We start from the raw sequence: 120,695 nt of genomic DNA on the forward strand, positions 1-120,695 counted from the left end.
AAAACAAAACAAAAATAGAGAAGAGAACAGGTGAAAACTGGGAAAAGAGAGAGAGAGAAAGGTCCTAAAAGTGTATGCTGCACTTTTAGGATCCTGAGCCGGCCTAGAACTCCTCACGGCCACCAAAAAAAATTGCACAAAAGTGGGAAAAAAGGCTGAAAACTCACCAAACGGCAGCTCGAATCTCACATCAGCCAACAAGTTATGACCGGTTGGTCCGCGGGTGCCTACTGTCTGTCCGTTACGCGTCTCGAGTTCATGATCCATTTGGAGCCATTGACCGGAGCCGGCGGCGTTGCTGAAAAAAATTGCCTTGAAATCAGCAAAAATTCACCAATTCGTGAGGTTTTTTATCGGAAAATTAGCGAAAAACGCTGAAAAACAATCTAGTGGCCTAGAAAACCCCATGGCCGATTTTTGAGTTTTGGCTGGAAAAAGAACGGAAAAATGCTGAAAAATTGCTTAAAACCAGCGAAATCATTCAATTTTCGAGTTTTTGACTGGAATCGGCTCAGAAATCGTTCATTTTCAAGATTCGCGGCAAAGAAACCGAAATAGTTTGAAACTACTCGAAATTTTCCACTTTTACTATTCCAGATACTTTAAAATCTAGGAGGAAGGCGGAAAAAATCCTAAAATCGCGGAAGGCGGTGTTCCGGACAACGCAGGTACAGCTGTTCCTGGTTCAAAAACATAGGATATGAGTTTTTACGTAATCAAAACTTTTGGGACCTCTAAACGCCAAAATCTTGTCAAATTTGACAGTGTGGAACGGCCCAAACTGTAAAAAAGTTTTATATACCAAAAAAATTTTTTATAAATTTTTTCCATTATTCATCGAAAATGTAAACAGTTTTGATGATTTTTCAGAATTTCATCTTATTCTGAATGATAGTCGAAAATTTGACTTTTCGGCGAAAAACAATTGAAAAATTTGGAAAAAAAAAAGAATTTTGGCGCCATTTATGCTGAAAATAAGAATTGCTAGATTTAAGGAATCTACTTTCGTCAGGAAATGTATTTTGGTCAGAAATTTCAAAAAATGTTAAAAAATATATATGACCGATTCGTCCAAGAGGAGGTTTCGATGAGTTTCTGTCATTTTTTCTCTCAGAAAATCGCTCTCAACGCACGCCGCCTGGGTTCAATTATTTCCAGAAATTTCCAAAATTCTTTTAGCAGAGCCATAACTAACCTGTACTTAACCTCCGACAACGGCATATAATGAACGCCTATCAATTTGTCCCATAAAACACCTTTCGCCCACAACTCGAGTACCATTCCGTCGTCCGGTCGATTCGTTTCACTGAAATTTTTTTGTTGTTGAAAATTTTGAAAGGCGTCAAAGACATTGACAAAATAAAAACGCTATAAATTTTAAATGTTCGTTTTAGAGACCAAAAACTTTTGTTCTGCGTTAAAAAAATTATAAAAAATGGTATTTTTAATTTTTTCCGATAGATGTCAAAATAAATTTTTTCAGCTGCTTCTGCGTCACCTGACACCTGGCAAATACAAAGAATATTCAGAATACTCACAATATGAATTCCTGTTCCCAGCACGGTAGATTGCCACGAACCGCCACCGTTGTCGACTTCACATTTTGCAATTTTACCGTCACGTACGAGTTGAATTCGTCTGGAAAACATATATGTGGTTTAACAGGCTATTGGGGATTCTGGGACGTTTTGGAACCGGATTTTTCGGAATTATCAGTTTCGAAACGTCCCAGAACCAGTTTTTTTGGATTTAGAACATAAAAAGAGTTAAAATCATACTTGTCAACCGGGCCGAAACGGGCCGGCTCGTAACTCGCGCCAAAATGAATAATATGATCTGAAAAATATACCAAAATGTAGATCTCGACGAGTTCTATGCCCTTGACCTACTACGGGCCGGATGGCTATTTGTTAATGTGCCGCGGGCCGGGAAAAAGTGCCAAAAAACGCGAAAATGGCCGAAAAAGCCATTCTAGCCCGGCCCGCGGCACATTAACGAATATCCATCCGGCCCGTAGTAGTAGCCCATACCATGGGCATAGAACTCGTCGAGATCTACATTTTGGTATATTTTTCAGCTCATAACATTCATTTTGACGCGAGTTACGAGCCGGCCCGTGTCGGCCCGTTTTGGCCCGGTTGACAAGTATGGTTAAAATAAGTTTAAAAAATTTTGCTTTATGATTTTAAGTACATTTGCGATTTTAAGTACGAAACCAGTATTTTTTTTGGATTTTCACAAATTTCTAACAGTTTAATGATAAAACGGATATATGTTTTGGTTCAATTGCTGTCCTGTGCTAAACATGACCGCAGAATTTGTATTTCTCAAAGTTTTTGAGGTGATATTTTACGTATATCACTTTTTAAATAAAATTTTTTGTGAAATATGAAAAGTTACAGTAGCAATCACTATAAAACAAATAGATTTCTATATTTCTGCAAAAAATAAAACACATAAATATAAATCGATAACAATAACACAACAGTACGAGGCGGAAGGTCGACAAACAGATGTGTGAGCGTCGCGGTTTTTATTGATTCCGCCTCAAAAATAAATAACGGTAAACAACATCCTTGGTCTCTGGCAAGTTTTTTTGGCAACGTACCAAACGTATGCTAATAGACCTTCGGCTTACCAGGAATGTTCACGGAGCCAGTTTGGAGTCATAGGACGAGACCTATATCATTGGAAAGCAGAGAAAACGCTGATTCCAAATATTTATCCAACTTTTTTTCTTGAGGTCTGGTATTGGAGAAAATCGAGGTCAAAGTTTAAAAAAAGACAAATTAATACCTTTGTTTTTATTTTTTCGAATTTCGACCTCAATTTTTGCAAATACCAGACTTCGAGGAAAAAAACTGAATATATATTTGGAATCAGCGTTTTCTCCGCTTTCAAATGATCAAGTTTTACAAGTCTGGATTAAGATTTTTCTTGAAACTTTAAAAATAATAAGAAAATAAGTTTGTTTTAAGCCATAATTCTCAAAAACTCCTAAAATTTCATAATCATCGAACAGGAAATCTTTAAAAAAAAGAAAATTTTAGTCCCGAACTGTTTTTTTCAAAATTTGTGGTAACCTCCATGCTGGGAGCTTACTATAACAGGTCAAGCTCAAGTTATCAAATTTTCAAATTTATTCCGATTTTGAAATAATCGTGTTGTTTTGTTATGAATATCTGCAGTTTAAATTTTTAGTCGGAAATCGCAAGTAGAATTTCGCAAATATTTGAAAAAGTCCAAGTGCAAGGATCATAAAATTTGCAAAAATCAATGGAAAATTAATTTTTTTCTGAAAAGAAGCGAATTTTTGTCCTTTTGACCATTTTTTTATGCATTTCTGCAAAATGTACAATTCCTAAATTCCAGAGTTTACAAATGACGGAAATCGGAAGTTTTTTTCAAGACCGTTCAAAAGCTTTTCCAAAAGGACTACACGGTGTGAAAATCAAGCTTTTAGTTTTAATGGTTTTTAAAGCCATACTTGTCAGTTTAAGCAGGTTAATATTGCAAAAATCCCATGCAACTCTGCTCAGGAACCACCTTTTGCAAAAAGTGCTTATTTTCCTAGGTCCCCCCTCCCTTCCAGAGAGGTCATATTTCTTTCCCCTTCTTCAATTTTCCAATTGAATTCCTCTCAGATTAAATCTTTCTTCTTCTTCTTTCTTCTGAAGACCCCCATCTCATCATCTATTTCTTTGTGTTTGTGTGTGCATGTGTGTGTGCTCCAAGCTCCAAAAAAAGAACCCCGTAATTGCTCCGAGATGGAAGAAAAGAAGAGAAGATGATGATGATGATGATGTGACGAATACATTCACATATATTTGAAAAAAAAACACACAAAATATGACGGGATGGGAACGGGCCTAGGCCACGGATGTTTCTAGGCCCCGAGTTCAAAAAATTCAAAAAAATTTTTTTTCGAAAAAGAGCGAAAATTGTGGTTCTCATGTCTCCCAGGGGAGTGATGATCTGGAAAAAATGTGCACAGCACAAATTTTCGGGGGAAGAATGAAGATTATAACTCAATTTTAGCGTTTTGGACAAGAATTGCGCGTGGGGATCAAAAATCGGAAAAATTCTTGTTCTTTGTTCAGAAAATTTGATTTTTTGGTAGAAAAGTGTATTTTTTGAGTGTTAGGCGTTAGAATTGCAGGGGGTTTTTATTTAGGGGGAGTTTAGTACAGCTCGGATAGGTCTTACTGTCCTTAAGACAGCTTGGCCTGGTCAAAAACGGTAGGAAAAATGTTTCAGGGTTGCTGAAGGGACCAGAGATGAGCGGAAGAGTTGGCGGAAGAAATCCTTAAATTGGCGGAGTAGATTTTCTTTGGTACGGTAGCAAAAAGTGTTCAATAGATGAAATTTGCAGCATAAATTTTTCTATCGATTGGAAAAAACATGACCAAAAAATATTAAAAACTAAACGAGTTACAGTCAGTTTAAGCCTGTATTCCGCCTTCCGCCCTGAGGCCATTTGGCCCTGAGGCCATTTGGCGGAAGACGGAAAACAAGCTTTAATGACTGTAACTCGTTTAGTTTTTAAAATTTTAATGCCCTGTTTTTTCCAATCGATAGACAAATTTATGCTGCAAACTTCATCTATTGAACACTTTTTGCTACCGTACCAAAGAAAATCTATTCCGCCAATTTAAGGATTTCTTCCGCCAACTCTTCCGCTTATCTCTGGAAGGGACTACCGTCAAAATTCAGCAAAAATTTGACAGTATGGTACGGCATAAAACTGTAAAAACCCATTTTTTAGGCCAAAAATGCTTTTGTTCGAAAGGAGTACACAATTTTATATCTAAATGTACGAAAAATAAGATTTGCTTTTTTCAGAAGCACAAGCACCAGGACTGTTTGAGCCTGAACAAAAATTTTTGTGAAACTTTTTTTCAGTTGCCATCTTTTTAGTGCTCAGAATGTTCTGAATCAGTTTAAATGTTGCCTTATCTCATTTTTTACTATTTCATATGCGTCTTCATATGACCCAACCCATTTTTTTCACATTCAAATACAATTCCAGTATTTTTGCTCTGAAAATCTAGTATTTTTATGTTTTCAGACGTCGGAATAAATAAAAAAAGGTCCCATCCATCAGAACTGTGAAAAATTAAATGTTCTATCTTATGAGTCAAAAAAACGTGAATTTTGATCAGAAATTGACTTTTTTAATGCAGAAAAGCAGATTTTCAGCTGTAACAGTGTCAAAGCATCGTCATGTACATGCTGTACAATTTTTGTTCGAAAATGTTTTCTTTTCGTTTTTCTGCAAAAAACTGCATTTCTGACCAAAATTCGCGTTTTCTGGCTAGTAATTTCACATTTTGAGTCCGTGTTCAGTTGTGTTCGTAGCGCTATCCAAGGCTGTCAGAAATCGCGGTCGCGGCTTTTTCCTGAAAATCTCAAACAGCCGCGGCTTTCTAGAGTTTCAACTGAAAACATAACTTGATATACGTTTGACTTTTTGGTATCAGTCTGACCACCAGGGTTCGACCCCCACTGGTGCCAAAACTTTTTTTTTTAGCTATCAATACTGTACCTCACCAATCTCAACCTTTTTTTTCAATTCTCGACCTAAACCCCTGTCCACATTTTCCAAACGGTAAGGAGTCTTCTCAACTATTCGTCATACATATTGTTTCCCCAATGGACACTCTTCCTCTCCTTTTTTCTCCTTTTTTCCACTTAATTTCCCTCCGGTGCCTCTTCCCCTCGCCTGCTAAACTTTCTAAACTTTCTTCAACCCCTTTTTCCTTTTTTTTGGAGTCAAGACAAAGAAAAATTCGATTAAAACCGTGGCAGGAATGCTAAGCGGGTTTCGTTTCTATGTAGATGGTGTGTCATCAAAATTTGTGTCCCGTTTTTTTTGGAAAAAAGGGGGACCAGGGCCATGAGAGCGAGAAATGGAGGGAGACAGGGATGAGATTTATTATTCCGGGTCGTCCATGAGAGGAGTGAAATGACAGGTGTCACCACGACGAAATGATGAATTTCGCACGACGACGGTGGTGGAAGAGGGGAATGACAAATTTTGAGATTCGAGGGGAGAGGGGTTTGAAAAATTGAGAAAATCATGGAGGACACACGTCATGAGATTAATGAAAGGGATGTGGCAGGGAAAAAATTGAAGATTGGGTTACGGTAGTTGTACACATTATAGAAAAGCGTGCCTTGATACCAGAGTTGTGCGGAAGTGATTTTTTCTAAAACGAAAGTCGGAAGTGATTTTTCTTATCCGGAAGTCGGAAGTCGGAAGTAAAATTTCTAATCCGGAAGTCGGATGTCGGAAGCCGGAATCGAAAAAACGCCCGGAAATCGGAAGTTGGAAGTCGGAAGTCGGAAGTTGGAAGTAGATTTTTTCGCAAATATTCCAAATTCCAAGAGAAAAATTATAAAACTAGCTAAACTCATTGGAAAATTGGATTTTGGCTGTAGAAAAGCCTATTTTCTATCCTATTTGACCATGTTTTCATGTATTTCTGCAAAATGTATTCTTCCTAAATTTCACAGTTTTGGAATGACGGAAGTCGGAAGTAAAATTCCCTATCCGGAAGTCGGGGAAAATTCGGTTATACCCCCCCACACCGATAGCTTCCCCGCATGTTGGAATACACCCCCCACCAACTGAAAAGTGGGGGGTTATAACTGTGGGGTTGTATAATGGAACAGAAAGTGTGGGGGTTTATAATGAAACCATTAAAGCCCCCCACAGTGGAAAGTGGGGGTTCATATCAAAACACCAGGCAATCTTCTATTATAACCCCCCACGTGTATCAATAAACGCCCCCAAAACGCCATGTTGGTATACCACCCCCGGGGGGTGTTTAATAGAATGTCTCCTGAATTTCTGCCTAAGCCTAAGAATTAAGGAAAATCAGCTTCCAGGGCGCTAAGCTTATGGGCGGGGCGAGAGCAAGCTCCAGGGTGTCCTGTTTTAAGGTAATCACTACTTCCAGGGCGCTAAGCTTATGGGCGGGGCGAGAGCAAGCTCCAGGGTGTCCTGTTTTAAGGTAATCACTACTTCCAGGGCGCTAAGCTTATGGGCGGGGCGAGAGCAAGCTCCAGGGTGTCCTGTTTTAAGGCAATCACCACTTCCAGGGCGCTGAGCTTAGGGGGTGTGTAATAGAATGATACGGGAATTTCAGCCTAAGCCTAAGAATTGTGGAAAATCAGGGGGAATTTCAGCATAAATCGACGTTTTAGTTTTAACCTACAGATAGATTTTAAAGTTTTAGCGAAAAACTGCTGAAAAACGCACAGAAAACCCGAAAAAAACGAAAAAAAAATCGGAAGAAAATAATTATTTTTGAGTGTAATCAATATTCAATTTGACTGCCAACAATGATACTCAGTCATTGGGGGGCCTATATCAAAATGATGCTCACATTACAATATATACCCCCACATCTGATTGAAATTTGGGGGGTTATATTGTAATGTGTGGGGGTCTATAATAGAATGTTCATAATATAGTCCCAACATTCCAATAAACACCCCCATCCAAATGACTAAATCACGCATTGTGGGGGTGTATTCCAACGTTTACCCAGGGGGGTGTATAACCTAATCTTACGGGGGTCTATAATAGAATGTACCCTAAATTTCACAGTTTTGGAATGACGGAAGTCGGAAGTAAAATTCCCTATCCGGAAGTCGGAAGTCGGAAGTAAAACTCCTTATCCGGAAGTCGGAAGTGAAAAAATGCCCGGAAATCGGAAGTCGGAATTCCGCCCAACTCTGCTTGATACTGAGGTACTGTAGCCATAATTTTGGTATACTTCAGAATAAACTAGGCCATGAGAAAAAGTTAGGCCACACAAGATTCAGATTTTTAGATACCGCAAAACTTTTAGAATAAAAATAAATCACTTGTCCAAAAAGGACGTAACGGGATTTATATTAGTCAAATTTGAGTTAATTTGAATAGTTTTTTTTTCATTTTTGGAAATTTCTAAAATTTTGAAGAAATAATTGCTCGAGAGGACTAGACAAGTCCAAAATTTGGTTTTTACGGTTTTTTTTCAGCATTTAGAGTGCTACAAATTCAAAAAATATTTAAAAAACAGCATTTCGTCTTGTTCAAAAGGAGTACACGAAATGAAAATTGCATTTTTATGGTTTTAAATTAAATTTTAAGAACTTTGCGTGTTTTTACAACTAGAAGACGGCAAAGTTTACAAAAAAGAGCTGGAACGCTTTTCCAAAAGGACTACACGGAGGGAAAAAATTAAAATTAAAATTTTTACGTTTTTTGGTTTTTTTAAGTTAGTTTGAGCAGGTTAATTCTGCAAAAAATAAAAAATTTTGTCCAAAAGGACTACACAACTTTATTTTTCTAAAAATCATAATAAAATTTTAAAAATTACTAGCCACGCTTGTCCAAAAGGAGTACACGGTGTGAAAAACCAAATTGTTAAGTTCTTGGCGGTTTTAATCCATTTTAAAGGTGTTTTTACTTTTTTTTTTGAATTTTTTTTATAACTTGTCCAAAAGAACTACATAATGTGAAAATTGTTAAGTTCTTAAGGGTTTTAATAATATTTACTAGGGTTTATCCAATTTTGCTTGAAAATTATTTTTCAGCTTGTACAAAAGGACTATTGGCGCTTTTAATCCGTTTTAAAGGTATTTTTACAGTTTTTTATTTTGAAAATTTCATTTTTCAGCTTGTCCAAAAGGATTACACGGTGTAAAAACCGGATTTTTGAATTCTTAAGAGTTTTAATAAGTTTTACGGGGATTGTACAGTTTTTTTTGAGATTTTTTGAAAATGTTGTTCAAAAGGACTACACTGCAGAAATTCGAGTTTTTTGAAGGTTTCAAGGTTTTTTTCTTTTTTTTCCAATTTTTTTCAAATAAAGCGAATCGACTCACCGACAGTGCCCTGTAGTCGTGCCTTTTTAACTGAAACAATCAACGTTAACATCTCGTCCATAATAGTAATATTCTTATTCGTGTCTCTTGCAGTTCTAATCGGCTCTCGAGACACGCGGGCCGGGGGGCGGCGGAGACGTGGAGAAGTGGAATTGAACAAAGAAACTCACTGGTAATGCAGAGCAACCTCATGCTCATGCCATCTGAAAGTTGATCGTCAGGATAGTTGTCGTCTCCTCCGACGTCTTCATAGACGCCGTGAGGGTCGTCCGGTTGATACGTGTCATACTGTTGGTGTGGGGGTAATTGTTGAGGAGTGGCGGCGTCCCCGGAGGTCGAGGGACCGCCCGGGTACGCACCGCCGACCAGTTGCTCCAATGCCGAGAACAACTTGGTCTCCTGGAGAGATTTTTAGGTTTAAGTTTTTGAGAAGGTTACGGTATAACGGGTTACGGTAGCGACGAGATAAACGGTTTTATGGAATTTTGGAACAAGATCGGTTTGACCTAGTATTTTTAAGGTATTACGGTTTATAACGGAGTTTTAACGATATCACGGTACTCTTAAAGGTATTACGGTACCTAACTTTTTTACGGAACCTACTTTTACGCTATTACGGTACATACGGTACATGGCCTAAACTAAGGGTGTTTTTACGGTATATTACGGTATTTAGTACGGTATTGAGTACGTTAATTGTTTAACAAGAGGGGGAGGGGGATTTTGAGTGTTTTTTTACGGCCTAAATTGCGTGAGACGGTTTTTTTTTCAGTTTTTTGAATTTTTGGGGGATAAAGGTCTCAGAGATTGGCAAAACTGTTTTTTGAGTAACAGTTCTTAAGCTCAATTTCAATTGCTAATTTCTTACGGTACAGAATTCCGTGATAGCTCGACACAGTTCCTACAACTACGCTCCAATGTTTCTCAATTTCGCACAAAATTTTCTTCGTAATCGGTAGAGCGCGGTTGTATGAAGCGTGCCGTGCTAATTAATCGCAAATTATAAGAAAAACAGTTATGCTTAGAAAGCCAACGTTATGAGGATTCTATTACTGTAATCGTTATTGATCTAGGACAAAAACTGATCGAGGTACAAGACTTTTTGTTTGGAATTCTCCAATTCTGGGTTTTAAGGTTTGTTTGGGTGGCTTGTTACAAATATTTCGAAAACTTGTGATGTCCGTAAAGCTGAAATCCTCAGGATTCTGAATCTGTAGTCAAAACTGGTCTAGAACAAAAACTGAGGGAGTTACACAGTTTTTAATTCAAGCACGGAAAATGTTTTGGATGTTTCAAGCATCTTTGAGCACCTTAGTGCAAAATAAATGTGCTCCAACCATATATTTTTTGCTTCGGAGCAATGGCTCCGAGAGTTTTGAAAACCAAGTTTAATTCTAATCAAATTTCACGACCGATCTTACTGTAACACCCGTCACAAAGTTTGTAAAATAATTTGTGTCAGTGTAACTTGTTATCTTACGTCTACTTAGTCAACTAATGGTAGGTACAAAAAATTGGGCTCTATACAAAAAGTTATGTATACAAAAAGATATGACCAAAACCAAAAAATCCCACGGATGGTTGCCCCTAGCCACTAAAATTCTAAAATTTTCTCAAGAATTTTCTGCCATCCGTGGGAAAGGTAAGAGCACATACTACGCCGCCGCCTGCTATCATCAAGAATTCTCACTCGGAGAATATATAAAAGTTAGAAGAACTCTCTCTCCGGATGACGTGCTAGTGATGAAAAGTCAGACGTCCCCCTACTAAGAAAAAGAGAGAGAAATGGAGAAAAATGTGAGCTTCTTCTTCTCCTTTTCTTCTTAGAGGATAACAAAAAGTGACTACTAGTGACTATAGATAGCAGATCCTTGAAAAGGGGTACATACATATTATAATGAAAAAGGAGGTCAAAAAGTCAAATTCAGAGAAAACTGTTTTAGCACGGCAGTACTGTAGCCGGTAGTACTGTAGCCTCAGAAATTTTTAAAAAATTTAGGTACTTAAGGAGTGCTTAAGGGGTTTAAGGAAAATAGAAAACAATTTTTGACACCAAAAGTCTATTCTTATCAACTATTTAAGCCTAAAACGCAGAAAAAATCCGGTGTGAAAATAATTTTCCACCAAAAACTTGGTTGCGAATACCAAAAACATCCAAAAACTGTCCAAACATTTTTTTGGCGAAAAATCTGACTGTAACCATTTTTTTTCAGAATTACTGTTTGTCAATTTCCAAAAAAATTTTAGTTTTGGTGTTAAGCTCCGCCCACTTTCCTTAAAACATTCTAAAAGATTAGGTCTTGTGAAAAATTAAATTTATTTAAAAATATAAAACATTTCTAATTTAGGCTCCGCCCTTTTAATTCGAAAAAAATCACGACTGGCAAAACTTCAGAATTTAAAAACATTTTCACCCTTCTCATTTTCAAAAGAAACCGGAACGTGAATTTCGAAAAAATGTGGGCGGAGCTTTGAGAGATGATATGGGGCGGAGCTTCGGGGTTGGGGGAGTATAGATAGTCAAGGAACCCGTTTAAAAAATTAAGGTTATAATTATAAAGTAATAATAATTAGGGGGACTAAATTTTTTTATTCAAGAAAAAAGTGGAATTAAAATTTTTGAGCTATTACTGTTTGTTAGGACGATATGAGTATAATTTTATTCATTTTTACAAAAATGTAGTTTTACGAAAAAGGGGCGGGGCTTAATAACTGAAAATGGTCAAATTTGGAAAAAAAATTTTAAAGAATGTTTGTTGATATTTGTTAGTAGTACTTATTTGTACAAAAATAAAGTTTTAAGAGAAAAGGGGCGGGGCTTAATAATTCCGAATGAGCTTTAATGATTTTGAGCCAAGTAATTTTTTTTAAATCTGTCATTAATTTCTTTAAACGTTTTTTTGCACTAAAAATAACTCTAATTTCAAAATTATGAGCTAGACTTGACAATTCGAACGCCAAATTATATATTATTCTGGCCATCATCATCATTCTTCATAAATTTTAAATTCATAAATTTTAAATTAAATTCCGTCGGTCAAAAAAAAATTTGAACACTTCTTTTTAAAGTTCGGGGTGCCCGACAGGTCAAAAAAGAAAAGAAAACTTTGAAACAAAAAGGAAATTGACAAGAAGAGGAAAGTAACTCTCTTGGTCCATTCGGCGAGGGGGCCCTTCCCTACTACTAAAACGAAAAAATGTTGGGGAGGGTGTATTGGGGTGGAGGCAGTGGAGATAGTACATCCCGTCATAGGAGACGCAGAGTATCCCAGAATATGTATAACGGGTGAGGAGGGAAGAGGGGGAAGGCTCTTTGCCCGTCTCTCTCTCTCTCTCACACACAGAGCAAAAATTCTGCGCGGACGGAGACGTGGAGAGGCTGAAGAGAGAGAGACGCCGAGATATTTCACCCCCCCCCCCCTTTTGGCTGGGACCCCTTTAGTAAGGGGCGAATGGACAATAGGACGGACCGGACGCTGTCCCCCCTTCCAATTTTTCCCCTTTTATAAGAAACGGACGGACGGTTTTTCGGTTTTTCTCACGGCTCAGTGACTTTTGGGGTTGGAAACGTTAAAAACAGTAAAATTGTCGTCAAAAACGTTATATTACCGCCAAGAACGTTAAATTACCGGTAAAAACGATGAAATTACTGTCAAAAACGTAAAATTACTGTTAGACACGTAAAATTACCGTTTAAAACGCTAAAAAGGTTAAAATCCGTCAAAAATTGAAAGTCATGGTGTCCACTTGTCCACGAGGAGTACACAAAAAAATGATGAGAATTTGGCTGAAACATTATTAAAATCAGTGAAAATGGCCTAAAAACTTGTTTTTTGAGGTTAAAAACGTAAAAAAAACGGCCGAACTCCGTCAAAAAATTGGAAATCGAGGTATCCACTTGTCCACGAGGAGTACACTGAGTTTGAAAATAAATTTTGAGTAAAACCTATTGAAAACTAAATAAAATGGCGCATATAATCTGTTTTGCTCACGATTTTCAAAAATACATTTTATGTAGTCCTTTTGGACAAGTGGCTGAACCTGTTCGAGCAAAAATTTTACATTTCTACCAGTTTTTAGCGTTGATTTTGGAAAATCCTAAAAATCAGGTAAATTTTGGTTTTGACAAAGAAAAAAGGAGTGAAACCGCCAAAATCGTAAAGTAATTTCAAAATCACAGTTCACCTCTTGTCCACGAGGACTACACGAGAACATGAAGTAAAAAATTATATGATAAGCTCTTGGAGTTAAAAACGTTAAAAACGGCTAAAACCCGCCCAAAAATAGAAATCTTGGTATCCACTTGTCCACGAGGAGTACACGGAAAATTTTGTTGTTTTTCAATTTTTCTTAGCGAGAGACGTCAATGGATAGGAAATTCGCAAACATTAATGTTAAAAACGGTTAAAATCCGTCCAAAATTTTAAATCATGGTATCCACTTGTCCGTTAGGAGTACACGAAAAAAATTGAGAATTTGACTGTAAAATTATTAAAATCAGTGAAAATAGCCTAAAAACTTGTTTCATATGATCAAAAACGTTTAAAACGCTTAAACACCCTCCAAAATGAAAATTCATGGTTTCCACTTGTCCACGAGGAGTACACGAAGAATAAGGAGAATTTGACTGTGAAATTATTAAAATTAGTGAAAATACACTGAAAACTTGCTTGTTGAGGCTAAAAACTTTAAAAACGCTTGAACACCGTCCAAAATAAAAAATCATGGCATCCACTTGTTCACGAGGAGTACACAAAAAATAATGAGAGTTTGACTTTAAAATTTTTAAAATCAGTGAAAATAGCCTAAAAACTTGTCTCTTGGGGTTAAAAACTTTAAAAACGGCCGAACTCCGTCAAAATTTGGAAAAAAAAACCAATCTACTTTTTGTCCTCGAGGAGTACACTGCGCTTGAAAATACAGTTTCGTAAAAATTGCTTTTCGCTCAAGATTTTTGAATAAAAACTGTGTGTAGTTCTTTTGGACAAGTGGAAAAAGGAATTTTGGTTTTTCTCACGGCTCAGTGGCTGGAGCTCTTGGAGCTGAGATTGGGGGTCCTCCATAACATAAGCTCGAGCATTTAACTTCAGTGGTGTTCAAAGTGAAAAACTTTTTTTTTTTTCAGTTATTTTCAGAGGATTTCCTTTGTAGACTCTCTTCTCTGAAAATGGGAAATGACTCACGTTGTGTTATTCTAGTAGCATTTTTTGAATGGATGGATGCAATGAATAGGAGCAGGACGGGTGGAACATAATAATTATTATTATTTTGTTGTTTTCCTATTATTGCGACGTTAATGAATAAAAAAAATGCGCAAAAAATTGATTTTTTTTAACCTATGCAAAAAAATAGCGTTAAAAACGCTCAAAATCCGTCCAAAATTGAAAAATTGAAAATCAAGGTATCCGCTTGTCCACGAGGACTACACGAAGCCATGGGGTGAAAAATGATAGCGATTATGATTTTAAGTAAAGAACTGTGCAAATTTTTTCACAGTTTTCTGCTAGAAAATTTTTTACCGATATTTAAAAAAAAAATTTTTTTCGGTATTCACTTTTTGAGTTTTTTAAGAAATGTGGGCGGAGCTTAACCAAAACTAAAATGTCGTGTTGTACTAAACATCACGTACCGTGAATCTGTGGTTACAGTAAGAGAAAAAATTTTGACGAAAAAAAAACTTGGCAGAAATGTTTTAGCAGTTAAACCACATCGGGGATAAGAAAAATTTTCAAAAAAACATCATTTTGTGGACAAAAATCAGCTGTTTATATCGAATATCCAGGTGCAAAATGTATAAAAACCTTTTTTTTTGAATAAAGGAGATGTTAGCTAACAAAAAATTTCATGGGGGCGGAGCTTATTGTGTGTACATCCACACCAGAATGACAACTAGGACATGGACTCAAAAAATGTTAATCTAGTTTAGATACTCAAAAAAGTGGGATGAAAGAAAACGTTTTTTTGTTTCATCTCATCATTTATTTCCTTTTTTGAGAAGAGAAAAGGGATTTATTTGAGCGGAAAAAGAAAAAACGGGGAAGACGAATTCATGAAATATTCTGTCTCAGTTTTTTGAACATTCGCGGAGAAGTCTTAGTAGGATTGCGTGTTATATTCAAAATTTACATTTTTCAAGTAGATCAAAACGTGATCTTCATTTTTGTAGTTGACAACTTTTCGATAGCCACTTTTGAGATATGCGCCTTTAAAGAAAGGTACTTGGAGAACGACTCGGGAGAGAGAAGGAGGGAGGGAGGACGCAGAGAAGCTAGAGTGTCTGATTTCTCTGAGTCTCTATGTTTTTGGTTAGATAGATCAAATCAAGAGCTACATTTTTGCAGTTGACAACTTTTTGATAGCTCCGTCCACTTTTGAGATATAACCATTATCAGATTTTCAGCTTATCAGGTCCAACTGGCAATCTTTAAAGGCGCGTATCTCAAAAGTGGGCGGAGCTATCAAAAAGTTGTCATTTACAAAAATGAAGATCTAGATTTGATCTACACAGTGAATATACATTCAAGCCTATAAAAATACTATGGGAGGCCTAAAAACAGGGTTTAACTTTTTTTTGAATATATTTTTTGACAGAAAAGTAAAAAGTGTTGTTAATTACTAAAAACTAATTCAACTGTCTTTAAAGTACCGAAAAATTCAAATTTTGGAGTTTTTTAAAACTTTTTAATAATTTTGACCAAAAAAAAATTTGGACTAAAAAATTTAAAAATGTTTGTTGTAACTACAAAAAACTTTTAAAAAAACTTCAAAAATAGCTTAACGATTCACAAATTCTAACACATCTGGCGCACCTTAGGCGCGTCAACAAAACTTGACCCAAAACTTGGCGTACGGTAAAAAATAAGAAATTTTTCGGTTTTTTTCACAGGTAGGTCTAAAAATTCTATACTAAATGTCTGGATTGCAGATCAAAAGAGCAAAATAACAAGAAATTTTAACATCTTTTAGACATCTCAGCAGCACATCATCCCCCTCGACTAATCTGTTTTAAACGGATTAGATATATTTTCTTGGCGGGAAAAGAGAGAGGATAACAATTTGAAACTTCAAAAATGGTCAGGAAGAAAAAAACATTTAAAATTCAAGAGGGAAACCCGAGGAGCCACACCAAAAACCACACTAGGCTCCCCTGATCTATTTGATTCTTTTACCTTCCCTGAAACCTGATCCAAAAGGGAGGAGTGAGGAGCTGTTTTTGGTCACTTCCGGATGGAAATGTGTTGGAAGATTAAAACACAAATAGTGGTGGTGGTGGCCTAGATTTGATTTACATGGGCCTAAGTCGTTGGAGACGCGCGGTTTTCACACTATCTATAAATTTTGTTATAGGTACTTTCGACCACGGGGAGCCAATTTCTGCAATCCAAACCAGCCAAATGTCTCTGTGAGCCGAGTTATGAGCTTTCAAAAAGTTCTGACTAGGGAGGTCATGGAGCTATGGGACGTAATTGCTAAATATGCAGTTCTAGATGTGAAAACTGGGTTTTCTGTATCAGGGACAGCTAGGAAGAGGATCCTACGAGATTTTAGACCAGGCTACCACAGTTTTGACTATCGAGGTCAGGCTAACTAGAAAAGTCAGCACAAAGTGCCCGTCCGCTCTGTCAAAAACGTTAGGCCACGGAATTGGTTTCTAGATCTTATTTCGGTTTTTCACAGTAAGGAGCTTTTTTCAGGCTTAGTAACCTGGAGCTTTTTGTCCAGCAGGGCTCTTCCTTAAAACGCCCGATTTCCAAAAATTTTGAGGAAACTTAGACTGTAAGCGTGATACTACTAGGGAAGTACAGTGGAGTACTTCCCTAGTAGTATCGGCTCCGGGACATTTCGCCACCGGACATTTCGCCACCATACGTTTCGCCACCATACGTTTCGCCACCAAAAAATGGAGAATTTCCAGAGCTTTATAGGGAAAAAAACACATAGTACGCTTTGATTTGGCTAATCAAAGTGATGTGCTTTTTTCCCTATGAAGCTTTGGAAATTCTCCATTTTTTGGTGGCGAAACGTCTAGTGGCGAAATGTCCCGGAGCCGTAGTATCACGCTTACACGTGACCTATATCATTAAAAAGCTGAAATCACACTGATTCCAAATCTATGTTCAGTTATTGCCCTCAAGGTCTGATATTCGAGAAAAACGAGGTCAACGTTTGCACCAAGTCCTTGCCGACGATATTACTTGTCAGTGGTCCAAACTTTGACTTTAGCCAAATTCAAGACCAATTCAAACGACTAATTTTCAGACTGTAAGCCCAAAAAATCGCACTAACGGACCTATTTTTTGTCTCTAACCTAGTTACCAATTACCAAACCTGCCTAATATCTTCTTTTCTTTTTTCAAATAATTTTCCATTAAAAATCAACTTACCATCCAAATTCCAATTACCCACACTTCCAAACAATATGCCCTGTATCAACTGGTCAAAAGAGCAAAAAACGAAGAAAAGAAAAAAGAAAAACGGACGGTATCAAAAATAATGGAACGGAACAAAAAAAAAAGAAGAAAAGAGAGAGGATTTGATTCAGTTACGGGTGGTTCCTCCCGATTTTCAGACATGGATATATGTATAACACACAGAAGGCAACAACAAAACACAGACACACACATATTTGTGAAATTGAAAATCGAGAGCCCCCCCCCCCCTCCTAACAAATTTTTGTTCTGCTTCTGCGCGGGTGTCTCGGGAGCCACGGGTCTTTTGCCCCGTCGGAAAGTAAATTGGATTTGGTAGAGAGAGAGAGAGTCAGAAGGGGTTGGAGGGAGAGAGAGAGAGAGAGAGAAATTGGACAGGAAGAATGAAAAAATGGAGAAAGAGAGAGAGAGAGAGAGAGAGAGAGAGAGAGAGAGAGAGAGAGAGAGAGAGAGAGAGAGAGAGAGAGAGAGAGAGAGAGAGAGAGAGAGAGAGAGAGAGAGAGAGAGAGAGAGAGAGAGAGAGAGAGAGAGAGACAAAAGAAGGGGAGATTGAAACAACACAGACACTTTCTGATTGATGATTATTTGAGGGCGGGGCTTAAGGAGATTGAGCTTACAAGGAGGCGTGGCTTAATTTCAATATAGGTGGTAAAAACTTGTGATCAGATCGATGGTGGAAACAATGCGAAATGTGTAATCGGGCTTTAATTTTTTTTCATAGGTTTTTGAGGCTTTTTTTTGACGCATAAGACATCACTACAAGATTTTTAGGAAAATTTGACTATTGGCCACAAAACCTTATGTTTGTCAAAAGGCTCTAAAATATTCGAAAAAAATTGTGACCTAACTTCTGAAGGCCTAACTATTGGTGGCCTAACTTTAGCAACTTTAATCAACCTGTTCATAGAGGTCCAGAAAAAACAGAAAAATTCATAACTTTCTAAAATTCTGGAGTATTTGAAGATGCGCTCCGTCGTGAAAGACGAGCTCCACTAATTTCATAATAACACATGTTTAAAATTAATTAATTTTCTATTCATTATCTAACGAGGTGGTCCAGAATTCTGAAATTTTGATGACCGAACATTTATTTTCGTGATTCGTATTTTTCAAAAAACTTTATAGATGACAAAAAGTTAGAAAAATTACGGTTTCCCAAACTTTACTATTTCTCTTTCCCGTTAAACAGTTTTGACGATTTTAATAATTGGGGTAGTGCCGAAAGTTCCTAATTTTAGAGTTACCTAACTTTCTGATGACCTAAAACTTTTAATGGCCGAGGAAGTCCCAAAATCTTAATGACCGAGTTTTTTGTTTCCAAATCGGTGGCTAAAAATACCCAAAATCAGTGACCTGACTTTCTGGTTCATATAGGTGTAAAAAAATGCAGATAAATTCATGTTATTTTAAAATTCAAAAGATTTGACCACAATAACCTCTTTTTTTCTGAAAAAAAATCCAGTAATTACATAATTATGTATTTTCAAAATTAATTGCCAGTAGAAATATTTATATGTCTAAAAAGCTGAAATCATGAGGATTCTGAAACTATATTCAAAATTATTCTACAACAAAAACTGACCGAGATACAAGGTTTTGAAGTTTGAAAAAAAAATTTCAAGTTCTAGGCCCCGCCTCCAAAACAGGACTGTTTTAACAGGTCCATGTATCTTGTGAAAATTCGGTACCGATATTTCATGTTTGGTGTCAAAATGAAATAGTTTCAGAACGTCCCGGATTCAGGGTTGACTATACAAAATTATCAAATTATCATTTTCATTATCACTATCACTATCACTATCACTATCATTTTCATTATCAAAATTTTCGTCTCACGTTTAAAAATTCATAAAATCTATCAAATCCCGTCAAAAATCACAAAATTTGCTCAAAGAAGCCATTTTCGCTGTCCTCGAGTTTTAAGAAAAGCAATTTGATTTCATTTTGTGATGGATTAATCCAAATTTTCGCTAATTTGGTGCAGATTTTTTGGTTTGGAAAAAAGGGATAACGGGCTCATAATTTAGATAATTTAGAACAAAACGCGTCAAAGACGCACCAGCTATTTTGGTTCCTATTTCGAAGGTATGTGTTATGAACCAACTAACATCAATAACGATTTCTTTCATTCTGATTTTTGTTTCACTCCCTAAACAAAAAATAGAAATGTATTCTGGCTAGACATTGTATTCCCTATTCACATTTTGAGTTGGGTCACACTAGATGTACTTTAATAACCAGACTAAAACTGAGAATCGTCACCGTGGAGTTATAGGACGTGATCTATATCATTGGAAAGCTGAGAAAACGATGATTCCAAATATTTATTTAGTTTTTGCCCTTGACCTCGATTGTCTCAAATACTAGACCTTGAGGGCAAAAACTGAATATACATTTGGAATCACCGTTTCTCAGGACTCCAATGATATAGGTCAGGTCAGGGTGAGTTGGTGACCTTCCCTAGTCAGAATCCCTAGGCGCATGATATTCAAAGCTAGGCTACCCCTAAAAACCTAGGCCACCACCACCACCACGTCCTATAACTCCACGATGACCTTTCTTAGCTAGCAACCAAAAAAAAATGCACTTTCTCATTGAATAAAGGTTCCCGTGTTCACTGAGATGCAAACTTCCAGACCTATAAAGTTCAAACTTCTGATCAATCTACCGTACTCCCATTGCAAAAATGGACAAACTTGACACTCAGATGAAAAAGTTTGGCTCTAGAACGCTCAAAAGCCTCAAAGCAAAAAAAAAATAGGAAAAAATCAATATTAAAAGTTCTAGTACCGTCTAGGTTCCAAAATTTTTCAAAATTTTTAATGTATCGTTTCTACATGCCAAAAATAAATACATACTATCGGTTCACGAACACTTGCCGGCAGACTTGCAAAATATCGGCCCGGCCCGGCCCGGTCGGCCCGAAGTCAAAAAATGTGCACAATTTTTTCATAAAATTTTCATCAAAAATAGTCAAAAATCCTATGTACACTTCAGTTTTATCGATATGTCGAAAATTAGTCGAAAATTCGACTTTTTTGCAAAAGAATCGAAAAAATTCAAATTTTCAAATGGTGAAAATTCTGAAATCGGTCCGGCCCGGTCCATTGCAAGTCTGCTTGCCGGCGGTGTTAAAGTTGCATGGAATTTGATTGGATGGGTCTCGTAGTGGAAATCATGAAAAATCGTAGTAAAAATATTAAAAATCGTAGAAGAATGCGGTTTTTCACCTATTTCAACTATTAGACCTATCCGAACAAATTTCATGTTTCTGAACCGATAATAATACAGTTCCTCAGTTCCTATGGAAATTTCGGTCCACCAATTCCTATCAACGTTCAAAAGAAATTTTAAAAAAACATAAACCATGAGAACGCGATGAAAAGTTCTCAGGTGACGTCATCGTTACTTGGAATTTCATTTGTTTGTTCGCTTTTCTCAAATATTACGCTTGTTGAAGTTGTCTGGGTTCTAATTTACTCTTTACCATAAAAATGGAGTCAAATTATCTCCCTGGAGGAGTATCTCACTGATCAGAAATCAGTTGAAGAAAAACTATTGAAAAATACAAAATATTGTATTTTTGAGAAGACCTACAAATTGGAAGTGAATATTCTGACCTATTCGTCATTTAGTTTATAGGCAGAGCCGTTTGAAATTTTTGTTGTCAACAAAAAAAGGAACAAAAAAGAAGGAAGTAAATTTTGGGACTAATTTTTGGAAACTTAGCAAAATAGAAAAATGAACAACAAAATCTAGGGATGCTCTGGAAAATAAATTTAAGAAAAGGGCAAGTTTGGACGGCTGGAAGTGAAGAAATTTTATTTTTTAGGTTGTGATACAGCAAAATTTTGCAAAAATGGTGAGCTACTTATGGTTTTGACTGGAAAAAGTACAAATTTTAATAAAGTAACTAAAAAACTACATTTTAAGCTTGAAGACCTATAAAAAAAGGAGCCTCAATTGGTCGGTGCCTTAATTAGCTTTCCAAATTTAGCTGGCCTAAAATATAATTAGTCACAATTTTCAGAAGAAATCCAATGAGCTACATTTACAGACCTTGGCGACCTAACTTCCCAAATTTTGGTGGTTCACTGGTGTCAAAATTCTAAAAATTTTCTATTCATTATCTAACGAGGTGTCCCAGAATTCTAAAATTTTGATGACCGAACATTTTCGTATTTTTCAAAAACGTTAAAGATGACAAAAAACTTAGAAAAATTACGGTTTCCCAAAAAAATAATTGGGGTAGTGCCGAAAGTTCCTAAATTTGGAGTTACCTAATTTTCTGATGACCTAAAACATTTGGCGGCCGAGGAAATCCCGGAATCTTAATGGCAGAGTTTTTTTTTTCCAAATCGGTAGCTAAAAATACCCAAAATTAGAGACCTGACTTTCTGGTTTATACGCGTCCAAAAAGTCCCAAAAAAAAACGGTTAAATTCATAATTATGAAGATTTGACCACAGAAACCTCTTTTTTTGAAAATGCGCTCTACTAATTACATAATTACATATGCTTAAAATTAATTGCCAGCATAAATATTTATATGTCTAAAATGCTGAAATCATGAAGATTTTGAAACTAAATTCAAAATTCGTCCAGGACTAAAACTGAGAGAGAGATACACGCCTTTGAAGTTTAGGTGAAAAATTCAAGCTTCTGTTTTTTTGAAACGTTGTAAATCGGTCAGTTTTTATCGCTGATCAATTTTGAGTACATATTTGGGATCTACGCGTTTTCAGCTTTCTAACAGTGCAAAAAGGTTATCAGTTGGTTTAAAAAATCAGGTTGCCTAACTTCCCAAACCTTACTATTTCTATATTTCTCTTCCGCCGTCATCAAAAAACAACACACCCCACAAAACAATATGCTGAAAAAACTGAAATTCCGTCCCCCCCCCTCCTTCTCAATACTCGAAAAAATGCAAAAATAAGGAGACTATGTGGGTAACGAGGACAGAGAGAACGAGAACAAGAGAAGAAAACCGAGAAGAAGACAGAAGAAAGGGAGGGAAAACCGAATGCCAGGAGGGGTGTTTATCGATGATGAGTTGGCGAGGAGATGGGCGGTGCGGTCCCCCCCACTATGAAGGAGTTGTGGTGGGTACCCACCACCACAAAACAAACAAAGATACGAAATTTCTACGCTTTTCATTTATTTTTTTTTGAAATTCTGTTTGAATTGTGTGTTGGTTTCCCTCTCCCTATCAGTATAGTAATTAAAGGGTCGCACTGGCTGTAGAATGAAAAAAAAACACACACAGGAGTAAGACTTATGAGATAAAAGTGCTGATATTGGTTAATTTTAAGATGACTTGCAGAAAAATAGCAATTGCGATATTGACTGCGATATCTATAGCGACTATTGATAGGGACTATCCAGATAATTCTAGAAACCAGGATGTACTTACTAGGGTTCAAAATTTTACAAAATTAAAAATTATGTATTTTTAGTGAAAAAATGATGAAAATCGATGAAATTGAACGAAAAACGGAAGTTCTTGAGTTGATGGCCTAGAAAACCAAATTTTGCAAAACCTCGGCCACCATTTTTTTTTCGAAATTCTTTGATATTTTGAAAAACCACAGAAAACCGATAATGAACAAAGATCGGCGGCCTAACTTTTTAAAAATTTGGTTTTCTAGGCCACCATCTAAAAAACGTCGATTTTGACCGTTTTTGGTATTTTTTGTTTTTTTGATGTTAATGGCCTCGCTTTTCCGAAATTCTAGGCCACCAACGTCAAAAACCCCCAATTTCAACTTTTTTTTTCGCTATTTTCAGTCGATGGCCGAGTTTTGGGTTCCTAGGCCACCGAAAAGCGGCCACCAAAACCTAGCCTAGAAAACCAAATTTTTGTGACCGAATTTTGATTTCTCTGAAATTCTTCTAATTCTGTTTCGTAGTCAAAAAATTGACTTTTTCGCAAAAAAAAATTCAAGTATAGAAATGCCTCAAAAAACTTTGCTAGAATTTTTTTCCGTTGACATAATAATCTCTGAAATTTCCCTTATTCTCCCTCCAAAAAAAGTGAGACGTGAAAACAAGGAAACACAAAAAACAACAATTAAACTGGCGGAAAACAACTCTAAAGTGCAAGGAAGCCCTGTTTGGTCGGTTATCTTCATTAAGAAAACGGATCAAAACAATTTTTTGATGGGTGGCCTAGGCCATCGCCTAAAAAATGAAAAACAGTGTCCAATGGCCTGGAAAACTCAAAATTATGTCATTTTTGAGACTCACAATGCCTAATATTAGCACGGCACGCTTCTTACAACCGCGCTCTATTGAAATCGAAAAAAATGTGTGCGAAATTGAGAGAGAATCAAGTCAGACCCAACCAGAGCATCTTGGAAGTTCCTTAAAAAAATGCAAAAAAAATTTTGCATGGCCGGGAACATTGACCCCGTTTTTCTCGAGTACCAGGCCTCGAGGGCAAAAACTGAATATATATTTGGAATCAACGTTTTCCCAGCTTTCCAATGATATAGGTCTCGACTCAGAGTTGCGCGGAAGTGATTTTTTCTAAAACGGAAGTCGGAAGTCGGAAGTCGGAAGTAAAATTTGTAATCCGGAAGTCGGAAGTCGGAAGTCGGAAGTAAAATTTCTAATCCGGAAGTCGGAAGTCGGAAGTCGGAAGCAAAATTTTGAAAACGGAAGTCGGAAGTGAAAAAACGCCCGGAAGTCGGAACTCGGAAGTCGGAAGTCGGAAGTCGGAAGTAGATTTTTTCGCAAAGATTCCAAAACTCCTAGAAAAAGTTCATAAAATTCGCGAAAATCAGTGAAAAATTAGTTTTTGGCTGAAGAAAATCCTATTTTCTGTCCTTTTAGACCATTTTTCCATGTATTTCTGCGAAATTTACTTTTCCGAAATTTCACCGTTATGTAATGACAGAAGTCGGAAGTAAACGTCCGAAAACGGAAGTCGGAAGTCGGAAGTCGGAAGTAAAACTTTGAAAACGGAAGTCGGAAGTCGGAAGTCGGAAGTAAAATTTTGAAAACGGAAGTCGGAAGTCGGAAGTCGGAAGTGAAAAACAGCCCGGAAGTCGGAAGTCGGAAGTCGGAAGTCGGAATTCCGCGCAACTCTGGTCTCGACCCATACCTCCACACTGATTCGGTGACCTTCTCTAATGAGTATAGCTGAGGTGCCGTTCTATTTCGACCCATACCTCCACACTGATTCGGTGACCTTCTCTAATGAGTATAGCTGAGGTGCCGTTCTATTACAGGTGCCGCTATAATACAGTATTCACGGTAAGTTTCTAGGTCATAGCTTGGGAAAAAAGAGAAAAATTTTTTTTGCCATTTTTGAGATTCAGTCTGCTAACAATGCCTGAAACTGCTAAACGCTTGCAAAATTATGAAATTTAAAACTAAAAACTCTTGGGGGATGCTCCTGATGACGTCAGAGATGACCTACTCATCTTTTTTTTTACTTTTTTCGGGGTATAGGAGGGTTTAGTGAAGTTTCAAAAAGCACCCAGAGAAAAATAGGAGAGATGGCGGCGGGGCGGAAAAGTTATAAAAAGACAGAGCGCTCATCTCAGAAGAGAGAGAGAGAAAAGAGTCATTCGAATGAATTTTCAATGATTTTTTTTCTCTTTTCCATTTTTTTTCCATTTTTTCTCACTATCGATGTGTAAGAAAGTTGGTTTGCTATTAGAAACATGTGGTGGGTGCTCGAAACTCTAACTAGCTCATACGCTGCGTCAAAGGCGCGCCAGCAGCTTAAAAATTGTTCAAAATTTAAATTTTTTAATGGAAATGGTCAAAACTAACTTACTTAGATTGCCCTGTGCTGAATGAATCAAGTAAAATGCGAAAACTTTTAAAAATTTAAGATTTGTGATTAAAATGCGTTAAATTTTCTGAAAAGTCAAAAAATTGACATGAAGTTTTTAAAGAATTCTCAAAAATTTGTGATTGAAATGTTCTAAAAATCGAAAAAAAATCGAAACTAGGCAAAAATAACCTTGGATGATTTCCGACCTGAGATTTTTTGAAATTTTTCAAAAATTCTTTTAAAACCTTGAAAAAAAAACAGAAAATTGTTGAAATTTCGGCTAAAAATTGGCCTGAAAATAACCTAAATACGCAAAAAATCGGCAATCTCAGAAAAAACTGAAAATTGCCCGAAAATGGCCAAAAATGAGTTTAAAAAAACGGTAAAAACCATAAAACTTAGACTCCGCCCATTTATTGCACCTCCTACGCACGCTATTCTCAAAATACTATATTTGTGCGGCAATAGTGCAAAAAAAGTGGGCGGGGCTTCAGTCTCAAAGATTTATTGCCGCACAGTTTTCTAACAACCTGGGCATCTGCGCTCTATTGCGAATTCGCATTGTCACTAGAGCGCGCTTGTTCGTAAACTAAGTTTTAAGCTATTAAAAACCTCAAAACCTTAAAAAGTCACATATTTTCAAGAGAATCAAAGCAAAGAAACAATAAATGTGTGGGTGTTCAAGAAAATGTCGAAAAGCTACGCGAAAAAGGAAAAAAAACGGAGAAAAACGGACGACACATCGATAAAACCAACAAGCGGTGTGGTGGTGTGTTGGGGGAATGGTTTGGCCTTCTCCTGCAAAAAAATGTATATTTATATGGAATATGGAAAATTCATACATCAGAGAAGAAAAGACGAGAAAAAAAATGAATCAGAAATTCATATTATGGGAAAGTGTGGGGGTGTATAGAGAGGGGGAATAGAGGAAAAAAGGTGATGGCTGATTGATTAGAGTGTCAGAAATAAAAAAAATGTATATCAGAAAATATTTTCAGGAATCAAAGCAAAAGTGACAGGTAGATAGGCAAATTAGATCCCATGTAGGCTTAACTTGAGATGAAAAAAAGGTAAGCTTCACATGTCCCCTTGGTGTCACATTTTGTCCCAATTGTCCCAAATGTATAATTTTCTGGTAGATCAAATCTGAAGCTCTATTTTTGTAGTTGACAACTTTTTGATAGCTCCGCCCACTTTTGAGATACAAACATTTGAAAAATGTTAACTTTAAGAAAAAACACTCAAGTTTGACATGTTTCCCAGATATCATTTTTTTGTTTTAATTGTTTTAAATTTACCTTTTTCTGGTTGATCAATTTCTGATCTCCATTTTTGTAGTTGACAACTTTTTGATAGCTCCGCCCACTTTTGAGATATGCGCCTTGAAACATGGTTGTCTGCGTATTTCTCCTCTTAGGGTGACAAACTTTGAAGGTGCATATCTCAAAAGCGTACAGAGTTATCAAAAAGTTGTTACTAACTACAAAAATGTAGCCTTTGACTTAATCTACAATATGAATATAATTAGGACTTTTTGTCCTCAAAAAGTTGGGACAAAATCTGACACCACGATAGTACATTTTTCGTTGATAAAAGTTATGAATTTGGAACGCCGCATATCTCGAAAGCGTAAATAGTTATCAAAAAGTTTTTCACTACAAAAATGGAGATCTAGATTTGATAAATTGGAATTAAATTAAAAATTTAACACTGTCGGGTGTTTTGCAAGCTCAGAAGCTCAGAACAACAGGTAGTCAAAAATTGCAAAATTGGAAAAATCCACATGCTCAAATTTAAGTCTAGCTGTGTGTCTGTTTGTCTAGTTTTCCAAAAACTCAAAAAAAATCCTTAAGGGTCCGTTTTTTTTAACTGAAATTTTCAAACGTGAAATAAAAAAAGGGCTCCGCGACAATTCGCAACTGCGACACTTCGCAACTGCGACATTTCGCAAATAGTCATTTCGCAACTACGACATTTCGCAACCACTGGGCATTTGCATATTTGGGTCAGCTAAAAATGTTGAGTGTACTAAAGTGCTTGGGAACATATTTGAAAATAATTAAATAGAATAAAAAGTTATCTGACCCACTTTTAGACAAAACTAGGTTAAACTATTGCTAGTTTAATAGTTGCGAAACGTCGTGGTTGCGAAATGTCCTAGTTGCGAAACGTCGCAGTTGCGAAATGACCAGTTGCGAAATGTCGCAGTTGCGAAGTGTCGCAGTTGCGAAACCTACGTTAGTTGCGGAATGTCGCAGTTGCGGAATGTCGCAGTTGCGAATTGTCGCGGAGCCAAAAAAAGTGACAACTTTTCCTCTAATTTTGCCTAATTTTGTACTCAAATGCAAATTACTGGGAGTCCGTCTATGACATACTTACATTTTTCATACAAATCCAACACTTTTGCCTCCGAATAACTTTGTCTGTCCGGAATCCGGATGTCCCTCTCTACCTATCCAAAAATGCCACCCCAATCGACTAAGCTCTGGAGACTAAGAGCTCACGGAGATCAAAAAACCTGATCTGGAATTTAAAAAAAGAACGTGAGGTGTACTCGGGAGGTATTCTATAGAAATGGTGTGCAATATAAGAAAAATCTTGCAAAAAAAGGCAAGAATATAAAAGGAGGCAAAAAGAATGGAACGGAAAATGGAAAAGAGAAATGAGAGAAAACGTCGTAAAACCGAAAAATTTGAAATCATAAAAGTTATACTATTTTTATTCTAATAGTACTTAAATGGCCTAGAAACTACATTTGGGGTTTTTAGGCCATCAAAAATGAAAACTTCGGCCACGCTTTTATACCAACGTGTTTTTGTTGACATGACGTTTCTATAGTAGTAATTCGTCAATATAATCTGATAATTAGATTTCACGTGGGAGGCTAATTAATTTATCAAAAATTTTTCAGTTTTTTCAAGTGTATGTATGTATACTCTAGTACAACACGATTCTTGATTAGTATGTATTTGAGTGATAGCAGAAGATGACGATGGGGGAATAGTCATAAATTATTGAGGGTATGATGAAGTATAGCATGTTAGATATGTTTCTTGATGAGCGAGGGAAAATGGAAATCGGGACGAACAAACGGATGGACAGACCTGGAGATAGAAGGAGCGGGTGTATTGGGATTGGGATTTCCAGAAAATTCAGGAAAAGTGGGTTTTTACGTGGTGTTTGCTATATTTGTAAAAAATTGCACCTTTTTGTAAGTATGTTTTGGAAGTTTATTCATTATTAGGTTTTTTCAAAAAATTTCGAATTGAAAATACCCGTTTAGCATAAACGGTTTAGTCTTAAAATTCTGCGAATAAAAACTATTTTCATACGGAAAACTAGCACAAATTGATAATATGGGTCCTGAAGGTCGTTTTGCAATGGGAAATTCAAAATTTTAAGAAAAATTCCGACCTTGATTGTTTTTGACCAAAAATTCATCAAAAAGCTCAAAAAAATTCGAATTTTTAGCTGAAAAAGTGCATTTTTACGTCTTCATTTTTGTAGTTGACAACTTTTCAATAGCTCCGCCCATTTTGAAGATACGCGCCTTTAAACAAAGTTGTCTGCGTCTCCCTTCTCTAACGTTTGAGGTCTTAAACTTTAAAGGCGCATAACTCAAAAAAGGGAGGAGTTATCAAAAAGTTGTCAACTACAAAAATGTAGCCTGGTTTTTGAGCTACCGGAAAAATAAAATTTTGGACATTTGGGACAAAATGTGACACCAAGGAGATATGTGGAAGTTAGTCGACTTTTCATTAGAATTAAAGAAAATATCATTTTTGAGATCCCGCCACAAAGCTCCGGTTAGTACAATATTGAAAATTTTACAATAATTTGGTAGCTCAAATCTTGATCTTTATTTTTGTAGTTGAACACTTTTTGATAGCTCCGCCCACTTTTGAGATATGCGCCTTTAAACCTGGAGATTGATTCGAGAGCGCGGAGCGAAGGGAGACGCAGAGAAGCTAGAGCGTCTGATTTCTCTGCGCGCCCTCTCTCTATGTAATACTACTATACTAATAACAATTAAAATTTGAATCCAAATCCAATTTCTGAATTCTAGGAATACTAAAGGGGAAAAAAAATTCAGAATCCTTTCTGTTGTTCCGGAAGAAGCGGGAACAAGAAATATAACAAATAGAAAATACTCTCTGCTTCTCTGCGTCTCTCTCTCTCTCTCTCTCTCCTCGTAAAAATGTGTACATTAAAATGAAAACATCCACCCCGCTTCCCTTCCATAACTTACTCTCCTTTTGGGTTTTTGAACACTCGGAAAGCAAAAAACTGAGAGGCTAGACATGTATATTTACAAATTTTATACTAATTTGGGGTGAAATGAAATGTCAAAATTCAAAAATCTGCACCAAAATCGGTTAGACTCAAAAGATGAAAAAAAACAATGATCGCTATCCTCGCCGGACAATTGGCGCTCGCCGGATAATTGGCGCCGAAATTCAAAATTCAAATATTTCAAAGTTTTTGAATTTTTTTATTTTATTTTCGAAATTCTGAAAAGTTATCAAAAATCTTCATTTTTTGGTGAAAAATTGAAGAAAAAAATTGGTATCACTATCCTCGCTATCATGCTATCTGGCGTGCCTTAGGCGCGTTTCTCATTCCCATTTTTGACAATTTTGAGCTGTCTGGCGTGCCAGGGACGCGTTTTTTCGATATCAAAAAACTAAGAGCGCCTGCACCACATTTTTTGAGGAAATTGGGCATTTTTAGCTATTTTTTACGCAGAAATCGAATTTTGAGCAGTCCGGGGTAGCTTTGACTGTCTGGCGTACCTAAGACGCGTTTTTCGATCCAATGTTGCCAATTTTGGGTTGTCTGGCGTGCCAGGGACGCGTTTTTTCGATCTCCGACTGATTTAGAGCGCTTGAGTCACATTTTCTAGTAAAAGTTGAGCGATTTTGGCCACACGCTGAAATCAAATTTGAGCAGTCCGGCGTAATTTTGACTGGCTGGCGTGCCTTAGACGCGTTTCTCAGTCCAATATCACTTTGCCAATTTTGTTTTATCTTGCGTGTCATTGACGCATTTTTATATACTTTTTAATCGAATCCTGACAGTTTTGACGATTTCAGACGTGTCTGGCGCGCCTGGCGCGCGTTTTTTTGATAGAAATTGAGTGATTTTAGCAATTTTCGACTGAGAAACTAATTTTGAGCTGTCTGGCGTGCCAGGGACGCGTTTTTTCGATCTCCGACTAATTTAGAGTGCTTGAATCACATTTTCTAATAAAAATTAAGCGATTTTTGGTCATTTTTTGTATCTTGACTGTCTGGCGTACCTCAGGCGCGTTTCTCAATCCGATTTTGCCAATGCGGAGCTGTCTGGCATGTCATTGACGCATTTTCAGTCGGTTTTAACGATTTCAGACGTGTCTGGCGCGTCTGGGACGCGTTTTTTTAATAGAAATTGAGTGATTTTAGCAATTTTCGACTAAGAAACTAATTTTGAGTTATCTGGCGTGCCAGGGACGCGTTTTTGATTTCTGACTAATTTAGAGCTCCTGAATCACATTTTATAATAAAAACAGAGCGATTTTTGGTCATTCTTGACGCGAAAATCAAATATAGAGCTCTCTGGCGCGCCTGGGACGCGTTTTTCTGATAGAATACGAGTGATTCTAGCAATTTTTGACGAGAATTTGCACCGAAAATTCCAAAAAAATAAAATGTAAACCAAAAACTGCGCCGCAATATTTTTTCCTCATCTGCTCCTCCCTTCTTCTTTTTTTTTGTTGAAATAAAACGTCGGCTAGTTCACTTTTTATCGCTTTCCGAACGAAAAACGCGCTATTTTTTTTTCTTGCGGCGAGAGGAAACGGAGAAAACGGCAAAGAAAACGGAGGGAATTTGTGAAAATAGCAAAAATAAAATGGAACAAACGAATAGAGAGAGAGAAAGAGCGGTCAAAGGAGCACGCATGCGGAAACCCCCTTCTTTGTCGTCCCTTTTACTTTAATTCCATTATTTTTCTCTATTGCCGCCGTAAATCGACACAGAACACCTCGTAAATCCACACAGAAAGGGGAAAAATGTATCTGGAAAACCTTAAACATTGTTAACAGCGTAGGATTACGTCAAAAGGTAATAAAACCTAAAAATTGAAAAACACGGCGTAAATCTACACATACAGTATCGCTCAAAAACATATTAACTTTTGGTTGTTTCAGTTGAAAATTATCAACTTTGAGTGTCTGTCATGGTTATACTTATTGTCCCATCAAGTAGATTTTTAATGGATCATACAGATCAAAAGTAGATCTCAATTTTTGTAGTTGACAACTTTTTAGTACGGACACTCCCTAGAGAGTTATGGTCATTTTAAGGGGACAGCTCAAAAATCGCACTATTTTACACTGAAAAGAGTCGATTTGAGGGAGAAATTACTTTGGCAATATGTAACTCCCTAGGGAGTGTCCGTACAAAAAAGTTGTCAACTACAAAAATGAAGCTCTACTTTTGATCTTTATGATCCATTAAAAATCTACTTGAAGGGACAATCAGTATTATCATGACACAATCTCAAAGTTTGGCGTTTTCAACTAAAAAAGGCAAAACTTAATATACTTTTGAGCGGTACAGTAACTCTGTGAATTTACATGGAACAGGGTAAAAACTCTGAAAAACGCCGTAAACCAATTTTGAAAATTTTTGATTTTTCTTCGAAAAATTCGCGTCACAGGTGCGCCAGACACGTCTGAAATTGTCAAATTTGATTGAAAAGTGTTTAAAAATGCGTCAATGACCCGCCAGATAACTCAAAATTGTGAGACGTGTCTGAGATACTCCAGAAAGCTCAACATTTGATTTTTGCGTTAAAAATGGCCAAAATTGCTCAAATTATACTATAAAATAGGATTCAGGCGCTCTAAATTAGTCAAAAATCGAAAAAACGCGTCCCTGACACGCCCACATTGAAAAAATACGGCGTAAATCTACATGAAACAACGTAAAAAAGCACTAAAAACAGAAAATCTTGAACATTTTCGAAAAAAAACCCTCAAAGCCCGAAAAAACCCAAAAAAAACCATACTTGTCAACGGGCCGAAACGGGCCGACACGGGCCGGCTCGTAACTCGCGTCAAAATGAATATTATGAGCTGAAAAATATACCAAAATGTAGATCTCGACGAGTTCTATGGCCGTGGCATACTACGGGCCGGATGGCTATTCGTTAATGTGTCGCGGGCCGGGAAAAAGTGCCAAAAAACGCGAAAATGGCCAAAAAAGCCATTCTAGCCCGGCCCGCGGCACATTAACAAATAGCCATCCGGCCCGTAGTATGCCACGGACATAGAACTCGTCGAGATCTACATTTTGGTATATTTTTCAGCTCATAATATTGAGTTTGAAGCGAGTTACGAGCCGGCCCGTGTCGGCCCGTTTCGGCCCGTTGACAAGTATGAAAAAAACCATAAAACCCCTCGAACATCCGTAAATCTACACAGTAACCGCGTAAATTTACATAGAATTTCGTAAATTGACACATAAATGTTTATAAAAATTGAATTAAAACAAGAAACCTTGTAGATCTCTACACAGGGGCACCACCGATTTGGGATCTTCGGCCACAGATTTCCAAAATAAATCGAAAAAACCACTAGACCACCTCGTCAAATTCAAACTTCCATGATGTTATTTGAGTAAAGTAGAGAAAGTTAGGGAGAGGGAGAGAGGGAGTAGACGTTGATATAATTGGGAACAAAGAGCAGACACAAGAAAAAAAAACTTTGACCGGAAGAGAAAAAAAACGGGACAAAAGTGAATGGCTAGGGGGAGGAAATGACGACAAACAAAAAATAGTTGCAGCTTTTTTTAAGGGGGTTCCCAAAATCTCGTAAATCTACACAGGATCTCGTAAATTTACACAATTACATCGTAAACTGACACCTCAAAAAACTAGAAAACCCCGTAAATCTACACAGGACCTCGTAAATCTACAATAAGAACTGATTTTGGGATTCTACCGCAAAACGCAGTGTGCTCAATTTTACCGTAAATCTACACACAGTACTGTCCGTAAATCCACACAACCCTAGAATTACGTAAACCCACACTGAGGCTGTTTAAACAAGTTCTCGTAAATCCACACAGAACACCTCGTAAATCTACACAAGAAAAACTTTTTTCAAAAAATTCAAAAAAGGAATTGTTTTTCTGGTCTCTCGAAAAGTGATGTGAGTGAATTCTGGTGAGTGCAAAGGATTCTTTTTTTCACCTGCTTCATGAAAAAAAATTATCTTGTAAATCTACACAGAGTTCTAAAATTTGGGTAGTACTCCCGTAAATCCACACAAAAATCTTGCAACCCTCAATAACCCCCGCGTAAATCTACACAGAATCGTGTTGGTCTCGTAAATCCACACATAACTACGTAAATCCACTCAGAATCACATAAATGTGCACAGCAACCTCGTAAATCTACATTTAACACGGTACATGTGAATAAGACAACGTAAAAACCCAAATTTTACGTTTTTAACCGTTTTTTTTTTGTTTTTCGCGTAAATCTACACACAGTGCACCCCGCGTAAATCTACACCGAGCTCTCATTGCCCCGTGAAAATCCTCACATAAATTAGACCTCCACATACTTATACGTTTTTGTTGAAAAATGTGAGAAAACTTGAGAAAAAAATTTCTCCGTTTCTTACACCAAGAATAAGGAACTAGGAATTTTCGAAACAAATTGAAAAATTCGATTTCAAATTTTTAAGCCTAAAATCTTAAAGCCTAAAATTTTAAAGCCTAAAATTTTAAAGCCATACATTTTTAAGCCTACTATTTTTAAGCCTTCAATTTTTAAGCCTAAAATTTTTAAACCTGAAATTTTTAAACCTAAAATTTTTAAGCCTACAATTTTTAAGCCTAAACTTTTAAGCCTTTGACTAAGGAGAGCTCTATTGCTCTATTTCTCTTAGCGGGGAGCAGCAGCCAATTAAGTGTGAATAAAGAAGAAAAAAAGGGGTGTGAATATATATATTTGTACGGGGCGAGAAGAAGGAGCAGGAATCGAGTGTGAGCCCATTTGAGTCAACACACAGGTCAAAACAACGAGATGGAAGATCTAGATAATGGAAAGAGGAGAAGGAGGAGGAGGTGTCACGTGACTCATGGCTGTCCAAAAATCAGCGTGGCCTAGAAATTCGGTGGCCGAGTTTTCCAATTTTTGGGTTTCTAGGCCATCAATTTTTTGTAGATTTTTTTTTCAAACTTTCTGCGTGAATAGCCGAAACTGCCGTTAGATGGCTTGAAAGGTGGCCTAGAAACTTCAAAACGAAGAAAACCTCAAGAATGGCCTGGAAATTCATGAAGATAGCTTAGAATTCATAAAAATGACTATAAACCCTGGAAAATGACCTAACAACTCAGAAGGCCGAGTTTTTCAATTTTTGGGTTTCTAGGCTATCAATTTTTCAGCAGGAAAAGAAAAACGTCACTGCTTATTTCCTTATTCTGTGATGCATATGTACATAGAATTATTAATTGGGGGGTGGATATGATTTTTGGTTATTAGGAGGCTGAACTAATTGCTATGAACTCGAGATGGAAAAAAGTTCAAATGATTCAAAAAAAATTGGAAAATCACCTGTTCAAGACAAAACATGGAGGAAGTTTATAAAAGCACAAAAACCATAATTTGGTGCGTAGCGACTCAAGCTGTGGTTAGTGGATACGAAATTAATTGTTTGTAGAATTGGTGTTTGGACGTGGGAAAAAAAAACGGATTAGTTTGTCATAATTGGTCAAATGTCCAAAAATCAGCGTGGGTGGCCTCGTTCTGACTTTTTAGACTGTAATTTTCTCAGTTGAGCGGGTTCGCGCAATCTTAGAGTTTCCGCCAGCTAGACATCAAAAAATTCTTGGAAAAATTATAATTTCTAATTCTGTTATACATAGAATCCCTAATTACCAGGGCACACAATGCGTGTTTAACGTTTTTTGTGAGATTTAAAAATTTTCGGCAATTATGAGTCTAGTAGGACTATAATGACATTGTATGAAAAAATTTGCACCTGTCTAACTAAAAACTACTCAGGAGTTAATATTTTTTGTAGAAAATCCCATACTTGTCAACCGGGCCGAAACGGGCCGACACGGGCCGGCTCGTAACTCTCGTCAAAATGAATATTATGAGCTGAAAAATACACCAAAATGTAGATCTCGACGAGTTCTATGTCCGTGACCTACTACGGGCCGGATGGCTATTCGTTAATATGCCGCGGGCCGGGCTAGAATGGCTTTTTTGGCCATTTTTGCGTTTTTTGGCACTTTTTCCCGGCCCGCAGCACATTAACGAATAGCCATCCGGCCCGTAGTAGGTCACGGGCATAGAACTCGTCGAGATCTACATTTTGGTGTATTTTTCAGCTCATAATATTCATTTTGACGCGAGTTACGAGCCGGCCCGTGTCGGCCCGTTTCGGCCCGGCTGACAAGTTTGGAAAATCCTAATTGAAGTCAAAAAAGGCTCAAATTTTGTCAAAATGATTATACATATCTGAAAAGCTAAAGATAAAGAACATCAAAAATTCAAAAAAATGTCTCCACAAAAAATTGTAATACTTGGCTCATTGCACATATGTTGAGTATCGGAGTATCACAATCAAGTAGCAAAATTGCGAAACACGATGTGTCAGCGATAACAGATAATCCAATGTCTCCTTGCGGTGAGCAGTAAACGGGGGATGCCTCTCCGGAAGAAAAATGGAACAGCTGTCAGGTTAGGAACCTGCTTGGGGGCGTACTTGCAAAAAATGAGTGGAACACAATCATCACACTAAAAACTAATAACAGGGATTAGGCAATTCTAATATTAGCACAACACGCTTGTTACAACCGCGCTCTACCGAAATCGAAGAAAATTGTGTTCGAAATTGAGAGACTCTGAGAAAAAGAGACATTTTTCAAGGGAACTTCGGTGGAACGCACTTGAACAAACTGTGTCGAGCTAATAATATGATGTCGACACTGAAAAAAGTACACTGACAAAAGTACACTGACAAAAATACACTGACAAACTTACACTGACAAACTTACACTGACAAAAGTACACTGACCGGTTGGTATCGCGGGTTTTTACGAATTTCTATAGTTTTTTGTTCAAAAATTACGAAAAACAAACAAACAAGGGAACTATTTTTGTGAAAACGCGTCAAAGGTCCACCAGACGCTGTCATTCATTTGATCTGGAAAACGCCTTAATTTAACTATAGGTGTCGACACCGAAAAAAAGTACACTGACAAAAGTACACTGACAAAAGTACAGTGACCAAAAAGTTTGAACCACCGGCACTAAAACGTATGAAAACTGAATTCAGGCAGTGCTATCATCTCAAATTCCCAAAATTTTTTCCAAAATCTGAACTTCGGTCTGCACCAACTCCTCCACTAATTCCTAAACAGGTCCGTTTAGTCCAACAAGCACCCCGCAAAAATTTTGCAGCATAACTAACTAAAAACGTTAAAAGAATAGTTGCTGCTGTTTCTGCTGTTCGAGGTGTGTGTGTCTAGTGGCGGCACAAAAAAAAGGAAGTGCACAGGGGAGGGCTCTGGAGACACTTCTTCCCCCTTCCCCGTCATGTGTCGATCGACTCATGAATTAGTGATGGGAGACTGGAGGGGATACGGGATAGGGGGGAATACAACTTGCAACAAGACGGTCAGGATATGGAGAGATACAAAAAATACATATTTTGGATGACGAGAGAACTATTTTAGGGTATTTACCTTGGAAAATTGGTACGACAGACAACAGTATCTAACAAAAGTCAAGTTAGAAAGGTGAGAAATAAAATTCTGAAGATTTGACCACAGTAACAAATTTTTGTGAAAATGAGCTTGGATTTAGGAAACATGGCTTGAATTCTATATATAGATATATATATATATATATATATAGTCGAGTAAAAATTTATGATCGAATCGATGAATAAGGTTGACTATGTGTTATAAAGTTAATTTCAATACAATATTTTTTAAAAAATTTGAGGAATTTTAAGGAAATTTGACTTTTGGCCACAAAAACTTATGAATTCATCAAAAGGCTCAAAAATATTCGAAAAAAATGCGTATAACTTTTGATGGCCTAACTTTTGATGGCCTGATTTTAACGATTTTAATCAGCCGGTTCCCACAAGTCCAAAGAAACGGTAAAAGTCCCAATTCCGAAGATTTTGAGCACAGGAACTTCTTTTTTTGAAAAGACGCGCTCTACTAATTACATAATTACATATGATGAAAATTAACTTCCAGCATGAATATTTATATCACTGAAAAGCTGAAATTATGCGGATTTTGAAACTATTTTCAAAATTAGTCTACGACAAAAACTCATCGAGATACAGGGTTTTGAAGTTTGCGGGTGTCTTATTAGGCTCTTGTTTTTTTGAAACGTTGTAAATCGGTCAGTTTTCATCGCTGCCCAGTTTTAAGAACAGATTTGGAATCTACGCGTTTTCAGCTTTCTAACGGTATCAAACATTTAAATAATTGCAAATTTAAGCCCCGAACGTCAAAATTTTCAAAAATTGGGTTTTCAAAAGTGGGTTTCTTTAGCGTAAAATTATGTCATTTTTGTCAAAAACTTTTATAATTAGGTATAATTAAATGGAACAAGCTTTTAGGGAATCAAAGAAGCAATTTCCAATTAAAAAGAGGATTTGAAAAATAAAAACTTTCAAAAAAAAATTTCAACCTCAATAGACAAAATCCAAAAAAAAAATAGACTCAAAACTTTTCCAACCGGTGTTTAGTAAAATTTTTTCCAATTTTTCAAAAATAGGGTTTTATACAGTTTGAGCCCTTTTTTGGCATAAATTAATCAGTTTTTTTCAAAAAACAGACATAATTAGGTATACTTAAGAGAAACAAGTTTTAGGGAATTAAAGAAGCAATTTTCAATTAAAAAGCTGATTCTATTTATATATTTTGTTTAAAGCATGGAGAAATTGCACATTTTTATCGAAAACTCTGAAAATTTGGACTCAAAACCTAACTGGAGTAAAAATTCTTTCAAATTTTGCAACTTCAAACATTTCTCAGCGCGAAACTTAAGAAACCGAGAAGGAAATAGAAAAAATTGAAGCAGGTGCATATAAACTTTTTCCCCTTCAAACATCTGTCAAGTACATGTACAAAAAGTGGACAAAAAGTCGATTATAAGGCAGAAAAAGAAGGAAAAAAGAAGAGAAACGAGATAAGGAGGGGTCCCCTCACGCCGCCTATCTGGGATCAAATATCTAGAATTTAGACGGACGGCGTGTGGAGACATTTTGACGTGTGTAGTCTGAGTGAGCAAGGGAGAAAAAGGTCGAATTACGAGAGAAGGAACATCTTGATTGATTCGAGAAATATCTTTTGGAGAGGACGAGAGAAAATCAGATCAGTTGGCGGCGGCGGGAGGGGGGGACTGCTTGCTCAATTAATGACACGAAACATGAGATGAAACGGATGGAGGGAGGAGGGATCAAATATTTTGTCACTTTTCGTGATTTTTGAAGATTTCAAGATTTGCATCAGAGCGAACTTGCATAAACTTCTTGATTAAGGGGCGTGGCAACAATTTTTTGTAAAAATGTGAATTAAGTAGTTAGAGACCAGTTGGCAGACTAATATTATGTTTGAAAAATTATTTTTCGTGTCAAAATGTCGTGGTGGGTGTTTTTTCTTCACTTTTTCTCAAACTGCCATTATAAAAAATTTCTCTAAGGGGCGGAGTCTAAACTTTTGTCAAAATTGAAAAGGGTCAAATTGCAAAAAATATAGTTTTTCGCTAACATCAGGAAAGCACAAACTCGAAAAAAGTGTTTAGGGTAAATGCCCTTCGAAATCAACAAAATGAGGCGTGACCAATTTTTTTCAAAAAATTAAAAATTCTGGAATTTTCTATGTAGAAATTGCAAAATCTGGTCCTTTAGGAACAAAAAACCTCAGTTTTTCAAGAAAACCGATTTCTTGACCAAAAACTTAAGGGGCGTGGCATAAATTCGAGAAAACCTTAACAACAGTAAAAAATATTCCAAAATTGACAAAAATTGGCTGAAAATAGTAAAATGCTGATAGACAAAAAGAAATTATGTTCTAACCTAAGTGGGCGTGACCTAATTTTTCAACTTCTTTTTTTCGAAAAAAAAAAGTAAAAACGCCGGAAAATAGCAGAAGAAAGACCGATATTTCGAAAAGTCTAGTTTTTTAAAAAAGTTTACGTTAGAGCGCACTTGTTATTCAGAAAAAAATTGCAAACAACAACCGAAAACTGAAAAATCAACGAAAACTAGAAAAAATAGCGAAGAATTGTTTTTTATTATTGATTTTCCGTCAATTTCCCGCTATGACAGGTCAAAAAAAATATGACAGTGGTAGGTCAAAAAATTTTTATTTCGTGAAAACTTGAAAAAAAACTTTTAATATAGTTACAATAACGTGATCTGCAATGCTATCTCCAAAAAGGTCAAAAGTTTCTTTGAAAAACATTTTTTAAATAAAAATTAACTTTTTTTTTAATTCAAAAAAGAATTTGCCGCCAGCAGGGGTCGAACCTGCGACCTTGGGCTTATTAGACCCACGCTCTAACCGACTGAGCTATGGCGGCTGTTGAAGGAGACGGGGTCGCGGTGTGTATATAAATCAGGCGCCCGGGGTAGGAGACACCGGGAGAGAGAAGGAGAGAAAAGTTAGATAGGAGGAGGAGAGGATGCACCTGCGCTCTAATGATAATAATAACGGATAGCTAATTTTAGGGATTTTATGGGGAAAATAAGGTTTTTAGTAACGTTTTCGAGTAAAAAAGTATAAAAAAGCGCCTATAAAAGAAACTTTTGTTCTTTTTCACCACTTTTCCTCGACATCTTTTGTTTCAAACGTGCCTTCAGAAGTTGGAAAAGAATAGAGAACGTCGAAAAATCATGTCTGGGGAATTCGATGGACCCGTTTTCCCCTTTTTGCTGGTTTTTCGAAAGTTTAGTGTCACAACGGAAATGTATGTGAAAATGATGGATAGTGGTGAAACAAAAGGGGGAATGGGTGTGCAAAATTTTTCGGAATGGTGGGGGGGACGGAGCAAAACACGAAGACTGAAATTTAATTATAAACGGGCGGAAGCTATGTGTAATGGATGATTTGATGTTTTGGTTTCGTTTGGTAGTAGATAAACATGAGGAGCCGGAGTATGGTGGCCTAGAAATGGTTTTCTAGGCCACCAAAGGGATTTGAGTCTAAGGGTCGGGTAGAACCTGGATAGTACGTGAGTGTCCAAAAAAAACTTTAAAAAAACGTTTTTCCGGATTTTTCAAAAATAGTTTGTCAGACGCTCGAGTGGCTGGATTTTACAAAACGAGTGACTTGACTATCTGGCACGCCTTTGACGCGTTAATGCAAAAAGAGTTTGTTTTTTCATAGTTTTTGAACATAAAACTATAGAAATTCGTGAAAACCCGCGATACCAATCGGTCAGTGTATTTTTGTCAGTGTAACTTTGTCAGTGTATTTTTGTCAGTGTAGCTTTGTGAGTGTAACTAAATAGGGAAGGCCCTGGGAAAACGCTGATACCAAATATATATTCAGTTTTTGCCATCGAGGCCTGGTATTCGAGAAAAAACGAGGTCAAAGTTTGGACCACTGACAAAAATATCGGCAGCGTGGCGCAGGTGGTAGTGAGGCGGTGTGGCATGAGGGCATCAAGGGCATCAAGGGCAAAAACTGAATATATATTTGGAATCAGTGTTTTCTGAGCTTTCCAACAATATAGGTCACGACCCATAACTCCACGGTCACCTGGAGACCTTCCCTAGTAAGTTTGACCCTCTGAAAAAATTTCGTGCAGTTCTTGAGAAAAATCAAGTTAAATATCTTTATTCCACTGAAAAACACAAGATCTACTTCTTCTTTGTCTTCTCGGACGTCGCCGTCTTTGGCATTTCTTCTGTGGAAATCACGGAAGGCGTCTTCTGAAGTCTTCTGCCTTTTGCCGTGGCCGATGGTGGAGTGTTGGACGGTTCTCCCTTTGAATCTTCGAGAGGGCCGGCTTGCACTGAAAATAATGAAAATAACATTTATGGGGGTTGGCATGCCTGGAATCTCTGACTTTGCTAACGCGCTCTACGGGAAACACGTTTCAAACAGCTCGGGAAGGGCTCCTTGAGGGTGCTTAGACGGGTGTCTAGACAAGAGGCGTCAATGTTTCAAATAAAACGTTGTATATTGTTGGAAAGCTGAAATCACGCGGATTCTGAATCTATTTTCACATTTTTTCTGAAATCAAAATGAACAGAGATACGAGCGATTTTGTCAATGCCCGCGATGAGAGGGAGCTGAACAACGGGGGCGTGCGGTTGACTGGTTACGGGTGCTTAGATGGGTGTCTTAACGAGAAGGCGTCAATGTTTCAAATAAAGCGTTGGATATTGTTGGAAAGCTGAAATCACGCGGATTCTGAATCTGTTTTCAGATTTTTTCTTGAATCAAAATGAGCAAAAATACGAGCGATTTTGTCCGCGATGAGAGGGAGCTGAACAACGGGGCGCGCGGTTTACTGGTCGCGGGTGTCCGTCAATGTTTCAAATAAAGCGTTAGATATTGTTGGGAAGCTGACGACGTGAGAATTTTGAAACCGGTTTCAGATTTCTCCTAAAATCAAAATGGACTGAGATACGAGCGACTTTGTTAATGCCCGCGATGATAGGGAGCTGAACGAAGAGGCGAGCTGTTGACTGGTCACGGGTGCCTTGAACATCAATGTTTCGAATAAAGCGTTAGATATTGTTGGAAAGCTGAAACCACGAGGATTCTGAATCTGTTTTCAGATTTTTTCTTGAATCAAAACGGACTGAGATACAACGATTGCATTATCAGTGAGACGGTCTCACCCGGAACTTGCTTGTCTTCAAACTCTTGTATCTCAGGTGTACTCTGAGGTAAATCAAATTTGAAACCAGATTCAGAATCTTCACGTTTTCAGCTTTCATGTTATATTGTTTTTACTTAGAAACCTAAAAAAAAACTGGCTGCGTAGCGACTCAAGTCCCCCGCTAGCTTACCAACTTCTCCATGATCATTCAAATCGATAATCCTCCCAATCTTATGATGTTTACACGTGTGCTCCGGCTTCGCCTTCTCATCAAATTTACACGACAAATGAAGAATATTCTTAATCTCCACACCCCGCCCCTTTTTATTCCAAACCGCCCGTAAATTCGACGACGAGAACTCGTCTTCCTTGATGAGAGCCGTCGATTTCTCGTCGATCACAATATGATAGATGGAGTAGATCATACAGTAGTCCGACGGCACGCGGTGACATTTTCCCTTGAATGTACAGTAGATTTTCGCCTTCCCTCCCGCCTCGATCATTCCGACGTGTGGTTTCACGAAGAAACAGTGCGAGATGGGTGTTCGGATGTTGAATAGAATGGTCTGCGAAGAAAAAGTTTATGAGGTCGCGTCAAAGGCGCGCCAGCCGGTTTCTGAGGGAGATGTCACCGGTTTTAGTGTCAAAAATTGATTTTTTTAAAAGCTTCCCTACTATTTCTATTTCACTTTAAAACACTAAAAATTGGCTGCGTATCGACTCATTCTTTAATGTCTTAGGGCAGGAGCACAAAAAACGCGTCAAAGGCGCGCCAGACACTCGAGTCACTCAAAATCTGACGCTGGTGCTTCTTTGACGCGTTCATCTATCAAATATTTAGTCCTTTTTAAAGGAACAACGCGCCAAAGGTGCGCCAGACGCATGAATTTTGCAAAAACGGCAAAAAAAAGATGTCGCAAAACGAGTGACTTGAGTGCCTGGCGCGCCTTTGACGCCAGAGTTGTGCGGAAGTGATTTTTTCTAAAACGCAAGTCGGAAGTCGGAAGTCGGAAGTCAGAAGTAGATTTTTTCCGCAAATATTCAAACTTTTTGACCATTTTTTATGGTATTTCGAGCGAAATGTATTCTTCCTAAATTTCACAGTGTTGGAATGACGGAAGTCGGAAGTAAAACTCCTAATCCGGAAGTAAAATTTTTAAAACGGAAGTCGGAATTCCGCGCAATTCTGTTTGACGCGTTTAAAAATAGTCCATTTTTCTTCATTTTTCACTAACTTTTTTCCGAAAATTTTGAAATGTTTCCACATATTTACCTTCTGCGTCGGATTCCGCAACTCGAAATGAACACACGCGCGATTCGTGAGCTCCAGAAGGCCACAGAACACGATATACTTGTTTTCCGGTAGATCACTGGCGGTCAACAGCGATTTTCCATCGTGATGAAGCCTCTCGAACTCTTGCCGAACCTGTCCTTGATGGATCTCGAATGGCGTTTCTAAAATAGTGAGATGGAGCGCATTTGCAACGTTTCCTGAAAAATAGGCCACGCCCATCAACTTACTCGGAAACCCTTTACCCGATCCGGATTTGTGCTCACCGCCACAATAATTTTGCATATCAATTTTGTATTATTTGTTGTTGGAAATAAGGAAATTTGAAAATAATTTTCGTGGTACGTCACGTTGAAAATTTTTAAAAAGTTCAAAAATTGCTTTCCAAAATGTTCATTTTTTTTAAACGTTGACGTCTAATATAGTTAAAAGATCTAAAATTTCCAGAAGATTACAGTATCTGGGGTGCCTTAGACGCGTTTTCCGCGGCATGGTTTTTTTTGAGTTGAGGCTTTGGTTTTTGAAGTTACATTTCTAAACCCAAATCTTGAAAACTTGAGTTACGGTAAAATAAGTTCTTTTAGAAAACGCGTCACAGGCGCGCCTGCCAAATTTTTAATGATTGGGAACCAAACCACTTTTCCCTAATTTTTCTTCCTGTTAGTCGGGGGTTGAGATTCGTCTCTTAGGGAAATAGGAATTTGAAAAGGCGGTGACTAATCGAAGAGAAGAAATTTTAGGTAGCTCCTTTAAAGGTATGCAGCTGTTTCAGCGCCCTAGCCGATTTTAGCGCCGCAGGCATATTTAAAGGCGCGTATCTCAAAAATAGGCGGAGCTATTTGAAAATTGTTTGACATTTGAATTTTCTTCCAAAATTGTGCTTTATGATAACGTGGAAAAGTGCGGAACTTTTAATCATTTGATTTTTAAGCTCCGCCCTCAAATAGAATCACGGATCCCACCGATTGGAAAAGTCCAGACTTCATAGAAATATCAGCTGCGTAACAGGGTATACGCCTTTTCGGTGCCATCACGAAGTTCCGGTAGTTTGACACAATTTCAGTAATTCGCTGGGGTTCGAACCCGGGTAGGTCAGCGAGGGACATGACATGCAAAATCGCTCTGAGCCAGTCGGACGTAATTTTTCAAAACATGCGATTTAACGGTGTAGATAGATAATTTCAAAGGTTCTAAGCTCATTTTTCGGTTTTATTACGGGTCTGGGATGTATTAAAACCTCTAAGACTGGTTGCCAGGTGACATACATTCAAAAAGTGATATAAATCACATAATTTTCCATTTCAGGATAACCAATAGAGAATTGCACAAAGAGAAAAACCAGAAAAATCGGGAAGAAACGAGACATTTTCCAGAGATTCTCCTAATGATATGGTATGGAGGGAGCGGAGGGCGTTTTATAGGGGTATATAATTGTTTTATAAAAGTATATAATGAGAACGCGTCAACGGCGTCCCACAAATCTGAAAAAACATATTCTGGAAGTCCTGAACACGATAATTTTCCAATTCTTTGTGATTTTTCAGAAAAATCTTAAAATCCTTGAAAATTAAGTTAAGTACTTAAAAAGTCTAACATAAAATGTTACACTGACAAAAATACAGTGACCAGTTCCAAAACGTCCTTAAGCCTATCAACTTTTCAGCGATTCAAATGCGTCCCCGGTGCGCCAGGTTGTCAAAAATATTATTTATTTAAAAAAACCCTTTTTGCACAAAAAAAAACAAAAAAAAGAATTTACAATCACTTATTAGGATTATAACATGTCAGAATATTGATAATCTGCCAGAACTGAGTGATCCCTTCGATATCTTTCGCATCAGTTGGAACCTTGAAGAACGTGGTCAATCCCTCGGCGACTTCTTCCTCAAACTCTTTCTGGCGTGTCGGCTCAAAGTCCTTCCACGAAAAATAGATACCAACGTCTTTGAGTGGGACGTCGGCTGCCAAGGCGACAAGTTGTCGGAGCTGCTCCTGACGGCGTGGCGCGTTGAGGACGTCGGAGAGTGGTTTTTGAATCATGATGAGAAGGGGGATGCCTTTGGTTCATCTGGCCTTGGTTTATATACCTGTGTTGTTGTGTAATTATATTCTCGAATTGGAGAATCGGAGAATCAAAGAAAAAGAAAAAGATTGTTATCTTAGTGGTATCATATTAGAAGAAGGGAACAAAGTATGCGATGACCTTTCAATTTTTTTATTCTAATTTGTTCATCGCACGCAGATCTAATCAACCTAAATGATTTTTGACAATTCGACACAAGAAAACCGGTTTCAAATAGATACTGATGGGCATTGAAGTCATGTGTTCTTTTTGGATTTATTATTGTCTAGTTTTGAGATTTTGAATGAAAAGATTGAAGAATTTGGATCCGAGAAAGTTGGAATGGGAATGGCCCACCATAACCGCCTGAAATAAAACTGTTACAAATAAGAACTTTATAAAAATCGAATCGCCCAAAATACAACTGATACAAATCAGAACCAGTTTGGGTAAATATTGATATATTGAAGCAAGATTAAAACTCTCCCTGTTTTACATATTCACTATTTTCCGAATGTCGATTTTGATTTGGTCTGGCGCACCTCTGACGCGTCTTTGATAGTTAAGGGTACTTTTGACGCAGTTTCAATTTCAATTTGGTATCATCTGGCGTGCCTGTGACGTGTTTCCTCGAATCGGAATCGAATTTTACAGTTTTTAGGTAGTTTTTCAATCTAATTAGCAAAATCAAAATGGGCAGTAGAAACTTATAAATTTGGAATTTAATGAAACTTGTGTGGGATGTTCGGGAGTCCGAATCGGGACCACTCTTTCACAAAATTTATTAACCCGCCCGGCATTCTGCTCCGAGTTATGGGCTCTCAAAGTGTTGAGAAATGAGGAAACAAATGTTCCTGTGTAAAATCTGAGTACGATGAAGTCAATACAGTGCGCGTCATAAAGATAGGACAACCTCTATAACTTGACGTTTTGAAAACCGATCGTTTGGATTGAGCAACTTTGAGCAGCTCTGTGCTCAAAAGACACTTTTGAGGCCGCGTCATAAAGATAGGACACCCCCAAAAAGAAGTTCTTTTCGACCCTTTTTCCTAAAAAATCTTTCCTAAAACATTTTCCTAAAAATCGAATCCAAACAATCAGTTGTCTCATAGGGTTTTAGGGTCGCTGAATCGAACTGCACTCACCGATTTTTGATAACTATTCAGGATTTTTCAAAAGACCAAGTTTTAGGGGGTGTCCTATCTTTATGACGCGCGCTGTATGACCCTGAGGAAACGATTTTCCTCATTATGATAAGACAACTAAAACAAACAACTTGCTCACTCTTTCATTTCAACACCTTATCTTATCAGTTTGATTCATTCCCGGGTGTGCTGTTAGTTGTTAGTGCTCACTTTCTATTTATTTCATTTTAATTTCGCAATGACATCGACAAAGTGAGTTTTCAGTCAAAAATTGCAAGATCGTGCTAGGATTTTTTGTAAATTGAGTCTTTTAGTCAATTATTGCCAAAAATCATTTTTACAAAAGAATGAAGCTTATGACGCAACGTAATGAAGTAGTAGAGCTTGGCTGCTCATAAGTTAAGCTTTTGAGTCGCTACGCAGGTAGTTTGGTTAGCAAATCTATGGAATTCAATTCATAACTGATGTTTTTGAATTATTTTTGAATTATTTTCCAGCCCCCTCCAATTCAACCCCAACTGAACAAAACCTCCGACCATCAATTACGAATATGTGAAGCTGGAAATGAGTCGCGCTGAAGTTTCCCTGAAAATGCAACCGACTCGAGAAGCTGACCCCTTTTTTGTTATCACTGCTAATAATTATGAAGACACTTGCACAATATTTTGGCGACTTGAAACTAAAGTGGACGAATTAATTATTGGTGGTTCATTACTACATGATATGCAATTCGAGAAACTATTTCGGAGTGACAAGGAAAGCAAACTTCAAGTCAAGAAAATCACTTTGAACCTTTTCGAGTTTACTGAAAAAAATTGTCGAGTGATACTATCGGTTCTGGATATTACTTACCTCAAATCAATTCACTTTATGGTGTTCCCCAGTGATAACATCAGTTGGTTATTTGAAATGGAAGAATTCAAAGATTTTCCTGCTAAATATCTAATGTCTACAAACTTTATAAAAGGAAAATGTGAAGACTGGGAGAAATATGAAATACATTTCGAGGAACTGGAAGCGGAGCCAGTGGAGAAAATGATTATGGAGTTCTCAGAGGAATGTATTGAAAATAAGGCTCATTTCATGTTTTACGGTCGGATCACAAGAGATTTGATGGAGAAGTTGCAGGAATTAGAGACGTTGTAAGTTAGTTTGAGTCGCTGCGCAGTCAAATCGGTTCATTTGAATAATAATCGTTGGTTTAGCTACAACAATTAGAAAGGGGTCTAGTAGAGCGTGGTTGCTAACTGTGTGTAAAGATTTTGATTTTTGAGTCGCTACGCAGGTAATTTGGTTAAAAAATCTATAGAATTCATTTCGAAACTCCAAAACTGAGGTTTTTGTTTTTTTTTGTTGTTAAATTCCGACGGCGCGTAACTATCTTGAAACCCAATAATATGAACTGAAAAATATACCAAAATGTAGATCTCAGCGAGATCTATGTCTGTGACACACTTTGGGCCGGATAGCTATTTGTTATTGTGTTTTTGCACAGTAACAACATCAGTGTGAAAATCGATCAAAATCACTTAAAACCCCAAAAATCGACCAAAACCCCACTTTTTCTCAAAAAACGGCCAAGATAGGTAATTTTCTGCCATTTTAACCGATTTTTAGCAGTTTTGAGAGTAAAAAATTGGTCGAATGACCTACTATGGTCCGGATAGCTATTTGTAATGTGCTAAAATATAATTTTTGGTAATTTTTGCAAGAGAAACCACTGAAAACTTTAAAAATCCTCTCTGATATGATTCGGGCCGAATAGCTATGTATCTGTTAATGTGCGACGGAGAGACAAATTGCGAAAATTAACAAAAATTCAATTTGAGCCGGTCAAGGAGTCTAGTAGAGCGTGGTTGCTAATTATATGTAAAAATTTTGATTTTGGAGTCGCTACGCAGGTAGTTTGGTTAGTAAAGCTATGGAATTCCATTCGAAACTCCAAAACTGAGAATTAGAGATGTTTCTGTTTCCGGATATTTTAGTTTTGAATAAAAATTGATAAAAATTAATTTTCCAGTGACTACGGTACCACGCAAAACGGAATTGTCTACTGGTTCACGACATCCGATGAGCACAAACATCTTCGAGTATCCCTGAGTGCAGGCGAGCCGAACAAAATGTTGGAAGGAATGCTTATAAATATTTGATGTATTGGTTTTTTTTGATATTGAGGATGAACCTCAAAATTAATTATTGACTTTAAATCAGTAAGCCAATGAACTTGTAAAAACACAAAAACTGGTTGTATTTTTGCCAGTGTATTTTTGTCAGTGTAACTTGCCCTTTATAATAGACAACCTCTCAAGGACCTGGCGCACCGGGGACGCGTTTTAACGAGCTAAGAACATTTAGTCATGTTTTTAAATCGCTAAAAATCCAAATATAAAAAAAGGAATATTCTCTCAGGTTAAAACTGATTACTGTTCTTTGGTCACTGTATTTTAGACAGTGTTACTTTATTATTGAAATTAATATATAATAATACCCGGAAAGAAGAACACTTCTATTTAGTGAAAGTCCCGATTTTTCTTTTTGGAACGGCAGAAACTTACCAATTTACCTTTCATTCCACCTGCAAATGTATTTTATCATGTCGTTCCAAAAAGAAAAATAGTGGAAACCTTCGACGTGAAAGATTTCTTGATTTCATCGGATTCAGGAAAAATAGAGGAATCTAGACGTGTTATATGCAAGTAAAAACCCAACCCATCTAGTCCTGTTTTTCTTCTTGGCCACAGAACACGAGCGAGTTGGGTGAAAGACACCCGATCCGTCAAGTATTCACCCAAATTACGAGCAAGTTCCGTAGGCTCGAGAATAGTTTCTCCGCATTCTGGGAGTGGTTTTCTGGAACATTCGAATCACCATAATTTGAGTTGATGCACGGATAACTTGTTTGATTGTCCATCAGACTCTTCCCATTTGATCTCGATGTCTTCTGGACACATCGAGCTGTGATGAGTCTTCTTCTAGTGGCACTTCTTGTTGAAAGTGCATGAGATGTCTTCCTTGTGTGGAAGCAGACATTTGATGCAGAGACGATCCTTCTTCAGCTTCTTCTTTCTGTCCTTGTATTCTGGATCATTGAAGCAACAACCTATTTACTGAGAATCAATTCTAAAAGTGAACAATCTTCGACAAGCATTCAACATGAGCTATGGTAAATCCCGAAGGATCCAACCCACCACTTTCCGCCAAATGACTCATCTTGACTGAACGTGCCTAACAAACTATATACTGAGAATTAACCGAAAAAGTGAACAATCTTCGACAAGCATTCAACATGAGCTATGGTAAATCCCGAAGGATCCAACCCACCACTTTCCGCCAAATGACTCATCTTTACTGAACGTGCCTAACAAACTATGAACTGAGAATTAACCGAAAAAGTGAACAGCATTCGACAAGCATTCAACATGAGCTATGGTAAATCCCGAAGGATCCAACCCACCACTTTCCGCCAAATGACTCATCTTTACTGAACGTGCCTAACAAACTATGAACTGAGAATTAACCGGAAAAGTGAACAGCATTCGACAAGCATTCAACATGAGCTATGGTAAATCCCGAAGGATCCAACCCACCACTTTCCGCCAAATGACTCATCTTTACTGAACGTGCCTAACAAACTATATACTGAGAATTAACCGAAAAAGTGAACAGCCTTTGACAAGCATTCAACATGAGCTATGGTAAATCCCGAAGGATCCAACCCACCACTTTCCGCCAAATGACTCATCTTTACTGAACGTGCCTAACAAACTATGAACTGAGAATTAACCGAAAAAGTGAACAGCATTCGACAAGCATTCAACATGAGCTATGGTAAATCCCGAAGGATCCAACCCACCACTTTCCGCCAAATGACTCATCTTGACTGAACGTGCCTAACAAACTATGAACTGAGAATTAACCGAAAAAGTGAACAGCCTTTGACAAGCATTCAACATGAGCTATGGTAAATCCCGAAGGATCCAACCCACCACTTTCCGCCAAATGACTCATCTTTACTGAACGTGCCTAACAAACTATATACTGAGAATTAACCGAAAAAGTGAACAGCATTCGACAAGCATTCAACATGAGCTATGGTAAATCCCGAAGGATCCAACCCACCACTTTCCGCCAAATGACTCATCTTTACTGAACGTGCCTAACAAACTATATACTGAGAATTAACCGAAAAAGTGAACAGCATTCGACAAGCATTCAACATGAGCTATGGTAAATCCCGAAGGATCCAACCCACCACTTTCCGCCAAATGACTCATCTTTACTGAACGTGCCTAACAAACTATGAACTGAGAATTAACCGAAAAAGTGAACAGCATTCGACAAGCATTCAACATGAGCTATGGTAAATCCCGAAGGATCCAACCCACCACTTTCCGCCAAATGACTCATCTTTACTGAACGTGCCTAACAAACTATATACTGAGAATTAACCGAAAAAGTGAACAGCATTCGACAAGCATTCAACATGAGCTATGGTAAATCCCGAAGGATCCAACCCACCACTTTCCGCCAAATGACTCATCTTTACTGAACGTGCCTAACAAACTATATACTGAGAATTAACCGAAAAAGTGAACAGCCTTTGACAAGCATTCAACATGAGCTATGGTAAATCCCGAAGGATCCAACCCACCACTTTCCGCCAAATGACTCATCTTTACTGAACGTGCCTAACAAACTATGAACTGAGAATTAACCGAAAAAGTGAACAGCATTCGACAAGCATTCAACATGAGCTATGGTAAATCCCGAAGGATCCAACCCACCACTTTCCGCCAAATGACTCATCTTTACTGAACGTGCCTAACAAACTATATACTGAGAATTAACCGAAAAAGTGAACAGCCTTTGACAAGCATTCAACATGAGCTATGGTAAATCCCGAAGGATCCAACCCACCACTTTCCGCCAAATGACTCATCTTGACTGAACGTGCCTAACAAACTATGAACTGAGAATTAACCGAAAAAGTGAACAGCATTCGACAAGCATTCAACATGAGCTATGGTAAATCCCGAAGGATCCAACCCACCACTTTCCGCCAAATGACTCATCTTTACTGAACGTGCCTAACAAACTATATACTGAGAATTAACCGAAAAAGTGAACAGCCTTTGACAAGCATTCAACATGAGCTATGGTAAATCCCGAAGGATCCAACCCACCACTTTCCGCCAAATGACTCATCTTTACTGAACGTGCCTAACAAACTATATACTGAGAATTAACCGAAAAAGTGAACAGCATTCGACAAGCATTCAACATGAGCTATGGTAAATCCCGAAGGATCCAACCCACCACTTTCCGCCAAATGACTCATCTTGACTGAACGTGCCTAACAAACTATGAACTGAGAATTAACCGAAAAAGTGAACAGCATTCGACAAGCATTCAACATGAGCTATGGTAAATCCCGAAGGATCCAACCCACCACTTTCCGCCAAATGACTCATCTTTACTGAACGTGCCTAACAAACTATATACTGAGAATTAACCGAAAAAGTGAACAGCATTCGACAAGCATTCAACATGAGCTATGGTAAATCCCGAAGGATCCAACCCACCACTTTCCGCCAAATGACTCATCTTTACTGAACGTGCCTAACAAACTATGAACTGAGAATTAACCGAAAAAGTGAACAGCATTCGACAAGCATTCAACATGAGCTATGGTAAATCCCGAAGGATCCAACCCACCACTTTCCGCCAAATGACTCATCTTTACTGAACGTGCCTAACAAACTATATACTGAGAATTAACCGAAAAAGTGAACAGCCTTTGACAAGCATTCAACATGAGCTATGGTAAATCCCGAAGGATCCAACCCACCACTTTCCGCCAAATGACTCATCTTTACTGAACGTGCCTAACAAACTATGAACTGAGAATTAACCGAAAAAGTGAACAGCATTCGACAAGCATTCAACATGAGCTATGGTAAATCCCGAAGGATCCAACCCACCACTTTCCGCCAAATGACTCATCTTTACTGAACGTGCCTAACAAACTATATACTGAGAATTAACCGAAAAAGTGAACAGCCTTTGACAAGCATTCAACATGAGCTATGGTAAATCCCGAAGGATCCAACCCACCACTTTCCGCCAAATGACTCATCTTGACTGAACGTGCCTAACAAACTATGAACTGAGAATTAACCGAAAAAGTGAACAGCATTCGACAAGCATTCAACATGAGCTATGGTAAATCCCGAAGGATCCAACCCACCACTTTCCGCCAAATGACTCATCTTTACTGAACGTGCCTAACAAACTATATACTGAGAATTAACCGAAAAAGTGAACAGCATTCGACAAGCATTCAACATGAGCTATGGTAAATCCCGAAGGATCCAACCCACCACTTTCCGCCAAATGACTCATCTTTACTGAACGTGCCTAACAAACTATGAACTGAGAATTAACCGAAAAAGTGAACAGCATTCGACAAGCATTCAACATGAGCTATGGTAAATCCCGAAGGATCCAACCCACCACTTTCCGCCAAATGACTCATCTTTACTGAACGTGCCTAACAAACTATATACTGAGAATTAACCGAAAAAGTGAACAGCCTTTGACAAGCATTCAACATGAGCTATGGTAAATCCCGAAGGATCCAACCCACCACTTTCCGCCAAATGACTCATCTTGACTGAACGTGCCTAACAAACTATGAACTGAGAATTAACCGAAAAAGTGAACAGCATTCGACAAGCATTCAACATGAGCTATGGTAAATCCCGAAGGATCCAACCCACCACTTTCCGCCAAATGACTCATCTTTACTGAACGTGCCTAACAAACTATATACTGAGAATTAACCAAAAAAGTGAACAGCATTCGACAAGCATTCAACATGAGCTATGGTAAATCCCGAAGGATCCAACCCACCACTTTCCGCCAAATGACTCATCTTTACTGAACGTGCCTAACAAACTATGAACTGAGAATTAACCGAAAAAGTGAACAGCATTCGACAAGCATTCAACATGAGCTATGGTAAATCCCGAAGGATCCAACCCACCACTTTCCGCCAAATGACTCATCTTGACTGAACGTGCCTAACAAACTATGAACTGAGAATTAACCGAAAAAGTGAACAGCATTCGACAAGCATTCAACATGAGCTATGGTAAATCCCGAAGGATCCAACCCACCACTTTCCGCCAAATGACTCATCTTTACTGAACGTGCCTAACAAACTATATACTGAGAATTAACCGAAAAAGTGAACAGCATTCGACAAGCATTCAACATGAGCTATGGTAAATCCCGAAGGATCCAACCCACCACTTTCCGCCAAATGACTCATCTTTACTGAACGTGCCTAACAAACTATGAACTGAGAATTAACCGAAAAAGTGAACAGCATTCGACAAGCATTCAACATGAGCTATGGTAAATCCCGAAGGATCCAACCCACCACTTTCCGCCAAATGACTCATCTTTACTGAACGTGCCTAACAAACTATATACTGAGAATTAACCGAAAAAGTGAACAGCATTCGACAAGCATTCAACATGAGCTATGGTAAATCCCGAAGGATCCAACCCACCACTTTCCGCCAAATGACTCATCTTGACTGAACGTGCCTAACAAACTATGAACTGAGAATTAACCGAAAAAGTGAACAGCCTTTGACAAGCATTCAACATGAGCTATGGTAAATCCCGAAGGATCCAACCCACCACTTTCCGCCAAATGACTCATCTTTACTGAACGTGCCTAACAAACTATGAACTGAGAATTAACCGAAAAAGTGAACAGCATTCGACAAGCATTCAACATGAGCTATGGTAAATCCCGAAGGATCCAACCCACCACTTTCCGCCAAATGACTCATCTTGACTGAACGTGCCTAACAAACTATGAACTGAGAATTAACCGAAAAAGTGAACAGCATTCGACAAGCATTCAACATGAGCTATGGTAAATCCCGAAGGATCCAACCCACCACTTTCCGCCAAATGACTCATCTTTACTGAACGTGCCTAACAAACTATGAACTGAGAATTAACCGAAAAAGTGAACAGCATTCGACAAGCATTCAACATGAGCTATGGTAAATCCCGAAGGATCCAACCCACCACTTTCCGCCAAATGACTCATCTTGACTGAACGTGCCTAACAAACTATATACTGAGAATTAACCGAAAAAGTGAACAGCATTCGACAAGCATTCAACATGAGCTATGGTAAATCCCGAAGGATCCAACCCACCACTTTCCGCCAAATGACTCATCTTTACTGAACGTGCCTAACAAACTATGAACTGAGAATTAACCGAAAAAGTGAACAGCATTCGACAAGCATTCAACATGAGCTATGGTAAATCCCGAAGGATCCAACCCACCACTTTCCGCCAAATGACTCATCTTTACTGAACGTGCCTAACAAACTATGAACTGAGAATTAACCGAAAAAGTGAACAGCATTCGACAAGCATTCAACATGAGCTATGGTAAATCCCGAAGGATCCAACCCACCACTTTCCGCCAAATGACTCATCTTTACTGAACGTGCCTAACAAACTATGAACTGAGAATTAACCGAAAAAGTGAACAGCCTTCGACAAGCATTCAACATGAGCTATGGTAAATCCCGAAGGATCCAACCCACCACTTTCCGCCAAATGACTCATCTTGACTGAACGTCCTTAACAAACTATGAACTGAGAATTAACCGAAAAAGTGAACAGCATTCGACAAGCATTCAACATGAGCTATGGTAAATCCCGAAGGATCCAACCCACCACTTTCCGCCAAATGACTCATCTTGACTGAACGTGCCTAACAAACTATATACTGAGAATTAACCGAAAAAGTGAACAGCATTCGACAAGCATTCAACATGAGCTATGGTAAATCCCGAAGGATCCAACCCACCACTTTCCGCCAAATGACTCATCTTTACTGAACGTGCCTAACAAACTATGAACTGAGAATTAACCGAAAAAGTGAACAGCATTCGACAAGCATTCAACATGAGCTATGGTAAATCCCGAAGGATCCAACCCACCACTTTCCGCCAAATGACTCATCTTTACTGAACGTGCCTAACAAACTATGAACTGAGAATTAACCGAAAAAGTGAACAGCATTCGACAAGCATTCAACATGAGCTATGGTAAATCCCGAAGGATCCAACCCACCACTTTCCGCCAAATGACTCATCTTTACTGAACGTGCCTAACAAACTATATACTGAGAATTAACCGAAAAAGTGAACAGCCTTCGACAAGCATTCAACATGAGCTATGGTAAATCCCGAAGGATCCAACCCACCACTTTCCGCCAAATGACTCATCTTGACTGAACGTCCTTAACAAACTATGAACTGAGAATTAACCGAAAAAGTGAACAGCCTTTGACAAGCATTCAACATGAGCTATGGTAAATCCCGAAGGATCCAACCCACCACTTTCCGCCAAATGACTCATCTTTACTGAACGTGCCTAACAAACTATGAACTGAGAATTAACCGAAAAAGTGAACAGCCTTTGACAAGCATTCAACATGAGCTATGGTAAATCCCGAAGGATCCAACCCACCACTTTCCGCCAAATGACTCATCTTTACTGAACGTGCCTAACAAACTATATACTGAGAATTAACCGAAAAAGTGAACAGCCTTCGACAAGCATTCAACATGAGCTATGGTAAATCCCGAAGGATCCAACCCACCACTTTCCGCCAAATGACTCATCTTGACTGAACGTCCTTAACAAACTATATACTGAGAATCAATTAAACACGAACTGAGAACAGTCTTCGACAAGCAGGACCCAACTCACCACCTCCTCGCTTTCTTCCGAACCGCGTATCGCACTCGACCATTTCCTCATCCTTCATGGTGATTGGTTTCTTCTTGATCCGCTTCACTTCAGAACTGAAAAAGAAAACACTAATTCATATATTTAGTCAGCAAATAGGGAATATGAGGACAAGATAAGTCATGGTCATAGAGATTATTCAAAGATGGCCAAAAAAGAGAATATAGATGAGTCACCATCCAGTACAGAGAGATAGTGGACGACTGGGCCAAGAAGATGATATGAGGAAACTGGGGGACAGTGGGAGGAGTCCAAAAAGAAAGCCGCCATCTGGTGGTCTATTAAGATAGGTCATAAAGGGAGATTTCCCATGGAGATAAGTGAACAGGTGGTTTGTGTTAGGAATGAGACAATAGGACAGTGTAGTCTGACCTCATTTGACCTGTGGGCGTGGTCTATTCGTCATCATCTGTTTGATTTCCCAGGAAGATAAGTGACAGATGGCGGTCTGCTGTAGAGAGGAACAATGAGAAGACATGCCGACATTTTCACATTTGTGATGACGTGCTCTCACCTGTCCCTATGAGTATTTGTTTGCGGACCGCCTCCCAGGTCAACCGACCGAGTCTAAAATGTTTGGGGTAAAAATGAAGGGGTTAGAAGAAAAAAAAAGAAAGTATGCTGTTTTTGATACCATTTGATAGATTAGATTATCTGTAACTTTTCTTTGAGTTTTACTCAGATAAAGGCTGACGCAAAGTAGGGCTGTTACTTGCGGCAATCGCCGGCAAGCCGGCGCCGCTTTTTTCACGTTAATTGCATGAAAAGCAAGTTCATTTCCAAAACTTGCTTCCATCGCCGGTTTTCATTTCTAAACCGGCGTCAAACGCCGCTTTTTTGAGTAGAAAATATACTGAAAATGAATAAAAAAGATAAAAACCGGCGTTAAACGCCGGTTTTTAAAATTGTACTTGCTGCAATCGCCGGTTTCATTTCCGGCGATTGTCGCCCACGCCGGAAATGAAACCGGCGATTGCCGCCGTAAAACGCCTGTTTTAACAGCCCTAACGCAAAGTCAATGGAAAGTTTGGTCGGCGAGAATGTTCTAGAAATTTCACCTCGCACGGTCTCCCATACTGCGAAAAAGAACTGCAAGGAACGTGAAGGCGATTTTTTCACGTTTTAATTCAATTCTTTTATTTTTTGCACTGAAAATTCAGTTTTTTCAGGTTTTTAGACGGCGCAATGGATGAAAAAAGGTCCCGTCCTACAGAATTGTAGAAAATAAAATTCTCTATCTTATGAGCCAGAAAACGTGAAATTTGGTCTGAAATTCACTTTTTCTATACAGAAAAACTGATTTTCAGAATATTGAGATTTTCTGCCATTTCATCCAATTTTTTTTTTCAAAAAAAAATGTAACAGTTTTGGAGCATCCTCAAGAACATTATGTGCAAGTTTTATTAGAAAATGTTTTCTACCAAAAAAGTTATACTCAATTTTCTGAAAATCAGCTTTTCTGTATAGAAAAAGTGAATTTCAGACCAAATTTCACGTTTTCTGGCTCATAAGATAGAGAATTTTATTTTCTACAATTCTGTAGGACGGGACCTTTTTTCATCCATTGCGCCGTCTAAAAACCTGAAAAAACTGAATTTTCAGTGCAAAAAATAAAAGAATTGAATTAAAACGTGAAAAAATCGGCTTCACGTTCCTTGCAGTTCTTTTTCGCAGTACGGGAGACCGTGCCTCGGTAAATTTGTTTTTCCAGTATTCTGCTATTTCTGGCGTTATTTTCGATAGTTTTTTTTTAGTGTTTTTCTATCAATATTTGCCGTATTCTATCGAATTTATTGAAGAAATACAACAAAAATAATCGAAAATACCAAACTTTCCGGCGCTCGCTCTCAGCGGGTTGTGGACCGAATTAAAAAATTCTTGAACTATGAAAGTGAACTCGCTGAAATACATACATTATAGTTAACTATCACACATGTAACAATACGCCTTTAATTCTTTAAAAATATCAAACAATCATACATAACCCCATCAAAAATTCCATTAAACCAATTTTTGTTCTATTTCCATTAATTATAATCAATACATACAAAACAAGATCATGCAAATGATAAATTAGTCGGCTCCAACTCCAAATGCAGCTCCTCTTTCTCCTCAATCTTATGTTTCGCGTCTTCTCCTATTTTCGGATCGATATATTTCATAAGCATCTCTCCTATCTTTGCCATCACTTGGAAGAACACAAAACCACAGGCTATTATGACGACTGAAATCAAAACGGTTTAAAACAATTTCAAGTGGAGTCCAGTAGAGCGCACTTACCCGACATAATAATCAAGAACCATGTCGGTTTAGTCAATAGAAACCCAACCAACGACGCTGCTTCCAGAATGTAGATCAAAGCGGCTATCACTTGACGATGGAGATGAGAACCGAGGAAAGAGCCGATAGGCGCTGAAATTAAATGTTTTTTGTCAATTTTTTCAAACAAAGTTGTGACCTACCCATAGTCGCCACTACTGGAATAGTACAAGTAAAATATTTCCACGCGATTTCCGAGATGTCGCCCATTTGGACAGCGCGGTAGTAGAATCCGAACATGGAGACGATTCCTGGAATATGATCGGTGAATTATTGATAAATTGTTTTAAAACTTCTAGGCTCCCCTTTCAAAACATGAATAAAGGCGCAACAGACAACGTACACTGCTTTAACAGGCTCTTCAAGAGTTTAGGTACTTTTTTGGGGGTGGGGTCTAAAATTCACAAAAAATGCGTTTCGAAACATTTTTAATGAAAAAATGAGGTCTTTAAGGTTTTTTCAGAGGTATTAACAGTCTCCGATTCCATTAAATTCCAAAACTTCAGGGGCGTGGTCTAGTCGTAGTAATATTTTTGCGCCTGACTCCGAAAACTCGGGAAAATTCGGTTATACCCCCCCACACCGATAGCTTCCCCGCATGTTGGAATACACCCCCCACCAACTGAAAAGTGGGGGGTTATAACTGTGGGGTTGTATAATGGAACAGAAAGTGTGGGGGGTTATAATGAAACCATTAAAGCCCCCCACAGTGGAAAGTGGGGGTTCATATCAAAACACCAGGCAATCTTCTATTATAACCCCCCACGTGTATCAATAAACACCCCCAAAACGTCATGTTGGTATACCACCCCCGGGGGGTGTTTAATAGAATGTCTCCTGAATTTCTGCCTAAGCCTAAGAATTAAGGAAAATCAGCTTCCAGGGCGCTAAGCTTATGGGCGGGGCGAGAGTAAGCTCCAGGGTGTCCTGTTTTAAGGTAATAACTACTTCCAGGGCGCTGAGCTTGGGGGGTGTGTAATAGAATGATACGGGAATTTCAGCCTAAGCCTAAGAATTGTGGAAAATCAGGGGGAATTTCAGCATAAATCGACGTTTTAGTTTTAACCTAAAGATAGATTTTAAAGTTTTAGCGAAAAACTGCTGAAAAACGCACAGAAAACCCGAAAAAAACGAAAAAAAATCGGAAGAAAATAATTATTTTTGAGTGTAATCAATATTCAATTTGACTGCCAACAATGATACTCAGTCATTGGGGGGCCTATATCAAAATGATGCTCACATTACAATATATACCCCCACATCTGATTGAAATTTGGGGGGTTATATTGTAATGTGTGGGGGTCTATAATAGAATGTTCATAATATAGTCCCAACATTCCAATAAACACCCCCATCCAAATGACTAAATCACGCATTGTGGGGGGTGTATTCCAACGTTTACCCAGGGGGGTGTATAACCTAATCTTACGGGGGTCTATAATAGAATGTACCCGAAAACTCCTTTTACAGGTCCTTGAACTTAAGCCATGAAAAAAATTCAGTTCTGTTTTTTGAGGCGGGGCCTAAATTTTGAATAAAATGGTAAAACTTGTGAATACCGACTGTTTGACAGCGCTGGTATAAAAATTTGGCACTGGGACGTTTTCAAATTTTCCTTGTTTGAGTTTTACCTTATTTTTAGTGATTTTTTAAGGTTTTCTATCGAATATCTGACTAAAAAAACCACTTACCCTTCAAAATCATTGTCGTCGGTGTGGCAGTCTTCTCACTAACTCTAAAGAACAGCGTCAACGTTGAGAACATACAAATATCTATTCCACTCCCGGCAAACGCGTCAAAGACGCCCCCGACAAATCCGGTTAACAACAGAATCCCCGCTTTCCACGCGCAGAATTCTGGAATCTTCACAAACGTCGGTCGTTTCTTCTGGGAATTCAGAATTCCCAAGGCGAACGCGAATGAAGTCCAGATTGAGACGAAGAGCATCTTTTTTTGAGCACCAGTAAACAGGGGGTCAATCTGGAAGGGAAAATGATAACATTGGGTGTCAAGTGCCTGTAATTACGATATGGACTCCGAAAATGAAACCTGGTATGGCACCGGCGATTCCGAATATCACTGCACGCTCGGAGAATTTCACTTTCATGAAGACGACGCAGACGAGGGCAGCCATCATTCCTGTATTATTGAAAATTTAAAACGTCTTGCCTGATTTGAGTACAAGGACCCCCTGTACAAACAGATTAAGTAGTTGGCTAGGCTCCGCCCCCATAACAGGAGTCAGAGCTCATTTGAGATTCTCGAACTGTTTCTATAAGCACGGCTCCTGTTGTAAAAACTGTGCCCCATTTTTCTCCCCCCATTTTTCCAAAAATCTTACCAATCGACTGAATCATCAGCGCAAAATCTCTCGCTATCGACGGAGCCAAATGAAGAACCAATGTCATTACTGGAAAAGCCACTGCACCGGCTCCTTCAGCTGTCATACCAGAGATTAGGGCACCAACGACCATAGTGACAGGCATATGCCAGTATTCTGGGTAGTATTGGAAGAAGTCATGCTTGAAAGCGGTCGCCCACCAGATGCTCTGAAAAAAACAGAAATTATAGCGGGGGGATTCAAAATAAGGGGAAAAAGATAAAGTCCTGCTAATTTAGACCAGATAATTGAAACATCGTCGGGACATTCTAATTTGTAGCCAGGGCGTTCCGAAGTGAGGAAAGCATTACAGAAAACATTTACGTGACTAATTTTCAGATTGTCGATTCCAAAATGTCTAAATTTCGTAGCTTCCAAATCATTAATTTTGAAACGTCCGGGTTTTAGAACAACATCAATTCTCCAGTTTTCAAAAAGCCGAAGTTCTAAGGATATGGATTTCAAAATGTACCAAATAAATCGGTTCAAAACTTCTTATTTTCAAAATTTCAAAGTTTGAACATTTTGAGGTTTTGAAGTATCAGGTTACAAATCGGTAGGGTTTGAGACGTCCGGGTTTCAAATTATTGTAAGTAATGGGACGTGATAAATATAATTGAAAAGCTAAAATCATTCTTTTTCCAAACTTTGACCTTGTTTTTCTCGAATACTAGGTCTCAAGGGCAAAAACTTCCTATATACTTGGAATCAGCGTTTGCTCAGGCTTACAATGATACCAGAGCTCCAAACTGACTTTCCCTAGTGATTTAATTAAAAAACTTCTAGATTTCAAAATGACTGTGATTGATTTGATTGATTGATTATTTGACTCACACTACCTGTTCTCAAAATTTACCGATTTCAAATTTATCCCGTTTTAAAATCGTTCAGTTTGAAAACAACCGCTTTCTAAACAAAAACATAAAATAACTCACATGAATGATACAAAACGGAATCAAGACCGCAACAAACTTTCGATACTTGATAAGAATGTAGTCGGCAAAGGTGGCGTTGACCGGGAAGTTCAACACCTTCTCAGCGTGTTTCTCGTCGAGTTGTTGGCCTGAAATAAGAAAGGTTAAATAGAAAAAAAGTAGAGTATACTCACCTTCCAACAAATACTTCTTACACCAAGACGCCACTCTTGACTCTTCTTTGAAACTCTGAGACATTTTCAGCCGATTTTCGAGAGATATGGCTCATTTTTGAAGTTTTTTGTTAGATTATAAATGTCTCGGCGGCCTCTGCAGACCAGTTTGGCGAATAGGCGGGATTGAGCACACGCAGGTGAGAAATTAAAGCTTCTGAACTCGAGTACGGAAAGGCGTGACGTCATGAGATCAGTCTTTTCGGTGGCTGGCGGTGGGAAGAGACAAAAGATAGACTATGTTTTTAATAAAAGATCAAAGATCCAAATTTTTGAAAATGATGATATCAATTTTTTGATCTTTGCAAAAGGTTGAAACGAGAGAGATAGAGAAAGTTGTGTAGCGATGTTTATTCTTTGCATTTTTCTGATTTTAAAAGGTTTGGTCTACATGGTTTCTGGACATTTTAGATATTTTGATGGTTGGTTAAAAAAACTCTTATGAAACAAATATACTTTGTTTTCGGCCACACCTCTCTTCGAGAACCCCATCAAAGTTCGAAATCTGAAATTTCTGACATTTTTAGACACATTTTTCATAATTTTTCAGTTATTTTTGTTTTCTCAGACATTGTTTTCACATTAAACGTAAAAAAATAGAGCATGAAGTTTTTTTTTGTGTAGAACGGCGAAGAGGTCTGAAAATTGAAAGGCATGTTTGAGATCCCGTCACGAGCTCAATTTTTGTTGAATTAAAAAGACCTTAATTTGCCCGATAGATAAAATCTTGATTTACATTGTTGTAGTTTACAACTTTTTGATAGCTCCGTACACTTTTGAGATACAAACGTTTGAAAAATGCAAAATTTCATTAAACAAAACACTCAAGTTTGACACGTTTCGCAGATATCATCAACTTTGTTCCAATTATTTAAAATTTACATTTTTCTGGTAGATCAATTCCTGATTTACATTTTTGTAGTTGACAACGTTTTGATAACTTCGCAAGCTTTTGAGATATGCACCTTTAAAGATATGCTACTTACGGAGTGCGCAAAAAGAGAGAGAGGGAGGGAGACGCAGAGAAGCTAGACTCCCTCCTCTTTTTTCATGATCTCTCGCCCCCAAATCTTTAAAGGCGCATATCTCAAAAACGTGAAGTGCTATCAAAAAGTTGTCAACTACAAAAATGTTGCCCTGGATTTGATCTACAAGAAATACGTAAAATTAATAATTTCGGTTCAGAAGTGACTCGGTTACAAAATCCCAAAAAAAACTGTAAAAACCTGTTTTTCAGTTTCATTCATATATGGACTCTTCTTTCCGTCTTAAAAATCTAGTTTTTTGATCATGACATCTTGGTTATTTTCCTCATCATCTTATATCATAACAAAAAATACCATAGAACACAAGTTTATTATAAAAAAATTGAAATGATCGCATCGGATAAGTCATCAAGTTGTTCTCTGTCTCCCCAGCTATCCATAAACTTGATCCACTACAAATTTCGAGATAAAGTAGCAGAATGTTCCACAGATAACAGGTAACGGGAGGGCCGGTGTCGTGGATTCTCCACTAGAAAAAACGGTAAGGGTGGCCACAAGTCCAAATAGAATCCCTAAAGCGGAACAGGCAACCGCTAGGACACTGCCACCAGTTGCCGACTGACCAATGAGTAGACTATAAAACACAAAATCTCCAAAGCCTAGACGGACGGTTTCTGGAAAAAATGTGGTCGTTTTGAAACTGAGACGTTTTAGAACCAACCACCGTCATTCAACGCATCGGCGGCTGTCATTGGGACGTATCTCTGGTCAAACTCCGCGTGCTTCTCCTGCTGCTCCATCAACTCATTCCACTCTTCTGGAGCAACCTCCTCGGCGGTGCTGACTTCTGAAGTGGTGACGTCAGAGGATGACGTGGTAGTGCTTGACTCTGTGGTGTCACTCTCATCGTCGTCGCTGTGCTCCTCATCACTATTTTTGGATTTTAGTTGGATTTGGACGTCGGATGGCTCAGTGTGCACTGAAATGAGAATTTTATTCATAGAGCGACCTTTAACCTAAGATCTTAAGCCTAAAACCTTAAGCGTAAGAACTGGAGCCTAAGATCATGAGCTTAAAACCTTAAGCCAAAAAGTTTAAGCCTAACAGGCTTATAGGCTTAAGGTCTTAGGCTTAAAGTCTTAGGCTTAAGGTCCTAGGCTTAAGTTCTTAGGATTAAGCTCTTAGGTTCCATCACTTAGGCTTATGGTTTTAGGCTTGAACTCACAGGAAGTAAGCTTTAGAGCCTAAGCCCAATAGCCTAACCCATCTCCACACAATTTCTGTGACCTACCTGGACTTGTCTCAGTAAGCGCCGAATCCGGATTGATTGCTGTCCGCCGTTGCCGAATTTTCCGAAGAAACTCGTCATCTTGAGCCTCTTTTTTCGAGTACAACTCAATCAACTGCTTCACATCCTTCCTCAACTTTCTCTCATCGTTCAGATTCTCAGAACTGTCTTCCGCCGCATCAATCCCTGCCATCTCTCGCTTATCCTCAGCGGCGAACATAAGGAACTTCAGGATCTGAAAATATTTAATTATAGAAATTTAATTAATACGGTATCTCACATTATTACTGTAGTCCGACGCCTTTTCCTGCACTTTTTTGAGCGGTCCCATTGGGGCGAGAACGGCGAAGAGGTCTGGAATTTTTAAGATTCTGTCACAGGCTCAATATTTGTTAATTTTAAGAAAAAATTTATCTTTCCGGTAGAAAAAATACTGATCTGCACTTTTGTAGTTAACAAGTTTTTGATGGCTCCGCCCACTTTTGAGATACACGTTTGAATATTGACTAACATTGACATGTCCTCCAGGTCTCATTTTCTTTTATATTGTACCAAATTTACATTTTTCTAATATATCAAATTTTGATCTCCATTTTTGTAGTTGACAACTTTTTGATAGCTCTTAACGATTTTTAGATATCCTCCTTTAAAGTTAGGCACCTGGGAGAGACGCAGAGAAACGAGAGCGTCTGACTGTCTGCGTCTCTCCTCTCAGGCACCAATCTTTAAAAGCGCATATCTGAAAAGCGTGAATAGCTATCAAAAAGTTGTCAACTACAAAATTGGAGATCACAATTTGATGTACTAGAAAAATGTAAATTTGAAAATTTTGGACTAAAACCAAGTCTATGAGAAAGGGTCAAAGTTGGCCTACTTGTTGAATCCACTACATCTCAAAAGCGTGAATAGCTATTGGAAAAATATTCAACAACAAAAATGAAGATATATTTTTGATCTACACAACCAGTACTTTCAAAAAATTCAATTTTTCAGACTATTTTCAAAATTTCTGACCCAAAGATGTTAACTCACCCCAAAAAAGAACCATCCATAGCACAAACCACGTGGTGTACCTTGGAAAAGCACGCAAATAAAAAACAGCAATCAAGGAGCAATTGGAGATCACAAAAAATTGATGGAGAGCAAGCGATCCGTTGGCGAAAAACGCCTGAAAATTGTTTTATAATGTAAATGCGCTCCACTGCACTTTCAAACTCACATAAATCCCCAAAACTCCATAAATCGTCGTCGGTATCACTGTCAACGCCACCGTCAGAATATATTGATTCTCGTCGTTTTGATCCAGAATTTGTGTGAATAAATCGTGAAGGGTCTGTCCGGAGACACCGAATAGGATGAGCATACAGGAGAGCGTGAGCCACGCTTTGACGACTCGTCGGAAGTCGTAGAGCACAAAAGCGAGCATCACGAACGAGACGCAGCCGAGGACGAGGATGGTGGCGAAGCCGTTGATCTGGAAAATTGAAAACTTTTGGGTGGGGATTGAACCCTGGTAGCTAGCTGGGCTATCCGGCGCGACCACGCAAGCTGCGTATCAATTTTCACTGAGTAGCGACTCACTAGGAAATGGTCTGAGTTTGGCTTTGAGAATACAATCTTATTGCAAATTTCACGCTGATTTCAAATCTCTAACCAGATTTTGCACCGGAAGTCTGTCTATGACGTTTTTGTGAGCAATCGGTGCAAAAGTGTAAAAATGATCGTTTTACATAGTTTTACGAGTATTTTCGGTGTTATGTGTAACAAGAAAAAGTTTTAATTGAAAAAATCGGTTTTTGGGAAAATTTTTTTTCCCAAAACCTGTTTTTCCACGAAACTTTGTCAAAATCGTGAGTTTTAACTTCTTTTTCCACATTTTACACTGAAATAACGCCCATGAGCTTACGTTTTCACAAAATGCTCATAAAAACGTGAATAATTTTTTCCACAGACTTCCCCTGCAAAAACTGATTACAGATTCGGAATCAGCTTAAAATTTGCTATCAAATAGCTTTTGGCTGCACTCAAAAAGTCAATTCCTCACTAATGGGAGCGCCGCCAAGATAGGGTATACTGTATTTCTGTAAACTTACGTATCAGTTTTCACTGCGTAGCGGCTCAAGTCACATTGGAGTGAAGAATCGTGACCAGTACCATTGGAAAGCTTGATTCAAATCATTTATTGTTAAAATTAATAAATTTTCATTTTTCCGAACTTTGACTTCATTTTTCTGGAAAACCAGACCTCGACGGAAAAAATTGAATATATATTCGGAATCAGCGTTTTTTCAGTTTTCTAATGGTATAGGGCACGTCCTGTAATTTGAGTCGCTGCTCAGTGAAAACTGCTTCCTTACTAAGGAACGGTCCGGAATGCGGGTCGGCTTTAAGAGTGCAGCCAAATGTCAATAGATAGAAAATTTTACGCTGATTCTGATTCTATGATCAGTATTTTTGTGTCTGAGTCGCTACGCAGCAATTTACAAGTCTTTTGACTCACCAATCCATCCAACGTCGTATTCCCCGTTGTCCTCTCAAACGAGTCGTCCAAAAAGTAGAGTTTACTCAACTCGGAGTTCACCTGCATCTGATAGATACCAATCCATATCGAAAGGGTTAATGACATATTCACAACCACTGAAAACAGTGTCCATTGTAGTTGAGACGAACGTCGGAACTCGTGGTAGATTTGGCGAAGCATTTTGTAGCGTTTATGGTGGGCGAAGGAATAATTGGGGGAAAAATTTTCAGAGAGGGGTGAGTTGGAGGGACACGTGGATTTTCTGATTTTTAGTTTCAAAGAAAGGTTAGTGGGGTGTAGGGTCACGCTTAAAAATTATTCAGAAAAACATTTCCGGATGATTCTAGGGTCATACATTTTAAATTTTGAAAAAAAACGTGAAAGTTCATTAGCTCCTTCTCATTGACTCAGTTCAATTGACCTACAGTACCGGTCAAAAAGAAAACAACTTTGGCTGTTTTCAGTGAAAAACGACCAAGTTTGAGAGTGTGTCATGGCAATACTGATTGTCCCATCAAGTAGATTTTTAATGTATCAAATAGATCAAAAGTAGAGCTTTATTTTTGTAGTTGACAACTTTTTTGTACTCTAGAGAGTTATGGTCATTTTAAGACGACAGCTCAAAAATCGCACTAATTTGCACTGAAATTGGTCGATTTGAGGAAAAAATGACTTTGTCGATATGTAACTTGCTAGGGAGTGTCCGTAGGAAAATTTGCCAACTACAGAAATGAATTTCTACCTTTGATTTGTATGATCCATTAAAAATGTTCTTAATGTGACAATCAGAATTACTATGGCACACTCTCAAAGTTGGTCATTTTCCACTTAAAACAGCCAAACTTGATGCCTTTTTGACCGGTACTGTAATTTAAAAAAATTTATCTGAAAATAGACTATGATTTGTAGTCGATCATAAAGCAATGATACCGGTATTAAATTGGAAAAAATAAACAAATTACATATTTATGGCTTCAATGAAGAGTGGCCCCGCCTCAACCCCATGTCCACGGAAACACATGGAATCACAGAAGGCAAAGGAAATGAATATGCGCGTGGCAACCGTAAAATCTACTCCACATCATGAAACGCAAGCCTATATAAGATCGAACTCTGTGATAAAGTTTAGTTTTGCTTTTGATAAGCACGAGAATAAACCGTCCTTGTGTTGTAAGTTTCTTTTCTTTTCAGATCCGCAAGTCTGTTTCTGTCCTAAGCGATAGAAATAGATAACTGAAGTTTTTGATGGATTTAAGTGTTCCGGAGATTTAACCATGTATTTTGTCAGCTGGATGTTTTTTTTCAATATCTCTCGAGAACCAAGACATGACGCTTTAAGCGGAAACCTTTGGGTTCTATTGGTAGTCTTTTTGATCACTTTTTCTGCTTCACGCGTCTGATGACGTGTCATGTCTTCAGTGGCCTCAAACCATCCGGAAACTTTATTTTTAGGCAAATTTAGGCCTGTTTAAGCTGAAATAGGTTTTAATATAAGGATCACTGAAGAAATGCGTCAAAGGTGCGCCAGGCATCACATTTCAAGTGTGCCATTGACGTATTCTGTCTCTCAAAATTTCAAAGTCTGGTTCAAAAGTTTGAAATTTTGTTTTTTCCCACTTTTGCTCATATTTCACTCACAAAATGGCCAAAAAATGACGATTTAGGTTGATTTTGAAGCAGAACATCTTTATTTCAATGCAGATACCATATTTGGAATCATAATATGGATTTTCACACTGAAAGCCTGATTATATGTCATTAATCGCTTTATTCTTCATGTATCCCTTCTGTTCTCTCTTTTTTACCGCTTTTCTAATCCTAGGTTCTCAAATTACTCTTCTTTAAAAAAAAAGCTACGTCGATGCTCTAACCTAATTATTACTAATTAGACCACCTGTCTCCACCATATGAAGGCAGACGCTATCTGCTCTTTACCTAATAAGCAAATTTTCATCCATTCCCGCTATTAATTAGGTAACTCAACCGCTAATTATGCAACAATAATCTGATTCTCTCATTTCTCTTCTTCCTTCTCTCGTCTCTATGTGCCAGCCAACACACGTGCCGGTCATCAGTGACCACTGGCTCCATCTCTATAATCTCTTTCTCTTTCTTCTGCTTCTCAGTCTTCTCTGCGTCTCTCGAATTCTCTGTGTCTCTCAATTTTCCTCTCATTCGTGTCCGAAGAGGGCAGCTGACATGCGCGACACACATTCACCTCTTCTCTTCTTTTTCCATTTTTTCTAATGTTTTTTATTTTGCTTGTCTTTGTGCGCTAATTGGCAAATCAAAGCTATAATTTGTTTTTTGAAGAGCTTATTTTAAGAGAAATAAGAAAATTGCAAGTTTTTAGGCCCAAAATCTTCTATTCTCAGGCTCCAAAGTTTTTTAGGCCCAAAATTTTCCGGTTTTTTTTGTTTTTTTGGCATAAAATGTTTGTTTTTTCAAAAATTTGAATTCTTAGGCTCGAAAATTTTCATTTTTAAGTACAAAACTTGAAGCATTATTTTTAGGCCCAAAATTTTCCATTTTTTACGTTTTAGGCCCAAAATTCTCCAGTTTTTGCGTTTTTTGGCCTAAAATGTTTGATCTTTTCAACATTTTAAATTTGCAGGCTCCAAAATCAGTGATGTGTGACTTTTCTCTTTCTCACTACACTCTTTTTCTCATTGTCAATGTGTTGCTAGGAGATTTTTCACATGAGTGAAGTGCGTAACAAGTCTAATCCTTTTGATGACGACGGAAATTCGAAAAATGGACAAAAATAATCCCTCTGAGCAATACTATTGTGAGGAAATGTCTTCTTTTATATTCAATCTTATACTTTTTAATCCTATTCACTGCTCACTGAAAGTTCATATCTATTTTCAGGTAGTTAATAAGCACCGGACACTGTGAAGCAGGTATATGCGATGCCCCGCGTACGGTTTGTGCTAGAACAAGAAGGTTCCGAGGTGAGCAGTGTGTGCTTTCGAAGCAATTTCGAAAGAATTTTCGAAAAATCTTTCGAAAAATCTTTCGAAATTTTTTCGAAATTATTTCGAAAGAATTATTTCGAAATTATTTCGAAAGATTTTCGAAAAATCTTTCGAAAGATCTTTCGAAAAAATTTCGAAATTTTTTCGAAAGAAATTTTTCGAAATTTTTTCGAAATTTTTTCGAAAGATCTTTCGAAAGATTCTTCGAAAGATTTTCGAAAGATCTTTCGAAAGATTTTTCGAAAGATTTTCGAAAGATCTTTCGAAAGATCTTTCGAAATTAATTACTGTAGCTTTAAAGGCGCATAGCAAAAAAGTTTTCATACAGTATACAAAAATTACTAAATCAGCCGTCTTCTACCAAATTTAGTGAAGTTTTGGTGTTTTATAGCAATAAATTTTCAAAATTTCCCCTGAACATATATTTAATCTCCAAAAGACTGGTTAATTGAAAGTACCAACAAAAAAAAGAAAAAAAATTGAATTTGAAAACAACAACGATGCTCCGAAATCCCACTCCGCGCTCTCTTTAGCGAAAATTGTTTTTGAAACAACTTTCGGTTTCTTTCGGAAAATCTTTCGAAAGATCTTTCGAAAGATCTTTCGAAAGATTTTCGAAAGATTCGAAATCTTTCGAAATTTTTTCGAAATTTTTTCGAAAGATTCGAAATCTTTCGAAATTTTTTCGAAAGATTTTCGAAAGATTCGAAGTCTTTCGAAATTTTTTCGAAAGATTTTCGAAAGATCTTTCGAAAAATCTTTCGAAAGATCTTTCGAAATCTGAATTTTTCGAAATGAAAATTTCGAAAGCACACACTGGAGGTGAGTACTTATAGCTGAAACTGATGAAAACAACTGAAAAACTCCTAATATTCCAGATGAACCACATGCCTACTGTAGCCGAGCTCAACTCCAGCGCCGTTATCCTCCGTCAACGCTTGATTACCGACGTCCGTCACATTCTTCAATCCCAAGACCACACGAATCTTGTGCAATCCGTAGTTGATCGTGGCACCTCCCCAATAAATTTTGACACTCATCGCCAGCACCGTGGAACCAGTCCATTGACAGTTAACCATGTGGTCGGGTTGTTGGGTAATATTTATCTATAATTGTGCTTAATTGGATTTTAATTGCTTCCAGAAACCATCCAACATAATGTTCCTGAGGAGCGCCCTTATACCACGCTGACTTTGAGAGAATCGAGAAAGCGACCACGACAACAGCAGGAGAATGGGGAGGGCTCCTCGAGCTCAAATGTTGCTCCTCGGCCACAACATGAGATCGATGACGAGAGGAATAATCTCTTGAATAACGATGTTTTCATAAAAATTGAGATCCCCGATGAGTACTTGATGGCAAAAGGTCGTATAGAACACTTCAAGATGGAACTCAGTTCTAATTTCGGCGCGGTAAAGCGCCTAAGTGAATTGCTCTTTGAATACAAAAAGGACTATGACCAGATGCCAATACCCGCTCTTAATGTCAAGGTGGATGATCACATTGACAACTTGGAACGTGAATGGGAACGAGAACTTCGGGAAGCTAATCAGGCCAAACACGATCTTGACGTAACGAATTTCAACCGATTGAGAGAAGTCGAATTGGAATATCATGTGGTAGATTTGATGCATCGGTATGGCAAGCCGAGATCCGAAATACCGCTCCCAACTGATTATTCACACATGGATGTCCATTTCGCAGATCTGGAGAGAAGATTGAGAGCGTCTGCGGAACGTGAAATTCGCCGAAACGATGAGATGGCCATGGCTCAGAGAGCAGAACGGACACGCAGAAATGTACAAACTCTTGTTGAATTCGAAGTCGCCTTAGCGCCTTCGATGTCTGCAAGAAAAGTACGTAGACTCAGAAGACAAATGCTTCGTGATGCCACAGCGCCTCGGCCATCAACATCGACTATGAATAGGGAGTAGTGAAAAAGCAGCATTTTTCAAATTTTCAGACAGCTCTACTACTAATTTCGACTATTTCATTATTCAAGGCGGTTTTTTCTTCCTACTTGTTTCTTCCTACTATGACCTGCTAATGATACCCACCACATGTTTAAAAATCTTTTTCCTTTTCTATCCTTACTTCCCCAGCTCTCTATTATTCTTGATTTTGTCGGTATTTTTTAATTCCTGCTCTCCTATTCACCACTTTTCTCACATTTCTCTCTGTCCCTCCATCTCCCGTACTATTTCTCTTCTGCTTACCGCATACTAATTACATATTTTCCGAAATAAACTATTTTTAGGTAATCAATAAGCACCGGACATTGTGAAGCTGCTAGACAACTCAATCACGCTAGGACAAGAGGATTAGGACAAGGAAATTGCAAGGTGAGTACATATATTTTAGCTTTTAGGTCAATACCACTAGTCTTAAGTACTACCTGTAAAAATCTGTGCGTTATAGCGCCCATGTTAGTCTTGATTATCCTTTAAATTTTTGATTGATAAGTTCTAAGGTGATGAGATTTGACAAAAAAGTGGTCAACTACAAAAATTCACCTTATAGCGGTTGCACTAGAAAATTTTACATTTTTTTGAAAATAGGACTATAAATCCCAAAACCTTGCTAGTTTCTGTAACTAAAACTTATGGAATTAGCTTAAAACTCCCAATGTTCCAGATGAACCACCGTAACATGCCTACTGTAGCCGAGCTCAACTCCAGAGCCGTAGTCCCCCGCCATGTGGTCGGGTTGTTGGGTAACACTTATCAATTTTTATCAATCGTACTTAAATCTAAAATGTTTTCAGAAACCGTCCAACGTAATGTTCCAGAGATGCGCCGTTCTACCAGGTTGGCTATGAGAGAAACCAGGAAGCGGCCACGACAACAGCAGCAAAATGGGGAGGGCTCCTCGAGCTCAAATGTTGCTCCACGGCCACGACACAAGATCAATGACAAAAGGAATAATCTCTTGAATAACACCGATAAGCACTTGATGACAAAATGTCGTAGAGAACGCTTCGAGAACTTCCGGCTGCGAATGCGCCTTGGTAAATTGCGATTTGAATACAAAAAGACATATGGAGAGGTACCAATACCAGATCCCAATACCCGTTTGAAAGATCGCATTGACAATTTGGAACGTGAATGGAAACGAGAACGTGAGGAAGCTGCGGCAGCTCCATCACGTGATGGTCCCGTTGAAAATCGACTCGAGTGAAGAAGATGAGGATGATTGAGCCGTCCATTAAGGCGGTAAGGTTTTTGGTACATTTCAGCTTTTAAATCCTGATTTTCAGATCCCAACAGCTACGCCAACTCATAAAGTTCCACCATGATACCGTAACCCACATATACTATAAGATTCCTATATTTCTACCATGATACCGTACAAAATTATATTCTGATAACTGATAACTCACTCTCGTTTGCTCCTTTCTCTTCAGTACTACAATCTATCGTTTCACTGTTGAAAAATTGTGATCTACACACAACCATGATACCGTATACTAAATCATCCTGATAATGATATGCCTCATATTCTTTATCTTTTTCCTTACTACGATCTCCCAGCTCCAAACGTTTTTTTGTTATAGTTTATTGTCTATTGATCTCATTTTATGATCTCATTTTTTCATGAAGTCTGGTTGTAATAGAGATCTCAGATTTTGCGCCTTTTTCAGCTATACTATAATATCTTCATATTTCATTCTTTTCCTTTTTTTCACGATTCTTTTACAAAATTTAATGTTCCTTTAAAAAACCGATTATTCTTCGATTTTACCGATTCTTTTCCGATTTTCATCGGTTTTTTCTGAAAGTTCAAATTCTACGGCGGTTTGTCACGTTTCAAGACCTTCATACGTTTTTTTCTCACAATCGAAGAAAATCGATTTTTTTCCGATTTTCCCCCGGAGAAAAACCGATTTATTTTTCTAAAAACCGACGAATGTTTCAACCGATTTTCTTACCAATAACCGATTTTAATCGGTTTTGAAGTACCGGTGGAGCACTCTGTTCTAGATTGGTTTTTTTGTCATTTATTTGTCACTTCAACCGGATTTGAATGAATATTGTTAACAAAATGTGTTTGTTTCAATCGGTGAAACTTAATGTGTGTAATTAAAAGGGTAATGCAGCACCATCTGGAATGGAGAATTTTTGGGCAATCTTTCGTATATTATATTATTCAAAGCCAGAACAAAAAACGTAGCAGAATCCAACAAACGGACATCAAAAATAACTCCGTTTACAGAATCGTTTTCCGATTTGTTCCGCACTTAAACGTGTTCTTATGATTTCAGAAAATGTGCGTTGTTTGATCTAAAAACATCTTCTCCCTACAGATAAATTTCAACAGGACTTACACACGCAGTGGAGGTATTGCGATATAATTTTGGAAGATGTTTATCAGCTTGACACAAATCAAATTCTTTGTGATCTATCTGTACTGTCAACGTTTGTAGATTACCGTGAAAGCTGTAATAGAGGCGCAACTAGCGGTCCTCTTCAAAACGGTGTATCTCGGTTCTCAAATGAAATATCTAAAAGTTGCTCGTTAACAATGTATAGTTCAATACTTATAAAATATTTTTTCAATAGGAAAAAATTTCAATACTTTAAAGACTGTCGAGATAGGATGTTCCAACCGTTTTGCTAGCGGACGCATCTATATTACAGACTGTCGAAGAAATAAGATCATGGTAAACCTGATTTCTCTACTACTAAAAATGGCACCTCATGAGAGACTTTTGGCCAGGTGCTTGTGATCTCTTTGATTTCCATTTTCAAACATTTTCAGTTTTCACCCTCACATTGTGCCACATTTTGTTTGTTTAAGTACATTGGTAGAGGAGACTGAATACGACTCAAAAAAGAACCGTCGTTTGTTTAAGAGGCGTTGTCTGTAAGATGAGGATGGTACAGTTGGAAAAAGTTTTATATATATTTATTGACAGAAGTAAAATAACGAAAGGAATACATTAAAAAGGGGGAGACTAGATACATCCCTCACGAGATGGACTAGTAATAAAATGAAGGAAAATGTGTGAGAATTGGAATAGGGGTAGAATAACCGGGAGAAAAATTAATGGAGTTAGCAAGTTTGAGGAAGAGAAGAAACCCGGGGGAGAGTATGACAATTAACTAAAATACTAAAAACGGGTAGTAGAGGAGTTAAGGAGAGTTTCGAATTTAGATGGAGGAAGGAATTGGGGGACATTAGCAGTGATAGCATTCCAAATTGGAATGGAGGATGCAAAAAAATCGGGGATAGAGGGATGGCAACAAATTAAGGTCATGGGACGTCGAAGTGATTGAGAGATTTTGACATGAAATTTAAGGTTGGGGAAATAAGTGGCACCGCTAATAAAGCTATAAAGAAGAAGGAGTTGGGCTTTGAGACGGCGGTGACGGAGGGAGACTAAGTTAAGGATTTCGAGCCGGTGGGGGTAGGAAGAATATGAAATATTACAGCGTTGAAGGACTTTACGAGAATAAAGACGGAGGGGTTTTTCAAGAGAGTGAGAAAGGATACTAGAGACAGGAGGGGAATATACAGTGCAACAGTATTCCAGGAGAGGGAGGACATATGTTTTAAACAAAGAAATGTAGAATTTGGGAGAGAGAGAGATTTAAATGATTTAAAAAGTTGGTTGGACCTGAGAAGGGAAAGATTAACAGTGCGGGTGATAGGGAGCGGAACTTGAGTTTAGGGTCGGTAAGAAGACCGACAATGGGTGAATCGGGTATGATAAACAATGGGTGAATCGGGTATGAGAAAGGAGTCAATGTGATAAAAATGGGAAACGTTATGAGAACCAAGGCGAAGCATAGTGGTTTTGGAAGGGGCTAGAGGAAGAAGGTTAGAGTTGGCCCATGCCGGATTGGAGGAGTGAGGGGTTGTGGGAAAATATTTTGATGTCATCAGCAAACGCACAGAAATGAAGGTCGGGAGGGAAGGAGGAGAGGAGGTCATTGATAAATATGAGAAACAGGAGGGGACCACTACATGTGCCTTGTGGTACACCGGAAGGGATGGGAGAAACAGAAGGATTAATATGACCATTAACCATGACAGAGTAGGAACGATTACAGAGGAAATCAGCAAACCAGTTGATAATGAGGGAAGGAACACCAAAGGACAGGAGTTTAGCAATAAGGAGTTGGTGATCAACCTTATCAAAAGCTTTTTGGAAATCAAACAATATAATATCAAGGGTTTTATGGGACTTGAGGATTGATTTGTAGGCCGATATAGAGTAAATTAGAGAAGAAGTACAGGAGCGACGGGGAAGGAAACCAAATTGATAAGGACTAAATTTATGGCTAAAGGAAACACATAAATATCTACAGATAATACGTTCGAAAATTCTGGAAAATGGATCGGTGAGAGAAATTGGGCGATAGTTGGAGGGATTGGAAGAGATACCTTTCTTGAAAAAAGGTATAACAGTGGCATGTTTCCAGGAATGGTGTAGTAATTGATGAGGTGAGGAGACAACCCGCAACGAGGGGGAAGTTTAGAGAGAGAAAGTTCAATGGCCCAAGGAGAGAACAATTCAGCGGGGGAAGGGTCAGAATTAGAATGAAGAGGAGGTGCAGGAATAGAAGGAGAGAGAGAGGAAGATGAAGATGGGGAGAGGCTGAAATTCTGCTTTAGAAGGGTCTGTAGTGAGAGATGAGCCATTGACAAGAAGAGTGGGGATGGGTGAGGAAGACGTTGTTTCAGTCAGAACTCTTTTTACAGAACTTGTACCCCCAAGGTAGTGATTTACAAAAAATATTTTATACATTTGTTTGTCATCTCTGATGTATGTGGCGAGCTGAAATTCCTATATATAAACAATTATGTACAACAATTGTAACACGATGTCCAAGCACCGTGCCAAGTCATCCTTGATATCATTCATTCTTTTTCCATTCCTTCTCTACTATTTACATTTCTCACTCTCTCTAGTTTTTGATCCAATATTTGTTCGCCTTCTCTGATGTATGTGGCGAGCTGAAATTCCAATGTTAGTGTAACACGGTGCCCAATCACCGTGCCATGCCCTTCTCAGACACGGTCCCGCCCACCCAAAGAGTTGGTTAAAAGGGAGGAGGAGAGGAGACATCGTCAGTTCGGTTTAAGTTGTGGTTGAGAGGAACTGTGACGTGAGAGAACCCTCTTATATTATTCTCTATTCTTTATTTTTATTTTATGTATCTATTTTTGTAATTTCATCTTACTTTTATTCTTTATTCTACACCACACCGCTTGGTTTTATTGACTACCGTGTCTTCCATGTTCTCTTTTTGTATGTTTTCTCTTTAATTTTGCATGTTTTTCCTTTAAATTCTTTTAATGAATTCTCCTGCAAAATTTGTGAAGGTTTGGCTGTTATTAAATAGCAAACCATGCTGCAATACTGCTGAAAAGTGGGCGGAGCTTAGCAGGCTAAGTTTTCTTTCAAGTCGTTTTAAATATTCACGTAAAGCCTAAATTATTGAAGTTCTTACAAAAAAGATCGGACAAATTTTTGGAAACCGTATACAGTAAAAGTATATTAAGTTTTGGTTTTTTCAGTTGAAAAGGTCCAACTTTGAGAATGTGTTATGGTAATACTGAGTGTTCCATCAAGTAGATTTTTAATGAATCATACAGATCAAAAGTAGAGCTTTTATTCTGTCCACTTAAAATGAACATAACTCGTTAGGGAGTGTCAGTACAAAAAAGTTGTCAACTACAAAAATGAAGCTCTATTTTTGATCTGTATGATCCATTATAAATTCACTTGATGGGGAAAGCAGTATCACAATGACACACTTTCAAAGTAGAAACTTTTCAACTGAAAAAACCAAAACTTAATATACTTTTTTTTGAGCGGTGATATATTTACTTGCCCGCACAGTTTTCTCAAAGCTACAGTATTTTAACCATAGAATGAGAGGGGCAAAAAGATGGGCGTGGTCTGAGTTTTCTTGAGACGACCAAATTTTAGCCGATTTAGGACAAAATTTACACCAAATTTCTGACAGCTTATAGTTTTTCAATGTATCTGCTCGGGTTAAAGACAATTTTTGAAACTTCTCGAAAAAAAAATCGAAAGCCACCCAAAGTCTTTCGCCTAGTCTCGAAAAATTGTTTGGCCATTTTGCAAATAATGAGCGCAGTTTTAAAAAATAATTATAAACATGTTGTGTTTTTCGTCAATGAGCTCTTCGAATTAGCCGACCCATGCTAGTTGTCTTGCATTCTGTACCTGGTGCTCTTTTGACGCGGTAGTTTGAGCTAGTTGAAGCTTAGAGCCTGCATAAGAGGTTACCACTGACTCTCATTTCAAAATTAGACAAAAATCACCCACCACATGCTTCTGATAGAAAACCAATCTGCTCCTCCCCTACCCCCCCCCCTTTACGAGGGACATACAGTATCGGCTAAAATATATCATATTTCGCCTTTTTCAGTTGAAAATGCCCAACTTTGAGAGTGTGTCATAGTAAAACTAACAGTCTAACAAAATAACTTTTTTGGATTTAACAGGCCAAGAGTAGAACCCCGTTTTTGTAGTTCGCAAATTTTTTACGAGCACTCTCTAGCAAGTTACATCCCGACTAAGTAACTTCTCCTTCGAATTGACCAAATTTTCAACTGAAAAAGGAAATCTGATATCATTTTGACCGGTACTGTAAATATATATTTTCCCTCTCTCCTATTCTTCTCTAAACCTTTTTTTATGTGCGGTGGTATTCACACTTTGAATGTGTATACATTACATGTGTCTACATCACCGTTTTTATAAGAAAGGGTATCTCCAACTTCCGCTCTCTATCTTCATCAACACTCCTTATACAATCCGACCAAGCTTGCACATTCAATCACTTGCTTTGGTTTTTTCCAAACGTATTTTTTGCCAGCAACATGACTCTTATAACGAGAACATTTATTTTTTCTGAAAACAATAACGTAATTTCAGCAAAATGGGTGATCATCGACTAGCAGAAGTGTTAAGGGCTATAATGGACGAGGGCGGTTCTAAACTGTCTGATACTTCTCTTCGTCACATGTATGTATAACAGGATTAAAAAAAAACAACTGCCACTTTTAAAAATCGTATATGGTTGAGTGAGCATAATTTGTTAGCTACGGTACCACTCAAAAAGTTACCAATTTGACCGTTTTCCGTTAAATATAATCAACTTTGAGAGTGTATTTCGGTGTCACCTGATTGTCTGATAAACTCAATTTAAAATAGGTGTGGCAGGGCAAAAATAGCACACAATTTTTGTAGTTGACCATTTTCCTGTAGGGGCACTAAATTCGTTTTTTCAGTATTCATTAGCAAAAATTTGGAGCTTTTAACTCTCACAACCTGTAACTTTTACAATACATTTATAATATAGTGTCCCTGCAAAAAATAATAATTTTTAGATATAAATACACGGAGGCGAGAGAATTGGAGGCATTTCTTGAAAGCCTAAACAACATGGATGACGAAGAACGTGAAGCAGCGGCAGCAAGAGAACCAGTTCATCAGTTTTTCTCGGATTTAGAGGAAATAACTCGTAGAATTGGAGCTCACGGTATGGAGGACTTCATTCGCCGCATGGAAGGTGTCATTCTCCGTAATCAAGACGCTGACGAGGTAACAATGTGTAGCTTTTTTGGTTTTACACAACTTTTTTTTCAGAATCAGGTGGAAGAGATAATCCGCGTTTTTCTCGAAGGTGGATTGAGAGCGATTCAAAATGAACAAAGTGACAGTGACGAAGAGGCTGAAGATGAAAATCAAGACAACGTGGATCCAGGTGCAGAGGAGCTTCGAAATGAACAAGCGAACTCGCAACCGAGACAACGTGTTGAGTTTTTCTCGGATTTAGTGGAAATAACTCGTAGAATTGGAGCTCACGGTATGGAGGACTTCATTCGCCGCATGGAAGGTGTCATTCTCCGTAATCAAGACGCTGACGAGGTAACAATGTGTAGCTTTTTTGGTTTTACACAACTTTTTTTTTTCAGAATCAGGTGGAGGAGAGAATCCGCGTTTTTCTCGAAGCTGGATTGAGAGCGATCGGGCACTGAAATGTCTGATTTGATGATGTTTGATCTAGATTTGCTTTTCCATTTATTCGTCATTTCAACTAGATTTGAATGAATATTGTTAACAAAATGTGTTTGTTTCAGTGATATCAATCGGTAAAACTTAATTTTGGTGTTTCGTACATTTTTTCACCAACCTTGTAATTAGAAGGGCAATGCAGCGCAACAGTTCAGGAATTGAAAAATTTTGGGTACTCTTTTACAATCCAAATCCAAATACAAACTACAAAATACCGTAAAACTGTATTAGAGCGACATGTCGCTCTATTTTTCGAACAGGTTTTTGTTGTTGTTGTTCTACTAGAGGCTGTCGTTTTATTTTCGACAGAAGTTCTACAAATCAGTCAGGTTGGATTTATGCGAATAAAAGTTGAATCAGAAGAAAAAAACATGAAAAATTAATGAAAAAACGACGAAAATACCCAAAAAAAAACAAAGAAACAGTCGAAAATACACACGACGGCCGCTTCTGTCTGCGGAGGGTGTTGATCTATTAGATGCTTCCCCGTTTGCTGAGATAGCTCACCCATTATTGTCAACATTTTCTAGGAAAAAAACGGAGACGAAAAATGCCACCAAAAAAGGGTTCCTCAAGTGTTTTGACGTGCCTCCGGCTGAGATTAGGCTGATGGTGGGCGTCAAGTGGCATAATAACAATGAGCTATAGGTACTAACCAACAATGTTTCTTATTATGTGAACTATTAGTCTTCTAGAAATTTCATACCAAAAATTACCAAAAAAAAAACAAAAAAAAACAAAACAAATTTTTGAAAAAAATTTTCGCCGCCTATAGGGCATCAATAATATGTACTGTGGTCTATTTGTTTGAAATAACTTTTCAGATTTTTTGTTAGTTGCATTGTTTGGATATGACTCAACATACATAGTCCCATTGTTTGTTGAAAAACTGAAGACAGTTTCACTCTTTTATCACCGTTTTTATGGTACAGTCCCTATAAAATCCGACCGAGCTTGCACATTCAGTCACTTGCTTGCAATGGTTTTTTTTCAACGTAAAAAAATTTCCTTAGAAACAATAATGTGATTTCAGCTAAAATGAGTGGTCGCCAACAACCAAGAACGAGAATACCGTTTGAAGTGGAGGAAAGTCGAGCGCTTGTGAACTACGTGCTCAATCGGGGAGGTCGTTATATAACTCGTCATGTTCCTTTGTATGTATTCAAGGGTGCAAAGGATGAACTCAATTCTAACAGGACTCCAGCTGTTCTTTATTCTAAGTATGTTTAAATATTGTGATTTGAGTGGATCAGCTCATTATAAGAAGTCCAACATACAGTACCATGCAGTAAAATATACAATTTGGCCGTTTTTAGTTGAGGGCGTTCCGGTATCACTGATTGTCCCACATAGTAAAATACGTAAAAACCATACAAAACAAAAGTAGAACTCCATTTTTGTAGTTGACAACTTTTTTGTTCGGACACTCCCTAGAGAGTTATGGTCATTTTAAAGGGACAGCTCAAAAATCACTATATTTTGCACTGCAATGGGACGATTTGAGGGAGGAATTACTTTGTCAATAGGTTCTAGGGAGTGTCCGTACAAAAAAGTTGTCAACTACAAAAATTGACAAAAATGAAGCTCCACCTTTTATATATAATTTAATTGGTGGGACAATCAGAGATACCGTAACACCCGCTGGTCATTTTCAACTGAAAAATGCCAAATTGCATAAGTTACTGCACGGTACTGTAGAAACAAAATTAAAAACTTTCAGATACAACTTTGACTTGGCAGTTAAAAAGAAGACAAAAGAAGAGCTTCGAATGGAATTTGGAGAGTGAGTTTTTGATAATTTTTTAAATTTTAAATGTTGTTGGTCAACATTCTATTTGACCATCTTGACCAATGATGACCAAGAATTGTGACCAATAAAGCGGTTTCAAACAATTTTATTTTATAGTGATCCAGTAACTCCACCAGCTGACGTTTTCAAACCAAACGCCAAAACTGAAAAAAAGAAGAAGAAAAAACATCATCGTCAGTTGCAGCTCGAATATGAGGAGTGAGTCTTTCACAATTTTTCGTGGTGTTGTTTAAACCAATTTTTCGTTTTATAGTGATCAAGTGACTCCAGCAGCCGGAGACGTCGTTGTACCAGCTGATGCTGAAAACCAAGACAACGTGGATCCAGGTGCAGAGGAGCTTCAAAATGATCAAAGTGACAGTGACGGAGAGGAAGAACCACTTGTTGATTTTTTCGCTGATTTAGAGGAAATAACTCGTAATCTTGGAGCCCGCGGTATGAGATATATCCAGCGTATGGAAGAAGTCAATCTCGATAATGAAAGTGCTGACGAAGTAAGAATGTGTAGCCTTTTGTTTTTATACATAACAATTTTAGGATACTGTGGAGGAAAAAATCCGCGTTTTTCTCGAAGGTGGATTAAGAGCGATCGGGCACTGGAATGTCTGATTTGATATTCGATCTTGATTTGCTTTATACTTCTTGTGATTCCAGCTAGATTTGAATAAATTCCTATTACACCAAGTTTTTACAGATACACCAAACTCAAATAACAATTTGTTTAGATTGCATAACATTGTCGGACTTTTAATGACACGTAGTCAATAACTACTACAGGTTTAACAAGGGAACCTCAAGGGGTCGCAAGTTTGGAATCGTTCCAAATTGCTACCAGGTATTGAGGACAGCTTGAATAGGCATATTCCAAATTTTTGTGTTGTACTCGTCACTTGCCGCTGAGACAACTTTTTTTAGCAATTGTCAGTTTATTGCAAAATATTTCAAATTTTCGGAAATATTGTACAGGTCATTCACAGAAATCCATTTTTCAATTCGCTTGAATAACATTTTGAAATTTTAACGGTCTAATATGAATTCTTGATCCATAGTCTTCTCAAAATTCATGTGGTGAGGTGAATTCAACATGCCATATATACTTTTTTGCAGGAGGCCAAACCATTTCAACACCGTTCCTCTCCTCCAACACACCACTCCGCTCGCCTGTTGATTTTGTCGACAACCACACATATATTATTATTTTCTTTATTTCTTCTGGAAATTATGTGATTTATTGAAATTTTAATGTATTGATCTTGTGCCAGATCATGAATCAATTTCGAGATCATGAACCAATCTTCAGTATCATATTCTGACGAAAAAAACCAAAAAGCTGACTCTTTTGTCATCATTTTGAAAACATATTGTTATCTTTTCTAAAGCCCTCTATTGTTATGTTAATCATACCCCTTATAGGCACCTCCTCTTGTTGGAGATTATTCTTATTCTTATTTTTCAACAAACCATGTACATTGTGTTCAGTTTCTAACAGGGTACAGGTTGTTATTAGTAAACTATGCGGTTGTTGTCTTGCATTCTACCTGGAGCGTTTTTGATGTTGTGATTTTAGATATTTAGAGCGAAGAGTGTGCATAAGAGGTTGCCACTGACTCTCATTGAAAAATTCGAAAAAAGTCACTTACCATATGTTTCTAATAGCAATCCAATTAAATCCTCCTCTTCTGTCTTTTTGTAAGTTTTACGAGGGACAGAATATTTTTTCCCTGCCATCTCTCACTTTTGGAAATAATACTTTCGCGATTTTTGGTTAGTACTGCACATTTGCATTGTTTGTGAGCTCTTTTCACTTTCCCATTTTTTGTGGGTGGTGGTCTTCAAACTTTGAATATCTTCTATATTCCGTGAGAACAAAAGTTGATCGAAAAGCGTGGAGATGACTCATCATAGTCCCATCGTTTGTTGCAGAACTGAATGCAGTTTCACTCTTTTATCACCGTATTTATGTGCAAGGGTCTCTCCAACTTCCGCGCTCTATCTTCTTCATCAGTTCCTATAAAACCGACGAGGCGTGCACATTCAATCACTCGCTCCGTTTTTCTTTCGAACGTTTTACTTAGCAGAAACTAGCAATATAGAAGCGTGGAGTGTTGCCCTGATGAGGTGGAGTTCCGTGTTGCGGAAAGATTGCTTCTGTGCTGCTCTGCTGAAATTAGACCGCTGCTTCCTTTGCTATATTTTATTGCACCAAAGACCGTTTATTATTAAAGTAAATTTATTTATGAACCTCAAATTGAACTACAACCTATAATAAATTTAAATAAATATGAACATTTTAGAATTCACAAAAATGTATATAAGACGGTGGAAATTTCAAAAGTTCAGAAACTTGAAGAAAAATTTCAAATATTCAAAAATATTTGGACCACACCAATTATGACAGAGCAGATTTATTAAAATATAAAAACTGGATAGCAGAAAATTCTGGACCAATATTGAAGATCTGAAAAAGAAAAATTTTCACGTGAAGTTTATTTTGGAGCAGATTTTTCAATTTGAGAAATCTGGACAGAAAATTTTTTTGTTGTTATTTTTGCCGTGAGTTCCAACTCATCCGTTTTTCGTGGTTTTCGAGTAGAAATTTAAACTGGAAATTCTGGATCGGGCGGTATGATGAGAAGGTGAAAAAATAGAATCTTCTGAAATTTAAAATATCTCATTCAACACCTATCTGCAAATATCGTTAATTTTTTGAAAAACGAAGAAAACAAAATAAAATTCTGAATTCGAAACAAACACTTGAAACCGAATCAATAAAACTGACTTTTTCCAAATTTGTTTGATTTGAATTTAATATTAATGATATTTGCAGCTAGGTGTTGAATGAAATATTTTAAATTTCAGAAGTTTATATTTTTTCGCCTTCTCAACATATCTCCCGATCCAGAATTTCCAGTTTAAATTTCTACTCGAAAACCACGAAAAACGGATGAGTTGGAACTCACGGCAAAAATAACAACAAAAAAATTTTCTGTCCAGATTTCTCAAATTGAAAAATCTGCTCCAAAATAAACTTCACGTGAAAATGTTTCTTTTTCAGATCTTCAATATTGGTCCAGAATTTTCAACTTGGAAAATCTGCTATCCAGTTTTTATATTTTAATAAATCTGCTCTGTCATAATTGGGGTGGTCCAAATATTTTTGAATATTTGAAATTTTTCTTCAAGTTTCTGAACTTTTGAAATTTCCACCGTCTTATATGTTAAAAAATAGTGAAATTTATGACTTCTCAACTCGTAGGAGTACTACTCTAAGCGAGCACATTCAACCAGTCTCTACGCTTTTCTTTGATCATTTTTTTGTTAAATTTTTTCCTTTTTTCCCAAAAACAAATTTTCTTTCAGCAGCATGAGATACACTTGGCAGGAAATGAGAGAACTTGTCAGATTGGCGCTTGATTCGGGTGAATACGATTCTGATACAGGGGTTCCTGATCCCGTTTTTGATGGACAAATATTTAGGGAAGCATTTCCACTCAGAACTCCATTGGGACTCTGTGCCAAGTACGTTGAAAACCAATTATAAAAAAAACAAAAAAAACTTCTGAATTTTTAAGATTTAACAAGGATTTGGCTGTCAGGGGATTAACTGAAACAGAGCTGTTAGAGCAGTATAGAATGTGAGTTGTTGAAGCGTTCAAAGTTGTAATGAATATTGTATTATTATAGTCGCAAAGTTGAAATTGGCGGAAAACATAGTTATAAACTGATGCCAGACGAAAACCGAGAATTTGAGTTAGATGGGGATGGCGAGGCGCAGCAACCAGAGCCAAGGAGAAGGACACTAACTCTCAAAACGTTCTTTAACCTTTTGGCAAACATGGTTTCTCAACTTGAAGAGGACAATCATGAGATGGCAGATCTCAGCAATCAAATCGCTGCAATCAAGGTCAACGAACGTGAGGAGGTGGTTTATTTATATACAGTACTACCAAAAACTATATATCAATTTTAGGAAGCCGTGGCTAATATGGTAAAAAGTTTTCTGATTCGTGGATTGGAGGGATGTAAACATTGATTCGGTCCAATCCGGAATTCGCTTTATTCATCTGTGGTTTTAACTGTAACTGAATAAAGATTGTTAACAAAACTATGGTTTTTTAAATTTGGATTTTACTTGATCAGAAATGGACAAAAAAGGCAGACGAACACAATTAGAGGCGTATAGAGCATTGAACGCTGAAGTTGAAGAGCGTATAATGATGTTTATGAGTTAGAACGTCGACTAGATAAATCAAACAAGTAAAGCTTCATATGATCCTCGAAACTTAATTCAACCAGAAATCTGACATCCTGGCAACAATTCTCTAAAAATAAATACGATAATTAACATACAATGGTAACGCATTTCATCTACATCTACAGTTCTTACAAACTGCATCATTGTTCGACTTTAAACTGATTTCCATTGTTTTTTAGTGTATTACTGTATTGTACCATAATTTCCCTGTTTGTAAGTTTCAAAACGAATAAATTGTTTCATCATTCTTACTGGCCTTGCGCCACACTTTGTTTTTTTTGAGTACACTGATAAAGAAGACAAAAAATGACTCAACATAGTTTGTTTAAAAACTGGCGACAGTTCTATTCTTTTATTACCGTATTTTTATTACAAAGAGTCCGTCACCTAATATTCCTCACTCCATCCTTATCATCATTCCTTATAAAAACCAACGAGACGCTGCACAATTTCTTGCTCCGCTTAAATTTGTTTTTATAAAAACTGATCAAACGTGCACAAAAACTTGTTCCGTAAAAATTAAAAAAAAAAATATTTATCAAACTTTCTACCTTCAGCAACATGAGCAAATTCACCGATGAGGATTGTCGTGATCTCGTCAGATTGGTTCGCAACGCGGAAGGAGTTAATTTCAAGCATCATGTCCCGATATTTGTTTTCAGAAGACTAGAATTTCAAGAGAGGTTCCCAAATGAAACTCCAATGTCGCTGAGTGAAAAGTACGTGAGAATTTTGTTGATTGAGAAATAGCAATTTGAGTTTTTAGGTATAAAAAGTTGACGGGCAAGGAAACTACAAAAACTACACAAATTGGGATGCCGGACAATTACTATGTGCCAGAATCCACAGGAAAAAACTGATCCAATTCATTTAACCTTTTCCCGTCGTTTTTTTTTGTCTGCAACTAATTTTTCTTGATTTTGGCAAGTTGCAACAAAGATGAAAATGAAAAAGATGTGTATTATTAGAAGAAAAAGAGATATAATTCATTTGCAAAAAAAATAAGCTGCAAATTTGCAAAAACTCAAAAACGTGTTTTCACGAACGGCGGCCGTGGGAAAGTTAGGCCAGTTGGGAGAATCGGGGTACTTAAAAAATCAAATATTAGGATGAATTAAGTGAAAACCAAGTTTTTGGTTTAAAAAAAAAGCTTTTTGAGGTTTTTTTTAAAGATAAAATTGTTGAGAGTCCATTTTTTCGAAACAATTGTTTTTTAAACGATAAAATGATGCTATTTCCTTTAAAACTCATTTTTCACTGAAAATTTTGTTAGAAAATTTCAGTTTCAGCAAACTTGGTGAAATGACAGTTGTACGTTAAAAACACGTATTTTTACTGAAAATTTAGTAAAAATACTGATTTTCATGGTTGTATTCTTTGCAAAAACTCAAAAACCCAAAAAAGTACGAAAAAAATTTTCCAAATAAAAGTTTTCAATTATTTTCAATTTAGTACTCCATTGCTGTCTGAATGGCTCTAATACGTAAAAAGGTGAATAAATCATTTTTAAATGTAATTTTAGAAAAAAGTCTATGTTGACTTAACTTTTTCACGACCGCCGACCCTTGACACCAAAAAATTAAAAATTATTGCAAAACAGGAACTTTATAAATTTTCGCATTCGCATACACTGCAATCGCCTTGCTATTCGGATCATACTGCACATTTCCAATCGGTTGACTCAATCCTTCCCAAACAGTTTTCCGTCCTTGAATATACGTATGACTATAGAAATCATAGACCGGGGTCACTGTCCCATCACACTCCACAGAGTACAGTATAGCACATCTGACAAAAGCGTTGCACATAGTGGAAGTGTCAATGGAAGGGAGGGTCCAGTTAGAAACGATCTGAAATTAAAACATTAAAAATTCTATTAGTTAGAACAAAGAAAAAAAAAGATCAAGCCACCTAGGGGACTCGAACCCCTGACCTTAAGATTAAAAGTCTCACGCTCTACCAACTGAGCTAAGGAGGCCCACGAAAAGAGGGGAGACGCGGGCGCATGATGAGAGTGAGGGAAAACGGGGAGGGACACTCACTTGCATTGTGTGTACATTCACCCGGCTGACCGAGAGAATCTTCTCGTCACGTCTTCTATAGAGAACCCAGATTCCGTGCTCTTCGGCTTGAACGTCCAGGCGGGATGAGGAGTTGGCGTAGATGGGGTCCTAAAAAAAGTTGGAAAAATTTTGAAAAATTTTGAAAAATTTTGAAATTAATTTTTTTTGCTTTTTGAAATTTTGAAAGTGTATCTTGTAACCAATTTTGTAAGGAATTGCTCAAATATATATATTTATCTGGTAGATCAACTCAAGGGCTACATTTTTGTAGTTGACAACTTTTTGATAGGGTTGCAGGCTTTCGAGATATGCGTCTTTAAAGTTGGAAATTGTTTGAATTTTAAAAAATTGAGTTATAAACAGCGAAATGTGATTTGAGCATAAAAATTTTCGGAAAATTCCATTTCTAACGTTAAAAACTATTCAAACCTTAGTTTTCTATGTCGGACACCACATTTTTAGAAAAAAAACAAGTTTGGCCGAATTGGTCTCAAGATGCACCACTATGAGAATGGATAACAGGGTTCGATCCCGCTTGGGGTCATTTTTTTGTCAAATTTGATTTTTTCTGGTTTTAATTTATTTTATCTTGTAGATCAAAACAAAAGCTACAAATTCGTTGTTGACAACTTTTTGATAGCTCTGCAGGCTTTTGAGATATGCGCCTTTAAAAATTAGTGCAAGATTTTTCGGATTTTTTTGCTATGCTATGTTTAAAAACGCATATCTCAAAAGTGGGCGGAGCTATCGAAAATCTGAAAACTACAAAAATAGGGATCTGGAACTGATCTGTAAATTGAATGTAAATTTGGAACTATGGAAACAATACATAACACCAAGGGAATCTCTCAAAGTTGGCTCAATTTTTTAAAACGGAATATTTTTAAAGGCGCATATCTCAAAAGTGGGCGGAGCTATCGAAAATCTGTAAACTACAAAAATGTAGCCCTTAATTTGATATTTCAGTTGAATGTCATAACTCACCAAGGAAGTCCTCAAATATATCGAGTTCGACTTCTCCGTCTTCAAATTATAGGCTATCAAGCGATCACTCTCACTATACCACATCGTGTTGTTATACACCATATTATCTGTCCCATCAAAGGGATACGGTAGAAACTGGACCGCCCGTGTCTCCGAACTATTCAACCGTCGATTCCCCTTGAATGATAGCATAGTATAGCCATGGGATAGTTCACAGACGTGCCAGTGACCACCGTCTAAATACGCACAGCCTTCCGGGTTTTTACGTTCCCCGATTAAGACGGGTTGACCAAATGAGACTTCCGCAGAGCATTCTGGAAAGAATTTTCTGATTAGGGAAAAGTAGATCAAAAATTTGAACCAACTTCTCTTAAGCTCCTTCACCACTGAGGGGGATGGTTGGCGAGTCGATGGTTTTTCCAGCTCACGGTAGTGCTTGAAGGAATGGAAGTGTTCCATGCACACCTTTCGAATGTGTTTTTTCTGGAAAATCCACCTTACATGGAATGTACTTCTGTTGCCCCCCCTAAAGTACCAATTTTTTTTGCTCATTTGATGAGTTTTCCCGAGAGAAAATGACCCATAAAGGGTTTTCCTGTGACGTGACCTCGTTTTTGAGAAATTGAGATTTTTCAAAAAATGCAATTTTTTCGAAAAATTTTTTTCATTAATTTTTTTCATTATTTTCCTGGTTTGTTCAAAAAAAGAGTTTAGAACATAATTATAGCAAATTTTATGTAGTTTTTGACAAAAATATGAAACTTATGAAAAAATAATTTTTTGGTCCTGAAAAAGGTCAAAATGTGACACCCTCCAAAAAAAAAATTTTTTTTTCGAGAGCGGCAGAGGTGACATATATGTGGTAAGAAAGTACAACTCATCTGGATCATTTTTCTATATAGCACTATAGTTGCTCCCTGGCAAAAATTGAGGAAAAAGTTGGTCTGAAAATTTTCATTTTTCGAAAAAATGTGACATGTTAGAAATGAGTTCGAATTTCTAACATTGAATAAGTTTCAATGAAAATCTTTTCAGAATAAAGATTTTCAGATTGTATTCCATGATTTTCAAACAAAAAAGTTCATCCCAGTTGACTTCTCTTGTCATAGCACTCGTTCAAATATTGCAAGTTTTCTCATATGGTGGAAATTCAATTGCTCATAACTCCTCTAAAACTGAAGCAAACAGGCTCAAAAACGCAGAAAAATTTAAAAATAATTCATGCTTCTCAAAAATCATAATTGGGTTGTTTTTCCAAAAATTATTTTTTTCGACTTTTGATAAGGGGGGACCACATGAAATTTTTCCAGAAACTTGAAAATATTTTTTTTTTTGAAAACAACTTAAAACAAGTTTATAAACAAGAATAGATGCTGAAAACCGTTAATTTGGGTTGTTTTCAAAAAAAAAATTTTTTCAAGATTCTGGAAAAATTTCATGTGGTCCCCCCTTATCAAAAGTCGAAAAAAATAATTTTTGGAAAAACAACCCAATTATGATTTTTGAGAAGCACTAGTTATTTTTAAGTTTTTCAGCGTTTTTGAGCCTGTTTGCTTCAGTTTTAGAGGAGTTATGAGCAATTGAATTTCCACCATATGAAAAAACTTGCAATATTTGAACGAGTGCTATGACAAGAGAAGTCAACTGGGATGAACTTTTTTGTTTGAAAATCATGGAATACAATCTGAAAATCTTTATTCTGAAAAGATTTTCATTGAAACTTATTCAATGTTAGAAATTCGAACTCATTTCTGACATGTCACATTTTTTCGAAAAATGAAAATTTTCAGACCAACTTTTTCCTCAATTTTTGCCAGGGAGCAACTATAGTGCTATATAGAAAAATGATCCAGATGAGTTGTACTTTCTTACCACATGAATGTCACCTCTGCCGCTCTCGAAAAAAAAATTTTTTTTTTTGGAGGGTGTCACATTTTGACCTTTTTCAGGACCAAAAAATTATTTTTTCATAAGTTTCATATTTTTGTCAAAAACTACATAAAATTTGCTATAATTATGTTCTAAACTCTTTTTTTGAACAAACCAGGAAAATAATGAAAAAAATTAATGAAAAAAATTTTTCGAAAAAATTGCATTTTTTGAAAAATCTCAATTTCTCAAAAACGAGGTCACGTCACAGGAAAACTCTTTATGGGTCATTTTCTCTCGGGAAAACTCATCGAATGAGCAAAAAAAATTGGTACTTTAGGGGTAGCAACAGAAGTACATTCCATGTTAGTTGAAAAATCAAAAAATTTGAAAAAAAAGTGAAAAAAAGAGAATTTTCTAAAGCTTGTAACTTCATTCGTTTTACTCCAAAATTTTCAAAACTATATTTTTCTTAAAGATCGAAAATAGGGCTACATTTTTGTAGTTGACAACTTCTTGATAGCTTTTCACGCTTTTCAGATATGCGCCTTTAAAGATAGCCTACTTCCAGAGCGCGCGCGAGGAGAGAGGGAAGAGACGCAGAGAAGCTAGACGCCCTCCTTGTTTTGCACGCTCTCTCGCCCCCAAATTTTTAAAGGCGCATATCTCAAAAGTGGGCGGAGCTATCAAAAAGTTGTCAACTGCAAAAATGTAGCCCTAATTTTGCTCTACAAGATGATTTTAAATTCAAAATGGTTTCAATTTAAATTCAGATTGCGTCATCGCCTCTAATTTGTTCAAAAATTAAAAATTACTGCTTTCAAAGACGCATATCTCAAAAGCGCGCAAAGCTATAAGAAAGTTATCAACTACAAAAATGTAGCTCTATTCTTCATCTACAAGAAAAATATAAAATTGGGACAAATGGGACAAAGTGTGACACCAAGGGGGTATGTCAAACATAGCTTTTTTTTTTTGATTTTGGCCTAAAATTTATAATTTGGGGATCCTAGACCGCCCTTATTAACTTACCGACACTTGTGCGTAGATTGGCATGAAAATAGTAGTATCATCATCGGTTTTTGGCAACCAATTTGAATTCAGCTCTCGTTTATGGCGGTTTGCCTGAAAACTCTCGTTTTTTCTATTCCACTTAACTACAGTATACCTGCAACTCCTGAATCTGCACATTCTGATAACAAATCCAACCGATCGATACGATAAGTAGAGCCCATGGGGCTCCGAATTTCAGAGAGTCCATATACTTCATATCGATGCTATATGTATATTCATACGACACGTCTAGCTAGAAAAAAAGAAAAAAAGTTGGAAAAAATGGAGAAGAAAAAGCCATAAAAAGTGAAGAAAGAAGAAAGGAGGAGTAGGTAGTAAATGGACTCAAAAAAATGAAAGAAGGAGGAGACAATTAGTTTTTTTTTTCGTTAGTCAGAAAAATGAGAAGTTAAAAATATACATATTTGTGAGTAGTAGCTTGTGCTAAGTTGGTTTTAGCGGGAAACACAAAAAAACGAGACGGACTAGTTTTTCAGGGTTTTGAGTTTGGTTTTTAGGTCAGTAGTTGAATTTAGTTGAATTTAACACTATGAATTATAATTCCAAAAAAAAAATACGGAAAAATCTAATTAAACGTTTTTTTTAATGTTTCAAACAGTAATATCTAAAAATTCTGCAGAGATATCACAAAATTGTTAAATGCAAAAATAAAACACTAGTTTTGATTTATCAAAAAATATAAATTGGGACAGTTGGGACAAAAAATGACACTTAGGGGACATGACAAAATTTGATATTTTTGAAAATAGTTTTAAAAAATTTTACTTTAATTTTTTCTATGACTCATATCACAAAACCCTAAAAAGCTATTTAAAAGTTGTTGACTACAAAAAAATAGCCCTAGTTTTGATTTATCAGAAAAATATAGAATTGGAACAGTTGGGACCATAAATGACATCAAGGGGACATGAAAAATCGATATTGTTGAAAATAATTTTTTTTAATTTCATTTTAGTTTCTTCTGAGGCACATATCTCAAAATCCTGAAAATCTATTTAAAAGTTGTCAATTATCAAAAATATAAATTTAGGACAATTGGGACAAAAAATTACATCAGGGGGACATGTCTACACATCTTACGCCCATTTTTTGCATTTTAAGTAATTTTCAGGATTTTAGAAGACGTGGATTCTACAGTAACCCATTAACATTCAAAAAAAGCAACCTTAAAACCATGACATAACCCATACACAAACATTGGAACATGTCTCCCCTTCTACTAATACCCCTCTCAAGAGCCCATATCGTAAGAGCATATGGTCATTGGGGGGTCAAGGATGATTTAGAGTAGGGGGGTGGTCCAACAAGAGTAATGAGTGGGGATAACAAGAGCCCATCAATTGAAATGAAAATGAGTAAAAGAGATGAGCCGCCGCTGTTTCTGAGTCTTCTCACATAAACAAATTAGAGGGTCTTTGGGTGTGACATTCGACACCGGACGGGATGAGTAGTTTTACGCCCATTATGGAGATGGGGAAATTGATATGTTTTTAAGATTTTGCAGCAGTATGTTGAAGAGAGGGTTGTGGGAGTAGAGTAGGTCAGATTGCATTGATGGGTAGAGTGCTGGAGCACCAGGGTAACACTTGCAGTTTTCAGTTAAAAATGAGCAGCTGAGAACTATCAGGGGCTTAATTATTGTAGTTTACAAATTTTTAATAGCTATTTACAATTTTGCATACTTGTCAACGGGCCGAAACGGGCCGACACGGGCCGGCTCGTAACTCCCCTCAAATTGAATATTATGAGCTGAAAAATATACAAAAATGTAGATCATGACGAGTTCTATGTCCGTGATATACTACGGACCGCATGGCTATTCGTTAATGTGCCGCGGGCCGGGAAAAAGTGCCGATAAACGCGAATATGGCCAAAAAGCCATTCTAGCCCGGCCCGCGGCACATTAACGAATAGCCATCCGGCCCCCGTAGCAGGTCACGGACATAGAGCTCGTCAAGATCTACATTTTGGTATATTTTTCAGCTCATAATATTCACTTTGACGCGAGTTACGAGCCGGCCCGTGTCGGCCCGTTTTGGCGCGGTTGACAAGTGTTCAATTTTGAGATATGCGCCTTTAAACACAGATAGCAGGAGAACCGAATATAGGTGTGTAGCATTGAGGGCGCATATCTCGAAAGCGTGGATAGCTATCAAAAAGTTGTCAACTACAAAAATGTAGCCCTAATTTTGCTCTACAAGAAAAGTATAAATTCAAATACAACCTAAACTTAACAACCTGTACAGCATGAAAATCTGACAAGGACAATTACTTACTAACATACTGTAAGGTCTTATTACTTTCTGTAAGGTAATGACTTGTCAGTGGTACAAACTTTGACCTCGTTTTTCTCGAATACCAGGCCTCGAGGGCAAAAACTGAATATGAATTTGGAATCAGCGTTTTCTCAGGACTCCAATGATATAGATCACATCCCATAACTCCACGGTCACCTGTAGACCTTCCCTAGTTAGTTCTACAATAGGGAGACACTGCGTACAAAAAAGTTGAGTATTAGGAAAATGAATGTTTATATTATAACCGAGGGAGTTTTTTTTTTCAAAAAAAAGTAGTGATGGCTAAAAAAGTGAAATTTTCCGGATTCTCAGTACGTTTTAATTAAATACAAAATAATAAAAAACTGTCATCATCAATTTTTTTAACCACTAGACAAGTTTTTTGTAAGATGTAACCTTGAGGTACTGTAAGGTCTGGTATATTAACAAAATTGACTTGGAAGTTTCGGTGCTACAGTATCCGCTACAGTATCCTGGTAAACATTTGGAAAACTATTGCAAAAGTCGTACAGAGATGTTTTGAAACCCGACTTTTTAAAACCGCGGTAAACTTCTTTATGCAGATTTATTTTCAGTCCCTCTATTCTAATCTCATTATCATTCCGGCTTATTTTCCCTTAGGGACCTTTGTCTAGACAATAATAAATGTTGTCACTCGCCACCACCACTTCGTAACCTTTATTCCTTATATCTAGTGCATTTTCAATTTTATCCACCGACTCTAAACATCAACATATCCTAAGAAGGGTCCCCCCTCACACATGTTGTTTTCACTTTTTCCACCTTTTTCTTCTAAAAACTCAAAAATTGCACGTATTCTGCACTTTCGATTCTCCCAGGACTTGTTTTCTTGGAAAGAACATGCAATTTTTAGTATTTTCTATATGAGTCGATTTTTAAATGAATTTCATATCCTTTTAACCCCAAAAAACCAAAAACAACACTTTTTTGACCGCAAAAAGTTCATATTTGATAATGAATTATGAGAGATTGATAGAAAATGGATGAATTTAGAAAACTTATATATATATCAAAATATCTCGATATGGAACATTTTGAAAAATCAGATAAAAATCATATAAAATAATCAATGAAAGCCGGGACACAAGTATCAATGAAATGGATAGAAAAACGGGAGAATATAGGATATTCTAAAAGGTGTTTTTTTGGCACTTTTTCTTAATTCAAGGCCGATTTTAATTGGTTAATTAAGGGGGGAGCGGACGAAGAGAAATCGTTCTTCGACTCGACATCCAAAGATGGGAGTGAGAGATACGCGGAAATGGAGGAGGAGGGGGCTAATGAGACATCACAAAAGTTTTGGTGGGAGAGGGGGAAGGATAGGGATTAGATAAATTACAGGGTCTACGGATGAAAATGGATCAAATAATTTAAGGGGTTAGTCCTCGTCGTCCGCTGCAACATCGTCGTTGGCCTCTGCCACGTGGACGGGTGGCGCTGTTTGGGGCGCTTTGAGCGTGTGGTTTCCCTGGAAAATTGTGCGGTTTTGAGAGTTATAAGTAGGCCGAAATTTGGCCTAAAAAGTTTAAATAAAGGCTTAAAATCGATGGCAATATGACTATTTTGCTAAAATTGAAAAAACTTCAATAAATCGAAATTTCAAATTTTTGTACTGTGACCCGGGCCCGGCCCGTTCCAGGTCTGGGACTCTATAACCAGCTTCTGATTTAAGTAAAAAAAAGTATTCTGCAGAAATTGAAATCTGGACAAACACACACCAGGCTCAATATTTAGTGAAATTTTGAAAAATTCAAAATTATTTGAAAATTGGCTAACTTTGACAGCGTGCTGTGGCCCTACTTATTATCCCATAGTATTTAACTTTAGATATGTTACAGTACAAGTGTAGATCTACATTTTTGTAGTTGACAACTTTTTGATAGCTCCGCCCACTTTTGAGATATGCGCCTTTAAATAAGCGCTTCTTTGCGTCTCCCCCCTCTCTTGTCTCCTAATCTTTAAAGGCGCATATCTCAAAACTCTGCAGAGTTATCAAAAAGTTGCCAACTACAAAAATGGAGATCTAGACTTGTTTTATTATACATCAAAAATTTGAGGTTCTGGTGGTACTGGGTCTTAGGGGCACTTTGTTTTAAAAAAACTTTAAAAAATTTATTTGCATTTTGAAAATTTCGGTTTTTTATTATTTGAAAGCATACATATTATATATTTTTTGAAAGCTGAAATTGTGTAAATTCTGAATTAGGGTTCAAAATTTTTCTAGGATCAGTATGAGCCAAGATACACCGTTTCAAGCAACTGAAGAAACTTTAAAGTCTCAAAACTTTGCTAATTTCGACGTTTAAAAAATTCTGAATTCATATTCAGTATCCTCACCTTATACTCCTTCCCCAAGTGCTCCGTGGTCCCTTTCCACTGATCAATCTCCGACTTATCAATAGCACCGACTCCAAGGTAAGCACATCCGATAGTATCATCCCCGGTGCATGTTCTGAACAAAAAGATAATTTATATGATCTACACCGTTTCCTCAATCAACTCACCTCTGCGCGTCATGCACCGAAATCACAATCGCTGTCTGTGCCAAATCGTTTTTCGACGTCCCGCAAAGGAACATCACCGCCTCGTTGTACACCGCACTGCAGGTACCTGCAAACAAACAATGCTCCGATATTCCGTGTAGATCATAACCTACTTTTGATAATTCTGGAGGACTTTGTCTGGGTCTTGGCGCCTTGTGTCAACGTGATTTTGACGCAAACGTCTGCAAAACAAGTTTTGATGAGTTATTAATGGGAATTTCTGGATTTTGAATTCTGATGCCGTCCCCTGACGTCCCTGACGTCTTCTAGTCTTGATTTTTGTTTTCCAGCCTTTAAGCGATCTCCGGTAGCGTGTCATGTTCGATGATGACGTCTCCCTTCCGTTTCCCCCTCGACTATACAAAAAAAAATGGGTCCCCCCTATTACTGCTCATTTTTTATTTATGACTCTCCCCGTTTTTTTTTCCGCATAAAGCAAATAATTGGGGTACACTACTTTTTGAGTGGGAGGGCAGGTCCCAGGGGATTCAGAATCTGTCAGAAATGATTTAGTATTCATTAGATGCTTTGCAGCGGGGATCTACTTTTGGAACAGAACTTTTGGGTGGCGTGGGAAAATGGAAAGACAAAAATACGCAAAATTTTTCAAATCTTCTGTCATAACTCGGTTCTTTTCAATCGCTCTGAAATTTTGAAGACAGATTCTGGATCCTCACGACGTCATCTTTGCAACCTTGCATTTGGTTCCAGTCTAGAACATTAACTGACAAAAATGTATCGCTGATTCCGAATCTCTACTTAGTTGGTACATCGGAAGTCACTGTAGGTGCAAAAGTAAAGAGCAAGAGTCAAAATTGAATTTTCACATGATTTCATGGGGTTTTTCTGTGATACAGCTGTTAATAAAGGTATACCGTAAAAACTGTATTATAGGCGCATGCGCCTCTATTTTTCAACCCCCTTCCGAAAGTGCGCCTCTATTACAGGGGCGCCTCTAATAGAGGGTGCGCCTCTATTTTTGAACCTGTTCGTTTGGCTGTTTTTTAAACTTTTAATTCATCAATTTTTAACCAAACTAACATTTTCGCTGACAAAATTACACAAAAACCCCAAACTTTGCAGTACTTCGAACGAAAAAAATAGTTTTATTTTGTTTTTTTCATGAACTTCGAAAAGTAATTATTGAAATCCAGAAGAAATATTTCGAACATATTAAGAAGGCGCCTCTATTGGAGCGTGCGCCACTATTATTCAAAACGCCTTTTAGGGTGCGCCTCTATTAGAGGGGCGCCTCTAATAAAGGGGCGCTTCTATTACAGTTTTTACGGTAAATAAGAATTTAACAAAGCTTTGCGGAAAGATCAAAAAATTCCTAGAAAACTATGTGAAAAATAAATTTTGAAACTGTTCATAAAAACCTGCATAACTTTTCTCACAGACTTCCGTTGCAAAAACGAATTACAGATTCGGAATCAGCGTCAAATTTGCTATGATGTGGTCCTCACTTGAAAACGCTAACCCCCGATTCTGACCATTTAGTTAACGTTCTAAACGTCTAGTGGTTGGGAAGCTGGCGTTATGAGGATTTTGAATCTGTTTTCAAAATTTTACTGTGTTCGAAAAGAACCGAGTAAAAAGGCGTTCAGTTCAGAACTCGGTATTGAAAACTAAAATTTAAGTAATTGCAGGTTTAGGTTTTTAACAAGAGAGACTTTAGAGTCCGTAGATTCTGAATCTGAAATAAAATTCTGCTGAATCCTTCTGTAAACCGAGTTATGAGCCAAATTAACCATAGGAAAAGTGTGATGGCTCATAACTTGGTTCACAGAAGGATTTAGCAGCATTTTATTTCAAATTCGGAATCTACGGACTCGAAAGTATCAGGTTCCAGATTTTTGAATAGTTTGAAAGAAAACACTCCTTGTAAGTAACGCAAGCACAAGTACTGCAAAATTTGCTAAAAGTTGAGTGTCCCAAACCATAGCTACAATAGACTCGACCAGTTTTCTTACTGTACCTCCATATACCGACAAAATTCTTACCCTAGATCCCCCAAATCCAATTCCCCTTTCCATTTTTCATCCAGTACGTCCCCCAAGTAGCCCATTCATCTATTTCCCATAAATCGGCGTCCCTGTCATCTTCAATTTCCCCTTTTCTTTCTATTCTTTCGTCCCCCTCCATTCTAGAGTTCATGTCAGCAGCTCAACCTCATTAAGAAACGAAATCACCCATGGCAGCGGGGTCTAATGTGAAAAGAAGAGACTATACGAATTTTATGGGAATTGAGATGTCAAGCTCAAAATAACAAAATTTTTTGCACGAATAAAAACAAAAAAAAACGTACCTGGAGCACCAATAAGACCACACTTTGGCAGGGCGTCGACCTTCTTGAGATTGATGGTCAAACGTTTGGAGTCCTTCTCGATGACGGAGGAGGTGTAGATTTTTCCGAGCTTCTGAAAAAGAAAAAAAGTGGTTAGGTAGCTTTGGAACGCAAAAAGTAGTTCACACAGTTTTTGGGGAAGCTGGCGTTCAGGAAATTGGAAACTTAGGACATGACAGAGGTACTGTACATGGTAAGACAAGTTTTGCAGTGTACAAATGGGAAAACTTGATACCTTGCAAGAAAAAAGCTCTTGACACGTCTTTACGATTCAAAGATATGTGCTTTTCCAAAACCGCAAATCAAGACATTTTCAGGTAAAAAATTGATCAACTTTGACATGTCCCCTTGGTGTCACATTTTGTCCGAAATGTCCCAAATATGTATTTTTCAGGTAGATCAAAAGGAGGGCTATATTTTTGTAGTTGACAACGTTTTGATAGCTATTCACGCTTTCGAGATAAACGTCTTTGAAGATATGCGCAACAGGAGAGAGAGGGAAGAGACGCAGAGAAGCGAGACGCCCTCCTCTTTTTGCACGCTCTCTCGCCTCCCAATCTTTAAACGCGCATATCTCAAAAGCGTGATAAGATAGAGAGAAGTTATCAACTACAAAAATGAAGATCTAGGTCTGATCTATCAGAAAAGTATAAATTCAAAAAAAATTACCTTTGGAACCAACGCCTTGATCTCCTCGATAAACTTGATCTCCTTCTTCGTATTCATTTCTCGAATATCTCGTAGTGGCACAGATGCTTCACCTAAATAACAAATCCGTTGCTTCCCTTCATGTTTGTCCCTCTCCTCTCACCTATCACAATGTCTTTTCCCTTAATTCCGCCGCCTGCGTGACACGCCGTAATTAGGACAATCTTCGTGTCGAGCTCCTCGTGTGTCACATTGTCGAAGAAGAATTCCTGGAAAATAAAATCGAGATATGTATGCAAATAGGAGCGAGGGAAGGCTATTAGCCTCTAATTGTTCTAGTCGTGTTTTTGTTGTAACTTTTAAAGGGATATAAGGAAAAAGAGGGGAATTGTAAGAATATGAGATTCCCGGTACTCTAAAATTATATCATCCGACTTTGAAAGCGCGGTACGCTCTTGGAAGTTGTCCAACTGCTTCAAATTTAAATTTTTCTGGTAGAAAAAGTCACGGGCTTCATTTTTGTAGTTGACAACTTTTTGATAGCTATTCACGCTTTTGAGATATGCGCCTTTAAAGCTAGCCTATTTTCAATGTGCGCTTAGGAAGAGGGGGAGAGACGCAGAGAAGACAGAGTGTCTGGCTGTCTGCGTCTCCCCTCCCCCTCCCCTCTCAGGTTTTTAAAGGCGCATATCTCTCTAGCGTCAATAGCTATCAAAAAGTTGTCAACTACAAAAATGAAGCCCCTAACTTGATCTACACAACGAATCTAAATTTAACCCGGAAAATTTTTAATTAGAGCAACATTTCCAGCCGCAATTACGTCTAGACCCCTCTCCATAATCTTCCGATCTCCAGCTCGCAGCCGCAACATCACGACGTCATCTCTTCCTCTCTACTACTCGAGAAATTTTAATTTAGTGATGCAACACGCCGAAATAGAATGTTGAATATGTGTGCGGGGTGGGGGCTCAGATTTATGCTGTCTTGTATATGGACAAGGACCACTTGATGAAAATCGAGGGCGACGAAAATAGAAAATGACAAAAGATGAGGGAATCTGCATCAGGTGGCAAGAAGATCTGTGGTTTAGGACAATTTTTTTGGATCAGGGCACCTAAAAGTCTTGATTTTTCAAGTTACAGCAAATATTGGAGCAAAAAAACAATTATCTAAGGGTGACATTAAATTTCTAAAATTTCGGAGCCAAAGGTCAGGAGTTCGACTCTCTCCCGTATCACAATTTTTTTATTACAAAAAGTGTCAAATCCTGAGATTAATAGGTAAAACTATCAAAATATTCAAAATCTCTGTAAAATTACCAAAATTTTGAGCCCCATATCGGCTCTTTTTGGAAAAATTTGAGATTTTGAGATTATTTTTTGCGTTTTTTTAAACGTTTTTTTACGGTCGATTCTTTTTAATTACGTTTTTTGAGTTTTTTAACGTTACTTAAGTAAAAAAAATAACACTGTAAAAAGTTTTTCAAAAAAAAAGTTTTTGGACACTTTTTGGACACAAAAACTGTTATATCTTGTGATAAAACCGATTTTAGATAAAACTAAAAATCTATTCATTATCCCCGTAAAATATCCAAAATTTTGAGCCCCATAACGGTCTTTTTTGGGGAAATTTGAAATTTTGAGGTTTTACAGTTTTTAGCAGTTTTTCAGCATAACTAACATAGTTTTTGAAATTTTCGTGAATTTCTTAGCGTTTTAAATCCCAAAAATGTCTGTTTTGGAGCAATTTGGAAGATTTCCTTCTCGGGCACTTTTTAAAAAAATTTTTGTGTTTTCAATAGATTTTTACACTTTTCATCAATTTCCCAAACTTACATGATTAAACATTGGATCCCGTCCCCTCTTCGTCTCCGACGTCTGCTCTTTGGCTCCCTTCAATCCGGGAATGCTCACTTTACACAGTGCATGTATCTCCATTTCTGGTTTCAGCTCCCCGGCGAGTGCTGAAAAACGAAATTGAATCAGTTTGCGTCTCATCTCTTCCTCCCCATAAGATAATCTGATTGTGCCGCCAATTGGAACTCTTTGGAGCATAGAGCCCAGTGAAGTGAGCAAAAACCAACAAACAGAAAATATTTGGTCCCCCCCTGCTAATTCGCTATTCATATTTTCTCTGCCCCATTCTTTTCTTCTCTTTTCAATATCCTATTGCATGTTAATTCGAACCGGAACAACGTCTCCATCTTCGTCGTTTTTTTATGAGAAGAGAAGGTTTTGAGCAGCGTGACAGGGCGGAAAACACAATTAGTGTCAACATATGGGTTTGATTTTTAGAAATGAATAGATTTAAATTCAAAAAATTAAATGGTTACAGTTTTGTACTGTTCATACATTAAAAATAATAAATTTGACGATAGGTACTTTTGAACCTGAGGATTCCAAATCTGCAAGAAAAATCTGCAAAATCGTGACGCGAACCGAGTTATGAGCCAGCAAAGTTTTCCTATAGCCAAATTTATAGAAAAAGTTGAACTAGGTCCATTGTGTACTTACTTCCCTGGTAAGTTTTAAGTTTTAAGTTTTAAGTTTTGAGCCCCATAACGACCTTCTTAAAGACTTTAAAAATTTTAGGAAGGTACAAGGCCCTAAAAAAGTTTTTCAAAATGTTTTTTTCAAGTTTTTCAGAAAATTCCATTTTTGAAGTACAACACGTTTTGGGCATAAACTTTCTGCAATTTTGAGCCCCCAAATCAGCCAAATTCGGAGAAATTTTAAAATTTTGGAGTTATAGGTTTGAAGGTGCACCAAAATGTTTTTTTACATTAAAACTTTTTTAGAAAACCTTCATATTTTGAAATTCGGCTAGTTTTAGCAAAAAATAAGCTAATTTTCAGAATTTCCCTGAAGTTTTCTAAAATTTCGAGTTAATTTTCGAAAATTCGGAGTTATGTCTCTGACGGTAGCGTAAATTTTAAAAATTCTAATTGTTTATCCTAAATCGTTTTTGAAATAGTTTTTGTTGGTTTTTGACAAGTTTCAAGTTTTTAAGGACTCTAGGGTCCCGTATTTTTCAAAAATTTTCATTTTCCCAAAAATTCAAACATTATGACGTCGTTTCCACTATATTTCAACCCCTCGGTTTTTAAAATTTTCATATTTCTTGTGATAAGTCACATGGCGCTCATTTCCCACCACCCACCACCACCCATTGTACCCGTCGAACCCTCTCTCCGACGGCGGCGCCCAAAGTCCCTTGGCGCATCACAAATTGACTATGTAACGGGTTTTTATGGATGGACACAACCAACGAAGACGTCTCACACATTTTCTGTGTATGTACATACACTTGAGGCTAAATAGTGCAGGTGAGTAAGTTTTGGCTGTGCTGGTGGGGCTCGCGGAGCCCACCAAAAGTGCCATCACCTCTCTTCAAGAGCATGTGCATTTCTAATCAGGCTGAATGAAGATCTTCGATCGTCTCCCTTCATCATTTTTCATTTCAACAATCTAGAGAAGGAAGGCCACGTGGGAAATGAGAGAGTCGGTGGGAAAAGTCATATGTCTTATTGGGGGGAAAGGAGAGGGTCTTGATTTATGGAAGGATTCCTGAAGCGAACGACTGGTTTGATGGATTTGAGGAAAGGGAGAAAGAACCGCTAAAACATTTTTTGATTTATTGGAAATCGGAGATCAAGAAACTAATAGTTCAAAACGCTCAAACAAAGAAAATGGAGACCTGCGGAGTTAATTGACCCTGGAAATGATGCCATAATTTAAAAATTTCCGCGCTAAATTTAGGTTCGTTGTGTAGATCCTGTTAAGGGCTTCATTTTTGTAGTTGACAACTTTTTGATAGCTCAACACGCTAGAGAGATACGCGCTTCCAACGAGACCCTGACAGCTAGACACTCTCGTTTCTCTGCGTCTCGTCCAGCGCATTGGAAATAGACTATCTTTAAAAGCGCATGTCTCAAAAGTGTGAAGAGATATCAAAAAAATGTCGACTACAAAAATAAAGATCTAGGCTTGGTCTACCAGAAAAATATAGATTGGGGACAGTTGGAATAAAGTTTAAGATTGGAACAAAGCTTCGAACTTGATGAATTTTTCCTTAATACTAAATACTTCCAATGGAAAAAGTGGCATATCTCAAAAGTGTGAATAGCTATCAAAACGTTGTCAACTGCAAAAATAGAGATCTAGGTGTGATCTAACAGAAAAATATAAATTGGGGATAAGTGGGACAAAAAGTGACACCAAGGGGACATTGTAATTCCAAGAAAACCAAAATTTTACATTTTTGAAAACTCGACTTCCTAAGCGTTCAGATGGGCACTACATACTCTAAAACTTCAAAAAAAGTGGTAAAAAACATCCGGACACAATGACACACCGACAGACAGATCCTCTCAAGACTCAAACATTCGAACTTTTTAAAAATCCAAAATTTTTAGCCCGACTCTGTCAAGAGGGACATTTTGAAATCGAGATATTTTGAAACCGTGCCCTAGAAGAGTTTCAAAACTTCCAAAATCCCTCGCTAACTACAAACTACAATTACCCTGCACAACTTTTTCTCAAGAATACGTGCATTTCCACTTCCCTCTCATTAAGCGTCTCTCCTCGCTGTGTCACCACTTCAAAACTTTCATTCGTAACATCAAAAAACTGCATAAAATTACTCGGTCCCTCTTTCCAAAAGAAACATTTATTTTTTCCGGTTTGGTTGGAGAAGTCAATGTATATTCCCGTGGGATTCTAATCTGCTAGTCCCTCTTTTCAAAAAATGTTTCTGTATTTGGTTTCTTTGGTTTTCGACGTGTTTTTTGTTGTGTGTATGGAAAAAGTTTCAAAAGTTTTCAAAACTTGAGACGCAGACACCTTCAAAAGTAGTCTAGGGCGTTATAATTGGTCAAGGACCAACAAGGAACCACACATTTTTCTAGGACCCCCCCTTTAAGGTTGTTGCAACACACGATTCGATTCAGATTCGGATTGAGTAGAAGAGACGAGACGTCATTTGCATGTATGTGTACACTATTGTGATGCTCCCCCGTCTCTTCTTCTTTTCTTTTCCAACAAAAAAAAGAAACGTCACTCAATTTGAAAAATAGAAGAATGAAAAGAGATTTAGAAGGTCAGAATATCAAAACTTTGAACTTTTTTTTTGAAAAACTCACCCTCAATCTTGGTGATTGTCACACGTAGACGCTTCCGGACTGCAAAGTACAGTAGGGAGCAATGGAGGAGTCCGAGACCACGGGGTTGTTGGGGTGTGGGGCTGGAGCTTGAGGCGACGCTCTGGAAATATCAGATTTGGAAATTTCAAAAATGTTGAAGGTTGCAATGGTGCTCTACTGAGATACCGTTAAAAAGTCGAATTTTCAAAAATGTCGTGTCCGCACGTTCGCCTAAGTATCTATGACTCACTTTGAGGCTTAGGAACTTGAATTTTCAAAAATGTGATACTTCGATTTTCATGAAATTCCACCAGGTTTGACATGTCCCCTTGGTGTCACTTTTTGTCCCAACTGTCCCAAATTTATATTTTTCTGGTAGATCTAACCTTGATCTCCATTTTTGTAGTTGACAACTTTTTGATAGCTCCTCACGCTTCTGAGATATGAGCCTTTAAAATTAAGCGTCTTGGAGGAGAGACGCAGAGAAACGAGATCGGCTGACTGTCTGCGTCTCCCTCCCTATCCTTCGAGTCGCTCTCAAGGTACTCATTTTTAAAGGTGCATATCTCAAAAGCGTGAATAGTTATCAAAAAGTTGTCAACTACAAAAATGTAGCCCTAGACTTGATCTACCAGGAAAACATAAAGTTGAAGAGCATGTAATAAAAATAAGTCGGCAATGGATGGTCAAAGTTGGTAAATTTTTTTTTTTGAAATATTTTTTTTTACAAAAACTGAAATGTTTAAATCCAACCTACCGATTTATGAACAACCGCCGCCGCATTATTATTTTCGATAATAATTGGAGCATTCGGTGAGTACAACGATGGATCCAACCCATGAGCAATCGGGTCCGCCTCGGTATCGGAGTTTGACTTGCTGGTGATCTGCAAAATTGTTCTTTATAATTTTTCAGTCCCTCAAAACTGAAAATATCAGAAATCAAGAGCTGTACTTGAATATTTGAGACGCCCCGCCGTTTAGCGTGTCTCTCGGCTCATTCAGGAAAGAACTCATCACGCAAACGGGCTGCTGGAAAAACAACTGCAAAAAAAATGAAAACAAGTAGATATTTTTTCGTTTTTTTGCTTGAAGAGGAAGGGATTGCATGTCTGTGATGGAAGGAAGAACGCGTGAATTATACACACAAATTCCGTTTTTAGAGGGGAAAGGAAGTTAAGAGGAGGAAATGGGGGGGGGGGGGCTATTTTGGATAAACTGGTTACTGTACCCCTCAACTTTAAACTTGAAAGCGTCGCCATAAAGTACAGTACACCTAAGTGGCCTAAGCTTTTCTAGGCCACTCCTAGAATAGTTTCTTACGGTACCGTAAACATTTTTTACGTGACCGTAAAAGAGAAATTGTCTGTTTGTCGGTTTATCCAGATGTCGAAACATTTGGTGCTCTACGGCCTTAGGGGCCTAAAAGTGAGGAATTTTGAGATTTTGAGATTTTCTGTGATTTCAAATTTTAGAATTCACGGATTTTAGGTATTCTCAAAGCGTTTTAAAACCAAGACCAGGTTTTTGGCCAGTTCCGACTTTTTAACGCCCTGTTTTTCGGAATCTTATAGTTCCAGATTCTAAAAATCACTGAAATCTCAAATTCTGAATTTTTTCGGGTTCCCAAAACCCAAAAACCCCAATTCCCGACTTTCTGAGTTTTGAAAGTTCCCAAATCTCTACAATTTCGAAAACTCCAAAAATTCCCCCTAAAACCCAAAAAAAACCCTAAAATTACCCTAAAAACCCTATGATTACCCTGAAAACCCTGAAAACCCTAAAATTACCCTAAAAACCCTAAAATGTTAAAATTTTCAGAGCCCTCTATCTCTATTAATTTATTCAAATATGTGCCAATCTGTCTGTCCGTTTCCTGGTCCCTGATTCCATGGCTCACTCAACGATCCCCAAATTTCCTTGTTTCCCGGCAAGCCACCAAAGTCTCAAAGTCTATCGACCAACAACTCCACACTACCGTATCCCCTAATCATCACCACCACAATATCATCACAAGGTGTCATGTCACACCATATACCCGAAAAACAAACAACAAAAGAAAATCAAATTGGCGGGGCGCCGGCTCGTTAGCCATCCCGCGCCGTCTCACTGATTTCCTTATTTTCCTAAAATTTCCAAAGGAAAATCCAATTTTTTCCCATTTTGACACTGCGAAACTGAAAACAAAGCCCCGCAGCAGAGATCCGAGGTTATCGTCACCCGCCTTCTGACGAGTCTCGAAATTTGATTTGCTTTTTTTTCTTCCTTGCTTTCTCCCCCCCCCCCTTTAGAATTTCTCTGGATATGAATTTCTTTTGCTGCTGGCGGAGGGGCAGGGCGCCCCCCTAAAAATGCATATGAATAAGAAATGTGGTTGTGGTCCGAAAGATGACGAGTGCATCAAGTTTTTCTAGTTTTTTAGGCTTAGAGTTCTCGAAAAAAAAGTTTCGGTGACAAATTACGTCTGGTCATTCGATTCCAATGATGTCAAAGGCTTAAGGCTTGTCTAGTTGGTCAATGGGGGAGGATAGACAAAGGAAATGGAAATTGGAGAGAGAAAAGGAAATCTTGATGGTCTCAAAGTACATGTACTATGGAATAGGAAAGAGGGTGTGAGTCAAATGGCTAATCGGTGCATGGCCTAAAATTCCACATGGCCTAGAATCCGACATAGCCTAAGATTTTAGATGCTGGAGGTCTCGACACCTTAAATTCCTTCTCAGATTTTCAAAGAATCCAAAAAACACCGAATGTCAGACATCAGATCTTTCAGACCGCAGACCTCAGACCTCAAGCCCTGAGCTACCCTCAAAATTATACTAAACAAACTCTCCATAAAATTTTGCGCATTTTGGTACAAAAATCTCCAAATTCCATCAGAAATTCACAGCGTTGCAGATTCTTGAAAAACTTCAAATTTTTTTAAACTTTGAAAAAAATTGTTTTTCGAAGAGACTTAACTTGATCAGTTTTTTTTTTCCCTTCTATAAAATTTACATTTTCAGAATCAGCATATCTAGGCAAAAACTCGGTCATGGTGCAAAATCTCGGCCATGGTGAGAAAGTTGACGTGTTTGATATTTTGTACCATTTGGGGGTGAAGCTTTTGCGACTTTGAGGCTTTTTATTAGAATTTAATGATTTTCTGTCTTTTTGACTTCATTGATTGTAAAAACGCAAAAAATCCGACTCAAAAACCCAGAAACTCGCAAAAATAGCAGTTTTGCATTTTCCCGGCCACACGGTCTCTCCTTGGAGCCGTTTTCGAGTATTCTGACTGGATTTTTTGATTTTATTTATTTTTCCGAAAATTCCCGTTAAAATTCCCGATTATTTGATACAAAAATCGACAGATTCCGATGAAAATTAAAATTTTCAGAAAAATCTTGAAATTGCTTTAATAGTGCGTCTTAAAACCTATATTAGTAGAATCAACGTGTTCAGGGTGACCTAGAACCCCCAAATCGAAAAGCTAGGCCACGGATGACTCACTCCGCTTCAAGGGCTTCTAAGGGTATCCCCCTTAAAGTTACAATATCAAAAATTCTGGTTCCTACTCCTCCTGCTCCTCTTCTCTATTCCTGTTTTCCTTTTTCTCCTTCCGAAGTATAAGTCTTGCATCTCAATGCTCTTTCCCCCCCCCCTCCCTTCAAGCACCTTCTTTTCTCAAAATTACCCGCTTCCCGTCGTCTCATTTGCTTCCCTGTGTGCTCCAGCTACTGCCCCGTCGTCTTACGAAAAAAAATAGGAAAAAGAAGCGAAGAGAAATAGGAGGAAAGGCTCTCGCATAAAACTCGAATTAATTTTCCATCCCCCCTCCCCTTTCCCCCTATTTTCGAAAAAAAAGGGGAAAAAGTTGTTGTCGTCGAGTAGTGCTGTGCTCATCACCACATACACACTGGAATTGCCCTTCGGGGTCACGTGTCCCACGTATTTTTCGTGTCGTGGAGAATTCAGATGAGAGTGTGAAGAAGGCGTCAAAAAAAAGGAGGTGGTGGTGGTGGCTTTTGAAATATGAGAGGAGGAGAAGCCTAAGGGGGGCACTCAACCAGATCAAATGTTTTGGCGCCTTCCATTTTTAGGGGGAAAAAGGACAGATTCTTATAAAAAGACCAAGCCGCGTAATTGAATAAGGTCTGAGATTTTGGATATTAATGGAAAATTATAGCGTTCGCGGAATAAATTTGTTATTGACCAAAAATATGGGTATGTGGTTTTTTGATCTAAGCTCTAAGCTTTTCCCCTAAGATTATGATACGCATAACATTTTTTAAACATGAGAATTTCAAGAGCTATCTTATGGTGAAAAAATCGCGAAATTTGGTAAAGTAGAAAATAGGAAATACCTTTTTTCACTGTTTCAAGGTTTTGAGTTTTCCATTTTTTTGAGTCTTGACCAAAGTTTTGGTAAGAATCAGTTGAACAGCCAGGAATAAAAAGTGTTAAGACTAATTTTTGTTATCTTTTGGTATAAAAATCATAAATTTCGGTACAGTATCACCTTTCAAAAATTTGGTCATCATTTTTGAGCTCGCCAAAAACTTTGAGCTCCCAAAAAATGAGTTTTCACACTTTTCATGCCCAAATCTATTCTTTTCAAGTTCTCTATAAAATTTCGCGCATTTTGGTACAAAAATAAGCCGATATCGTCCAAAATTTGACCTCCGACACTTTTCCCATTTTTCTCAATGGAGCACGCTTGTAGACCGGTTTCTTCTGCTACTTAGAGTTTGACGCTATGCTAAGACACGGGTGTCAAATTTTTGGGATTTCAAAATGCACTTATGTTATAGACGATTTCCAGAGCTATCATTTGGTATAAAAACTAAGAAATTTGGTTCGGTTGTCACAGAGATAGGGGTGTTTGAAAAATGTTACTCGAAAAATTTAAAGTTTTTTTATTGAATGGTCACACAGCCCAGCCCAAATTCTTATTATCATATTTGTCACAAGGCCTTTCCTCAGACCAAACGGGTTAAGCCTAAACCTAAACCACCATCCACCCACCTATCCCCCGCGTACTTTTGGACTCTGGAAGTCTATCAACTGATAAACGTGTTATACATACTATGACTCAACATGAACCCCCGCGACTACTACTAGTTTCGCCCCAGCACCCAGAAAAAGAAGGAATCACCGCCAAGGATTAAAATTCTCTCCCCGTTTCTGGACACTGGGGATTAGTTGTGATGAATCCCCTCATTGCAACACTCTCGATATTCCCACGTGCTCTTGGACTCAAAAAAATAGGAGGGAAAAAAAGAATTTTGATAAACAAAGTGACGTTTTTGCTAGTGAAAACGAACACTCTCCTCTAAAAGTTAGCGCCCTTTCTCTGAGCCCCCAAGAGCTGCTTGGTCGACGGAAGTGACTCTCCACATCCGGTCGAAAACGCTATGTATAGACTATTTTCCCCCTTCAAAAACTAAAAATCCCAAAAAAAGGGTCTCCCTGACTATAAGCTCAGAGAAAAAGAAAAAAAAATTCCCGTTAATTTCCCGTCGCCACTAATTGAAAAACGCTCGACTAACCTGCTCGATCGACGGCGAATGCACCGAGAATTTCGACAGACGACGTGGCTGGGGTGGCGGTGGCGCGATCAGAATCTCAGGCGACACACGACGCACCTCTTCAGGAGGTGTCACCACTACAGGCGTATCCTCGTACTCGACCTCCTCTTCCTCCTGTGTGTACTCCTCCTCGACGTCATCTTCGACCTCTTCGGTTTCTTCTTCTTCTTCGTAGAATTCTGGCTCATCTGGTGTTGGGTCGGGTGTCAATGACACCGGGGATAGGGAGCACCGGGAGGTGTTGCCTGGAGCATTCTGAGCCAAACTTGTCAAATTGTTGAGCTCGGCCGTCGGTGGCCGTGGCAACTGTCTACCCGACGGCCTTCTTTCCAAATGTGGCGCGGCGGACGGGCACCGGTATTCTGGAGACAATGGAGGTGGTGTTGGGAGGATTCGCGGCGAGCTGCTTCGTCGCAGATGGGTGTCCGGTGGCATTGGAAGACGTCGACGACACGTCGGCTCCAGAAGTGCCGGGTAGGTGGAGAGATGACGCTGCTGCGGTTGATGCATTGGCGGCGTGATCGCTGGCGAACGCGTCGACGAGTCCGGGGTTTGGGGTAGCGAACGGATTTTGGGAAATTGTGGCTGCAAATTTTGCTTTTAGGGGGGAAGGGGTCATGAGGAATACGAAGAAACGCGAAATTTCATATCGGACCTAAACAATTGGATTTTAGAGTTTTTAGGGGTTTGCAGTGCCCCAGAACGGTAAAAATTGAATTTTTAAGGGAAAATTGTTTTTCTTACGGTATGGTATAGTTTCGTACCAAAATAATAGCAAAAATCCGTTAGAAACGGTCAAAAAAATTTCCTTGAAGGGGACGAGGTTGAGGAAAAATTTTTAGTGCAAAAAAAATTTTAAGGCAAAATTTTTTAAATGTAAAACACTTAAGGCAAAATTTTTTAGAGCAAAAAATTGTTTTACGGTAAAAAGTTTTTGCCTTACGGTACGGCATATGACACCTAAAGTGGCCTAACCAGTAAATTCTAGGTTCGTAAAGGGTTATCATAGCAAAGCCATGTTGGAACCGGTCCGGGATGGTCAAAAAGTTTTTAGACCAAAAAATTTTCATGTCAAAATTTTTTAACGGGAAAAAGTTTTTACGGTACGGCGTATGACACCTAAAGTGGCCTAACCGGTAAATTCCAGATTCCTAAAGGGTTATCATAGCGAAACCACATTAGAACCAGTTGAAAAATGATTTCGACTGGTCAAGTACGGTCAAAATTTTTTTTCTAAGCGTTTTTGCTTGTAAGATGATTTGACCGACTCAGGCAGCTAAGCCTAACAGATAAGCTGAAAATTTGAGGTATTTTCAAGAGGTGTCACGGATTAACCGGAATTGGGGATTCCAGGGAAAGGAACAATATAATCATCACACGAATAAGAAAATCCGTCACGTGCAGTATTCAGAAAGAAGAAAAAAATGAGGAAAAGTAAAAGAAGTGAGGGCCGTCGAAAAACAAAACAAAAAGTGACCAAAAACTTGTAAAGTGGGCTGAAAAATAAGAAGAAGACAGGGCGAGTAGTAAGGAGAAGACACAAAGATAAAGGCTCTCTGAATGGAAAGGCGGACGGAGGGGAGGGAAAGGAAAGGAGAAGCTGTGCCCTAGCCCCTCCCGACACATACACACGAAGAGATGGAGATTGCGGAGAGACGCACGCAGAGAGCAGTCTGAGCAAAATAAAGGGGGCGGGGCTTAGAGGGGGGGAAGGAGAGGAGGCGGAGTTTCAGAGAGAGGGAAAGGGGTTAATGAGATGGATGTTGGGGGTTTGATCAATGATTATGAGATTAGAGGAAGGGAGATGTTTGGAGGGTGCAAATAGTGATTGATGGTTTGGAAAACAGGAAATTGGAGAATTATTCAATTTTAGCAAAATTTTCATTGAGAACATGTCACAGTGTACCATAGCACTTCATATTTTAACTTTTTTGATATCATGTTATAAATCGATCACCATTTTTCCAGTTGACAACTTTTTGATAGTTCTGCAAGCTTTTGAGATAGGTACGTACTTCCAACAAGGTGGCCTAGAAAACCTAACTTTGAAAAACTAGTCCCCCTGACAGCTCGCATTGTAAAACCCAAAGAAAAACCTAGACTTGATAAGGTAAAGGCAACTTTTTTTCAATTTTTCCAAAATTAATAGGTTTTTAAGACGGATATGAGTATGGTTTGGTGGCCTAGAAAACTTAAATTCGAAAAACTAGTCCCCCTGACAGCTCGCATTGTAAAACCCAAAGAAAAACCTAGAATTGACTTGGTAATGGTAATTTTTCACCAAATTTCGAAATTTTATCATTTTTGAAAATTACCCTGATTTTAAGGTGTTGTAAGACGCAGGGTTTTATTGTTTGAAGTTTCAAGTTTTGCGTTTATGTTATAGAAAATTTCAAGACCTATCTTTTAGTCAAAAAACTGAAAATTTTGGTTCAGACACCACTGAGAAACGGAGTTTTGAAAAAATAGTGCTCATAAAAAATTTTCAAACAAAAAATTGGGTTACTGTAGGTATTAATAGCGCAGGAGTCTGAGGTACTTATTCGAATCATAGATACTTTGCAAAACAACAGTAACCCGGGGTAAAATTTAACCAAAAAAGTTGTCAACTACAAAAATAGAGATCTAGCTTTGATAGTAAATGATGGGAATATCAAAACCTGAAAAATTTAAAATTGGCACCACAAATTGAGACACCCGGACATCCGGACACCTCTGACCTCACTTACTTCCAAAAAATAGAGTACCAATGTATTTTAAAATTTTATTTCCTCTCCCTCCCCCCTTTTTCCAAAAAAAAAAGTGCAGCCCAGCGGAAAAGTTGTGCCCGCGAACTCAAATAAGTAACTCTACAGGTTAAAAGTGGGAAAAAAGAGAAGCGGCAAGGGGGGAGGAAATGAGAGAATGATTCATTTGGTATGCACAACGCCACAAAATATACACATTACTAGTTTGGTTGGCTCCGCGGAGCCGCCGGGCACACCGAAATGTTTGTTGTTTCAGCAGCAGCGGACACTCTTCTGGGGCTTGGAAATTTAAAAATAAGTTTTTAGCGCTCAAAAAGGTTTGAAGGAAGAGATTTCGCAAAAAAAGTGAGTGGTTATGAAACTGAACAGAAGGAGATGAATTATTCGAGTGTGGGAAACAAAAAGAGATTTCCAGAATAAGAAAAAGAGCTTGTTCCTGCAGGAGGGTGAAAACTTGGTTAGTGAAATTGATTAGTTTACAAGGAAAGTCCTCGAAGTGTTCTCATTCAAACAACTCCAGAATTCGGTTTTTTAATACTTTTGAGTTCGTAGAGCGAAATTCTTCTGTGAGCCGAGTTGTGGCCGCTTATACCCGCGCGACCGAATACACCACTGATAGTTGAAAAATATGGCGATATGCTTCGGTGAAAGAAGTTTGACGGGTCGTTACTTGGCTCAAAGTACAACATCTACGGACTCGAATTATCAGGGGCCAAAATTTTGAGTCGACAAACCGGGATAACGGGGCATACAGTACCGCTCAAAAGTATATTAAGTTCTGGGTTTTTTTCTATTGAAAATTATCAACTTTGAGAGTGTGTTATGGTTATACTTATTGTCCCATCAAGTAGATTTTTAATGGATCGAACAGATCAAAAATAGAGCTCCATTTTTGTAGTTGAGAACATAACATTTTTGTACTGACACTTCCTAAGAGTTATGGTCATTTTAAGGGGACAGCTCAAAAATCGCGCTATTTTGCACTAAAATGAATCGCTTTGAGGGTGAAATTACTTTGACGATATGTAACTTTCTAGGGAGTGTCCGTACAAAAAAGTTGCCAACAACAAAAATGAAGCTCTACATTTGATCTGCATGATCCATTAAAAATCTACTTGATGGGACAATCAGTATTACCATGACACCCTCTCATAGTTGGACGTTTTCAACTGAAAAAGGCAGAACTTAATATACTTTTGAGAGGTACAGTAATTCTGAAGAAAATTGACAAACACAATTGGATCAAAAACTTCTCCGCTACTATTTTCGACCACTTTAGTTAGTAGTTAGTAGTTCCCCGCTAAAATATCTAAAACAAAGTTATATATTATATGAAACATGTTAATATACATAATTCGATTTAGTAAATGATTGAATTATATCAAATTTGAAGTAAAAAGGGAGAGACCAAAAATGGGAGATCAGTTTTTTAGAGGGGACACTTTTTGGTCTAGCCTAGAAACTTTTATATTTTTATCAGGAGTTTCGAAAAAATTTGACAGACCGTTTTTGCGTAGTCTGGTTGGGTATTTTGAGAAAAATCGTTATTTTTGAATTTTTGACATAACGTACGGAAACCGTCTTGGGGAGTCATGAGTCGTTGGAAAGCTGATTATTCGCTGATTCGAAATATATACAGTACCGCTCAAAAGTATAATAAGTTTTGCCTTTTTCAGTTGAAAACGCTAAACTTTGAGTGTGTGTCATGGTTATACTTATTGTCCCATCAAGTAGATTTTTAATGAATTATACAAATCAAAGGTAGAGCTTCATTTTTGTAGTTGACAACTTTTCTGTACGGACACTCCCTAGTAAGTTACATATTGTCGAAGTAATTTCTCCCTCAAATCAACTTTTTTCAGTGCAAAATAGTGCGATTTTTGAGCTGCCGTTTTAAAATTACCATAACTCTCGAGGGAGTGTCCGTACAAAAAAGTAGTCAACTACAAAAATGGAGCTCTACTTTTGATCTGTATGATCCATTAAAAATCTACTTGATGGGACAATAAGTATAACCATGACAGACACTCAAAGTTGGGCAATATCAACTGAAAACGGCAAAACTTGATTGCTTTTTGTCCTTGGAAGCCTGCTATTCAAGAAAAATAGGGACGACAGTTAATCGGAAGGCCACATTCTGTAAAATGGACATACTAATTCAGGGAATCCCTCTCCAAAAAAAAGCTGTCAAATACAAAAATGCGCCCACCCTTAACACCTTAAACACCTTGAGTACCTTAGCACCTCAAAACACCTAACTCAAAATACCTAAACGTCAATTTCAACGTGTCTCTGTTAAACCAACTTTGATGTCACCATAGATTTTTGATACTCATCACTCTTCTATCTCAAAAATTCTTCTATCATATCAGTAATCCCGAGGTACCCCCCATTCAAAAGCGTAATCCAATGCCTATCATGACCTCAACAAGCTTAGTCCAGGTCTAGACACTCTGGTCAATAAACAGACTAAGAAAAAAGGTAACAATTTTCTGAGAAGGGGGACGGATGGGGGTCATTGGGCAAAAAAGGAGACAACAAAAAGGTCAAAAAGCAAAAAAAGGAGACAGATATATATGTCGTCTCTCGATATAACATGAATTCGGAAGTGCAGTGTACCTCTCCTTTCGTCTTCTAGAAAGTTCTTGTCATTGCCCTTCCCTTCCGCCTATTCAATATTCTGATAGAAGAAGACGATGCATGACTTATTCTCTTTTTTTTTACTTTTTGAGTTCAAAAGTTGTTCACGTTTTTCATTAGATGGAATGAAAATTAAAGGCAAAAAGGAGGAATGTCTAGAGGTCAAATTAAGGAAGGGTCGGGGAGGTCAAGAGGAAATTGCGCTCTAATGATAACTTTTGAAATCTTTCTAGGTGCAAAACGCGCTCTAGTAGACTCGCTCTAGTTGATGACAGTGAAAAAACGCGCTCTAACAAAAATTCCGAAAGAAAATTCAATATCGCTGCGTAGCGACTCAAATCATTTTATTTCTTCCAAAAACTCAATTAGGTAAATCTGCTCTACTGTATCCGCTCTATAGTAAATTACAGTAAAATATTGAAAATTGAACACATAATCTAACATGTTACCCATATATTTTGCTACGTGCGGAAAACGCGCTCTACTGTACTCGTACTGAAAATGTGTAAAGCTATGCAAACTCTATGTATGTTTGCAATTAAAAAAACCTTTTTTGATGATGCTAATGAGCTCTACTAAAAATTTTTAAAAATTCGCTGTGTAGCGACTCTTCTCTACGTTTTCATTTTCCACTAACATTTTGAACATTATTAGCTCTGTACAGTGATTACAACTGCACTCCACCGAAACGCCCTTAAAAAATGTCTATTTTTCTCTGAGTCTCTCAATTTTGCACACAATTTTTTTGGTATCGGTAGAGCGCGGTTGTAAGAAGCGTGCCGTGCTAATAAATGCATTTGGCTACGTAGCGACTCAAATTACTTTTCTGAATAAAGTCGCATAACCTGGAAAACCCAAAAAACATTTTTAGGAGAAAAATTGGCTCTACCGTACTCCAGTCCAGCAAACGCGCTCTGTTTTGCTCAAAATTTCGAAAAATATGTTATTTTCAAGCGATCAAGCATAATTTGTTGTTATCCCATATCTCCGATTCTGTTTCGTCATCAAATTTCCTACCAAAAAAAAATTCTCCACTTGAAAAACAAAAATTTCCAAGAAAATCACTATTTACTCATACATTATTAGTCAGCTTCCAAAATATTCTCAAAAGTTTTTTCACTTCGTTTCGTTCATTTCGTGCCCCGGGGTGGGGGGGGATGACGAGAGTGCTCATCGATGCCTAAAGTTTCGTTTCGTCAGGTTTACTAATACTTTGAGGAGTAGAAGAAGAAGACGGTGATCTCTATCAGAGTGGAAAAGGGAAAGGACAGCGTGAAATTATACATTCGTGTATATATACATGAGTAACATTTTCGAAATGAATTTTTGAGCTTTCGGGGAAATATACAATGGATTTGGGGGGAGTATACAATGGGAAAGGTTGTGGAGGGATATCCGGGATGAAAATTTAAAAAAAAGAAGCTATTTTGGAATAAAAAATTGAACTTTTTGAAATTTCGAACTTTAAGGGGGAATTATAAGGTTCGGGATAGAAGTTTGAACGGAAAAGTAAAGGAAATGAAAAGGAAATAACCTAGAATCTAAAAATTTCCCGAATGCTTGTCACTGAGTACTGTGAGCTTCGGTTAGGTGGGCCTATTTTTTGAAAACTACTATTTTGTGGAAAATATACATATATAGACTAAAAATTGCGTCAATAATCGTTATCCTAACTCAAAATGGCCCTTCGTGGAAGAGTTTTTCCGCGCGGTCGTGTAGTCCGCTCGGACAAGATTTTTTCTTCAATCTTTCGTTTCTTCACTTTTTCCAACAAATTTTCGCGTTTTTTTTCAATTTATATTGCAAAAATATAGAAAAAACTAAGAAAACTTGTCCGAGAGGACTACACGGAAAACTCTTTCACCAAAGCTCCTTTTGAGTCAGGAGAACGCGATTTTCAGCATATGATTCAATAATAAAAGTTTCTCAGAATTGTCTGAAGTATCGGAATCTGTAATAAACAAAATGTGAATTAAAAAATTTCTAAGAACATGAAAACGCGCAATATCTCATTTTTCGAAGGAATTTCGAAATTTCAAGGAAAAGAAATGCGCTCTGTTAAAAAAACGAGTCTTTGGTCAATTTCAGTGTTTTTTAACGTCAGAAACTCAAAAATTCGCTCATTTTTCAGCTGTGAGGGACTAGTTTTTCATAGTTTAAGTTTCTAGGTCATTCGAGGTTTTGGAATGCAGAGATCCCTGAATATCTATATATCATGGTGGTCGAAATTTTATTTGGGAACTCGAAATTCGGAATTCTAGACTTTGACGTTCAAACTACCAAATTCTACATATGTCAAAATCGCCGAGGATTCTGAATCTATTTTCAAAATTTTCACAAGATTTTCTCAAAATGGCCAAAGTTACAAGACTTTGAATTCGAATTTTGATAACTTTCTTTTCAGAATCCTTGTTTTTCAATAGCCTAGGCCCCAGAATTCTAGACGAAACCCCCTCCGGGCACCCCCTAATGTGATCATCGGTTTCTCTGCTCAGTTTCATTTCAATAATGACCGCTTTTTCCCTAGTTTTCGATCCACTAAACTAGGTTTCACACTCCCTCTCTCTATCTCACATAAATGAGAGCACAAGAAAAAAAAACACAAAACAAGTGTCTCTCAATTAATTGAATCTCTATTTCTTGCCTCATAGAGAGTGCACATGTGTTTTTCATCAAAAATACTACTTCATCGCGTTTTCTTTTTCTTGTTCTATTCCCGGAAATAGAATAACCGAAGAGAGAGAGAAGGAAAAATGAATAGCGGAAATCAGAAAGCTGTTTTGAGTGGTGAGAACAGGAAATAAGATAAAGAACGCTCATTTTTCAGTTATTTTTGGGATCTTTTGATAATAATGATAATCATTATAATGGTGATGATAATAATGACATACTTGCAAACCGGGCCGAAACGGGCCGACCCGGGCCGTCCCGTAACTCGCTCCAAACTCAATGTTATGGGCTGAAAAATATACCAAAATGTAGATCTCGAAGAGTTCTATGCCCGGGACCCACAACGGGCCGGATGGCTATTTGTTAATGTGCCGCGGGCCGGGAAAAAGTGCTAAAAAACGCAAAAATGGCCAAACAAGCCATTCTAGCCCGGCCCGAGGCACATTAACGAATAGCCATCCGGCCCGTTGTGGGCATAGAGCTCGTCGAGATGTCGGCCCGGTTTGTTAGTATGGTATCATAATGGTAATGGTTAAGCCTAATCCTAGAAAATTGCTTAAGCCTAAGCCTATGGATTCGGATAACGGAGAACTAAAGAAAAATAATTATATACGTAAAAAAGGAATGACCGATCTCGATCAATACGCAATCGATAGGTCTCAAAGCGACAGAGGCAAGAGAGTCCGCCGTGTAGTCCTCACGGACAAAATTTCCCGTTTTGAACAAATTTTAGCATTTGTTCAATTTATATCGCAAAAATATTTTTAGGGGGCCATGGACTCGGTCTGGAGTCATGGGACGTTACCTATATCATTTGAAAGTTGAGAAAACGCTAATTCCAAATATATATTCAGTTTTTGCCCTCGAGGGCTGGTATTCAAGAAAAACAAAGTCAACGTTCGGAAACATGACAATTTATTGTATATTTAACGCGCACAAATCGCAAAGTATCGGGTGTCAGAAAGGCAATAATTTGTGGTTTTTCCAAACTTTGACCTTGTTTTTTTTTGAATACCAGGCCTCGAGGGCAAAAACTAAATATATATTTGGAATCAGCGTTTTCTCAGCTTTCAAATGATATAGGTCACGACCCATAACTCCAGACCGAGTCCAGGACCTTCCCTAGTAAGCAAACATGACGGAAACAATGAGCAATTGAACGAATATATTGTCCGAGAGGACTACACGACCGCGTAGAAGAAACTCTTCCACGAAGGGTCATTTTGATTCAGGAAAAAATGGTTTTTGATGCATTTTTTTTTTCAATTTTTCAATAATAAAAGTTTTTAGAAATTCCTGAAGTATCGACTTTAGTCATCCTTTAAGCCTGAGCCTAAAGACCCCGTTGAGCATACGCCTAAAAGAAAAAAAAACGTCATATTCATTTTCTCAGAAATTAAACCCAGACATATGTATTCTCTGAAAATAACCAATATTTGACGTTTTCAGAATTCCAAACTCCCTGAGGCTGAAATAAATTGCTGTGTTCGTTGGTCAAAACATTCTTCTTTTTCTTCTCAGAATCTCTCCTATTATAATAACAACTATATAGTTGACTGAACTGGATTTCAGGAACATTTGGTTTTAAAGAGAAACTTGTCTGCATCGGAAATTTTTAGATTCTATAAATTCCAGAGAACAACGGACGTACGACATCTGGACAGTGGGCACACAGACAGACTATATAAAATCCAGACTTGTCACGGCCCAGCCCGGCCCGGCCCGGCCCGTTTTGAAACATTTTTTGAAAAAAGTTTGAATTTTTGGCTTTTTTTTGACTTTTTTAGAACTTTTTTTGGAAAAAGTATAGTTTTTGACCAAAACTTTAAAATTGAGTCAAAATGTGAAAATTTATGATAATTTTAGCATTTTCACTCTATTTTTCCGAAAAATTTCAAAAAATTTCTAGTAAAAAATGGGTACCCACTTTTGAATACGGCCCGGCCCGATTTTTGACAAGTCTGATAAAAACACGTCCCCGAAAACTTGCTTGTGGCTCACAGTCAACGATTTTGTCAACTTTTCAAGCTTCT

At 37.7% G+C, this 120,695-nt stretch overlaps 14 protein-coding genes across 14 annotated transcripts in view; 7 read left to right on the plus strand and 7 right to left on the minus strand.

Moving 5' to 3' along the window:
* GCK72_000105 (uncharacterized protein) overlaps positions 1–9,504 on the minus strand; it is a gene marked incomplete at both ends in the record, with an annotated part of 24,778 nt that extends 15,274 nt beyond the window's left edge. The window contains 5 exons of the mRNA XM_053722269.1: positions 168–298; positions 1,196–1,306; positions 1,539–1,638; positions 9,051–9,279; positions 9,484–9,504. Coding sequence (XP_053590914.1) covers positions 168–298; positions 1,196–1,306; positions 1,539–1,638; positions 9,051–9,279; positions 9,484–9,504 — 592 coding nt within the window. The remainder of the gene's footprint in view (positions 1–167; positions 299–1,195; positions 1,307–1,538; positions 1,639–9,050; positions 9,280–9,483) is intronic.
* A 31,482-nt stretch (positions 9,505–40,986) lies between these two features.
* On the minus strand, positions 40,987–43,533 carry GCK72_000106 (uncharacterized protein; the record flags this gene model as incomplete). The annotated part of the gene is made up of 4 exons (XM_053722270.1): positions 40,987–41,141; positions 42,148–42,523; positions 43,231–43,412; positions 43,479–43,533. 4 exons carry the CDS (start codon positions 43,531–43,533, stop codon positions 40,987–40,989), a joined length of 768 nt encoding a protein of 255 aa, XP_053590915.1.
* A 1,476-nt stretch (positions 43,534–45,009) lies between these two features.
* On the minus strand, positions 45,010–45,288 carry GCK72_000107 (uncharacterized protein; the record flags this gene model as incomplete). Its single annotated transcript, XM_003091031.2, has 1 exon — positions 45,010–45,288. The coding sequence occupies one exon, from the start codon at positions 45,286–45,288 to the stop codon at positions 45,010–45,012; it is 279 nt and encodes a 92-aa protein (XP_003091079.2).
* A 1,758-nt stretch (positions 45,289–47,046) lies between these two features.
* On the plus strand, positions 47,047–48,605 carry GCK72_000108 (uncharacterized protein; the record flags this gene model as incomplete). The annotated part of the gene is made up of 2 exons (XM_053722271.1): positions 47,047–47,597; positions 48,476–48,605. The coding sequence occupies 2 exons, from the start codon at positions 47,047–47,049 to the stop codon at positions 48,603–48,605; spliced, it is 681 nt and encodes a 226-aa protein (XP_053590916.1).
* Positions 48,606–58,366: 9,761 nt separating this feature from the next.
* On the minus strand, positions 58,367–62,180 carry GCK72_000109 (uncharacterized protein; the record flags this gene model as incomplete). The annotated part of the gene is made up of 8 exons (XM_003096782.2): positions 58,367–58,533; positions 58,590–58,721; positions 58,772–58,879; positions 60,320–60,608; positions 60,655–60,767; positions 60,970–61,177; positions 61,944–62,071; positions 62,117–62,180. 8 exons carry the CDS (start codon positions 62,178–62,180, stop codon positions 58,367–58,369), a joined length of 1,209 nt encoding a protein of 402 aa, XP_003096830.2.
* A 1,393-nt stretch (positions 62,181–63,573) lies between these two features.
* GCK72_000110 (uncharacterized protein) lies at positions 63,574–67,130 on the minus strand (the record flags this gene model as incomplete). Its single annotated transcript, XM_053722272.1, has 7 exons — positions 63,574–63,815; positions 63,863–64,120; positions 64,433–64,664; positions 64,710–64,783; positions 65,462–65,597; positions 65,649–65,903; positions 66,930–67,130. The coding sequence occupies 7 exons, from the start codon at positions 67,128–67,130 to the stop codon at positions 63,574–63,576; spliced, it is 1,398 nt and encodes a 465-aa protein (XP_053590917.1).
* Positions 67,131–69,862: 2,732 nt separating this feature from the next.
* On the plus strand, positions 69,863–71,862 carry GCK72_000111 (uncharacterized protein; the record flags this gene model as incomplete). The annotated part of the gene is made up of 3 exons (XM_053722273.1): positions 69,863–69,904; positions 70,807–71,023; positions 71,072–71,862. The coding sequence occupies 3 exons, from the start codon at positions 69,863–69,865 to the stop codon at positions 71,860–71,862; spliced, it is 1,050 nt and encodes a 349-aa protein (XP_053590918.1).
* Positions 71,863–72,562: 700 nt separating this feature from the next.
* On the plus strand, positions 72,563–73,105 carry GCK72_000112 (uncharacterized protein; the record flags this gene model as incomplete). The annotated part of the gene is made up of 2 exons (XM_003096778.2): positions 72,563–72,641; positions 72,693–73,105. The coding sequence occupies 2 exons, from the start codon at positions 72,563–72,565 to the stop codon at positions 73,103–73,105; spliced, it is 492 nt and encodes a 163-aa protein (XP_003096826.2).
* Positions 73,106–78,846: 5,741 nt separating this feature from the next.
* On the plus strand, positions 78,847–79,948 carry GCK72_000113 (uncharacterized protein; the record flags this gene model as incomplete). The annotated part of the gene is made up of 4 exons (XM_053722274.1): positions 78,847–78,932; positions 79,298–79,511; positions 79,557–79,838; positions 79,886–79,948. The coding sequence occupies 4 exons, from the start codon at positions 78,847–78,849 to the stop codon at positions 79,946–79,948; spliced, it is 645 nt and encodes a 214-aa protein (XP_053590919.1).
* Positions 79,949–81,023: 1,075 nt separating this feature from the next.
* Positions 81,024–82,404, plus strand: GCK72_000114 (uncharacterized protein; the record flags this gene model as incomplete). The annotated part of the gene is made up of 5 exons (XM_003096785.2): positions 81,024–81,205; positions 81,706–81,768; positions 81,892–81,993; positions 82,049–82,289; positions 82,333–82,404. 5 exons carry the CDS (start codon positions 81,024–81,026, stop codon positions 82,402–82,404), a joined length of 660 nt encoding a protein of 219 aa, XP_003096833.2.
* Positions 82,405–85,159: 2,755 nt separating this feature from the next.
* On the plus strand, positions 85,160–85,828 carry GCK72_000115 (uncharacterized protein; the record flags this gene model as incomplete). Its single annotated transcript, XM_053722275.1, has 4 exons — positions 85,160–85,314; positions 85,368–85,430; positions 85,480–85,717; positions 85,766–85,828. 4 exons carry the CDS (start codon positions 85,160–85,162, stop codon positions 85,826–85,828), a joined length of 519 nt encoding a protein of 172 aa, XP_053590920.1.
* A 783-nt stretch (positions 85,829–86,611) lies between these two features.
* On the plus strand, positions 86,612–86,910 carry GCK72_000116 (uncharacterized protein; the record flags this gene model as incomplete). Its single annotated transcript, XM_053722276.1, has 2 exons — positions 86,612–86,769; positions 86,817–86,910. 2 exons carry the CDS (start codon positions 86,612–86,614, stop codon positions 86,908–86,910), a joined length of 252 nt encoding a protein of 83 aa, XP_053590921.1.
* Positions 86,911–87,636: 726 nt separating this feature from the next.
* On the minus strand, positions 87,637–92,236 carry GCK72_000117 (uncharacterized protein; the record flags this gene model as incomplete). Its single annotated transcript, XM_003096775.2, has 6 exons — positions 87,637–87,900; positions 88,093–88,221; positions 89,098–89,411; positions 89,463–89,580; positions 91,999–92,091; positions 92,135–92,236. The coding sequence occupies 6 exons, from the start codon at positions 92,234–92,236 to the stop codon at positions 87,637–87,639; spliced, it is 1,020 nt and encodes a 339-aa protein (XP_003096823.2).
* A 3,500-nt stretch (positions 92,237–95,736) lies between these two features.
* Positions 95,737–111,115, minus strand: GCK72_000118 (uncharacterized protein; the record flags this gene model as incomplete). Its single annotated transcript, XM_053722277.1, has 11 exons — positions 95,737–95,826; positions 96,696–96,810; positions 96,863–96,968; positions 97,015–97,083; positions 99,210–99,321; positions 99,918–100,009; positions 100,060–100,165; positions 101,732–101,859; positions 105,037–105,157; positions 105,794–105,922; positions 110,567–111,115. 11 exons carry the CDS (start codon positions 111,113–111,115, stop codon positions 95,737–95,739), a joined length of 1,617 nt encoding a protein of 538 aa, XP_053590922.1.
* Positions 111,116–120,695: the final 9,580 nt, after the last annotated feature.

Source organism: Caenorhabditis remanei, chromosome I (genome assembly GCF_010183535.1).
Source record: "Caenorhabditis remanei strain PX506 chromosome I, whole genome shotgun sequence".
NCBI classification, from domain to species: Eukaryota; Metazoa; Nematoda; class Chromadorea; order Rhabditida; family Rhabditidae; genus Caenorhabditis; species Caenorhabditis remanei.